General features: G+C 32.2%; 5 protein-coding genes and 2 long non-coding RNA genes across 14 annotated transcripts in view; 2 read left to right on the plus strand and 5 right to left on the minus strand.

The window, feature by feature from the left end:
* Positions 1-206: 206 nt before the first annotated feature.
* On the minus strand, positions 207-29,378 carry LOC139496130 (ubiquitin carboxyl-terminal hydrolase 14-like). The gene is made up of 18 exons (XM_071284600.1): positions 29,296-29,378; positions 25,081-25,226; positions 24,477-24,509; positions 22,102-22,206; positions 20,994-21,097; positions 20,505-20,566; positions 13,953-14,083; positions 13,567-13,641; positions 12,932-12,996; positions 9,764-9,846; positions 9,463-9,494; positions 8,889-8,954; positions 8,364-8,456; positions 7,376-7,501; positions 6,780-6,852; positions 5,990-6,097; positions 4,159-4,233; positions 207-584 (listed from the first exon to the last, which is right to left on the minus strand). The coding sequence occupies exons 1-18, from the start codon at positions 29,309-29,311 to the stop codon at positions 502-504; spliced, it is 1,476 nt and encodes a 491-aa protein (XP_071140701.1). The 5' UTR covers positions 29,312-29,378; the 3' UTR covers positions 207-501.
* Positions 29,379-32,968: 3,590 nt separating this feature from the next.
* LOC139496146 (ras-related protein Rab-23-like) lies at positions 32,969-79,143 on the plus strand. Of its 5 annotated transcripts, none has more exons than XM_071284615.1 (9): positions 32,969-33,078; positions 53,197-53,264; positions 58,826-59,271; positions 60,420-60,505; positions 68,263-68,339; positions 70,348-70,427; positions 71,212-71,294; positions 73,337-73,423; positions 75,129-79,143. In XM_071284615.1, the coding sequence occupies exons 3-9, from the start codon at positions 59,117-59,119 to the stop codon at positions 75,311-75,313; spliced, it is 753 nt and encodes a 250-aa protein (XP_071140716.1). In that variant the 5' UTR covers positions 32,969-33,078; positions 53,197-53,264; positions 58,826-59,116; the 3' UTR covers positions 75,314-79,143. The 5 variants fall into 5 exon arrangements, with proteins under 5 accessions (XP_071140716.1, XP_071140731.1, XP_071140723.1 ...); XM_071284622.1 differs by having other exon boundaries at positions 33,033-33,150; XM_071284630.1 differs by lacking the exon at positions 53,197-53,264 and having other exon boundaries at positions 33,023-33,078.
* Positions 37,353-39,742, minus strand: LOC139496140 (uncharacterized). Its single transcript, XR_011657548.1, has 3 exons — positions 39,220-39,742; positions 38,408-38,476; positions 37,353-37,644 (listed from the first exon to the last, which is right to left on the minus strand). It is a non-coding gene; the product is annotated as an uncharacterized lncRNA (long non-coding RNA).
* A 6,914-nt stretch (positions 79,144-86,057) lies between the features above and the next one.
* On the minus strand, positions 86,058-90,184 carry LOC139496183 (BAG family molecular chaperone regulator 2-like). Its single transcript, XM_071284655.1, has 2 exons — positions 89,890-90,184; positions 86,058-86,487 (listed from the first exon to the last, which is right to left on the minus strand). Exons 1-2 carry the CDS (start codon positions 90,104-90,106, stop codon positions 86,138-86,140), a joined length of 567 nt encoding a protein of 188 aa, XP_071140756.1. The 5' UTR covers positions 90,107-90,184; the 3' UTR covers positions 86,058-86,137.
* Positions 90,185-99,222: 9,038 nt separating this feature from the next.
* On the minus strand, positions 99,223-106,690 carry LOC139496204 (uncharacterized). 3 transcript variants are annotated; one of them, XR_011657560.1, is made up of 3 exons: positions 106,625-106,690; positions 101,202-101,309; positions 99,223-100,745 (listed from the first exon to the last, which is right to left on the minus strand). It is a non-coding gene; the product is annotated as an uncharacterized lncRNA (long non-coding RNA). The 3 variants fall into 3 exon arrangements; XR_011657562.1 differs by having other exon boundaries at positions 106,621-106,665; XR_011657561.1 differs by lacking the exon at positions 106,625-106,690 and adding an exon at positions 101,699-102,342.
* A 173-nt stretch (positions 106,691-106,863) lies between these two features.
* Positions 106,864-121,842, plus strand: LOC139496194 (uncharacterized). The gene is made up of 4 exons (XM_071284664.1): positions 106,864-106,928; positions 112,352-112,402; positions 116,057-116,365; positions 121,630-121,842. The coding sequence occupies exons 2-4, from the start codon at positions 112,361-112,363 to the stop codon at positions 121,750-121,752; spliced, it is 474 nt and encodes a 157-aa protein (XP_071140765.1). The 5' UTR covers positions 106,864-106,928; positions 112,352-112,360; the 3' UTR covers positions 121,753-121,842.
* Positions 121,843-128,363: 6,521 nt separating this feature from the next.
* The window catches only part of LOC139496211 (uncharacterized), a 33,152-nt gene continuing 17,336 nt past the window's right edge, over positions 128,364-144,179 (minus strand). The window contains exons 11-21 of one of the 2 annotated variants that reach the window (XM_071284691.1): positions 143,076-143,162; positions 142,132-142,255; positions 141,062-141,235; positions 140,241-140,465; positions 139,131-139,243; positions 138,567-138,636; positions 137,800-138,036; positions 136,759-137,001; positions 134,557-134,793; positions 129,522-129,608; positions 128,364-128,698 (exon numbers count right to left, since the gene is read on the minus strand). In XM_071284691.1, the coding sequence (XP_071140792.1) occupies positions 128,547-128,698; positions 129,522-129,608; positions 134,557-134,793; positions 136,759-137,001; positions 137,800-138,036; positions 138,567-138,636; positions 139,131-139,243; positions 140,241-140,465; positions 141,062-141,235; positions 142,132-142,255; positions 143,076-143,162 (1,749 nt within the window). In that variant the 3' untranslated portion in view covers positions 128,364-128,546. Of the gene's footprint in view, positions 128,699-129,521; positions 129,609-134,556; positions 134,794-136,758; positions 137,002-137,799; positions 138,037-138,566; positions 138,637-139,130; positions 139,244-140,240; positions 140,466-141,061; positions 141,236-142,127; positions 142,256-143,075; positions 143,163-144,179 lie in introns of both variants that reach the window. The other variant, XM_071284697.1, reaches the window with a different exon arrangement.

Here is a 144,179-nt window from a genome sequence, read left to right on the forward strand (position 1 = left end):
TGTAATCTGGCAGTAGTTTGTTCTTTATTTGAGATTTTTTACAGAATCACGAGTTGCTGAAATTTTACTGTAAATAAATCATTGTTTTAAATAGTTTTCCCTATTTGTACATAATACCCTTAGAAACAGATAATATTCTACATTCATCCATGATGACAACAAACTTGTTCCCAAGTTAGCATTATGTTTTGCATTAATAAAAACAATTATAGATAGTTTACGTTTATTTGCACCAATTAATAGAGTCTTAAAAATTTACAAATGAACAAAGAACTAATGTCATATATAACTTAAAGATTAGTATTCAACAGAGAACTTTTTCAGTGAAATACTTGCAAGGTCCCTTATAAATTCATTACTGTCATTTTAACACAAATATTTGTTCCGAATGGAGACGAACATTTTTTCCAATAGGGAATTTCTGAATAACTCATGGGACATTAAATAATAGAGTGTTTGTACAAGATGAATTTTCTTCTTTTCTAGATAATTTATCATTAATTAAGTTTCCATCTTCTCTTCCTCCTCTTCAGCCTCATAAATTCTTGGTCCATATAATAATACATAAGCTGAATGCCAATCACCTGGAAAATAAGAAAAAAACCATTTTATCAAAAGTACTGGGAACATCAATTCATCCAAGAAAAAACTTATGATCGTTTTTAAAGTTTGTACATATACATGTTCCAAAGCAAAGAAACTAAGAATTTGTTCAAAACATCAAATGTGCTGAAAAACTATGAATATTCCTATATTTCTAACAAGAGTGCACACACTGAAATGTCTCGCCTTCTATACTAATCAATGATATTATGTTGATAGTCCTAAGTATAAAGCTAAGCTTTAATACAACTGTCACAAAAACTTAACATTAACCAAGATAACTAAACAAAGACCAATGAACCTTGAAAATGAGGTCAAGGTCAGATGAACCATGACAGGCAGACATGTACAGCTAACAATGCTTCTATACAACATATATAGTTGACCTATTACTTATAGTTTAAGAAAAATAGACCAAAACACAAAAACTTAACACTGTGCAATGAACTGTGAAAATGAGGTCACAGTAAAAAAAAACCTGCGCGACTGACATAAAGATCATAAAATATTTCCATACACCAAATATAGATGACCTATGGCATATAGTATTAGATAAAAAGACCAAAACTCAAAAACTTAACTTTGACCACTGAACCATGAAAATGAGGTCAAGGTCACATAACATCTGCCCGCTAGACAGGTACACCTTACAATCATTCCATACAACAAATATAGTAGACCTATTGCATATAGTATGAGAAAAACAGACCAAAACACAAAAATTTAACTATAACCACTGAACCATGAAAATGAGGTCAAGGTCAAATGACAACTGCCAGTTGGACATGTACACCTTACAGTCCTTCCATACACCGAATATACTAGCCCTACTGCTTATAGTATCTGAGATATGGACTTGACCACCAAAACTTAACCTTGTTCACTGATCCATGAAATGAGGTAGAGGTCAAGTGAAAACTGTCTGACAGACATGAGGACCTTGCAAGGTACGCACATATCAAATATAGTTATCCTATTACTTATAATAAGAGAGAATTCAACATTATAAAAAATTTGAACTTTTTTTTCAAGTGGTCACTGAAGCATAAAAATGAGGTCAAGGACATTGGACATGTGACTGACGGAAACTTTGTAATATGAGGCATCTTTATACAAAGTATGAAGCATCCAGGTCTTACACCTTCTAAAATATAAAGTTTTTAAGAAGTTAGTTAACGCCGCCGCCGCCGGATCACTATACCTATGTCGAGCTTTCTGCAACAAAAGTTGCAGGCTCGACAATAAAAACCTTGTTGCATATTATGTCTTAAATATTAAAAACAAATAAAAACATTTTTGGGCAAATACTCCTTTTAAAGCAGAACATTGATGGTGTCTATATATTGGTGTTTTTGCAGACTATCTAATATTTTTTGCTGTTTATAATTTCTGTCTATCTATTATAGTTTAGATAATAAGCAAAACTAATTAAATTGGTCAAATATTATCATTTAAGGAGGCTCGCGGGTATAAGATTTTCAGAAAAAAAATAAACTTTTATTTTTCATTACAAATTTTATTTATTACCTTTAGTAGTTGTTACTTTATCATGTGGTACAAAAATTATTCCAAACAATCAATTCGTGTTGGCCCCAGGTGACTTTGAAAATGTTTATATCATGAAAAAAGCTCCAAATTATCTCCCTTTGGTGCAAAAATGCTATTTTTTGTCATTAAAATTGAAATATCTTTTTTTACTCATCGGTGACCTATATTTTTTATTATTGTTTTCAAATAAGCTATACATTAACTAAATAATTGTAAAATTTAAGCGATTTCTGTAATTAAATTCGTTTTTTATTTCGATATTACCTCTTTTTCTCCTATTAGTTCAACAGAAAAAAAGTACCTTTACAAAAATGTATGCTTCTTTCGAAGTCAGATTGTGAGCGTAAATGATCGGTGACCCCCCTTTTTTATTTTATTTTTCTATTAGGTATAAGATAAAGTTCATTTATAGAAAAAATTGGCGAAATCTTATATTAAATAAAAAATTTGATTTAGACCCGCGAGCCCCCTTAATGGCTTTTAGTTCTAAAAGAAGTCACTTGGTGGTTTCAATCATATTGGATATATATATATATATATAGTTCTTTACTGGCTAATCAATTTTGCTGTTTGTAATATTTTTTATATTTTTTCAAATAAAAGACATAAAAGCTATATTGGTAAATAAAATTTCAATTCAAGGCAATAACTCCATTGATAGTTACAACAAATTGGCATAATTTTATCAAAAATGTATATTTACTTGATTTTTTATAGTAAATAACAGCACATATTTTTGGGGTCTCACATGTCATGATGGTTCAATTGTAACTACATAAAATTAATTAAGTGGTAAATTCAAAAGATTGATAAAATTGACTGACTCATCAAACATTATTCACTATATGTTTACAAGTAAGTTTGAGATCTAACTTTTAGTAAAAAAAGGGTGATGTAGGCGTGAATTTAAATAAATAAACCTTATATACACAAGTAAGATTGGTTCTGACTTCAAAATGATAAGTTTTTCGAAATTCATTGAAAATTGTCATTTTAAATGCACAATTCAGAAATGTTAACACAGATGCCCCATCCGCACTTTCATTTTCTATGTTCAGTGGACCTAGAAAATTGGGGAAAATCTCTAATTTGGCATTAAACTTAGAAAGATCATATCATAGGGCATCTTCGCTAGCCAAGGTTTACGATCCACTCCCGCTCTCTCCACCCTTGGCGGATTGAGATAAAATTTTGGAGACACAGGATAAGGATTTTCATTGGTTGCAGTCGAAACTGGCTGCATCCAATCAAAAAGAGTCTATAACATGATCATGTGTAAATGTAGAAGGTGTTTGTAAACAATTGCCACGTGTTTATTGTGCAACAAGTCTTTACATCCCTAAACATACGACTATATTTAGTGACAACTTGAATGTTTTTAATCAACTAATAGAAGTTCCTGTGTATGTTGCATGCACAAATGCATGAATGTTGACGTAAATTTTCGTTTCCGGCTTTACCAAGTGTGTAGAATCGAGACACTACCGTGTTTTTACCTCCAAATTGAAGAGTTCAAATGCTACCATTGGTCAAAAATAATGTATTCGGAATGGGCGTGACTTTAATCTTCCGATAGATGGCGCAACATTGTTTTCACAAATGTTGGCTTAATCTGCCAAGGGTGAAGAGAACGGGAGTGGATCATAACCCTTGGCTAGGGAAGAATATCATAGGGAACATGTGTTTCAAGTTGATTGGACTTCAACTTCATCAAAAACTACCTCGACCAAAAACTTTAACCTGAAGTGGGACAGACGGATGAACAGACGGACAGACAAACAGATGAACGAACGGACGGATTGACACACAGACCAGAAAACATAATGCCCATAAATGGGGTAAAAACAAATATATCTATGAATAAATAAAATACATATGGTAAAATGTCAACCCAATCAATTTTTGGTGAATAATATAAAGTACTGTTCCAGTTGAAGGTTGTTGCAGCCCAAACATTGTCTTAGGGTAAACACTTCAAATGACCTTACAGAATATTGTTATACATACCTCCACCTGAGAGCCTTAGTACATCCTCTGCAGTCACAGGACTAACATTATCATCGTCGTACATGTACCAATCATCTGAAAATAATAACAGTACATAAAAGATAAACAAGGATTCCATCAATTTGATTTGAAGATAACAATCACATGAGCGTTGATGTATGTCCTAATACAATGGACCATTAAAGACTACAAGCTGGTTAAAACAACATAACAGAATTGTGTGGGAACTTAAAAGCAAACAAAAAACTTGATTTTAACTGGCAATTTCTTGGTTTAACATCAATGTAATTATAAGAGTGCAATGCTTTTTTGTAGTTATATGGGATTGTAAAAGCATTGAGTGATTTTGTACAAATCATAATTCATATACTTGTTTTGTACAAGTTATCAAAGAAGAGAGTGCTTAGTTAGGGGGTTGAAGTATACGCACAAGTGAGTAATACATCAAGCTGGTCAATTAATAAAGACACATTTGTATCACCTGGTTAAAGGTTTATGATAAAAATACTGATAAATTAATGTCTGATGTAATCTTTATAATTAATCTATCCATAGAAACAATTACCGTAGATACTCGCCTAAAAGTCGATCCGACTATAAGTCGGATGCCCTTTTCAGCTCCAAATTCTGAGGATTTAGTCTTGACCCTCGTATAAGTCGGACAAAATTTTAACATTTTTTTTGCAGCTGACAGTTACTGAACGCCGGTAAAACGAATGCAAAAATATTCATTTTCTGCATGAATGTTTGTTTGGTTTGAATTTAGTTGATGTTGATTATGATAATTTATAAAGCTGTTAATAATAAAGATGTATTTATTCCTGTTGTTTTGTTCACTGTTTGATTACAGATTAGCCATGTGTTGTTTACGTAATGCATCAATGATTTTGTAGGGTATGACTAACAACCTATTGTTTGAGAAAAGCGAACATAAACCAATATGAACCTGAAAAAATTTAAAGTCAATCAATATTTTTCACAGCACACATAACTCAGTGTTAAAAGAACATGTACACTTTAAATTCTTATTATATTGTGATGATAAAGGATTAAAAAAAATAAGTGAAGCTAATCAACTTTATATTAAAATAACTTCCAACTCATTAGTGTCATCTGTTCACCTATCACTGATATTTTTCACACCTTGAGTGAATACAACTCTTTGTCTCTTAATTAGGGGTTATCAATGGATTATATTGGCTTGCCAATCAATTTTGTAATCTTTGTGTTTACCTGAGACATTTTAATGAATAATATTTTGATCTTGGGAATGAATCTTAAAATTATTTTTGATTATTGTATGATTTATAAGTACTGAATTGATATCATGATATCACAATAATGACACAATAACTCCGCTGAATACATCCTTTTACATAGTTGGTACATTGTCATCTCGTTTTCATTTTTGGTTCTTGGCTCTTTCTTTTGGGTTTATGCACAAACCATTTGACCAAGAAAATCAATACACAAACCGGAAACAGTCGGAAATTCAACACAAATTGACAGAAAAAAAGTTAACAAAGTATAAATAAAACACAAAGACAGTATTTTAGTCATTTATTTTCAACAAAAACTTTTTATTCAAGGATTTATGTAGGTTTGGCAATCACCAACGTAGTTTTGACCAGGAAATTCACTCCTGACCACTTTTCTCGAGCTTGGATTTTTCCTCTGGTCTCGGGATCTCGCTTATAAGTTGGTACCCCTCTCTGGATTCTGAATTTTACTCCCAAACTTCCGACTTATAAGCGAGTATCTACGGTAGAATATTTGCTATGAATTTTAATTCATTGTGCATTATTTTCAAAGTGTTAATGACTTGACTAACCTCCCTTTCGTCTAACCCAAGCAACATAATGCCCACTGGAACTTGATCTGCCTTTGTGTGTTAATACAGCTTGTAACTCATAATACCCACTGTTGTTTGAACCCACATCTAAAAGCAGAAACTACAAATTCAATGCATACCAAAACATAACAGACATAAAGATGTTACCTTGTACTGAAAGGTCAGGATAAGAGACCTTACTGCCTAATTTTTAATAGTAATTTGAATTTTAATTCAAGATTTTATAAAGGTAATATAAAGCTCCATATAAGTAGTTCAAAATACACAATGTCAAAAGTCATGCATTTGAGATGTGGTTAAAAATAAGTCCCTTATAATACATGTTTTGAATAAAACTACATAGAATACAAACTACTTATTTTTCAACAATTTGTTTACCATTAAATATTAATTCATGTGACTTTCAATACTTGCTGTTCTTATGAGAGTATTAACTGAAATATGGGTTTGCTTCCTGGCTGGATCAAACCCCCAAAAAAAAATAATTGATATACATTTATATTCTGCTTCAATTCTAGAAGAATGTGCAAAGACTGGTCAACTTGAGGTTAAATAGTATAATTGTATTTGTAGGGTAATACAGACTGTCACGTTATGAGCTTGTACCTAAAAGAATTAACACACTACATTGATCTAGGAAGTGTATACTATCATCCATTTAACAACTTTATCATCCTCAATAAGTATGCTATATTTTACATAAACAAAACACACTGACTAAATTATTATTTCCAATAAAAAAATGTTCACAACAAATTGATCTTCTTACCATCAGGAAAAGAATAAGGTTCTTGTTTTAACTTTATTTCTTTCTTCTCATCTGTTTTACCAGATACTTTAGCCTGTAATATAAATTAAATACATAACCAATATTCAGAAGTTAGTATTTCATATTATAATTTTGTGTTATAAGTGAAAAAGTAAAAAAGTAAAAAAGTTCCAGTTATTTACTGAATGTGTTACTGGTTATACTTCAATAAACAAGATTGACACCTAACAGGTAAACAAGGCAGTCAAAGGCTAATTACCGAAAGTGTAAAATGACAAAGGAAGTAGTTGAGTAAACAAAAACTTGGCAAGACCGGTAGATGAAAAAAAATTCAATTGAAAAAAATTGGAAAAAAAGTATTCAAGTTTGTTGCCTCCTTGTCCTTATATATGTTCATAGAGCTTTTTAACTGGATGCAATCCCCTTTTTTTTTCTATATGTCCCCCTTGTGTATCTTTTCCTCACTTGTTTGGTCCCCTGACCTTTTTTGAGCCGCAGACTGAAAACAATTATCAGTGATCTGTAAACATTATCATCTCAATCAGATGAGATGAAAACAAGTAAATTATAATCAGTACATAAAAGAAATATCTTACCTTTTGTAATTCCTCTGCCTTTTTATCTTCTTGTTCTTTAAACCTATCCCTCATTGGTGCAAGTTGTTCTTGTAATTTTTCTGAACACAGATCATATACATCTAAACTTATTGGAAATTTAACATCCTAAAAAATAAGAATATAACCACAATTACAAATTCCTTTAAGTCTGTCCTAGTTGTAAAAGTAACAAATTTAATTTACATCAATGTTCTCAACTCTGCTAATTAGAAACACAATATTCTCAACAATCACATTTCATATGTATGAACTTCATTATAACAATAAAATGTTTTTGTGTGGACATTGGACAGTCATAAAACCTTCCTAACATATCCATACATGTAAACCTTTTTGTAGCATATTATTTGATAAACACAAACTGTGATCTCTCATGAGAATATCCATTTACCGTGATTACGTATATTTTAAGAGTATGTATTTATACTAAATACTGATGAGTATACATTATCGGGTTTTCTACACATTGATATCGTAAAATATCAACCACGAGTCACAATATTTCACATTATGTTGAACAGCTCATATTTTACGTTATCTATATGAAGAAAACCCGATTATCTGTTTATCGTTCTATTACTGGTCTTTTCCCTCTTCCTAAGACAGTTTTACGCTTGACGAAAGCAAGCTTGATAAAGTCTCCTCTCGCATTGTGACGTCGCTGATAGCTTCTCCTCTCATATTGTGACGACGCTGATAATGCTTGGTCTCATTTTGAAGCCTTGATACGAGAATTACGGAGCGACAGAGCACAGTGATATATGTAATGCATATATGATAATTAGTGTTCTGCTTGTAAGATTAAGCTGACTTGAAGATAGCTTCATTACAATTATCAAGTTTATGGATGCTTTGTTCCAAGAAAGTTCATGTTTATGGTTATGAGTTTCTCATTATGTGTTAATTATATTATTATTCTATGTCACATATTACAAACTGGTACAAATCTATAGAGCCAATACTTTACCTTTAAAATTTTAGCATTTATTGCTTCTTTTTCTTTGTAATAAAATCTAACAAACTGAATAGCTAAATAGGCTGGAATTCTCTTTAATTTACTCTAAAAAAAAAACATGAAAAAAAATGTCAGTATTTATGTCAAACTATATCAGTGCTGTAAATTGAAACTTTTTCTGACTTTTGTATAATTCACATTTTCATTAACAATGATTAACTAATCACATGAAAATACAAAAAACTAAAGAAATTCCCAAATTCTTTCCTATATTTAATTCTGTAGATTTCAATAAAAATGTACGTTTGAAATCATCAAAGTATACTTCTTGGATAGGAGTGAGGTTCTAAATAGCTTTCTTTAACAGACAATTAAGATCAATGCAAAAAAAACCATGTACGTTTGAAATCATCAAAGTATACTTGTTGGATAGGAGTGAGGTTCAAAATAGCTTTCTTTAACAGACAATTAAGATCAATGCAAAATTATTTACATAATTAAAACTCAAAAAAGTATTACCAGATTAGAAACACTTACAGATTTTTTATATACTGCATCTCTTCCTAGAGTAGGTGAATTTTTAGTAATATGTTCTTCTAATCTCTGAAAAGAAAAATTGTGTTATCATATGTTGTACATATAAATAGTTCATGTATGTGATAAAGTTACAAAAGTGATACTATCCCTGGAATGAATACAAAATTATATTTAGAAATACATAAGCTAATGTCTTCAATAGTTTCTATAAATATATGGCAAAAAGGAAAAATTTCCATTTTCTCAAATATGCTAAACTTTTTGTACATACTAGCTAAACCATTAAGTATAAACCACATTTAAACTAAACTTGCCCCACTCAAAACCTGACATTTGCAACCATGCTTAATGAATGGGTGTCTTGTAGTTCTCTTTGTTACATTCACAAATTAAAATACTTGTATTACATTAAATTTTCACATTATATACCTATATCTACCCCAAAAGGTACAGGAAAATTTTTTTTTTATACCTAACCAAAAATGTTACTAACCTATACTTAGTAATACGAAAACAATTGAAAGAAAATACTAGTGCTGTAGCTTTGTGATCGACTAATTTTATTAATACTTACAGATCTTAGACCAGTATGCATGTATTTAACCTCTGAAAAGTAAGTATGACAAATATATAAAATAATTCAATATTGCACCCTAAAATTCATTTTGTATATCATAACTGGTTTGAAAAAAAAATTCTGAAACTTTATTTTCAAAACAAGCTTTCTAAGATTTCAAAGTATTGAACCAACCCATCTATTTTAAACACATTCTCATATCTCAAATCTCTTACCAAATATATCATGTGAAATATATCATTTTTTTAACACAAGTTATACATTATCATATTCTATTTCTACAGATTTAAAACCTTACCTTTTTCTATAAAACAACTTAATTGATAAAAATTTTCTGTTGCATGTGTGGCCACTTCTTCTTCTGCCTCTTCACATTTCATTCTGAGTATTGTTAAGGATACCAAAAATTCAGTTTGTGGATTTTTTCAACCTAATAGTAAACAAAAAAACCCTAAAAACTGAAGGTAGTGTGTTGACAACTGTTATATTCTGTAACAACTTATAAAAGTATCATGTTTACTTTCAGAGAACATAACATGATATATGTATGGATTTTATGGTTGTTATTAAATAGATCTATAATTAATTGTAACTTTTATTGACACATGATGCTAAATGACCTATCTCGAAATTTTATGCATTATTAATTTACAAACTACAGTACATTGACCTAGTCTGACAACTCCTAACTAGATATCATTGAGATGGGAGCCATCTCTGTGGGCCCCGCTGTGAATAATGTGCATTAAAAAATTGTATCTTTACCATAGGACATGGGTTTGTCAACTGAAATCAAAGTTTTTGACCTTGACCTTTGACATAGGAAGTTGTAAATAAATTATGACACACCCTTTGGTGTTGGTTTATAAACATGTCAAGTATAAACTTTGAAATGATAACGGTTCTCAAGATATAGAACGGACACGATCTTTACCATAGGACATGGGGTTGTCAACTGAAACCAAAGTTTTTGACCTTGACCTTTGACCTAGGAAGTTGCACATAAATTATGACACACCCTTTGGTGTTGGTTTATATACATGTCAAGTATAAACTTTGAAATGATAACGGTTCTCAAGATATAGAGCGGACACAATCTTTACCATAGGACATGGGGTTGTCAACTGAAACCAAAGTTTTTGACCTTGAACTTTGCCCTAGGCAGTCGTTCATAAATTATGACACACCCTCTGGTGTTGGTTCATATACATGTCAAGTATAAACTTTGAAATCATAACGGTTCTCAAGATATAGAGCGGACAAGATCTTCACCACAGGACACATGGTTGTCAACTGAAATTAAAGTTTTTGACCTTGACCTTTGACCTAGGAAGTTTTACATACATCATGACACACCCTCTGGTGTTGGTTAAAATGGATGTCAAGTTTAAACTTTGAAATCATAACGGTTCTCAAGATATAGAGCGGACACGATCTTCACCACAGGACACAGGGTTGTCAACTGAAACCAAAGTTTTTGACCTTGACCTTTGACCTAGGAAGTTTTACATACATCATGACACACCCTCTGGTGTTGGTTAAAATGGATGTCAAGTATAAACTTTGAAATCATAACGGTTTTTAAGATATAGAGCGGACACAAAGTTAAAGTGTTACAGACGGACGGACAGACGGACGGACGGACGGACAGACTGATCACTATAGGGCGACCCGCCTTAGTCGGCGGGGCCCTAATAAATTTCCTCACTGAGCGCAGCTGGATACATCCGCAGAGGTCCAACACTGAACCATTGGACCAAAAGTGGACACAATATTCATGCCTGACATTTCTTTATACATTATTTACAAATAGTGTAAGGGAGGTAAATCCAAAACATACCCAATATTGTATGTTAAATGATTTTGGATTACCTCCCTTACACTGGTTATAAATTGTCTTAATTGTCCATTGACCAGAAAAACTTAGTTTTTCCCCTTTTTTTGCCCCTATTTTCTAAACAATTTGAGTAATAACCCCCATAGTCAATACTAACCATCCCTTCAGGGTATGGAAACTTGTGGTATAATTTCTGAGAGATTCATACACTTCAAAACAAGTTATTGTTTGGAAACTACAAAAATGCTTATTTGGGCCTCTTTCTGGCCCCTAATTCCTAAACTTTAGAGACCATAACCCCCAAAATCAATCCCAACCTTCCTTTAGTGGTATTGAACCTTCTGGCAAAAAGGAGTAGGTTCGGTAAGGACCGATTTTGGCCTCAAATTTTATGTTCATCTGACGAAAAATTTTGACCACTTTTTAAACACTCAAGTGTCTATTTTATTTGAATCAATTAGTTTAGGTGAAAGATTTTAACTGATTTTGTCATAAAAAACGCACCGATTCAACCTGAAATATGAAAAATCTACCAAATATGCCGAAAAATGTCATTTTTCAGATGGTGTTTGTCAAAAATGAAATTGGCCGCATCCTTGTTCATCCTCAACCTTTATATATGTTATGTAATATTATCATAAAATACAACTTACATTTCAATATGAAGGATGAACAGGAATGCGGCCACTTTCGTTTTACACGAAAACCGTCTAAAATTTAACTAAAATGCTAGAACTGTGAAGATTTCAGTAATTTAGCATGACTAAATGGTGCTAGTACCCGATACATGTGCATTGTATTGTCAAAATCGGCCCAAATTTATGTAGCAGAAGCATTCTACTGTCCAATGAATAACTAAAAGTTAACATTTTAACAATTTTGTAAAACTGCTATATTTTGGGGCCAAAAAGGGGTCTTACTGGACCTACTCCTTTATAGAGATCCATTCACTAAAACTAAAGTTATTGGCCAGAAACTAAATGTGTCTTTGGATGACGACGCAGATGGCGATGCAGACGACGACGACATGATAGCATTGTATGACGCAAAAATGTTTTGCGGTCATATAAAAACATTAAAAAAAAATTATTCCTAAAAAACAATCTTGGTATCTAAAATATTTTGATTAGCTTTATGAACAACTATCTATACTAAACCAATTTGGTTTTTTTTAAACAAATTGGGAAATCATGTAATTATTCATTGTACATGGTCAATAGATATTTCATATGGGTTTCAAAATATTATTTTAATTCATAAACAATTCATCTTAAAACTTCTTGGAAAATAGCTTGAAGGGATTTATATTTGTTTATTAAGATCTAATTTTTCAAGAATTCTTCAGGAAAGGGCATACCATGAATTGAAATGATATCAAACAAAATCCAAATTTGTAATGTCTTAACTGGATCCATTTTCTACCCTAGTCTACTGCAAGTTTTAATAAAACTATGAAAATCATTTCTAATACAACTCGTCAGACCATAGTATCTTCCCTACATTGCAAAATTCCATTTCTGATTGATGAATCTTGTAATATCATGGTTTTCATAATTTACTTTCCTTTGCTCCAGAGAGTTAAGAATCTCACTTTTTTGTCTTCATTTTATACAAATCATCAAAAGATACGAGACATCAAATTCTCCTGATAAATACTGATCAACTAGGCCTTGACTGCTAGATGCACTAATTTCCTGAAAAAGACATGATGAAATTTTACAAATCTGTACATCTTCTGCCTTGTACAAAGTGAGTAATACAAAATTATGGCTATATTTCTTGGAGGTAGAAGGACACTGTTGAACTGAGATTCAAACTAACAAACAAAATATGTCCAAATTTTAATTTAATATAAAATATGCCATGTAGGGGGATAACATTTAAACAATCTTGAGGTTTCAAATAAGAGAATTGGAATATGGAAGACACTTAAATCATGTCACACATGGAATAACTTGTTAGATGAAGATTGTTGCAAGTTATCACTGAAAACATCTCTCAAAGTTTGGTATAACTTGTCAGATGAAGATTGGTGCAATATATCTAGAAATGTTGACTCGCAGTTGCTGAGAAAAAAATGTGATTGAAATGTGTCGTGGACAGACAGACATTCAGTGGTAAACAAGTTTATTCCCTCCTTATAGAGCTATGATATAAGTGGAGACTTCTATCATGCACATTCACCCATTGCCTGTCATTCCTGATGATTGCAAAAGGTGAAAAAAATATTTTTGTGTTGTTGTAAATCAGAAGGTTCATTTTACCATTTGTTCTTTTTTTACACCAGGCACTTTTTGTTGTAGACATCGAACTAATTCTGTCCAGCATTCATTTGCATCCTGAAATGTACAATAACAGTCAATTAAAAAGAAACAAAACAAAATATAACATACTTTTTTATATACTGTTCCAAAATTTCTAATTACAATAGTAAACAAAATAAACAGAAGGGATGCATAATACCTTTAAATCATTTAGTCTACTGTTAAACTGACATCAAGTTCACACATACATTATGTACACATATTTTGACATATACATTAAATCCTTTCAAATTAACCCCACTTCTCATCTTGTATATTATTGATGATGGTATCTCAGAATTCTTCAAATATTATTTTTCTAATAACAATGCTGATTATCATAATACCTGTTGAGCATAGCCTCCATGTTCACTCTTTTCAGCAAATTGTGGGTAAGCCATATGTAGTACTTGTAACATAATAATAGGTGGAATGGCAGTTCCAGACTTATCCATACTTAGAAACAACTCTTTCATAGCTGAAAAATTCAAATAATGTAAAACTATTATATTATAATCATAAAAATATAGTATATACCAATACACATAATTAACAGCGCCTGGTGATGTTTGATAGCCTGACCGGTTTCGGTCCATAAAGGACCTTCATCAGAGGCAGAATGGTGGATTAATGTTTGCACCCTATTTATATAGATATGGTAACCGGCGGTTGAGTTAACCGGCGGTTGGGTTAACCGGCGGTTGCGTTAACCGGCGGTTGAGTTAACCGGCGGTTGAGTTAACCGGCGGTTGAGTTAACCGGCGGTTGAATTAACCGGCGGTTGAGTTAACCGGTGAAAAATCTCAGTGGGATTTTCCATGGTTACAATTATCTATATTTAGCTAATGTTCATGTTACAGTAAACTTTTTGACATGTTACGGTAAACATTTTTACACTATACGGTAAACATGTGACCTGATGATATAACCATATTTGGGCTTTAGCATTGGATAAAGGGTGTTTTAATAATTTAAGAAGTACATAGTAATCATTTAGTCTTGATCTTTGGCTAATGATCCACCTAAATATCAAGTCTTGGAATAGTATTTCATGGTAGTTATGTGATCTTAATATTTGGCTTATGATACACCTAAATATCAAGTCTTGAATTAGTACTTCCTAGTAGTCATGCAGTCTTGACCTCAGGCTTATGATACACCTGTATATCAAGTCTTGAAATAGTAATTCATGGTAGTCATGCAGTCTTGATCTTTGGCTTATGATACACCTAAATATCAAGTCTAATAATAGTATTTCATGGTAGTCATGCAGTCTTGACGTTTTAGCTTGTGATACACCAAAACATCAAGTCAAAACTATTACCCCCCCCCCCCTAACCAAATAAAATTTGGTTTAGGGGGGGGGGGTTCTTATTGAGAATGCTTCATTTAAGCCTTTAGTACTCCTTTCAAGATCAAAGGTAGATGAATATTAATCCTCAGTGTTAGAAAGTTTTCAACACCTTAAGTTTGTAATGTAGGTATTACATATATACATCAATTTCAGGTAATCGCTAGGCTTACGCTTAGAGGTCCTATGCCAGTGAAAAATCAATAGGCAATATAGGAAAGGTGTACTGACATAAGTAGTCTCTAAACACATTAGCTCCATGGAGCTTTCGTTAGTAGAAGCCATATTAACTATGTGTATCAGTGAGAAAAATGTAAAAGCATAAAAATATAGTATATACCAATACACATAATTAACAGCACCTGGTGATGTTTGATAGCCTGACCGGTTTCGGTCCATAAAGGACCTTCATCAGAGGCAGAATGGTGGATTAATGTTTGCACCCTATTTATATAGATATGGTAACCGGCGGTTGAGTTAACCGGCGGTTGGGTTAACCGGCGGTTGCGTTAACCGGCGGTTGAGTTAACCGGCGGTTGAGTTAACCGGCGGTTGAATTAACCGGCGGTTGAGTTAACCGGTGAAAAATCTCAGTGGGATTTTCCATGGTTACAATTATCTATATTTAGCTAATGTTCATGTTACAGTAAACTTTTTGACATGTTACGGTAAACATTTTTACACTATACGGTAAACATGTGACCTGATGATATAACCATATTTGGGCTTTAGCATTGGATAAAGGGTGTTTTAATAATTTAAGAAGTACATAGTAATCATTTAGTCTTGATCTTTGGCTAATGATCCACCTAAATATCAAGTCTTGGAATAGTATTTCATGGTAGTTATGTGATCTTAATATTTGGCTTATGATACACCTAAATATCAAGTCTTGAATTAGTACTTCCTAGTAGTCATGCAGTCTTGACCTCAGGCTTATGATACACCTGTATATCAAGTCTTGAAATAGTAATTCATGGTAGTCATGCAGTCTTGATCTTTGGCTTATGATACACCTAAATATCAAGTCTAATAATAGTATTTCATGGTAGTCATGCAGTCTTGACGTTTTAGCTTGTGATACACCAAAACATCAAGTCAAAACTATTACCCCCCCCCCTAACCAAATAAAATTTGGTTTAGGGGGGGGGGGTTCTTATTGAGAATGCTTCATTTAAGCCTTTAGTACTCCTTTCAAGATCAAAGGTAGATGAATATTAATCCTCAGTGTTAGAAAGTTTTCAACACCTTAAGTTTGTAATGTAGTTTTGACTTGATGTTTTGGTGTATCACAAGCTAAAACGTCAAGACTGCATGACTACCATGAAATACTATTATTAGACTTGATATTTAGGTGTATCATAAGCCAAAGATCAAGACTGCATGACTACCATGAATTACTATTTCAAGACTTGATATACAGGTGTATCATAAGCCTGAGGTCAAGACTGCATGACTACTAGGAAGTACTAATTCAAGACTTGATATTTAGGTGTATCATAAGCCAAATATTAAGATCACATAACTACCATGAAATACTATTCCAAGACTTGATATTTAGGTGGATCATTAGCCAAAGATCAAGACTAAATGATTACTATGTACTTCTTAAATTATTAAAACACCCTTTATCCAATGCTAAAGCCCAAATATGGTTATATCATCAGGTCACATGTTTACCGTATAGTGTAAAAATGTTTACCGTAACATGTCAAAAAGTTTACTGTAACATGAACATTAGCTAAATATAGATAATTGTAACCATGGAAAATCCCACTGAGATTTTTCACCGGTTAACTCAACCGCCGGTTAATTCAACAACCGCCGGTTAACCCAACCGCCGGTTAACTCAACCGCCGGTTACCATATCTATATAAATAGGGTGCAAACATTAATCCACCATTCTGCCTCTGATGAAGGTCCTTTATGGACCGAAACCGGTCAGGCTATCAAACATCACCAGGCGCTGTTAATTATGTGTATTGGTATATACTATATTTTTATGCTTTTACATTTTTCTCACTGATACACATAGTTAATATGGCTTCTACTAACGAAAGCTCCATGGAGCTAATGTGTTTAGAGACTACTTATGTCAGTACACCTTTCCTATATTGCCTATTGATTTTTCACTGGCATAGGACCTCTAAGCGTAAGCCTAGCGATTACCTGAAATTGATGTATATATGTAATACCTACATTACAAACTTAAGGTGTTGAAAACTTTCTAACACTGAGGATTAATATTCATCTACCTTTGATCTTGAAAGGAGTACTAAAGGCTTAAATGAAGCATTCTCAATAAGAACCCCCCCCCCCTAAACCAAATTTTATTTGGTTAGGGGGGGGTAATAGTTTTGACTTGATGTTTTGGTGTATCACAAGCTAAAACGTCAAGACTGCATGACTACCATGAAATACTTTTATTAGACTTGATATTTAGGTGTATCATAAGCCAAAGATCAAGACTGCATGACTACCATGAATTACTATTTCAAGACTTGATATACAGGTGTATCATAAGCCTGAGGTCAAGACTGCATGACTACTAGGAAGTACTAATTCAAGACTTGATATTTAGGTGTATCATAAGCCAAATATTAAGATCACATAACTACCATGAAATACTATTCCAAGACTTGATATTTAGGTGGATCATTAGCCAAAGATCAAGACTAAATGATTACTATGTACTTCTTAAATTATTAAAACACCCTTTATCCAATGCTAAAGCCCAAATATGGTTATATCATCAGGTCACATGTTTACCGTATAGTGTAAAAATGTTTACCGTAACATGTCAAAAAGTTTACTGTAACATGAACATTAGCTAAATATAGATAATTGTAACCATGGAAAATCCCACTGAGATTTTTCACCGGTTAACTCAACCGCCGGTTAATTCAACCGCCGGTTAACTCAACCGCCGGTTAACCCAACCGCCGGTTAACTCAACCGCCGGTTACCATATCTATATAAATAGGGTGCAAACATTAATCCACCATTCTGCCTCTGATGAAGGTCCTTTATGGACCGAAACCGGTCAGGCTATCAAACATCACCAGGCGCTGTTAATTATGTGTATTGGTATATACTATATTTTTATGCTTTTACATTTTTCTCACTGATACACATAGTTAATATGGCTTCTACTAACGAAAGCTCCATGGAGCTAATGTGTTTAGAGACTACTTATGTCAGTACACCTTTCCTATATTGCCTATTGATTTTTCACTGGCATAGGACCTCTAAGCGTAAGCCTAGCGATTACCTGAAATTGATGTATATATGTAATACCTACATTACAAACTTAAGGTGTTGAAAACTTTCTAACACTGAGGATTAATATTCATCTACCTTTGATCTTGAAAGGAGTACTAAAGGCTTAAATGAAGCATTCTCAATAAGAACCCCCCCCCCCCCTAAACCAAATTTTATTTGGTTAGGGGGGGGGTAATAGTTTTGACTTGATGTTTTGGTGTATCACAAGCTAAAACGTCAAGACTGCATGACTACCATGAAATACTTTTATTAGACTTGATATTTAGGTGTATCATAAGCCAAAGATCAAGACTGCATGACTACCATGAATTACTATTTCAAGACTTGATATACAGGTGTATCATAAGCCTGAGGTCAAGACTGCATGACTACTAGGAAGTACTAATTCAAGACTTGATATTTAGGTGTATCATAAGCCAAATATTAAGATCACATAACTACCATGAAATACTATTCCAAGACTTGATATTTAGGTGGATCATTAGCCAAAGATCAAGACTAAATGATTACTATGTACTTCTTAAATTATTAAAACACCCTTTATCCAATGCTAAAGCCCAAATATGGTTATATCATCAGGTCACATGTTTACCGTATAGTGTAAAAATGTTTACCGTAACATGTCAAAAAGTTTACTGTAACATGAACATTAGCTAAATATAGATAATTGTAACCATGGAAAATCCCACTGAGATTTTTCACCGGTTAACTCAACCGCCGGTTAATTCAACCGCCGGTTAACTCAACCGCCGGTTAACTCAACCGCCGGTTAACTCAACCGCCGGTTAACGCAACCGCCGGTTAACCCAACCGCCGGTTAACTCAACCGCCGGTTACCATATCTATATAAATAGGGTGCAAACATTAATCCACCATTCTGCCTCTGATGAAGGTCCTTTATGGACCGAAACCGGTCAGGCTATCAAACATCACCAGGCGCTGTTAATTATGTGTATTGGTATATACTATATTTTTATGCTTTTACATTTTTCTCACTGATACACATAGTTAATATGGCTTCTACTAACGAAAGCTCCATGGAGCTAATGTGTTTAGAGACTACTTATGTCAGTACACCTTTCCTATATTGCCTATTATATTATAATCATCTTACCATGCTTACCATTTACATGAATAAATCTCTAAATTTTAGTGAATTTGGACAAATTAACATAATGATGAATTACTTGATTTATTTACTTGACTGGGCAGGGCTTACTGGTTCGCTTATTTAAGACCAGTCAATCTATAGACAGGTGTGTCAGGATAAACTCATCAAAGAAGTGTCCAGTTATTCGTCCCAAATCATACACTCAGTTCATTTGTATATCCGTTTGGTGACACTGATAGGTGATTAGAAATCAACTATAATTAAAACGGCCATCATCCTTATCACACACATCTTCAAAAAGACTGTCCTTATGCAAATTAAAACATAAGCTCCGCCCTATCAGTTGAAATAACATTGGTAATACACACAGTGAAGGCATAGAAGATATCCTGATTACACACAACAATAACTCCCATTAGTAAATAGCTTTATTATTCAGTATTCAATCTATCAAACAGGAACCAAACACAACTCTGGAATATTTTACTTTAGGAAAAAATAAACATGAAATATCTTATTCTTTGATATATAGTAGTAAAAATACAATTCAAATATTGATACTGGTTTGTTTGAAGAAAGTAAACTCTTTTTATGAGTTTGATACTACAGTTATAATACACAGGGAGATATCCTGTTTGATTTTATTGCAAAAATATAAGTTTGTGATTAGGCCACTCCAAATTAATAGCTTGCTAGTCAAAAATGCTACTTAATATTTTTGAAAAGTTGGCCATGGGTTGACATTATCCTGTCGATGAATTTGTTAGTTTCAATAAATGATGCTCTTTTTTTCCCCAAATGTTCAATAAAGGATTTTTGATCTGATTAATAAATTTCATTATCAAACCACAGAATGTTTTTATTGTCATATGGGTCTAGTTTTATCTGAGCCATGCACATCACTTTCTTAATACTTGTGATGGTAGATATTTAATTTAAATTTTTCAGTTAATCCTTTTTTTTTCTTCAATACAATAAGGTCTCAACTTCTTCAGGCCAAGGTAACAAAATTTTTATTTGATTGTTTGTGTTTTAACCCCATTTTGTTTTTATACTCAATATCTTAAGCTGTGCGGTTAGTGCATCAATTCAATAAAGAAACATGTGCTGTAATTGCTTGAATTATATTTCAGTAAATTTTACTTTACAACTTACATGCAGTAATAAGATCAGCAGAACCTCCAGCATCCGCTCCTACTCCAGAACCACTGTTGAATCTAAAGAAGAAAATTTAAATCATGGTTTAAAATGTTTAAGGTAGATAGGTCTAAAGACGCATCACCAGATTATTCTTTTTTAGTCCCATTTTCAAATAGGCAAATCTTTTTTAATGTATAAATATATTCCTTTCTTAATTGTCTGAAAAAAGTTTGAAGTTCAAAAGTTAAAAGTATGATGTCATTTTTAAAGTTAAAATTATGTGATATGCACTGAAACCCTGGTTTTCTCTTTTTGATGGATGTGTCAACGTCTGCAACTTTTGAACCTTTGTAACAATTTTCTGTTCCCAAAGTAATTGAACAGCATGTGCATGATGTGTAACATTATTTGGGGTGACTGACAGACATACAGATAAACAAGGGTAAAACTCTATGCCCCATCTGCTAAGATAGGAGCAGATAAATCATATTATACACATTTTACCTTTTTAATCCATCTTTAAGTTCTGGTATACTTTTAAGACACTGTATTGTGGCATTCATATAACATGTGTTCCCTAGATTGGTTAAACCAGCCGGTAACTTCATCTGAAGATAAAAGAACTTTATTGTTAGTCTTCATAAGTAAAATTTAACCCTTTCCTCCATGACACCTTTTGATGCCACCCCCTTTACTCCATTATGACCCCTGTGAAGTACCTCAGTTGAAACTCTTTGACTATGGAATGTCTGCATCAGACCTTATAAAATTTGTATCCAATATGAAAAAGATATTCATAAGAATATCGGACTTAAATCTATTTGATGAAATACTTGTTTTTTGCAATGCATATACTTTTTAAATCCTATGCAAATTAAGTAACAAAAAAAAATCCATTGAGGAAAGAGTTAACAGACTGATTAAATGTAAAGAAAAAGAATGTAGCAACAATATGTGATATTGCAATTTTCTCGCTGCATTGAAGACCCATTGGTGGCCTTCAGCTGTTGTCTTCTCTATGGTCGGGTTGTTGTCTCTTTGACACATTCCCCATTTCCATTCTCAATTTTAAACTTCTATAAGTTACAATCAGTTACATTATCATTTCAGGCGTACCCATTCAGGTAAACAAAGACAGTAATAACAATACTACCAATAAGACAAACATTATTGTCTTTACAAGCTTACATTGATGAAAATATATAATCATCTGCATTGAGTAAGTGTTAAGGACAAATATATGCTTGTACAAAATATACATATGTATATTCAAACAAAATTATAAAGTGTAATTTATTTGGAAATTTCTAAAAGAACTTTTAATCAAATTATTTTGCTGTATATATTTTTCAGCTTTTTTATTTCTTGCATACAATGTGAATAATATTGAAAAGTTAAATTTATTTCTAAATATTCTGAGGTTTTTGCATTGGCAATAATGAAACAAACAAACAGGTCAAAATTCACCCCTGATCTTACTCAAATTATAAAAATTCTTAAAAAGATGTTTAGAAACAGTTTTCTCTCGAAAAACATTTTAGAATAAAATGATTAAAAATTAGATAAGGTGGAACATATTCATTGTTTGTAAAATCCCATTAATTTTCCTTACTGCTGTGGCTAGCTGTTGTTCACTCATATCTTCCATAAACATTACTTTCTCTTTTGGTGCTTCTGGAAGTGCATCTGCACTCCCCATCATTAAAACCATTGCACCCTGAAATGATAAAAAAAAATTCAATTCAAACATAAACAAAATTTTTCATCAGTTATGTAACAACTTCAAAAACAATTCTATTCTTTATTTGTATTGGTGTTTACCAATTTCTCATTGTGATTTAATACTTTTGTTATTTAACAAATTACAAGAAAAGAGTATAAAAGATCAACCAGATGCTCCACAGGGTCAGCTTTTTACGACCGCTGTTTTAGAACCCTGAACAGTTGGGGCAAGTATGGACACAACATTCAAGCTTGATACAGCTCTGAATTTGGATTGTGGTTAAATAGTTGACACAACATAGGTTTCTGACACAGAATGAATGTGGTCTAAGAACTTAAACTTAAATTTTTTATAAATTGGACATTTACCTATTATGGTCCAATATCCAAAATCTAAATACATGGTTAGATTCAGCATATCAAACAACACCAAGATTCCAATTTTTGATTAAATCAAATATAGTTCAATTTTGGACCCTTTAGACCTCAATATGGACCAATTTGATAACCGGCCCAAATATCAAAAATCTAAATACATGGTTAGATTCAGCATATATATATCACAGAACCCCATATATTCATTTTTTGTTGAAATCTAACAAAGTTTAATTTTGGACCCCGATTTGGACCAACTTGAAAACTGGGCCTATAATCAAAAATCTAAATACATGTTTAGGTTTGGCATGTCAAAGAACCCCAAGGATTCAATTTTTGTTGATATCAAACAAAGTTTTAATTTTGGACCACGATTTGGACCAACTTGAAAACTGGCCCCATAAGCAAAAATCTTAATACATGTTTAGATTCAGCTTATCAAAGAACCCCAAGGATTCAATTTTTGTTAAAATCAAACAAAGTTTAATTTTAGACACCGATTTGGACCAACTTGAAAACTGGGCCCATAATAAAAAATCTAAGTACATGTTTAGATTCAGCATATCAAAGAACCCCAAGAATTCAATTTTTGTTAAAATCAAACTAAGTTTAATTTTGGACCCTTTGGACCTTAATGTAGACCAATTTGAAAACGGGACCAAAAATTTAGAATCTACATACACAGTTATATTTGGCATATCAAAGAACCCCAATTATTCAATTTTGATGAAATCAAACAAAGTTTAATTTTGGACCCTTTGGGGCCCTTATTCCTAAACTGTTGTGACCAAAACTCCAAAAATCTATCCCAACCTTCCTTTTATGGTCATAAACCTTGTGTTTAAATTTCATAGATTTTTATTTACTTATAAATACTAAAGTTAGAATGCGAAAACCAAGAAAAATGCTTATTTGGGCCCTTTTTTGGCCCCTAATTCCTAAACTGTTGGGACCAAAACTCCCAAAATCAATGCCAACCTTCCTTTTGTGGTCATAAACCTTGTGTTTATATTTCATAGATTTCTATTTACTTAAACTAGTTAAAGTGCGAAAACCAATGCGTCTTCGGACGACAGCGAAGACACCAACGTCATACCAATATACGACCGCAAAAATTGTGTTTTAAATTTTCAGGAGAATGTATGGAAAATTTATAGTTCTTAGTTACATTGATACAAAACTGAAATTGTTTTCATTGTTTATGCTCTGTAATTTTGAACAGATTTGCTTCCATTACTGGACATTTGTTTTACATTTGTCATTATGGGGCCCTAAATTAGCTGACCATGTGGTATGGACTTTGTTCATTGTAGAAGTCTATACAGTGACCTATAATTGTTAATTTCTGTGTCATTTTGTCTCTTGTGAAGAATTGTCTCTTTGGAAATCATACCACATCTTCTTATTTATATTGTAAAAGATTGTGTCTGTCTGCACTGATATATAACTGCCCTAATAAACATGAGGAAAAGTACAGCTGCAGATATTAGACTGATGGATGGCATGAATATTTCTTTTATCTTAGTTACAGTATCTGCAATAATTCTCTGTTATAGTATCAATTAAAGTGTTTTATTTTACTTGTTTAACTATTTCAGATGTCAATAATGCAGGTTGCTTTTTCGGAACTGATTTGAAATTTACATTATTCTGTGAAGCTTTTATGTTTCCACTAATTGAAATAGAAAGTGGTTAAAAATAAGCTATTGACACAGAGATATGTCTTGCTTGTTTGTTACATCGATAGAATAATGCAAATGCAGAAATTTATACCAAAACATCTTTACTTGAGTTTAACTTTAACATATAAACTATTAAAGACAAAACTTCAAAGTCAATGAATCATGACTGGGGAACTTGTCATGCTTGTTGATCATTCATTGAACTTACATCTTTAAGTTTGGCATTTCCCCAACTGTCATCCTAGAAAAAAAGAAAAGAATTTTAAATATTACTCAGATTTTTTTTAAACGCTGTCATGTTAACTTCATGTACATTTATATGATAGGCATAGTCATCATCTGGTATGTTATCCATAGAATTAGAAAGGGCTGATTTTGTACTTTAGTTTTTTCTTAAGACTAATTCTTATTACATGTATGTGCCTCTCTTTGCATCATTTTAATTCCACTAACTAAAATAATGAGGGAGAGCTTGGTACTCATAGAACTAGTTTAATCCTGTCGTGTTCGTTTTTAGAGGTTGTCATTATTTCTGGTGTTTTATTATCAGTATGTCAGTCTGGTAACATGGCAGATCTTACATGGGAATCACTATTTCATGCTGACTTCATTCATTATTTTGCCTTAAATGAATTAAAATCTACATGTAAACATCCTAACACTTGTTTCCATTTAAACTGTGGTCTAGTCTAGATTTCAAATTGATTAATTTTGCTGTTAGACTATTTTCTTATCTTTGATCCCAAAACATCTTTTATTTGCACAATTTTAAATGAAAATTAAAATAGTTTTCAAATAACAGTCATATTTACCTTAACAACCATTCCTTTCAGCATAACCTTCTGTCTATCAGGCTGCACACCAGATAAGGCAAACAACTGTGCTTTAAAAACCTCTGGAGGTTCATCTGTGTTACACTCAACATCACTGAACTTTTCTTTACCCCACTTTATATTAACTATAATAAAATACATAATCTGTATGGTTTTTTTTTACATATAAATGTTTTATTCCTAAATATTTCCTGTGTACAAATACCTTAGTCGTCCAGGATCAGGCTAAGGGTCCCTGTTTACAAAGTGAAACCATCTATCCAGGGGAAATAGAAGGCAATAAAAAAAATAGTCCACTTTTAACCTTGGATTTACATTTAGTGTAAAAAATATAACCATATAATGTTAGAAGCATCTAACAGTTCTATACTTTAATACAAAATAGTAAGTAAATAAGTATAAGATACCCACATAAAAGATTTGCATTTACTACAATAAACATGATAAGCTAATACTTTTTTATCACTTTTTTTTTATGTTTATATAAATTGATACAATCGATATTCTTAATACTATAAACCATAAAAAATGTACTTTGAATCAAGCTATATTATACTATATTAAATGTCTAAATTTTCTTTATTACAGACTCCAATTTTGTCTTATCTATGATATCAATGCCTTTCAAAAGAAGAACAAATTTAAGATTAATTTTCAAGTTTTGTTTCCAGATTTTATAAATATCTTGTGGTGTTTTAGACGTTTCGTTAAATTTTATTGAATTCATAATTTTCCATAGTGTCCATTTAAAATGTACGATAATTATGTTTAAAAAATTATCATATTTTAGTTCTCCCGTGTTTTTACCCAATAAAACGTCCTTTTCACCAAACGGATTGTTTATTCCTATGTTTGACTTGATCAGTATTTCTTGGAGGTTTTTTAAAATTAACTGTGATGTACAACAACTGAAAAATAAGTGTTGCAGGGTTTCTATATTATTGTCATTTTGACAAATGTGGCATTTTCCATTTGATATCTTCATTTTTTTAATCTTTCTTCAGTATATAAAATATTGTGCAAGGATCTCCATTGGAATTCTTTTACTTTATTTTCAATTTTCAAATATTTCAATCCCGACCACATATTTTCCCAAGGTATATTTGTTCCAAATATTTCCTCCCACTTACTTTGACATTTTGGAGATACATGTACATCTTTATTTAAAACCGTACGAATATAATTGAGTTTTAACTTTGATGGTTTGATTTTATGGTTGTTTAAGTTAATTATCTCAAGGTCATTTGATATCTTTAATTTACTTTCATAATGCAAATTCTGGTTTCTGCAAGATTTCAAAATTTGCACGAAATCTTTAGGAATTGCCTGTTTTATTTTTGAAAAAATAAAATAAAACATAATCTGTATGTTAATTCTATATCTTTGTGACAAGTTTGGTGACCATTGTCTGATTGATGTCTTCCACATTTCTTTTACACATTTTAGATGAATGAACTAGGCCTTTGATCATCATGATTAATTTTTTATTTAATCAAAAGTAATTCTCAAAACAGTTTTTAGAATGTAACTTATAATACTTATAGTTTAAAAATAAATGAGGAATGTGTCCATGGGACACAGCTGATGATCGGTAATGTTGACACTCACACGATATAAACATGATAAATATGTACTTGATCTGAGTTTTGTGGAAATAAGTATTGTGTATAAGTTTCATAACATTAAGTTGAGGCAAAATAAAGTTAGAGAACAGAAACTAAAAATTCAGCAATAATTTCATTTATAATGGGAAATAACTAAACCCTAAAACTGAAAATGTGACGCCAACAAAATTCAAACTTGATCTGTGTTTTGTGGAAATAAGAAATGTGTTAAAGTTTCATGACATTTGTTTGAAACAAACTTACGATAGGGAAAGGAAACCAAAAATTCAGCATTTTTTCATTTATAAAGGGGCATAACTCTAAAACTGTTAGTCACTGCAGTGTTCTCCCCAGGGCCCTTTAGCATCATGGTATTATATTGCTAGAATGTAATGCTATCTGAAATTATCTTCTTAAAGATAGTGTTATGGATGTGATGCTATAATTTCTGGAAACATGGTATTTCAAAAATCCTGTTTACCAGGATGATATAAGAAATGTCTAAGGAGAACACTGTTAATGTAGTAAGAATTGTGTATATGTTTCATTAAATTTGGTTGAGGCTAACTAAAATTAGTGATCGAAAACTAAAAATTCAGCAATTTTTCCATGTACAATTGGGGCATTACTCTAAAAGGGTAACAGTGACACCACAAAAATTCAAACTTGATCTGTATTTTTTGGTAATAAGCATTGTGTATCAGTTTCATTACATTTGGCTGAGGCAAACTAAAGTAAGAAAATGGAAACCAACTTTGAGACGTACATACATGACATAAGTACAGACACACAAGGGTTAAACTTAATGCCCTCGCCATAGCAGGGGAATATAATAAAATATTATTAATGTTTATGATCTTCATTTTAAAATTGGACAACAATAATCATATTTTATTATCTTTATTTTAAAGCAATACACTAAAATCTCATCATCTTTCTCCAAAACCTTTAAAAAGAGGCTAAGCGAACAGTCGTGAGTTAAATGAGGGCGAATAAGAAGGGGAGTAAACATAAGGGTCATAATGGCGGTAACTTCATGGCAATGTGCAGTAAAAATTCTTGCCAAATGCATAGATGCCAACCCCCTTTTGGTGTCAGACCACCAATTAAAAATCCCTATCTGTTCAACCAAATTTTGCAATTTTCACAGCTTTCTAAATATTTTACCTTAAGTTTAACTTCAAGGAAACCAGGTATATCCTGAATTGTACATGTATCACCTTCCTACATGCCAATTTTCAACCAATGTTTAAAGTCTTGTAACAAATTTCTGATTTTGAAAAGACAGGTACTACCAAAATAACTCCCGGTTTTCTGGAAATCTTAAATTAGTGTACTATGTAGCGCATTAATCCTGAATTTTTAATGCAAACTCATAGACAAGTGAATTTTGGCTCAAAATGGTCTAAATATATTTCCCTTTCACCAAAAGTTTCATTTCTGCAAATTTGTTGGTTAGTTTAAGTAAACAATGACATCAAAAGCACTATTTTGTGTCAAAGTAGGACTACTTTAACATACGTTCTAAATTGGAGGGAGTAATTGGTGGTCTGACACCTTTTGACACAATCAGTAACAAACTATCAAATTTTCCGTATTTTTGAAAAGTTTTCAGTAATCATTTATAAACGTGCATTTACCAATCAAAATTACTGACGAGTGGTTGCAAAGTGATGTACACTAAAATTGTCATTTAACATGTTGTCTGTAGTATGTATTCCATTCATTAATTGTTCAGATGTTCTCGACTCAAACATTTTTGTTTTGTCAAGGAGAAGTAGAGAAAGGGAAAAAGCTACTTAATAAAATGCAAGTTTGACTCTTCGGAAGTCAATTAGTTACCCAACAATAGATTGATAACTCCCTAGAAACCGGAAGCATTAGATTGGCGTTTCCTAAATACTGGACCCGGACGGAAAAGTAATGATAAAAATCCGTGTTTTACAAAATTGAACGTCGATGATTGGGAATCCGTAACTATTCGACTTTGACCGTAATAGCGTAGTTTATATCGCAAAATCGGAAAAACTACAGAAAAATCGTAATAGTTGGCATCTATGCAAATGATATTACCGGTAATGTTTTGTTCATGGCAATAAAATGCACTTTCTTTTAGATGATAAAAATTTTGATTGATTTAAACAACTCATGCTAAATTCCCTAAAATATCGGTAACATTAATTATTTGAGATCACTAACGAAATGCGATAAGGATATTTTTAATTAATTTGACACAAACGCCACAGCCTTTGACAAATGACAGTATCAAAGGGCATTCCTACCCACAAACATGAATTTGGGTGAACGGACTGGGAAAAATTTAATTTTTACCTAACAGTTAATGTAGGTAGGAAATTACAATAGCCAGAGAGACTTATAGGCATAGATCGGGTCAAGAACTTCTGTGACCAACGAAAAAAGTGCTCAGTCATACAGTTGTACGATAGTTTTTAGGTTTAGAATCTCTATTTACTCGTGTATTTCAAATAACAAAAAAGACCCATATTTCTGGAATTTATGTTTCTCAAACCTGCTTAGTGTTATTGTAGAAAAGATAGTCATGGAAACGATAAAATAACTTAATAACAACCTTTGTAAGTCGGCATTTTTTAAAAGCATGAAAAACAGGAAGTAACCGTCTGCATCAGTGCGCAAGCGTGCAAGACTCATTGCAGACCCGTACTGAATGTAAAATTAAGTCAATTAATATAATATTTGAATTATATCCCTTAATCTAATATATTTATTTTTTTAATAAGATGTCGTGCAATGGTTTTTGTTATTCTCACGTTCATAAAAAGAAAAAGAAAAAACTCGAATGAAGTGTTCATTTTTAGCAAAAATGTAACAACCTGTCTTACAAACTGTTAACTTCAAAAGGAAAGTTGTCGGCTCACCGAACCTTCTAGATGTCCCCTTTATTGATTTAGATTACATCATGTTTGATCGTTGCTCAGAAGTTGACTAACTGTATTAAACAATCTAAATTCAAAAGAAGTGAGATCAACACACAAAAAAATGTTCAGTATTTTTAAAAGAACATGATTTGGAAATCACGAAAACAATTAAGATCAATTAACAGAACTTTAAAATGAATGGCTGAGATGTCGATTGAGCAATCTTATTGTTCAACAGTAACAGTAGAATTAAATAAAAATAACAAGCATATGACCGTTTCTCAAACAATACAATAATTTAAATAATAATAGCCATTGCAGATACACAAGTTCTGAGAGAATGCAAAATATGTACATGAATTAATATGCATCTTTTTACAAAACATTTATGTACAATCAAGGATTTGTCTTACTATACAAATCCTTGGTACCATACAGTGGTTTCAAACAGAGAAATCCAAATATTGAAAACCCTCATATTCATCCAATATATCAGTTTAAGAGGGGTCAATACCTTTTTATGTTAACCTGTTTTGGCCCTTTTCAAGGTGTTCTGTTAAAATTTGCAATGTTGTTTACTGTTTTTTTGAAATGGGATTCCTGTTATCTGTTATTTGACACTTAAAGTGTTCACTGTTTTTGACATAATTTGTCTCTGTGGACTCATCAAAATTCTTAACTGTTATTTCTAAGAATTTTTAAGATTCACACTAATCACATTAAATGTGATGTCCTTCTCTTTCTTTACGGTGTTTCCACAAAGGAGTGACATATACAGCATATATGTAACTGACTTTTACATCTTGAGTATAATAAATCCTTGGTCGTTTTTTTAACAAAAATGTGTACTAGTTCATATAAAATAAACGTCACACAAAAAACTCCGAAACCGGCATATAAATAAACCAAAATTAAAATAAATAAAAAACACAAGACGACTTCAGAGGTTCAGGACTTGGGACAAGCGACAAAAATATAGCGGGGTGACGTTAAACATGTTTTGCGAGATCTCAACCCTCCCCCTAAACCTCTAACCAATGTAGTTCACTATGATTTCTGTCTCCTATTTCTTAATTTATCCCCACGTCAACAGGAATGGCCATTTCTGACCCAGCTGAAACCCTGGTCATTCCCAAGATAAAAACAATTAAGATGATAAGGAATGTTACTATGATACTAAACCCCTAATGGAGGGATTATACTTAATTTTCAATTTTAAGGGGCTAGCTGAGGACCACCTCGGGGAGCGAGTTTTTCTCGCTGCGTCAAAGACCAATTGATGGCCTTCAGCTGTTGTCTGCTCTTTAGTCATGTTGTTGCCTCTTTGACATATTCCCCATTTCAATTCTCAATTTTTATTTACATTGACCCAGAGTACCTGAATGAAGTTGTGAAAAAATAAAGTATCGTTTCAATTTGCAATTCGAAAAAATAATTGAAAAGTATAGCCTAGTAGAAGAGGTCGATAAATGATGCCTTGGTTTTTCAAATTGATGACTGGCAAATTTGCTATTCTAAGACTTCAGAAACGTAAAGATTGGCCAAAGGCTTTTATTCATATCAGCTTAGAGTTCTTGGGACTTGGAGATGGAAGAGGTGTTAGCTGATTCATCTTGTGACACCTTACAGGGTACTTTGTGATTTATACATTGGTTTTAATGATTTGCAATTGAAATAAGTATGTTTTCAATTCCTTTTTATAAAAGCATGTAAGCTATGAGTCGTATGATTACATGGAGATATAACTATAATTTATTAGGGTCCCTGCTTTAAAGAATAATGGGCGGGCCTTATAGCAATCACTCTGTCTATCTGTATGCTGTAGCCGTGTATGTCGTATGATTACCAAAGTTTGCTTCTATTGATTGAAATAAAACGTATACAAAACAATACACATAACCAGCAGAAGTCTCCCTTTTGATTTCGAAGCAAATTTCGATTAATCATGTCTGAAAAATTGGGGAGGCCCTTCATTATGTAGACCGTGATTTTGCTAGGAGTCAACCATTCCGTCCGTTCAATTGTCTGTCCATGTGTCTATCATTAAAATCTGTTATTTGTGTGAGTAATATGAAACTTGATCTATTAAAGATTCCTTAGAGCTTGACATTTCTGCGACTTTCGTACAGTCGTTCTGAATAATTCTATAATTTCAACATTACCATGCCCCCAAATTTCACATCAATACTAAACTATAGGTCTCCGTGACAACTTTATCGAAAAGATCTAGTGACACTGAATGGAAAGATTATGTATGCGGCCTGATTTCAACACATTAATTAAACATATCTTTTGTTGTTTCTGTGCTATTTTAGTATAACCAGTTCGAGATAATAATATGTCCAACTAGTTAAATCTTTAACAATTTCAATGTCAGTACCGTCTATATCTAAATGTAAATTTGGTTGCATTCTGTCTCTAGAAAAATCATCTCTTTTGTTTTCGTGACGTTAACTTTTTTTACAAATTAAACATTGCAGTATTCACTTAAAGAATCCAGCTGTTTCTGTAAATTATCAGCTCTTTCTGACAATAGTACTGTGTCGTCTGCAGGAAGTTTTGAATAATTTTGAAGCTTGGACTAAATTTCTTCAGAAATACTCTCAAGCCCACGCAGGCTTTTGTCTTCCAAAAAGAGTAAGTTACTGTTACCGAGGTTTTTTTACTAACCTTTTGGGAAATTGTTCAACTGACTTTGGTAAGGATGAAGTATTTTAAGAGCATTTTCATCCGAGTATAGATAACAAAATAAAAACATGAGTATTTCAATTTCAAGTTCAAAAGCTTTTATAGACGAACATTTGTATAAAGAGAACATAAGCTCTCTTGAGCTTTGTGTTACCGTTTTGTTACAAACAAAGCATTTAAAACAAGTAAATTCAAAAAGAGGAATGTCCATATAGAACCTGAGAAAACCTAATAAAAAATGTCATATTTCTGACTTGGTATAGGAATTTTCCGATTGATTGATTGATAAGATTTGATTCAGCATTTATAAAACTATTAAACCCAAGCTGTGGAGCTTTTGACCGAATATAAAAACATATAAATTAGAAAAAAACAATCGGCAAAACAACATGCATTTCATGAACAAAATTTGACATTTATAGAATATCTATATGAAATACTTCGTGTCTTGGTATACTATCGGTCTTAAACCAAGCATCTGCAGCCAGCAAACAAATAAATATATATATGATTGATTGGAGTCGAGCGCACCTGTCACGTGCGGGATCACGGCGAAGAAAATTGTGAGTTCAAAGCTACCAATTATATATATACTGAGAAAGAAAAATTTCAAATGATAAAACAAATTTAACAATAGTATAGGAAAAGTCTTTTCGTTTATAATCATGGTAGATATTTGGTGTGCCGAAAATGAACACTTTCAAGTAGACATAAGATTAGTCATCACGCAGTAAATTATTTAGCTTCCGCAGTAACCACAGAGTACCAGTACCACACCACCTGGAAAGGTAACGTTTAAAATGGGAATTTACTATCCAAAATCTTAAGGCACCTTGACAAGATTTATCTCTAGAGTAAAAGTATGCTCTTTTTCATTTCATTTGGGAAGTTCCATGTATTTATTTAAGTTATTTTGCCGTAGATTGTGATAATATTTTAGTAAAGTAGCCTCACCGGACACAATTACGAACAATTTTTGAACTGTGATTAATAATTTTTTTTATGTAGACTACTTTCTTGAATTGTTTATACCATAGAATTTAAGATGTATGAAGGCTTTCCATTTTGAATCATATCCCACATAATTATCTATTCACGTTAGGATAGATTTGCATGGCCTCGTGTTACGGGTCAAGTGAGCCACATATGGACGCAATTCCGAACAACACTTTATTACTATATCTTGCAGAAGAAATCAATGACAACAGTCTAGATTGATAAAACATACATTTATCTTAATCTCAAACACATTTCCAGTGGAAAATATGATGCACATGTTTATATTTTACTTCAATTACGGTGCAGTCCGGTGTATCCGCGCACCTAAGACTTATGACTTCACTTCATTCAACTGATAAAACCAATAATTGGATAATTTTGTGTGAACACATTCATAATATACTTTTATTTCATAAAATCTTCTGTTTGTATGGTTTCATCCTCTGGATTTTGTGTAACATGTGTAATGTGTGTCCAAAATTAGGGAAGCCCCTGTTCTGAGAGTTCCTCCAATGTCCGGTGATTTCGCGCATGCCTTCCAAAAATAGCTTATTTGGAATAAAGGAAAGATTTTATATTACGAAATATAGCTCAGTTTGTACCAAACACACTTCCAAGGATGCAGAGCAAAAAATATTTCAATCTAATATTAATTTGACGTAAATAAAACTAATTTTATCTGATGATGTATTTTTTTTATTGGAAATTGGCCAAATATGGTAAATCACTGGATTTCAATTATTAATAATTCTTGAACTTATCAATTTTATTCTTTTTTATCCCTTCGGAAGGATAAAACAATAACAAGAACGGTTTTGTATGTGTTACTGTGTTGATATGACGAAATCAGCTAATGCGCGATAACAAGGGCCGCATGGACACCGGGGACTCCACTGTACTTCAGCAATGGTTGCAGACGAAATGTCTGTCATGTGTAAAGGAAAGATTTTGGAATTGTTTTGTTTTTATGTAAGTTCCTACTTTTAAGGAACACTAAATTCAAATTCCTCTGTTTCAGCGGTGATCCTATCATTCATCTATGATTTTTTTTTATTGGTCAACATTATTTTCAGAGTTCTCTGGACATTTCAATAAAGTTAACACATTATCTTTTGACCATAAATAGGGTCACAAGTGTTTAAAAAAATGTCAATTGTGGGGTTATTTGGGCAAGTTAAAAGTTAAGGCATCAAGCATATGATATTGAACAGAATCAGGAGATGTTTTTCTTTCTATCTTTGAAAAAAAAGGCAATATGCTCTTACCTTTATGTGTTTCTTCATATAATTTCCAGGCGAGATTGTGGTTCTTATAACATGTATAATATTTTCAGAACGATTTTGCCATCGTCATCAACATTCACCAAGTGCACATGAATTATTTTATCATGAAAACAAGGGAATTTTAACCCTTTCACCGATTGCTGCCCAGACTGAAGCTACTCTGAGACGATGGCTTCCCTGGCTACTATTACTGAAGTGGGATATCTTCATAATAAATGTCAATAAAAACTTGTTTGTAGTTATTTGTATATTTATTTCATTCACTAACACTATGTTCACAGTTTTGTTCATGTTTTGATAATTTTTTCTTCATAAAATATTCAAATTTTCAAATTTTTGGCATTATCTAGGTGAAATTCTCAAAATTCTGCTCTTTTGACCCCAAATTGTAATTTTTTAACCCAAAACGGCAAAATTTAAAAATTTTTTACAAGGCTGTACAAATTCCTCACACTGAACGATGTCCATTCCAAGTGTTTTATTCATAAAACGACATTTTATGTCAAAAAAGTATACTAGTTTGGCTTCAATTCTTCCATATTCTTTCAAAAAAAATGTTCCCTCATTTCAAATTCTCGTAAATTCCGTAAATTTCCTCTGATTTTGACACGGTTTTCAACAAACGGAAGCGCCATGTTTACACTTTCATCTGGGTATTCATCAAAGAGAGATTACTCATGTTTGCACTGTTTTGAGCGGGAAATATAAAAGAGGTATTCCGATCCCGGTAAAACAGGACTCTGTCTGAAGCGTGAATCCCGGTAAACCGTGACTCATCAGCGAAAGGGTTAATAGGGTTTTTATTTTATAGAAAAATGTTTATTGATAATCATAAATAAATATGATTTCAGAAGGCAAACATTTGAAATCGTTCGTAATTGTGTCCAGTCGTAATTGCGTCCGGTGGGGCTAATACAAAGTAATCTTTATTTAAAGTCCAGTTGCATATATACATAATAACAAGGAACATGAGCTCTTTTACCGACTGATTTGGATAAACAGTGATAGGGTCTGGAACTTCACGAACAAAAAATGTATCAGATTGCTCCTTTCTTAGTCAACTCAGTCTTTCATGTGGTAAAGATATTGAGTACCAGTATTGTACTCATACTCAGAAATCAATCTATCTGTCAGTGTCAATGAATATTTGTTTAGCCGAACAAAGGTTTCTCCATTTGCATGTACATAGCGCCACAGTTCTGAGATATTTCACATTCTGGCACCAGAGTCTCCTGTACCCGGAAGAAGATAAAGAACTTTGTTTTAAACACTGTCATAATAAACTACCTGTTGAAAAGTTATTCTATACCTGACCATTATTCTGATAGGAACATATACTGTAATATTTTTTTCAATGGAAAAATTATTCTAGAACATTTTTTTCCTTTTAGAACTTAAAACTATTAACAGATTAAGGTACTTCTATTTCTTTTCATACAGTTCCTGGTCACAAGTATAATACACCTGCTTTAATTTCATTTAAAAACACATTTAAAAAAATAATATTTTGAGGCAATTATGTTTGGATTTTTTGAAATAAGCATGATAAGACATCTGACAAAAGATGACAAATTGTTTGAAGAAATTTTTTTTATGTGGCTATAGCTTTGTTTCCAGTTGGTTTTGTTTTCTTTGGTTGAAATACAATCTATATACCTAGCACAGTTCTAAGCGGGAAATAACATTTGTGTTTATCTTGTGTGAAAATGGAAATGATCTAAAACAAAAATACAACTTAATACACAAATAAACCTATGCCAATTCTTCTTCTATTGGCACCAAGTTGCTTAAAATCAAATTTAAATCAATAATGACCTTAAAATTTTTTTCAATGTAGTTCCATATGAAATATATAGGGTTAACCCTCAAGTGACAAATACTTATAGCCAATATCCAATCATGGGTATGGTGGATGGTCTATAGTAAGTGGGTCTAAGGGTGACGTTGGATTACCAATTTTTTGTAAGCGTTTGTGAAAGTCAAATTATTGTGCTGTGAAGGCTGGAAACGATGTCTAGCGGGACACGGGAAATAATAAAAAAAATGAGATTTGCTAATGTATATAATGTAAGCGGGATACAGGAATCTGACAAAACAATTAGCGGGATCCAGGATCAGAACCCCCCAATGAGACCCCCTAGTAACTGTTACAAAAACACCATTAACTGCCAAATTTAAGTGACGAAATTGATATGAAATACTTTCGTCATCACAGTCATTTTGAAAACTGTCTCTTAAAATACGAAAATGACAAGAGCTAGCTAAAATCTGGAGGCAGTCAGACTTGACACTTGCATACTACAGGGTTCTCATTATATTTTGAGGGTCAGTCTATTATGCACTCATCACTATATGAAATGGTTCATCCTAGCTGATTATGATGAGTTCATATTATTGTACATGTCACTCAAACATATTTGAAATAAAGATGCTTCTTTGAATAATCGGACTTCTTACAATAGAAGATCTTTTATAACAATGAACTAGTTTGCTCTGTAAAGCATGTATTTTATATGAGGCAGGTGGGTATACATTTACAATTAATTCTCCATAGGCCGTAATGGTAACGTTTTCCTCCGTTGCTCAGTCCATATCGTTTACTTGAACATGTATGATGGCTCATATCGAAGCTGATACATTTATACATGTCTGGTTAAATTTTCGGGGTGGCAAGTGAGATTACTTTTTTCGCAAATTGATGGACCCCGGAAGATGGTAAAAAATGTCAGTCTCCTCATGAAATAATCCCAAAATTCTGATCATAAAATTCAATGAAAAAATTGTCCTTTCTAATAATTTATTTCAGGTCAAATCTACATCTTTCCTTTCTCATCACACCAGCTCTATAAAACAGTTCTTATTGTTCATTTATGTCCATTTTTAAAATCACAGCATCCACAATTGTATGGCGGACTAATATTTTTTTTAATTACGTCATCTGAGTTCCTCATCTCAAGGTCTATTAGGGATCCTGACCCATATTGAAATTCATACTTCTGATTTTTCCAAATATTTTTATGTGATCTTCATCGGTATAACATTCTGAATAAATCTGTGTATTTTTGTCCATTTCTGAAAAAAAAATAAAGTTGTTTTAGCACTATAAGGCAATGACACTTTCGTCGCTATATTCATTTATTTTGAATACAATGTGTTTGTATAATTAATTTCTTCCAGAATACCTTCACTAGTCAAAACAAGGACAAAACCTCTGATTATAACCTTTAATTACAATACACAGACCCTGTTAAAGCATTCTATAAAATTTTCTTGTGCCTTAAAGTGCATTTTGACAGAGAAATTATGCAAAAATGAAGATTTTATAAAAAAACCAACACCAAAATAATTATTCTTACTAGTGGAAATCTGGTATTTAAAACTGTGGAAAGTACTCTTAACTACTTGGAAAGTCATCTTTATCATATAATTAGAGTGCAATATAGTGCAAATTTTCAAAACTTGTCCTTTCTCATAATTCTATTTGAGAAAAAATGTTTTTAACATGTATTTCAGTGAAAACCTTTTATTAGTGAGAAATCCACATGAGGTTTTAAAGGAAACATTGTGACATCACATGTATTATGGCGTCATTAAATAACGACAGATCAAAATAGAGCTAAATATAGTTTGCAGTGTTACGTGAGAAACAGTTGCCGCAAGATTTAACTCGAAATATTGAGTCGAAACGATCTGTAACTAAGCCTTTTCATTTAATACCAAGACCATAGCAACAGTTTTCATATTTGCATATTTTTAACATACCGACTGTAATTTCAATTGCATAAATACCATAAATAAACAATTTAGAGCTTGCCTAATAAAGCAAAATGCTTACCAGTTATTCAGGACTTTTTAAAACCTCTAGTTTGCCATCTCAGGTTAAAAAGTAATGATATGTCTGGAACTGAAATAAGACAAAAAAATTACTCAGGCTGTGTTATCATTTGATTTAAATACATAAGTACTATTGAGAGAGAAAAATCTAATTCTTGAAAGTTTAATCACAAAGAAAGACAAATGCTTCTCCCTTGTGGCTTAGTCGCCTTCATTTAAACCTTTTATTTTAGAAGCAATGGGTAGTAGCTAACTAGCTTAATAGTTGAATAGGTGCAGAAATATTGTTTTCAAAAAGGTTTGACCCTCCCCCTTTTTCACTGAGAAATGACAATATCTATTGTTTTGCTCAAGCGCATTAAAAATATTAGTTCATGATTTTCTTAAAACATGTACATGTTTTTTCTGTTTTTTTGCATATGATATCTACTGACCAGGGGTCAAATCATTGGATAAAAGCACATGCGATGATGTATCTCACTTTACTCGTATGAAGTGTGTTATCTCCCTTGATTATCAGGTATTCCTGTAGACCGAAGTGATAATTACATAACAAAGACTATATTGTGTCATGTTTACTTACAATTTAATAATATTTAAAAGTTGTTTCTTGCCTTTTTCAATATAGTAAACAAATTCCTTTCGGATCTCTCGGAAGTAAACAAAGTGATGATTGTGCCTAAAAAAAGTGTTCAGCCCCGTGCCAGTAATGCATTTTAAAAGCAAAGTTTCATTGAGTTTTTGCTGATCTTTATCAATAATATTTATCTTAAACCATTTATAATAACTAGGTATAAATAAAAAACTACTAACCATCATTTTCGGTGGTGTACAAGGTGAAATCATCCATAAATCAGCCTGAAAACTTCCGGAATTAAGCTTCTAATTTAAATTGGGTATACATTTACAATTAATTCTCCATAGGCCGTAATGGTAACGTTTTCCTCCGTTGCTCAGTCCATATCGTTTACTTGAACATGTATGATGGCTCATATCGAAGCTGATACATTTATACATGTCTGGTTAAATTTTCGGGGTGGCAAGTGAGATTACTTTTTTCGCAAATTGATGGACCCCGGAAGATGGTAAAAAATGTCAGTCTCCTCATGAAATAATCCCAAAATTCTGATCATAAAATTCAATGAAAAAATTGTCCTTTCTAATAATTTATTTCAGGTCAAATCTACATCTTTCCTTTCTCATCACACCAGCTCTATAAAACAGTTCTTATTGTTCATTTATGTCCATTTTTAAAATCACAGCATCCACAATTGTATGGCGGACTAATATTTTTTTAAATTACGTCATCTGAGTTCCTCATCTCAAGGTCTATTAGGGATCCTGACCCAGGTGTTAGCTGTAAAAAAAGGACACTTGACAATGGCCCCTAAAATTTGATGTGGGCTACTATGTCAAAATTATAACTTCAATCCCTGCATGTGACATCTATCCTGCAGTTTTCATATGACCTTGAACCAAGGGTTTCTTCTGGCTGTCACTATTTTAGCAGTATGTGTGGGAAAAAAAAGAAAAAAAAGAGATTAAAATTCATTTTTGGCAAAAAGAATATGTATAATAGATCGACTTGGTCAATCTTGTGTATTTTTTTCTTCTAATTTTGTGTTTTTTCCCTAGATATTGATAAGGCCAGAACTGTCACAGTGTGATTTCGCCTTGAACTTGTCACACATTATGATTTTGACAGAAAATCAATGTTCAACTGACATGACTGATTGCATTTGTATAGCTATGGACAACAATGTCAATGAACTAATTAATAAAGGTGTTGGTTAAAATGTTAATGAAATTGTGTGTGGTTAAATTGAGTCACATGTCACATCAAGCATTGATTTACAACTTTGATAGAAATTATTGTTTTAAAGTGTGTAGTTTGCCATAGTTCTAGTTAGTTTTTACATATATATATAGTTGTAGAGTTGTCACTGACTCAGACGTACTTATAAATGTAATTATTTTCTGTGACTGTATATTACATTAATTTGTAGGATCCTTTACTATAGATAATTTAGCTGATCTGTAACAATAACATCTTCATGCCTTGTATATATATATAACTCGTCTAAACATCAACCCAACAATGTTAGATCTGTAAATTTGCTTTCGCAAATTTTTGGTTCTTCCCCCGCCGGGATTCCAACCCATGCTACTGTGATATCGTGACACCAAATCGCCTGCACTGCAGCCGTCCCGCTAGACCACACGACCACCTGGGCTCTCAAAAAAAAGAGCTTTCGCTGGCCATGTGTTACCTTTCCACGTCAGTTTTAATCTAGCGGCGTACTACAGTACATGATATATACAGATCTAACATTGTTGGGTTGATGTTTAGACGAGTTGTATATGTTACAGTGAATTTGTATAATCAGGGATTATGTAGAATCCCTGATTTTTCAGGGAATATGTAGAATCACTAAAATCATTAGTAATTATATATAATCCCTGAAAATGACCAGTGATTTTACATAATCACTGAACATTTTAATAATTATTCTACAAATTCCCTAATATGATTTCAGGGATTATGAATAATTTAATGATCCTTTGTTTGATAAAAAAAAAATATAGACAAATTATATTTTTTCTTTCATTAATTCCTTGCCAGATGAAATAATTTGGCTTTTAAACACAGAGGATGATCTAAAAGATATAACCAACACAGGGTTTCGAGATAAAGTTGAAGACTTCAAAATTAATAATATCAACATTCCCTTTATAGCAATAGCTTTACATGTATTGTTTGTTTATTAAAAGCCAGCGTCAAATGAATATTCAGGTAAAAAAGAAGATGTGGTGTTATTGCCAATGAGACAACAACTGTCAACAAGAGACCAAAATGACATAGAAATTAACATCTATAGGTCACCGTACGGCCTTCAACAATGAGCAAAGCCCATACCGCATAGTCAGCTTTAAAAGGCTCCGAAATGACAATGTAAAACAATTCAAACGAGAAAACTAACGGTCTTATTATGCTCTATTTTTAAATCCACAAAGCATGTTATTTGTGGTACATGTAAAGCAAATGGTGAAGAAGATTATGGAACATCTGTTTTGTGTGTTTTTTGTTTTTGTTTAAATGAACAAGACATTCAAACTGTGAGAACTTAGGCATCTAAATGTAGGAAAAGCAGGCAGAACTTAGGATTGTCACATAGAAACAAATTTTAGAGGAAGCTTGCATTTGGTGTAATATTCTCATAGCAATTCCACATGGTAAAAAAGGAAAGGGAAACCCGAAAAACCTAATGACAATTGTTTAAAAAAAAGTCTAAAAAAGGATATCGTCTGACTACAAAACATGGTATCTTTCTTGCTCGAACCGGTTCAAGGTTGCAAATTCCCATCTTTTGTTGGGGGGTACATTCAGATGTTTTACTGAACACTTTATTCCACTTAGGCGTTTCGATATGTGCAGGAAAAGGTTTTCTAAAATGTGAATATTGTGGTAAAAACAGATGTGAAGCATATCATTTTGATATATTGTGTTTCACATTTTCATGTAATGTGCCTAACGTTTTAAAAAATTTGGGTTATCATTTTGATATATTGTGCTTAACATTTTACAATTTATGTTACTTTATACTGATGTTTTTATGTGATTTTATAGAATGAAAAATTTCAATTTTATTCATTTTCTTTATAAATAAAACTATTTCTTCATTTCAGTTATTATGTAGAATCCCTGACGTTTTTTCTAGTGATTATACATAATCCCTGAAAATTTTAGTGATTATATATAATCCCTAAACTAGCTAGTGATTCTACATAATCCCTGAAAATTTCAGGGATTCTACATAATCACTGATTATACAAATTCACTGTAACATATATACATTATGTACTCAGCCATGTATCACCATCATTGATGGCGATCCGATGGATACATCTGTTGTAGGGTTGTCACTGACTCAGACGTACTTATGTATATATATATATATATATATATACATGTACAGTGTATGTTTGAAGCCTGCAGGTACATTGTACAATGTAGGTGTCATAGGTATAACATCTCAACTTTTTCTTTTTACAATCCTTTGGTAAATAAAAACTGTTGAAGAAAGATTTAAAATAAAAAAAGAAAAACATCTTTTTTTTTTGTATGTTTCAACTTGACAAAGTTTCCAATAAATTGATTGAAAATAAATCCCTTGTTGCCAGTTCTAAGTCAAATATCATGAAATGCTGACTAAAAAAGTTTAGAGAATCTTTAAAGCAGTAAATATTGTAATTAATGAGTGTTTCTTTATTAAAATATACATTTGTAGATAAGGTCATTGCTTTTGGAAGCTATTCCCATTTTAAAACCCAGTATTGTAGAATCTCATGAAATGATCTTGTCAAATTTCTGGAAACTTAACATGAATTTTTATTTGATGTCAAATCAACATTTATATTACCATTGTTCCCACTTTTGTGCTAAGAATAGTATTCTGTTACAGCTTGGCTTGTGTTTTTGTGTCCAATCTTATAAGATTGTGGGTTTATTCTGGCATTCCTGCCTCCTCCACCAATGAAAACTGACTGTCACAATATAGCCAATATTCTAAAAGTGGCGTGAAACACCAGCAATAAATAAATTTTGAACTAGTACTGTACACATTTTTATGTAGGGGCCAGCTATGGCTCGTCTCTGTGTGAGGGATTTTTGTTGCTGTTGAAGACCCATTTGTGGCCTTTGGATGTTTTCTGCTCTTTGGTTCACCGTTGTGTTGTTGTCTCTTTGACATATTCCTCATTTCCATTCTTAATTTTATTATACCACACACAACAAAGTTGCAGAGAATATAATGTTTTTGACCCATCTGTCTCTCCTTCCATCAGTCCTGTTCTTGTCCTGGCACAACAGAATTTCATGTAACCTTTTTATACGACAGCAAAAAAATTTGCAGTCGTTTATTGGTATCACGTCAGCGTCGTCCGAAGACGGATGGTTTCCGGATAATACCTATAGTATAAGTAAATAGAAGTCAATAAAATTTTAAAACAATGTTTATACATGTTATAAACACTAAAGGAAGCTTGGGATTGATTTTTGGGGTTATGGTCCTTAAGGTTTAGGAATTAGGGGCCCAAAACAAGGACAATAAGTTGTGTATAAGTATTTCAATTGTTCTGAAATTGTACCACAATGTGTAATACCATAAGTAGAAGGTTGAGATACATTGTAAGGGTTATTGGGCAAACAGTCTAGGAATAAAGGGCAAAAAAGGGGCAAAAAACAAGCATGTTTGAAGTTTCAAGACAATAAATTGGAGTTATCTTTCTTTTTTCCAGAATGGTTGTTGAATCACCTAAAACCAATGCTTTATGAAATCTTCTTTGAAAATTGGAGTTATCTTTCTTTGCCCAGAATAGTAGTCAAATCAACTTGAATCAATGCTATATATATATACAATATAATCAATGCAATATTCACTTTACTACCAACTGATAAATTAGAGCAATCTTTACCATTTAGTGATTACAAGCACTTTGATTACCATTCTAGGGTTATGCCCCTTTACTAGTGGAAAAATTGAAGAAGTTTTTAGTGTCTGTTCTCTTAACTTAAGTTTTTCTTAACTAAATTTAATGAAATGTTATATAATGCTTATTACCTCTTAACTCAGTTTAAGGGGGCTCACGGGTCTAAATCATTTTTTAGCTCACCTGGCCCAAAGGGCCATGTGAGCTTTTCTCATCACTTGGCGTCCAGCATCTTTAACTTTTACAAAAATCTTCTCCCCTGAAACTACTTGGCCAAATTTTACCAAACTTGGCCACAATCATCATTGGGGTATCAAGCTAAAAAATGTGTCCGGTGACCTGGCCAACCAACCTAGATGGCCGCCATGGCTAAAAATAGAACATACATTGTAGGGGTAAAATGCAGTTTTTGGCTTATAACTCAAAAACTAAAGCATTTAGAGCAAATCTCACAGGGGTAAAATCGTTTATCAGGTCAAGATCTATCTGCCCTGAAATTTAAAGATGAATCGGACAACCTGTTGTTGGGTTCCTGCCCCTTGCATTGGTAATTTTAAGGAAATTTTGCCGTTTTCTGTTATTATTTTGAATATTATTTTAGATAGAGATAAACTGTAAACAGCAATAATGTACAGCAACATAAGACCTAAAATTAAGTCAACATGACCAAAATGGTCAATTGACCCCCTAAGGAGTTATTGTCCTTTAAAGTCAATTTTTAACAATTTTCATAAAATCTGTACTTTTTTACTAACATTTTTTACTGAAACTACTGGGCCAAGTTCATTATAGATAGAGATAATTGTAAGCAGCAAGAATGTTCAGTAAAGTAAGATGTACATCATCATTACCAAAACACAATTTCGTCATGAATCCATCTTCTTCCTTTGTTTAATATTCACATAGACAAAGGTGAGCGACACAGGCTATTTAGAGCCTCTAGTCGTCGAGCCTGCAACTTTTGCTGCAGAAAGCTCGACATAGGGATAGTGATGCGGCGGTGGCGGCGGTGGCGGTGTTAGCTCACTTCTTAAAAGCTTTATATTTTAGAAGGTGGAAGACTTGGATGCTTCATACTTTGTATATAGATGCCTCATGTTACGAAGTTTCCATCAGTCACATGTCCAATGTCCTTGACCTCATTTTCATGGTTCAGTGACCACTTGAAAAAAAAGTTCAGATTTTTTGTAATGTTGAATTCTCTCTTATTATAAGTAATAGGATAACTATATTTGGTATGTGCGTACCTTGCAAGGTCCTCATGCCGGTCGGACAGTTTTCACTTGACCTCGACCTCATTTCATGGCTCAGTGAACAATGTTAAGTTTTGGTGGTCAAGTCCATATCTCAGATACTATAAGCAATAGGGCTAGTATATTTGGTGTATGGTAGGACTGTAACTGTAAGGTGTACATGTCCAACTGGCAGGTGTCATCTGACCTTGACCTCATGTTTATGGTTCAGTGGTTATAGTTAAGTTTTTGTGTTTTGGTCTGTTTTTCTCATACTTTATGCAATAGGTCTACTTTATTTGTTGTATGGAATGATTGTAAGGTGAACATGTCTAACGAACAGATGTCATCTGACCTTGACCTCATTTTCATGGTTCAGTGGTCAAAGTTAAGTTTTTCAGTTTTGGTCTTTTTATCTGATACTATACGCCATAGGTCAACTATATTTAGTGTATGGAAATATTTTATGATTTATATATTAGTCGTGCAGGTTTTATTTGACCTTGACCTCATTTTCACGGTTCATTGCTCTGTTAAGTTTTTGTGTTTTGGTCTATTTTTCTTAAACTATAAGTAATAGGTTAACTATATTTGTTTTATGGAAGCATTGTTAGCTGTACATGTCAGCCTGGCATGGTTCATCTGACCTTGACCTCATTTTCATGGTTCATTGGTCTTTGTTTAGTTATCTTGGTTAATGTAACGTTTATGTGACAGTTGTAATAAAGCTTTATACTTAGGACTATCAATATAATATCAATGATTAGTAAAGAAGGCGAGACATTTCAGTGTGTGCACTTATTTAATATAGGATTTTGCTTTTTTTTTTTTATAACTAAAATATCTTATACTTAATAGAAAAATGAAATAAAAAAATGGTGTCACCGTTCATTTACGCTCACAATATGCCTTCAAAAGAAGCATACATTTTTGTTAATGTCCTTTTTTTCTGCTGAACTAATAGAAGAAATAGCGGTAATATCGAAATAAAAAAAGAACTAAATTACAGAAATCGCTTAAATTTTACTATTATTTAGTTTATGTACAGCTTATCCGAAAACAACAATAAAAAATATAGAACACTGATGAGTTTAAAAAGATATTTCAATTTTAATGCCAAAAAATGGCATGTTTTGCACCAAAGGGAGATAATTTGGAGCTTTATCAATGATCTACATTTTAAAAGTCACTTGGGGCCAACACAAATTGATTTTTTAGAATGATTTTTGTACCACATGATAAAGTAACAACTACTAAAGGTAATAAATAAAATTTGTAATGAAAAATAAATGTTTAGAGTGGGGTGCTCATTTTCGCCATATCTTTCCATGTTTTCTTCGGTTTATGTCTAGGTCTTTATGTTTTTGAAGTATGCTGATATTTCTATATGAAGATAACTTCACATGCAAAATATTCTTAGCCTTAAAACGTGTTTATTTTGAGAAAAATCATCTGAAAAGTTGGATTAAAGGGTGTTTGAAATTTCCTAATGTTTTGTCAACGGGGGACACATATTCGCCGTTTTAACACATCAAATTTAAACCAAATAACTGCAGCTTTAAACAATATTTATCAAATAAATTTCATTATAGATGAATAGCAGACATTTGAAAGGTGTAAAAAAAACTGAAGATTAGAACAACCAGTCAAAGAATTACTAAGAAATACTTCTTTTTCATTCAGGAAATTGGCTGAAAATCGTTGTCCGTTTTTCGGTCCTTTGCGGTAAGTGCCGAAATTTAGTCTCATTTTCAAAAATATTCATATTTGTTATAAAAGTATAATTTACCGGCATATTTCTTCCATTTCAACCATCCTTTGAAGTTTTTACACCTCAAAATCATAAAACGGCGAAATTGTGTCCACGGCGAATATGAGCGCCCCCACTCTAATTTTTTTTCTGAAAATATTATACCTGCGAGCGTTCATTTTATTTCTCCAGTGACAATGTAGGGACGTGGGGTATGTGAGCACACTTGCTAAGGTGTCCATTCCCTATTGTTTAAGGAAAATTCTGTGTTCTGCAAATGCAGAAAACATTGCTTGCATTTATTACATGTATTGCAATTTTTGAACACTGGACATAAAATTTAAATGTGAGATTATTTATTGCAATTTTAAGTTATTTTGCATTCAAAATTCAAACATTGCTTTCAAATGCAGTATGTGAATTTTGATGTTAAGGAAACATATATCCAGTCACAATTATAAGAACATTTTTGACATTACAGTAATACCTTTGACTACAGAGGCTTTGATCCATTTTTGTTGAGCTGTAAATAACTTAATGTGATAATGTAGACCATATAAAATGTCTGTTAGAAAATATTTGTTTATTCCACCTTAGGAATCTATACTGCAAAAGTATGTGTTACAACATACATATATTTAAATTCTATCATAATTGAGGGCGTAGCAGTAATTGGAACTTTGAAAAATTGTTAAAAAATTATGGAGGGAGGGAAATATATAAATGGCTTTTGTAAAATTTATAAGAAGTAGAAAAAGTGTATGAAACATTATATGATATGGGAAACTAAACCCTGTGAGAAATACATAAATCCTGTGTAATCACTCTTATAATTTTAAATACTCTAAATATACTCTATGATATCACGTGACTTATGTAAAATGGACGTGTAAATTTTTCACTCTCATGAAATTCTAAAATGTGATTATATGGACCTTTTATTGTGAACAAAAACACTGTCAAATACTCATAAATGACAAAGGACAAAGAGAAACAGAAGAAACGAAAAAAAGGGAACAGGGGCAGTAGTGGTAGTGATTCGCAACAAGACTGTAAACCAAAACATTTCAAACCCGAGGACCCCACGAGTAGTAATCACGATACCAGTATATCGGTGAGTGAATTGTTGAATCAAACTAACTCTATATTATACGACTCGAGTGAGAAATTTGATGAACTTGATAACAGTGTATTCGCTGATTTATATTCTGATCAATTAAATCCATCAAAGACACCCAAACCACCAAAGAAAACAAAGACACCAAAGTCGAACACGAAAGAAACAAAAATGGCATCAAGCAGCAACCCACAAAAACAAGCAGACGTCGATTCCCCCGTTTCCGATAAACTAGATACATTAATAAAAGTTGTTCAAGATTTGAAAATTGGTCAAGAGGGTATGAAACGCATGTTTGAGTCTAAGCTTGACAAACTGAAAACTGATCTCATTGCTAGTGTTGACAACAAAATTAGAACACTTCGTGATGAAATATCACTAGATCTTGCTAGAGAAACTAACCGAACCGATAAAATAATTAATACCATTCAGTCAATTCAATCACGTATAGACAATGTCGAAGAACAAGGAAAACAGATCAACTCTCACTTATTAAACAGTAATGATAACGGTATATTATCTACAGTGCAACCTTTAAACCCGTTAGATAACAATGAAATTACAATAACAGCCAGTGGTATTCCGGTTACAGAAGGTGAAAATTTGATACAAAAAGCCGAGAGCTTAATTTCCGCTCTTGGAGATGAGGTTACCCAGAACGTTCAAGTAACTGGTGCGGTACGCTTACCAACAAGATCCACCAACAGACCAGGAATCGTGAAAATAAGCTTTCGAAACACGCATGAAAAGGTACAAGTTCTGAGAAACAAAATGAAACTAAAAGACAATGCCATATACAATAAAGTCTACATAAAAAGCAGTAAATCTCGAATAGAACGCTTGATCGAAATGAATGCACATGCAGTGTTGCGTAATCTACCTAATGCTCAAGCAAGAAGTCTACGTGTTGATGCAAACGGACGCATTAAATCGAGAAATCTTCAACCAACTACACAACCTGAAACCCAAGAAAATGATCACCCGTAACAGTCCACCCGGCCTATTGACTCCATTAAACTCTGTCATTTAAATGTTTGTGGTTGGACTAATGAAAACAGTACATTGAGAATTGAAATTATTAAAGCAACTAATTGTGATTTAATGTCCCTATGTGAAACTCATCTTACTAACGAAGATAAAATTAGTGTCCCTGGGTATACATGGTTTGGCTTTAATAGATCGAAAATACACAGAAAGGCGCCTAAGGCATCTGGTGGAGTCGGGGTACTTGTAAAAAACTGGCTACTTGAACTTTTTAATGTCTCCGTGGTTGATAAGTCATTTGATGGAATTCTTGGAATTAAGTTTACTGGCCGTTTAACAGAATTTGAATTTCTTGTATTTGCGTGTTATTTGCCTCCCGAGAACTCAAGTAGAGGCCGTGATGCTCAAAGTTTTTATGCACATCTATTATCGCAAATATACATGAATAACGAGAATGATGGAATATATTTGATAGGAGACTTTAATTCACGAATTGGAACTCTTTCGGAAACATTGCATGATATCGATAATCTACCAAAAAGACAACCGATAGACAAAAGTATTAACCAGCACGGACACGAACTATTAGATTTTCTGAATGAAGCCAAATTTTGTGTACTTAACGGAAGATTCCCTAACGACAATTTTACCTCTATATCGAAAAAAGGGAAAGCCGTAGTAGATTATATATGCGTCCCGCAGGATATTTATGAATATTTGAATTACTTCAAGGTGTTAACTATTCAGTCAATCATTAACGACGGTATGTTGCTAGATCTAATTGGTGACAAATCAAAATTACCTGACCATTCGGTTATTATGTGTGAATTTAATGTTACGCATCATGGACTATCGTATAGGATTAAAGACCAAACTAACTGTCAACCTCGTTTCAAGCTTGATCGCATTCCGTTAGATTTCATGGCAAGTGATATTAGAAGGTCCGCACTATTTGAGGTAATTGAAACAATTGAGCGATGTAGGGAAACCCAAGATAATGTAGACAAAATTTATGACAATTTGTGTACTGTAATTTTAACCGAAATGAACGAAAAAATACCGAAAACTGGATATGATAGAGCCAACAAAAGACTTAAAAACCGGAAACCATATTGGAATGATAACCTAACGAATTTATGGAATGATATGCGACATAAAGAAAATGAATTTATACAGTGTAACGGAAATCGAAGTGTTAAATCAGCTATCAGACGCGAGTACAGTCAAGCGAGAGATGTTTTTGATAAAAACCTTAGACGAACTGAACGGACATACAAGAAAGCTATGGCAGTCGATATTGAAACAATGGTAACAACGAATCCTAATGAATTCTGGGAAAAGATCAAAAAGCTTGGTCCTCGAAAGGTAAAGGATATTCCGATGGAAGTCGTTGGTGAATCTGGGGAAATCTTAACAAACGAGGAGGACGTACTTAACAAATGGCGTATTGATTTTGAAAATCTTTACAACGGGAAAAACAACATCGAATTTGAAAACGACCATTATAATCAGTCAAAAGTTCACAAACAGTTATTGGAATCTGAAATGGAAGATCCGTTATTTATACCGAATGAAGATTTAAACTCTAATATTACGATTGATGAAATTACTAAAATTGTAATGCATGCAAAATCAAAGTCAGCAAGTGGACCCGACCAAATTCCATACGGCGTTTTAAAGTACCCTATAATCATTCAAACATTACAACAACTCTTCCAACTAATATTTGACACCAGTATAATTCCAACCATATGGAGAAAAGCCATCATATGTCCAATCTTGAAGGACCCGTTATCAGATCTCCGAGTACCAATGAACTACAGAGGTATAAGTCTATTGTCGTGCACTAGCAAATTGTATAGTTCTTTTATTAATCAACGGCTCGTCAGTCACCTTGATAATAATGATATTCTTGCCGACGAACAAAATGGGTTTAGAAAAAACAGATCGTGTGAAGACCATATATTTACTTTGAATAGTGTTATAAGAAATAATAAATCAGTATTTGTGGCATTCATCGATCTTAAGAAATGCTTTGATTTTATTGACAGGGATATGATGTTATACAAACTTTTGCTGAACAAAATTGATGGGAAGTTATACAACTCTGTCAAAAGTATATACCAAAGTTCTGAGTCCTGTGTTCGTATAAACGGTAAACTAACATTGTGGTTCTGCTGTAAAACTGGTGTGAAACAGGGAGATAATTTATCACCGACATTGTTCTCCATATTTATAAACGATGTTGTACAAGAAATTAATGACCTTAATCTTGGTGTAGACTTACTTGAAACGAAGTTATCATTATTATTGTATGCGGATGATATTGCGTTAGTTGCAAAGTCGGCTGAGGATCTTCAGTGTATGCTGAATACACTTCACCAATGGTGTAAACGTTGGAGGGTGTTAATCAATACAGATAAATCTAAGTGTATTCATTTCAGAAAACCAAGAACCAAAGAAACTAATTTCGAATTTACAATTGGTAAAAACAAACTGGAGAAGGTTGAAAATTACAAATATTTAGGGATTACATTCAGTCATAACGGAAATTTCAAAACCAATGTCGAAAATTTGTCGAAAGGCGGTGGAAGAGCACTAGGAACAATCATAGCTAAAATTCACAACAATAAAGACTTCGGATTCAATGCCTACGAAAAACTGTATTACTCGTGTGTAGTTCCAATCTTAGATTACGCCTCAAGTGTCTGGGGATACCGAAAATTTCAAACAATAGACAATATTCAAAACCGTACAATACGATATTTTCTTGGTGTTCACCGTTTTGCGCCTACTCTCGCCTTACATGGTGATGTTGGATGGATCCCTAGCCAGTTTCGAAGATGGACAAACATGGTGAGGTATTGGAACAGACTAGTCAAGTTTGAAGATGATCGCATAACGAAGATCGCTTTTAATGCAGACTATAACCGTTGCACCGATAATTGGTGTAGCGAATTGAAGGACATTTTCTGTAAACTAAATCTAGAACATTATTTTGATTCAAAAACAGCTGTTAATTTGAAAACTGTAGAAATGAACATTCAGCAACTTTATTCAAACATATGGAATGACAATATACAACAAGTACCAAAACTTCGTACCTATGTAACTTTCAAATCTGCCTTTAATCAGGAACTGTATATAAAACTAAATTTAACCAAAGTCGAACGCTCGCATTTAGCACAATTCAGGTGTGGAATATTACCTCTGAGGATAGAAACAGGACGATATATAGGTGAAAGACCAGAAGAAAGACTTTGCAAATTTTGCACTGCAGACGTGTCAGAAACTGAAACTCATTTTTTACTAGACTGTACATTCTATTCTGATATACGAGAACATGTTTTTGGTGAACTTTTGTTAACTACTTCCTTTGTTTCTATGAACATTAATGAAAAACTTATTTTTTTAAATATTAGCCATACTCGAAAACTAGCCAAATACATTGTACAGGCATATTCTAATAGACGAAATTTTGTTTACAAATAGCTTAATATCTATATATTTTTATTTTTATTTTAAAATTAATTAAAGGTTAACTTTCGTCAACAAAAAGATAATTTCATGAATAATTTGTTATTTTGAAGAACGTGATATATTGTTTTAAAATTACTTAATTTCATTTGAGGTGACTTATAGGTCCATTGGGCCGGGTGTATTAATATTTATCATATATTGTATATTTATAATCTGTACATATTTACACATGTCACTATAATAAATAATTTACTTACTTACTTTACTTACTTATACTCTAGTTATAAAATTGTATACCTAATTATATAATTAAGAAAGAGACTTTTTTTAATTTGATGAAGTATAAATCAGATAATAAGTCTGTTCCTTTAGAAAATCTAAGTTAATTAAGTAATAGATAAACAAAGGAATTTAGTATTGGTTGTAATACTGTTATTTGTTGAATAATTAATGACTAAGAAGCTGTTTGTTAATTTTATCAGATTAAACAAATTATATAAAGTTGAGTATCAGTTTTCAAGTGGATTATAATTTATTTACATGTTTAAACAGGTAGCTATATAGAGAGATATGAATTTAAAAAAAAATCATTTGATTTACATTTATAAATAAAGTTAAGATTATTGTAATGAATGTGGCATAACTTACAGTTTAGAGATTTTATACACTGTTCTTGATTTTTAAGACTTCTGATGTTTAAATACAAAGAAATTAATGGAATAATATTATTGTTTCAGTTATAAGTGTAATGTTACCAAAAAAGAGCAAGGACAAATGTACAGCAGATGAAAGATAATTACATACAGTAAGTACTGAGTGTTTCACTGGTAGCTTTTACATGTAAATTGGTTTTCTGGTTTGAATTGTTTCATACTATGTGTACATCATATAACATGTCATTTTTGGGCCCTTTATAGCTTGCTGTTCTGTGTGAGCCATGGCTCCTTGTTGAAGGCCATACGTAAATCTATAATGGTTTTCTTTTACAAATTGTGACTTGGATGAGAAAGTTGTCTCATTGGCACTCATACCACATCTTCTTATATCTATATATGCAATATTGTAAATGCAAGGCAAAATGTATTGTTGATAGAGAGATGCATGACATTTTCATAGGATACAATATTTCTTTTATATTCAAAGTATTTAGACCATCTCTTATTTATTTCATTGCATAAATCAAGTCAGTTTTTGCTAAAATCAGGTATTTATTTGAGCATACAATAATGTAAAATAAACTAGCTTGGTGACTTCGTTTACAATACAGACATAACTGAAACCTAAAGGGGGTACCTGTAATCTTTGTTTTTATTTATATCAATTATTTATGAGAAAAAATAATTTGAATAATATATATCTTGACATTTAATCATAAAATTATAGACGTATGTATAGTATATGATATTGTCAAATGATATATAGATAACTAACCCAGAACATAAAAACCGATCAACCAGAACCATAGCCAAGATGACCGATAATTAAATCTTCTTGTCATCTGTTTTTGTGTCAACAAATATAAGTGATTTCTGACAGAATACAAGTGTGATTATCAGCTAAGCCCACTCGACCTTATGTTGGACATGTTTGGTGGTCTTGCACCATATCTTATTTTCCTGGTCTTTAAATCATTTACATAAAGATATAAGTAATGACTTGGACAAAGAAGAACAATATTATCAATTTTAGGTTCAATGATTAAGTTAGAGAATAAACAGATTATACAATCAATCTTAATACAATTAGCCATATGTATTAGTTTTACGGTTTTATTGTAATTTATGATTGAAACTTTTCACAGAGGTTTTGATATGGTTTAGAAAGTTATAGAAATATTTCCTTTTTGCAAATATACAAATGAAACTCTCTTTGCATTCACTCCAAAAAGCTGAACTATATGTTCGTATTGAATTTATTTGTTAAAATAAACCCAAGTCATTAGGATTGTTATAATGGGGTTCCAGGAGGACATTCACATGCAAAGGAATTGGGACTGGTTGGTATTTTCTTTACTAGTAAACCTTCTCTGTTTTTTTAAATTAAAAGGGTGGTCACATGCATAATGCAGCTTCCTTTATTTTATTGGTTTTTAATATGTGTGCTGACCTTGGTGTCAAATATCCTGCACTCTTGAAAAGATGTCAGTCATTTTGTTCTTTATAATCTTGGATATGACAAACAAAAAACCCCAGGATATCATGCTTATAATCAAAATGTAGGATCTTAGAAACAAATAATTAAAACCAGAAAGTGTATTGCATGTTGTCACAGTATTAAACAAGATAAACCTGTAAGTCATTAACGTTTGTAAAAACATCTAACAGATCTGTAATTACGTCTCACTACATGATAACAATTTATTATAGGCAAAAGCTTTTATTATTATTACGTGGAATAAACAGAACTGTTTTCATGGTTACTAAATATTTATTAAAATATCAAGCTTAAATCATGATAAGAAAAGATGGTCCTAATTTGTTGTACTGTATTTTTCATGACAGAAATAGAAATGTCAGAAAGAACTTTTCTCATACATGTAGGTTTCATTATTAATATAAAACTTTTCTCACTATAAATGTTACATGTCAGTTCTAATGAAAATGTTCACATTGATTTGACATTAATAATCAAAATATAAAGTGTATACTACTAAATAAAACAATTATCACTAGACATATAATGTTATGTTGTAGTTGAGAAACTATGATAATAGATAATAAACACTATTTTTTTATGCTGTTTCTTTGTAATGAAGTTTAGCTGCGTTGGTGGACAAATGATATTAAATAAGAAGTAGGAAAAGCAAAGGGTGTCTGTGTTCTTTACTGTCATAAAATCTAAATGTTTATTTATAAAAAATATGAGTGTTTGATTTAGACCTATGCACTGGTAAACAAGTTCCATAAATGTTGTCACTTATTTATAACTTGAAAAAAAAAGATCAAATATAATTTTATAACATCAATGTTAATTTAATACATGTAAAAAAATGTTCAATTTGTTATGAATAAATTTCCATTTTATTAGAATTTATGCTTCAGTTGATAGTTATTCAATGTTTAAAAGTTTAATGCCAGTTTGTTATAACTTTCTTTTAATACTCATGTAAAATATGTCACATTTAGAGAGAAAATAATTGTCTTCCAAGCCCAGGGGTTTACCATATCGAGAGATTAACTGTCCAATCTTTACTTGATTAGATAGAGTTAATTAAGTTTTTGTTGAATTTTACGTAAGGTCAGATGTAAAGAATTCTATGTATAGATATTTGAGTATAGATTTAGATTGTACAAAGTTAAGATTTAATCGGAATAGTATATAAAATCTAAATGTCCTAGATCTTAAAATTGAATGGTAGACTCGTGGTGGTAGATAAAATAATATACTACAACAGTTCAATAAGCAATTTTCAGTAACGCAGGTAGCAGGAACGTTCCCATATTAAAAACTTTGATGATCTTGGATTGTATACAGATAACTCTGTTGATAAAATATACAACTCATGTAAAGATTCACTTCATGAAATTGTGAATATTGTCAAACGTAACATCAGACTATCAATGTGAAATAGTATTAATATGGACATGTTGGGACACTTCATTATCTGTCCAAATCATTCCTGGTGATATTAACACATGGTTATACTTTAGTATTTATCAACATTGTTTTATGATTGTTTACCTGTGAGGAATATTGGCCGTTATTCTACCTTTGTTCTGGTGCTATTGGAATGTAATCTAATTATAACACCTAGATGTAATCAGGTAATACTAAACTTCAATTATTAAACTTTCTTTTATTACTTTTCTGCTCGGGACTTTATTTGGTGAAGAATTTAATTTAGAATACATGTTCATAATAAATTTTACTTTTGAATTAAAAAGTTGAGTCCTATGTTTACATACAACTAAATATTGCTCAGTATAAAATTTAATGTGTTAATCTCGTGACAGAAGAGAAATAGGACTTCATAGATGTGCTTTGGAAAAGCCTTATGTGAGTAAAATATTTGAAGCAATATTTAGATCAATCTTGAATGAAAAGCCAATTAGCAAATAATGATTCAAGACAACATTAACAAAAACTTTTTCTTTATTTCAGAATATTAGTAACTTTATAGTAGTTTTAGATAAGAAAACAATTGACAAGATTATATAAAGGGTATCTGGTGTGATTTATAAATACTGTATTGCTTGTATTTATCATATAAAGGGTATCTGGTGTGATTTATAAATACTGTATTGCATGATAAGTAAAAAACATAAAACAATTCTAATTTATATACACTAGCTATACATTCTTCAGCACAGTTTGGGTCCATTGGAGTCCATTCTTATGTTACCTAAACTACATGTCTGGTCTTAAACTCACCAACCAATCTAAAGATTATTTAGCGTGTAATTTTTCCTTACAGGACCTCTGTTGTATAGCCCATTTAATGTCCAATGGAGTCAAGTCAGTCTTTATGATAGGACAATTTGTCTATCTTAACAGGAGTATTTGTTAACATTTCCTCAACTAAATGCTGTTATTTGTTATAATAGCTTGTTAGTAGGACTTGAGCATACAAATTGGATTACTTTATACTTTTATTGTTTAGTATGTAATGTATATTTATGGAATAGACAAGGCTCTCTTTAAATACTAAGACACTTCAAAGCAATTTAAATTGTTTGAATCATTTATTCAAACTGGAATTTAATTTTTAAAATTGATATTCAAATGTGCGCTTTAAATATGTTGTAAGCCTAGAATTGATATATATACATGTACATAGTATGGAGTCTTTTTAAAATTTAATCAAAAGGTAAGATTTTCAGACTTTTCTGAAGAATTCAATAACTGCTATGTTTTACACGTTAAATTTCGACAATTAGTAAAAATGCATGACATAGGCACATGCTCTCCCAGGGAAACTAATCTGTTGTTGAAGACATAATGTGACTTCATATGGATTTTGATTTTTTTATTATTTTGATGCTGTCTTATGATGTGGTATTGTGAATTTGAAGAATTTTTGCACAGTTTCATGTGTGATTCCATACAGACAAGACTGAAAGAGCCAAAAGTGAGCAAACGTGTGAAGTTGAAAGTTATTTGTTATTTTTGGGGTCGTAATAGCCATTTTAAAACTTTACAATGTATCATTCGCCATTCTTTATTTGGTCTCATGTTCAGAATTGTTTTATTTTGTAATTAAAACCAAGTCTTCTTATTTTTATTTAAGACATTGAAAGCTTTGAAGTCAGAGAATATTTTTGAACATAGAAACGCATTGCATAGAAAGTTAATGTGGCCCGTTTTTTTTTAATTCAAGAATTTACTAGGTCAAAGACAATTTTGACTGCCTATTTGAGATTAAGAAATAATGTACTAGTATAGGAAACAAATGTGTGAAATAATTTGAAAACATGATTGTTGCTAGGTTAAAACTTCTGTTGGGATATACAGACTTGGAGAATAAAATTTAATTTGTTAAAAATGGTCATGAAATTTAATAGTATTTAAAGTACTTCATATCAGTTGTAATACATCTGCTTCTGTAAACAAGTGATAACTACCATTAAATTGATTTATAGCAAAATATTACAATGAGAGGGTTCTAAAACAGTCTTATGTGGAACACCTGTAACTTGGTGCAACAGTGCAATTTTTTAAAATCCCGTATGTTTTATAGTTATGAAACAGTAGAAGGAGCATGAATGCCTGACTCAGCAGTAGAAAAACATTCAAATTAATGCCTATTGTTAAGTATGAATTTAATCTGATTAATAAGTGGACATGATTTTTCTTGTTATAAATGGTAAAATAGTAGTTGGACAGAATACACAATGAATGAATATTGTAAAAAGTAAACAACAAATATTATCCATTAGTCGGCTTTAATCAGCATTATTATATACAGAAATAGGAAGATGTCATTTGTGAAATAAGTGTTTTGCCTTTTTTAATGTGAATCAATAAAACCTTTTAAAGTTTTGAAAGGGAAATTATAGTTGATCTGCATTCATAGGATATAGGGTATGTTAACGATTTTTTGGTCCGATTGTTTGGGTGTATTGATTCGACTTGAATTGTATTGAACACAAACATTTAAATGATGAAGAAAGTGGGAGACCATGAAATTGGAAATGTATAATAAGTCAACACAGTAGTTATGAATGACTAGGATTTAACATAGGATGATGGAAATAGTTTGATCTTTTGACGTTATATTGTTATGCTTACTCAACAAAGAAGGTGTGTTAAGCCTATGTACCCGCACTTCCTACTTCAGAACTTAAAAGTCTAACACAGGGAGTGATACATGTATAACAGTTTTTGTTTGGATGAATAGTTATTAACTGACAATACTTTCAATTTCAGATTTATCTTTTGAAGAGAAGACATACACTGGATTGACAAGAAACAGGCATTTGGATATAAAATAAGCACCGTGTAAAAACCTGCTACTAAGAGCATTCACACTGGAACTTGTACCTACATAAATTAAGATTTACAGAAACTTTGTGCACTAAGGTCCTATTAAGGTTCTATCACTGGAAGACATCACTGTTTGTTAAACATTATAAATTATGCTGTTGTTGCTATTTGTTAATTGGTTTTGTTAAAGATACATTTGTTTTATTTATAAATTTAAAATGACTGGGTGGTAAGATGAGAGAAGAAGAATTCGAAACGGCGATCAAAGTAGTAGTCGTGGGGAATGGGGCTGTGGGGAAATCTAGTATGATTCAGCGTTATTGTAAAGGAATATTCACAAAGGATTATAAGAAAACTATTGGAGTGGACTTTCTAGAGAGACAAATAGAGTAAGTTATATATCTTATTGTACAATTTAGATTATGCAGATATATATAGAATGCATATTGCGGAACCTTCAAATACAAACTTCTACACATGTAAACAATACTTTGAAGGAATAATTTACTCTAGTGTGGAGAATCTTTTATACAATTCCTATATCATTTCAATCACCTGAAAACAGAGCAATCCAAGGAAAGTTTGAAGTAAAATTTTGATCAATGAAAATTCCTGTGGAGACTCAAGAGCTGGGCTTGTTGTTGTTGGTCTTCAGTGAATATACTAGGTTTAATGAGGTTAGACTTCAGCCATAGATCCAGAAACTTTAGAGTCTTTAATTTTACATTTAAGAATATAAATTAAGGAAAATATATACCTATTATTTTTTTGGATCAATTTAGGAAAATATTTACATATTATTTTTTTAATGTGAGTAAACAATTTTTGACATTTTGACCACATTTTTTTTAAAAGGAAATTGAAAATAAAGCTGAACTCAAGTATTTATTAATGAGATAGAGTGAAAAGCATAGAATTAAATGAATGACACATAATCAGCACTGTTCAAATGTTAAATGTTAGATTATTATATTCATTTGATGAAATTCAAAACCAACATTACTTGCATAGAAATTCTGTCAATTTTTTTTAATGATATACGTTTATTTACCTTACCTTCTATGGCAGGAATACAAATGGGTCTGTTGTCTGTCCCCTGGTAATCAGACTATAAAAGTGAATTGGCACTCTACTTTCTTTTGCTTATGGTAAAGTTTTGGCAAAATTATAAGAAAAGAATTGGCTATTATTTATTGATTTTGTTGCCTGTTTTCAATTGAGTGTGTATTCCAAAGGGGAAAAAGAATGATAGACTTTTAACATTGTACATTAAATATCAGTGAATAACATGTAGTGATCAATTGACGCATTAAAAGTTATTTTGCAACCACAGTTATATTAATATTCTCCATATTTTCCCACTTTTTGTATTGTTTTCAAGAATGAAACAATAATGCCATCATTGATGATTAGTACTTTCAGTTAAAGGTTTCATGATACAGTTTGTTATATACTTCTTTTTATTTTTGAAGTAAAAACAGCAATCTGAACAAAACTTTAGTAGGAACACTATACTGACAGTGCTTCTGTATTGTAGAGTTAACACTGAAGATGTCCGCTTGATGTTATGGGACACAGCTGGACAAGAAGAATTTGATGCCATTACAAAGGCTTATTACAGAGGTGTGTAAAAATAGATAATACATAAATAAATATTTTATTGTAATAATTATTTATATATATACCTACTCAAGTGAATGGACGACAATAAAGACAACAACCCCCATCATTTACCGCATGGTGAAATTTTTTAATGTGAAGTGAATGGGATAAGATTAGTTAAAATCATCCTTCTTTATTTCTAGAGTTATGCTCCTTTACAAATGGAAATATTATTGCTGAATGTTTCGTTTGAGTTCTGTAATTTAAAGCAACTTAAATGTCATTAGTTGCCTTTGTTTTTATTGGTTCTAGTCTAGGACAAAATGTATTGTTTTACATGTAGTATAAGAATATGCACATGGTACATGTATTAGCAAACTGATACATAAATGTAGGTATTTTTTTATTTCAAATAAAGAAGAAAAGAAAGCACTGGTTTTGTGACAACATTATATAAGTCAGGCAGGTGTAAATGTTTGACTTTCAGACCAATAACCTTATTGTATTGGTCACCATTTAGTCTGAATAATTTCAGTATTAAAACATAACAGTAACAAAACTTTGGTCCTGTAGAGCAGAATGCTATTAAAATAATATAATGTTGTTATAACAAAATGTAAACGGTAAAATATATTTGAAATTAAAGTCGTCACAATGCCAGACTTATTTTTATGTTTTGTTATGCAAAATTGAAAAGATTTATTTAAAAGACCTGAATCACAGATGTTAAAATCTTAGGATTAACATTTTTATTTTAAGTACAGTTATGTATAATTTAGCTTTTCACTGTGTAAAGGCAGGGCCAATTTAAACCTTACAATCCCAAATAAAATACATTTAGCTGATTAGACTGGGTAACATGATTTATTATTTACTGTTTAGCGGAAGGAATTACGTAGAAATCTTTCATGTCAATATTAGATTTGTTTTGAAGGTTTGAAAAGAGTCTACAATTTTGAGACTTATTAAAATTACTTTAAATTTAAAGCATTTGATATGTTTAACCTGTAAATTTAAATTTAATGAATTTTAGACATGATATCTGAACTGCAAATGAAAATTGAATGGAATTTAGATTATAACTATTTGATTTGCCCAAGTTTATTTGAATGTGTAAAAATAATTTTTGTCATAAAAATTTGAAGTTTATTAAAGTTCACTTGGATGACCAACATTTGTAAATATTGTCTTAAGTAGAAATAAAATGCATTGGTAATGTTTACAAACTTGGGAAAGGAAAAGAACATGAAGAGTAGGTGTAAAGTGTTGTTTAATAGGTAAAAATGTTTACTTTGAGGCTTGAATTGTAGTAAATCCATCGAGGATGATAAATTTGTACTTCCTATATTTTATCGTAAAAATGACGCTCCACATATATAAGGGTTAAACTAGTTCACACTATTTTGTGTAAATGTTTTTCTTTTACCTTTGAACTGGAAAGAAAAAAATGTTTGAATTAAGATAAATGAATAAGTCCATATAGTGGCATGGTACATGTAGATCAAGTTTTGTAAAGCATTTTTATTATTCAAATTGCATATAACATCAATTAGTGACTGTGTCAAATATTTTCATCCTTGTACATCATTTTCAAAATAACATTTAATTTGTATAAATGCATTCACACTGCATTTAAAGGTTAAAGTACTTATAAAAATGCAATGTACATTTTGTAAATAAAACTTTAACTTTAATGAAAAAGTATAAATAATTTGACAAAATATTTACATATATACATAAATAGTAGGCAATTCCAAGGGAACAAACTGCTTCTCTTCTAACTTAGTTGTTATCTAAATAATGAGGAACACAGATGTATCTGGTTCAATTGCCAAAAAAGTTCAGGTTTTGGCAATTATACCAGAAAAAGACAAGACCGTACTGTGATTCATATTGCCATACAAAAGCAGTGATAAAGTATCAATTTGATGACAGATAAATAGACCAAATTAAGATTTAATTCCAAGTCCATAACTACAAAATATCTCCTGAAAGTGTTACTGCATCTAGAAAATTTGAGATAATGAAACTATTCCTGTTTTATCAAAACTATAAATTCTTGTTTTAAAACAACATGAAAGACAAATTATTTATTTATTACATGTACTTCTATGTAAATTGGATGTAGTTGTCTCATATTTTCTTGGCTGATGCCACTCAGATATGAGAATAAAATTGAGAATGGAAATGGGGAATGTGTCAAAGAGACAACAACCTGACCAAAGAGCAGAAAACAGCCAAAGGCCACCAATGGGTCTTCAATACAGATAGAAAATCCCACACCCAGGGGTGCTTCAGCTGGCCCCTAAGCAAGAATGTGTACTATTTCAGTGATAATGTACGTCATAATAAACTCAGAAATATATAACTACATGTTCATGTAATACATATATCCCATTGAATATACTATTTACAGTAACATATTATGATTTTGATTTTGTTTCAGTTATAATGGCCTTTTTTTACTTATTATTTGCTAAGAAAAGACATTTAAGTAGTAGTGCGATTAGAAGCTTGAATTTTGTTTACATGAGAAGTTAATTGATGTTTAAAATGAATGTCTTTGATCTCTCAATAGAAAGATGGAGTTTTAGATTTAAAGTAACCACAAGTCATGCAAGTTGTGCATACTATTTATACAGTCATCCATTATTCACTTCTTACACATTTTAAATAAGAAATGAAAAAGAAAATATCAACTTTTGAGTAAATTGTTAGCATTTTTGATAAATACAATTTCATTTTTACATGTTTTAAGTCAAAATTTTCTCATTTTTATGCCCCACCTACGATAGTAGAGGGGCATTATGTTTTCTGGTCTGTCCGTCCGTCCGTCTGTCTGTTCGTTCGTCCGTCCGTCTGTCCGTCCGTCTGTCCCGCTTCAGGTTAAAGTTTTTGGTCAAGGTAGTTTTTGATTGATTGTTGGTTGTTGGTTGCTTAACGTCCAGTGGCAAATATTTCATGCATATTCAGGACGAGAACAAGTTCACAATAAATACAATAGGTAGGTTGATATAATAGAGGCCATCTAGGATGATGGTCGGATAAATTTGGACTGCCACCGGAAAAGGAGGGTATAGTGGATAGGGACAGAAATTTTGCCTTGCAACAGGCCACCTACGGACCCCTCAAAGAGTTGTTGCAAGGGTTCTTAACGTGCAAAGAGCGTGGCACTCTCTTTACACGAGGCATCGGATTTAACGTCCCCCTTCTGACCGGACGTGACTGCGAACTTGATACATCCCGCACAGCCAAACGGACGCCCCACTTCGGCAAGCGTTTTACTGCCGGTCGGGAGAAGACCAAGTGACCATATTTCTATACCCCAGTCACCCTTGGGGTGAGGTAGTTTTTGATGAAGTTTAAGTCCAATCGACTTCAAACTGAGTACACATGTCCCCTATGATATGATCTTTCTAATTTTAATGCCAAATTAGAGTTTTTACCCCAATTTCACGGTCCACTGAACATGGAAAATGATAGTGCGAGTGGGGCATTCGTGTACTGAGGACACATTCTTGTTACAAGTGTTTTCATATAATTTCCATATGGATTTTGATTTTATGTTTTTGCACATTGTCATAAACTATAAGTATAAGAAAAAAAGTATTTATTACGTTTTGAAAACAGAATCAATATTCACTTTTAATCATACAAGTTCTCTAAAGGACAGAGAGAAAATTATACTCAGATAAATAAAATATATACATAAGCGAGGGACAGTGGCATGCTAGTTTCAGTTATTCTTTTAGATTTCCGACAAAGAATTTAATGAGCCATTTCAATTTTGCTGAAGTGCAGATACAATTTTTGAACTGCTCTTGATAAGGGAAATCACAATAAAACATTAAACAAATATTCCAAACTCAAATTGAATGATTTTTATCTCTTATTATTTGATTTATATATAGATATCTGTATACAACCAACTATGTGCATATTTTAAAATCGATGTTGTATGGTGCATTCTCTGATAACACCTTTATGAAAAAGCAAAGTAATCAAGGACGTGACTTTGTATTTCAACATTGATTTATGTTATTATATACAATACCCTGATAAGTATTTAATTGAACTGCTTTTAAACCTTTATTACTTAATTTCTCTGTAGCAAACCATTTTTCAAAGCAAGAAAATCAATAAACAAACCTAAAGCTATAATTAAAAAAAGCTGATTAAAAAATATTCAATATTATTATAATTGTAGAAAAGAATAATAAACACAGCATTAATTGATATTTCCAAACTGATTATGTGCAAGATTGTGTTTTTTGCCTCTAGCAGATTGTGCCAGATTTTTGTACAGATCAATGATTTAAAATTGTTAGTTAAAAAATGTACATGAAACTGTTAATAAAAAAAATGTGTATGGTTTTTTTTTAAATTAGGGTAAATTTATATGTTTCAAAGTTTAGTGTGACTTCCATTTTTGCTGTTTTAGTAAACATTATTATTTGGGGGCCAGCTGAAGTCGGCCTCTGGTGATTATTTTTGCTGTATAATTACAGGCACAGGACGTTTGTGCTTCTTTACCTATAAAACGATAGGACATTTGCGCTTCAAATACTATGAACATTTGCACTTTTAATTTTGATTCACCTGTACTAATTTGACCGGACATTTGCGCTTTTTACCTATAGTCGTCTACTTGTAAATTTAATGAGAAGTAATCATCACGTTAATAAATTTAACTTATATTTGTTATTAGTACAACAAATGGTCCAGAAACCTTCAATGCCCACTATATTGAACAGTTGTATTCGACTCATCCTGCTATATTTTTATCTTTTTGACAATCAGTCGGTGAGTTACATTAAGATTCGTTATTTTGATGAACAGCACCCCAGTAAAGAATTGAGAAAGAGAAACTTGATTGTTTATTTGAAATGAGGGCTAAATAACAGTCTGAACAGATAACAATAACTATCAAGCTAAACTGACATGTAATGACTTGACATGTTTTTATGTCTTTAGAATGTTTACTATTAGCTGTATATAAACTTTAAAACATATATCAATGTGCTTTGAAATGTGCTATGAAACTATTTTTTTGTAAAACTTTTTATCATAAAGAACAATATGACTTTAACTCTTCAAGGTCAAACCTGTCGGTCCCTAGCCTGGATAAAAGGGGAAGGTAGTCATAACAATCAAATATTGCAAAAGCGCAAATGTCCTATGTAAAAAGCGCAAATGTCCTTTTTAAAAAGCGCAAATGTCCTATGATTTGAAGCGCAAGTGTCCAAAATAAAAAGCGCAAATCTCCTATGAAAAAGCGCAAACATCCCGTGCCGATAATTACAGACCCATCGGTGGCCTTGGGCTGTACTCTGTGATTTGGTTGGGTTGTTGTCTTTTTGACACATTCCCCATTTCCATTCTCAATCCCTACTAATATCCTAGGTGTCATAATTTTTGAGCAAATCCTTGTTAACCAATAAAATAACTTTAAAAAAGTATACTTTATGTCGGTTATAACTGGAACAAGCTCTTGAATCTACATTTTTGTATCACCAACATGACCAATACCAAATGTTCCAAGTGCATGTCGAAAGGTAGTTTTGCTATAAAAGATCAATTACCTGTTGGAAATTATTGTAATCTGACAATCTGTTTATCAATTAACATCATCATTAATCTTTCTTAATTGAAAGTTTAGGAAAAGAGAAGATTGATTTTTAATATTTCACAATTAAAATGTCAGGAAAAATAAAATCTATGGCCACAGTAAACAATTTTGTAGATGTCTATTTTGGATTAACTTGTTTTGTTGCTTTGCTGTTTCAATGACTTTAATTGTTAATTGTACTATGCAGACCAAATATTTATACAGCAAATTATTTTTAGTGTGTATCCTTCTTGCTTTTGTATTAGAGGTGAACATCTATGATTAATTTATAACTATAATATAACCATAAATAATGAAGGCCCTACCATGATGTGTAAACATTAAACAATTGAAATGAATAAAACTAATTGCCAAAAAAAATAAAAATAAGATGGACAGCAACCAACTACAATGGCTAAATTACATGGCAGAATGGGGCAGGGATATACATTGTATATGTCTGTGAGTACTGAACCCCCTCTCTTTAACAGGGGACAGTGGTGTCACAACACAACTAAAGAACATACTGTAAAATTATGTTGGAAATGGCTTAACATCAGGTTTGCATGAAGCACAAAAAAAAAAACAAAAGACAAAATACACACAGTATTAATCAGGGAGGTTATCAAGCCTAAGTCAGGGCAGGGTTTGCATATGCTTTCTTTTGACAAAAATATGTAGATAAAGGATTATGTGAGTGTTAAAAAGTAGACTGTCATCATTCAAGGGTACAGTTGTTTGTACCAGTTACTACACTTAATTATTGCAAATAAACTTACAAAAGGTGCCACTTTGAAGTTTGCAAGCAGCAATGAGCATAAGTCTGTTCAGAGTAGAATAAAAAGCGTCATCTTTATATTTTACTTCATTTTTTGTACATTCCTTTGTTGTAAAAAATGAATTTCATTGTAAAGCATGTTTATTTATTAATGTTGACAATTCCTATTGTGAATTCTAATTAAAGACTAAATTTAAAAAACACTTTTGAATCCATTGTGTCCAAGTCCTTAATGATAGATTACAAAATAATAACCAATAATTAATATTGATGGAAATGAACCTAAGTAATCAATTTCGCCATTGTACTGAAATGTGTATTGTGAAAAAATCCTATAGTAAAGTCAAAGCTCAAACCTGTTGAGCATATTGAACTCATCAAAAGTAATCTGATTGCTATTAAATACCACTTTGATATCATGTACTAAGATACTTCTGACTTCATTATTATGTATCAACAAGGCCATGGTATTGATGGTCAGTACATATGATTATGATGGTAAAATTCATATATGTCTTTTAAAAACAGGTGTAACTTGCATCGCAGAGAGATAATTCAATTCTTTATTTACACTCAGACACAAAATATGTGTTACATGAGGACAAATTACAAATCAAATACAATAAATGACAGAATAGACAGGTAACTAATAACAAAAGTAATAATTAGAAGTAATATTTCAGAAAATTAATATGACATTTTTACAAAATATCAATCAGTTCACTATTCTTGATTCAAATTCAAACTATTTGGCTTAGGACCACATTATTTTATGTCATTAGTGGGTATGCTATACTTGTTATCCACTCCCATAAGTTGATCAAAGGAATTAATATCTTAATTGGTATAATTTCCATATCACAACCATGATAAATGTGGTCAATGGTTTAAGGAACATACTTCTGTTGGTAGCCAGGGTGGAATAATGTAAGCCAAAATAAAGAAATGCTTGTACAAATTCAAGCAGTCACAATGAAATATAAGTAAACATGGTATGATTGCTTATGAGACAACTAGTGTCCAAACGATGTCAAAAATGTAAAATAAACTTGTTAGTCTTGTTTTATTTTTAGTTTCTTGTATAATTTGGAGTTTAGTATGGGGTTCATTATCACTGAACTATAGTATAATGAGTCTGTTTATATTTGTATAGGGGCCAGCTGAAGGACGCCACCGGGGGCGGGAATTTCTTGCTGCTTTGAAGACCTATTGGTTACCTTCTGCTGTTGTCTGTTCTATGGTCGGGTTGTTGTCTCTTTGACACATTCCCCATTTCCATTCAAAATTTTATTGGTTACATCCATTTATGTTGCTTTTAATAACCTTACCAAAATCTGTTTTTATTTGTATGTTGTATTTTGTGTAAAACAGAATATTATATGTATGTTATAGGTGCTCAGGCATGTGTGTTGGCATTCTCCACAGTAGACAGGGAATCGTTTGAGGCTGTTGAATCATGGAAGAAAAAGGTAACATTAATTTATTTGCTTATTCGAATAAGGTAGACTCTGCTTGTAGCCTTGTATACAATAAAAGGAGATGGTATGATGAGGCAACTTTTTGCCCCTGGATTTGTAAACTTATAAATTTAAATGACATACCTCAAGTGTTCACAAGATTTTCATCTGTCTGATATCAGGGTTTGTACATTTTATTTTGTCTTGCATATTTGCTGTAGTGCTTCAAACCTGTTTCATTAGGTAAAAAAAACGCAAAACCTCTTTTTTTTGTTATCAAATATTGAATTTTAGTCATCAAAGAAATCATGTAATTCTGAGCCGTTAATAATCATGATGTTGCGTTATATGCAACTTATCAAACTTTAACAGGAAATTTATTTTCACAAATAAATGAAACTAAAGATTTAAATTTGAGGTAATTGTTGTTTTTTTCTGAGGAACAAGCTGGAACGAGATAAACTCTGGTGGTGTATCAGGTATAACAATCTAGGTGTACAATTTCTGTCATGTCAAAGGTTTATTGTTATCATGTTAAAAGGCAACAGTTCAAAACAAAACCCTGTGTCAAAAATAATATATATTTATAGTTTACTGTAATTGTATTATTTCACATCAAAATTCAAAACTATAATTTAAAGTATAATTTACGTTTTAAGTATTAATTTTATTACTTTAATGTTCATATATTGAAACTTAAGAAAATATTAAAATCTCTGCATCTTTGTATAGTATTTTCATTTGAATGGCAGTCAATAGTGCTATGTTAACATGCAGTCTGTATGTTTCATAATTTAAAATTTAGTGTCAAAATTTGTTTGTTAAGTTGAATGAGACATTTGCTTAGATTTTAAAACATAATCATAAATTTAGTTTCTACTGAGAATATTAATGAATTTGAAAATTGGCTATTTATTATTGTCTTCTTTACCTTATGACCTTTAAGCTTTAAATGGGAGAAGTTTTTATTATTTGTTTGTTACAATAAATATCCACAGGACAGACCTAATAACACCTTTATTATCTAATTTGAATAAAAAGTTATGCTTCAAGAAAAGTTCAATATCTTTTTATCAGAAATACATTAAAATATATTATGAGATATGAAAACCATGAAAGTTTCTTTTTTGATACTAGTGCGACATTTTTAGCAAATCCAAGAAGTGAAATTTCACAATAAGTGTAATTTTGTCTCTGAAATTTGAGAAATCCAACAGTTTTCCAGTTGAATGATGTTTACAAAAATACAAATATTAATAGACGATATATCTAATTTTACAGGTGTTGAATTTTTTTTTTTTTAAATAAACAAGCTAATATTTACTTATATTTCTCATAAATCAATTCTGCACTTTGAAATACATGTATTGGATACTAGTCACAGTCTAGAAAAGGCTTTGGTTTTCTTTAAAGGGCAAAGGGAAAATCTATTATTCTTCTTTTTGTATTTTGAAGAGTCCACAAGGTGTTTAGTAATGATAAATATGGACTATACAGTGTACATGACAGTCTAACAGGATAAGCCATACTTTAAATACTGAAAGCATGTTATTTCATAAAGTCGTCATGCACCACAAGAAATTTATATGTAATGTGTAAACAAATTCTTTCAAAGTTTGTTAAATTGAGACAGGAAATACCTATAGGATGCATTTGTACTAAAGCTTATAAGTCAAAGACAAACTGACAATGCCATTGGCAAAAAAAGAAAAATGACAAAAGAACAAACAACAGTATATGAAACACAACATAGAAAACTTAAACAATTGCAAGCCCTTACCAAAAACCATATGGATGATCTCTGATGCTCTGTATGGGTGAGCAAATCTTTGTTAACATATTAAATTGATTTCAACGTCACTTAAGGTATGAATTTTATTTTCTGTCAAACACATAGAAATTGACCAGTTGACTGACCACAGGTACAAATGTTGATAATACAGTGTCTGGGTTGTTTGATTTTATGGAAACTATTAAATTATTGTCTTTTACAATTTAATTAATGGAGTGATTTTTGCAGGTTGAAGATGAAGTAGGAGAGATTGGTATGGTCATTGTACAGAATAAAATAGATCTCATAGATGATGCTGTTGTAGAACCGTAAGTCCCAATATTACAATATAACCATGTAACAATATTTCATCTAGATACATATTGTCCTACTTAACATTTGTACAAGAAAATTAAAACTACTATATTAATCAAAAATATAGGTAAACATGGTAAAGTAAATGTGAAATTACATTTAAAAAAGCTGACATTAAAATATCAAAATATCAGAAAAGGGACACAAAGCCCTAAAAATGTTAATATTTTAAAATTCATTATGAAGAATGAGTATATGCAGAACTTTTCAAGCAAATGCAGAAACTGTTGACATCGGTATCAACTGTGTCAACTACTATCAACAACACAGACAGATTAAATTATATAATTGTCAAACAGATAAGTTACTTCTCTGCATTATTAATGCTGTCTGATATATACTGAAGTAATGAAATTGATTTAAATTCTTATACATTTAAGGAATGACTGTAATATTTTTTCTGTCTATGAGTAGCGGGTTATTTAACAGTGTGCACCACATTTTTTATGTTATTTCGAATAGACAGAAAAAATAGTCATTTCTTATAATTTAATTCTAAATTCCATTTTTAAACTGTAGCAAAACATGAAAAAACGTCGATGATGTCACGGTCACATGACTAAATTATGTCTATGGGCTGATAAAAAAATAACATCAGCCAATCAGAAGACGTGTTACATCCAAAATTAAATTATTTACTGGTATTATACCCTGTTCTTTGTATATTAGTATGTAGACTATTTTTTTGATAGATCTCTAATTATCTGTTTAATATGTTTGGAAATTAATATTTTACAGAGAAGAAGCTGAGAATCTTGCCAAACGATTAAGATTAAGGTTTTATAGAACCTCTGTCAAAGATAACTTAAATGTAGAGGAAGGTTAGAAATTCATTTATGTGCAAACAAAAGCTTAACAGAATTTGACACTCTCAAATATAGGAAACTAAAAATCTTATTCTAACCTAAATACAAAAAACATTACACTCACAAATGTATTTACATGAAAAACTATTGAAACCCATACAGGCAGTATTTTATACACTAATTATAAACAAGAAAACTAATTCCTACATAACGCTAAAAATGTATACACAATCAGGTACTTAAAACAAATTCTTACATAAGTAAACACAGAGAATTTTACACACAAAAGGCAAAAAGGCCAGCTGAAGGACGCCTCCGGGTGCGGGAATTTCTCGCTACATTGAAGACCTGTTGGTGACCTTCTGCTGTTGTTTTTTTCAATGGTCGGGTTGTTGTCTCTTTGGCACATTCCCCATTTCCATTCTCAATTTTTAACCGGATTTTTTTGACAAAAATGTTGGTTATTGAATTGGGGATGTACGGCGGGCGGTCGGGCGGGCAGGCGGCAATCAAATGTTGTCAGTGCATTAACTCATGAACCGTTCATCCAAAGCTTTTAAAATTTTAATATGTTGTTACTGACAACTAAATGAAGGTCAAGTTCAATAATGGCGATTTTGACTTTTACCGTTCAGGAGTTATGGTTCTTGAAAGATTGAAAAATGGAATTTCCAGTCGTGTCCGTGCATTTACGCATGAACTGTTCTCTCAAAGCTTCCCAAATTTTAATATGTTGTTACTGATGACAAAATGGAGGTCAAGTTCAATAATAACGATTTTGACTTTTACCGTTCAGGAGTTATGATTCTTGAAAGATTGAAAAATGGAGTTTCCAGTCGTGTCCGTGCTTTTACGCATGAACTGTTCTACCAAAGCTTCCCTAATTTTAATATGTTGTTACTGATGACAAAATAGAGGTCAAGTTCAATAATGACGATTTTGACTTTTACCGTTCAGGAGTTATGGTTCTTGAAAGATTGAAAAATGGTGTTTCCAGTCGTGTCCGTGCATTTTCTCATGAACTATTCAACCAAAGCTTTTAAAATTTTTATATGTTGTTACTGATGACAAAATACAGGTCAAGTTCAATAATGACGATTTTGACTTTTACCATTCAGGAGTTATGGTTCTTGAAAGATTGTAAAATGGCGTTTCCATTCACGTTGTTGCATTTACTCATGAACCATTCAATCTAAGTTTTTCAAATTTTAATATGTTGATACTGATGACAAAATGGAGGTCAAATTTGATATTGACGATTTTCACTTTCACCATTCATCAGTAATGGTTCTTGTGATATTGCCAGGACACAAATAAATGTTAATAAATCCGGTTTGGTGTCGTTGTGACAGCCTCTTGTATGAACATGAAAACAAATTTAAACAACACACAGAATTCTATGCACTAAGTCATGAATATGAAAACCAACTGAAACATTCACACATAGTTTGACACAAAAAAGTCTTGAAGATGAAACAAATTGAAACCTTAACAATCAAAATTTGACTCTTAAAGATAGAAACATAAAAACCAATTCTACCTAGACACAAGGTCAGGAATGTGAAAAACAATTTTGAAAAAAACGTAAACACACAGAACATTACAGACATCAAATGAGCAATATGAACACCAAATTGAACATGACCAAACAAGGAGTAGTTTACATAGTTATAAGGAATTTATCTATAATTGATTAATTGATTATTTTGAATTTTTCTGCTATTTATGGAAAACATAAAATGTTTTGTGTAAGAGCATGTAATTCAATATTTTTATTATGTAATTGCAAGATCAAACCAGCTTATGATGAATTATTTGTGTGTGCAAAATGTGAAATTTGTGTTTGATCAAAATTATAAAAAATGTTGAACTGTTCCTTGTGGCTGTTATATGATTTAAAACTGTTGAGGAATTTTTAATCTGACAAAATATTCAGCAATTGATAAATGACCATTTAGCATTTCTATTATATTAAATTTGATTTAGAATCGGACCAATAATGTTTAAAAAAAAAACCAATAAACTTGTTTTAAAATATAGAATTCTTTTATTTACAGTGTTTAGATATTTATCAGAAAAATACTTAGAACAGATAAATGAAGTTGAAGAGGAGGAAGAGTATTTGCCAAAAACTATAGGAACAAGTAAGTTTTTTTTATTTATGTATGAAGTGAGAAACAGGACAATAAACTAAAAAAAGTCATCTTTGAACAATACTACAAAGAAGAAGAAAAAAACACATGTAGCAACAGAATCATAAAAGAATTATGTGCATGCCTGACTGTATTGGCCTCCAGAACTTATCAAAATACTCAAACAACTACTGTCAATTCTTTATTATTTATGGAGTACCAATTTTCCAGGATTAAGTGCATATATATATAACAATAAGCTACAAATTCTAATGTTGAAAAAGAAGTACATATTTTTAAGGCTGGTAAGCAGACTTTGGAAAACCATGAAATTGAACATCCACAACAATGCAATGTTTCTTTGATCCAAATAAAAAAAGACATGTATCAATGAAAATAAATGATTCCACAGCATCACAATGCATAAACAAGGCAAACATGAGCTCTAACTGAAGCTGTCAATGATATAAAGTGTACTAGAAGAGAGAGAAAAAGGGCATTTATAAAAGACAATAATATGTTAATTATTATCTCACCTATAATGGTAGACATGAAATTTAAGATATGAAACAAAATAGGATTAAGATACCAAGGGGACAATCAAAATTCACAAGTCAAGGAAAGTGGGACAACTCAATGGCAAAAGACTGTTTGAATAAATTGGCAACTATATGCTTGATGTATTTGTTATTCCATTGTTAAATAGTATCTGGGATGGATTTGCATTGGAACGAATAAACTTTTATATTTTCTCTTTTTCCTAAAATATATTACATTGACTTATTTTCATGCATAACAATACATCTTAATATTATTAATTCGTATATTTTAACAAATTTGATTTGATTAGGGATAGTCACATGTTAAACTATATTTTCGAAGGTAGAGAGAAAACGGCGGATAGCAAAAAGCATATTGACCGGCAAAAAGCATATTGCACGGTTATTTTTAGAATATCCAAAAGCCGATATACTTTGTGACGTCATGTAATGAATTTCCGGATATTGATTAACGTTTTGAAACAAATGATATCTGTGATCGATTATTTGAAGAAAAAAAATCTTCAAATACATATGATATCCATAAAAAAAGTAAATGAAATAACAACTAATATGTTGTTATTGTCAAGGAGACGATGTAATATCTCTAAAGTTCCAACAAACCTAAATGACGATTTTGATACAAACATGGTCGAAAATTAATAATATAACAAATATAGCCTTTGTATGAGGTCAATACAGGATATATCGACCCAAAGAAGTATATCGACCTCGGACTTCGTCCTCAGTCCATATACTTCTTTCAGGTCAATATATCTTTGTATCGACCTCATACAAAGGCTATATTTGTATAATATTGAATGTTGCAAAGGGAGATTAAGGTGGTACCTAACACTACAGGGAGATAACTCTGTAAAATCAGCTAAACTTTTTAATTACGTTGTGTTGTTAAGGGAATATTAAGCTTCTCAATGATCAAAATAAGTGTTTGTCAAACTGCTATATAACCAGTGTAATTTTTCTGATAAAACAGTTGGTTAAATTTTTTAAAATTTTTATAGTTTTGTCAAAGGGTCAAAGTTAATACTTTGTCAAAATTTCAAGAAAATTAAACGAGCCAAATTAATTTTAGTTAAAGTGTTGGGTACCACCTTAAGGATATATTTGAAAAGAACAACAATTGATGTTTTTCTATACATGGATGTTTTATATTTTAGGTTTAATGGACTCTGAACCTATAAACAATAGTAAAGATAACCATGTGAAAGAAAAGAATGGTACAAAAAATAATAAACATAAATACAGAAATCATCACGATGATGGAGCAATCAAATTAGAACCCAGTAAACGACGGACAAAGGGCAAAAAATCTGTTGTTAAAGATAAATGTGTAATATTATAGTCTTTAGTCCAATGTGATATCATTGTCTGGTATAAAATAATTAGTGCTGTTCCTGACAACAGTAAATATCCAACCATGGATATTAAAGATATGGAAAGACCTGACCAATTGACCAATAGAGAATACTACTATAAGACGGTCTGTTTATGTAACTATTTTCACATTAATCAAGAGAATCAGAGTAAAGCAGAAACATGTTTTACTGTGTGTGTTTGTCAGGTGTTAAAATGATGAAGAAAACAAAGAATTTTGTGATATTTTGTATTATGCAGCTTTTTCTGTCTCTTAGTCTTAACTTTTTATCCCAGATTTTAAAATGAAGTATAATTTGTATGTGCAACTTTTGTTAAAACACTAAGAATGTATTTTTTATTTATTTATTTAACTATTTAAAGAACAATAACTGGGTTGGATTATCTCATTTGATACACATGTATGTGCCAAATTTTCCCAATAGAAAAGTGTTGGTCTATAACAAATTTCAGAATTTAATTTGTATAAGGTTCACCTATACTAAGGATTTCTGCGAAAGTACATATTTAGAATTGAGCAAATTAAACTTTTAGCACAGCTATGTATGTACAGGGATTTTCCCTTTAAGAGTGCCAAAAAATTATATAATAATATTATAGAGAAATTTCATAATTTGCTCTGCATGCAAAATATGAATACTTTCCCATATGGGAGATAACTCTGGTAATTTTTACACAAATTTCATATAAAAAGCCAGTAGTTTTAGCAAACAATGGTAATGAATATGAAAGGTTGTTTAGAAAATAAATAATTATAAGTTAAACAAAAAAGAAAATGCAGACATGCAATAGCATGTTTACAAATGCTATTAAATTGCCAAAGTTATTGTTACCAAATATTACTTTCAAGATTAAAATTAAGTTTTAAGTAATGGTTTAAATTTTGTTTATGTAATGCCAGTTATTTCGTTCATTATGTTTAAATATAAAGCACTGCTTAAAATTTTACTGGTATATACATGAATGGAAGTGATGGTCAAAAGTGTATGATTAAAAAAAAAATTGGCACTTTTAACCATGCACAAAGAAGCAGTCTTAGATATTTCCCATTTGCACGTTTTGTTTAAAAGTTGTTAAACATGTTATATCAGGTGTCATATACCTATTAAATGGAAAATCTTGTTTTGAAATGTTTTTGTAACAAATATCCATATTGGTGACTTTGTAATCAAACTAATATTGTATACTGTTTGTCTGCAATCTGAATATGCAAGAAATCATTTGTCATTCTGAACATATTATGTGAAATGTCAAACGTGACCTTTTCTTATGTGTAATGTGAAATGTGACCTTTTCTTGTGTGAAATGTGAAACGTGACCTTTTCATATGTGAGGTGAAACTAGATTTCCATACATTTCAATTTGTGTATTGATTGTATAAGGTTGTGCAATATTTCAATTCTATATTCACATTTTATAGGGTAGTTTGATCATATATTGATTGTGACCTAAAAGTAGTTGTTCTTTCAAGAATTGTGTAAATATTGTAATACCTTTGATCAGTATGATTTCCCGCTTAATTGCATTTAGTGTTGATAAATTCCATCAACCCAGTCCTTTTATACATTCAGTTAAGCATCGACTTAGTCCCCATGGCCAAAATGATAAGTAGAATTAATTTAGGATTAAGTTTTATATGGAATATATTGGTTTAAAAACTCATATCAAGTGGAATATATGTTATTTTTTACCATTAAAATCCTCTAAAATTCTATATAATTCTGAATTACCAACAGAAATGTTTCAACGAACTTTATATTGTAACAAATTTTAATTAGATTTCCACTCATAAAAATTATTTATGTACATGTATTATCACAATCACCACTACAATACATATGACAGACCAAACATTCTCATGCAGCAAAGTGTACTTTGTTGTCTGCATCTTCACTGCTCCACATAGATTCTAATGACTGAAAGGTCCATAAAAAGTGGCACTAAAGGGCAATAATCCAAATCACAACTATCAACATCATATGATGTTTATTTTTAAGTTGTAAGCTGTTTGTACTTAATTTATTTTTTCAAAGTGGATCCTGTCCTATGACTTAACAAATCTAGCTTTGCTTTTAAAAGCTTTTCACTTTCTGCAAGTGTCTGTTCTTTTCTCTTAATGATTCCGTACAGTATTTAACTCTTTTTTAAACCTTCAAACAAAAGGGTGGAGGGTATGATAATAGCCAAAATTTCCTTATTGAGGAAAATTATTGATTTACTGAATATTGACCTTATCTTTCATAAACAGTGATCTATTCAGTGTCAATTTCAGGTCAACCAGATGTATTCTGTTAAGTCATGTTAAGATCTGTTGACAGTTGCAACCCAACTCTTACCTAAATTTCAGTTTATTTACTCAAAATTATGTTTTGTTATTAGTTAATTTGTGTATCAAAGTTGCAAATGTGAGACCTTGATCTCAGACTAGAAATCAAAATCAACTGATTCAGGCAAACTTGTCCATCTCTACTCCACTGGTCTCAATAAGAAGGAATATAAAAGTTGTTGCTTTTCCATTTTCATGGTCAATGCTTCCTAATCAGCTTTAATGGTTTTTATCAAGCAAAACAATTTACAGCAATTTTGGGAAAATCCAAACAGTAACTGAATTCATTGGAAGGCTTCCTTGAAAAGACTTGAAAAAAGCTTTCAAAGATAAAATTTAAGGACCACTGATGGTACTTATATCTAGTTTTGGTACTACAAATGTATTATGTATTCTTATAGTAAGAGAAAATTAATAGATAAATAACAAGCAATCAAGCTGATATTTGTGATGTATGTTTTGTTAAAAAATGTTTGTTTTCAAGAATAGAATAAAACATACCACATCTCCCAATTTACTTTAATATTCTGTTTGAGAAGAGAATTATTAGATTTAACTGCTGAAATTAAAAAAGATGTATAGTTTTATTTTGACTGGTGCTATAGCCTGTAGAATATTGCATTTGATAGAATTGTTTTATATTTTGGTGTATTTATCTGTAGGCTTGAGTGTTATGCTTTATCTTAATATGGAAAACAGTAACAAGGGCATACAATATTTCCCTGTTGGAATATCATTTTTATACCTGCAAGAGGTAATGACTGGAACATTTTTATGTATATGGAAATTTCATCCCAAAAATGTGGTTTTATGGGAAAAAAATATTGTAGGTTTACTACAATACTAAAATTGACTTGATGTTTTAAATCAGTCAATTTAATTAAGAAGGTAGTATTCTACTTTGCAGTTAAGATCAGAAAGAGTTGGGGTGAAATCTTTGAAACCAAACAATTTTTCTGCATAAACCTGTTAGAAAAAGAAAACTGTTTGTTTCCTGAATTGATATTTATTTTATTTCAAAAAAAAAGTCTGTGCATAAACAGTTTAAAGGAGACGAGGTCATATGTCTTTGAGGTGATTTATAATCTCATGTGTAACTATGTATGAAATGTGAAGTTATTTTTTCTGTACACTGTTTGATCACTTGTACAGACAGAAATGGAATCTGTTGTATAACAATACACATATCAAATCTATTTTTTAAAATTGGGACCATAATGTTATATATTCTATCTTTTTACACAGGGTTTAGTGGAAACAACTGCTGTCTCTAGATTTTATATCATTTATATCATTTTAAACGTTTTTTACACAAATGTTTCATAGTCATAAGTTTTTATACCATGTATAGATCTGTGTCACACTAATAGATCTGTTAATTTTTATTTGTACTAGAACAGTTACTGTACTTCTAAAGTACATGTTGATGAGTGTTTTACATGTTCATATATACATTAAATAATTTGCAAAAAGAACATGTATTTTTATTCCTTTCATATTAGATAGAGATGACTGATGAAATACTGGAGGTCAAATTATTTTGATTGAAATAGTGTGAAAAAAAACTACAATTTAACATCACTTAGTATCAAGAGTGACAAGTTTCAGTTTATTTATATGATGATGTTGAAATTCCATTGAATAACTAGATGCTTCCAGGAGTCTAAATTACACAGTATGATTTATTTTCTCAAGAAGCAGAAATAGGGTTTAATGGAATGCCATGACAAAATAATATTGCTGGTTTTAAAGATGTGAACAGAAAGAAAAGTTTAGTCTAGTGTGATCATTCCTGTGTTTTTGCATACCTGCCAATTTTTCAAAATGCCCATTGGGGTTTTACATCCAAGATGGCTCTTATAGTCCTACTATAAATCCTTCAAGGGGGCCTTCAAATATATTTTGATGTTATTGTTTGGCTTCTTTATACATTTACAAGCATAAAGCCATTGTAAAATTAATTGTTTTGTTTAAATCGTGGACAAAATTGCTCTTTCAAAATTTCACTTTGGGAGCCTCCTTCGAGGAAATCCATGCAAAAAGTGACAGTTGGCAGGTTTCAACTTTTTTTTTCACTTCACTAGCTGTTTGTAAATATATTGAACTTGAAGGTGTGCATCTGGTTAGAGTTTGAATTTTTAACCAAATTTTTGTGACAAAAATGTCGGTTATTGATTTGGGGATGTATGGCGGGCAGTTAGCAACCAAATGTTGTCCGTGCATTTACTCATGAACCGCTCAACCAAAGCTTTTAAAATTTTAATATGTTGTTACTGACAACAAAATGAAGGTCAAGTTCAATAATGACAATTTTGACTTTTACCGTTCAGGAGTTATGGTTCTTGAAAGATTGAAAAATGGTGTTTTCAGTTGTGTCCGTGCATTTACGCATGACCTGTTCAACCAAAGCTTCCCAAATTTTAATATTTAGTTACTGATGACAAAATGGAGGTCAAGTTCAATAATGACGATTTTGACTTTTACCGTTCAGGAATTATGGTTCTTGAAAGATTGAAAAATGGCGTTTCCAGTCATGTCCGTGCATTTACGCATGAACTGTTTAGCCAAAGCTTCCCAAATTTTAATATGTTGTTACTAATGACAAAATGGAGGTCAAGTTTAATAATGACGATTTTGACTTTTACCGTTCAGGAATTATGGTTCTTGAAAGATTGAAAAATGGCGTTTCCAGTCATGTCCGTGCATTTACGCATGAACTGTTTAGCCAAAGCTTCCCAAATTTTAATATGTTGTTACTAATGACAAAATGGAGGTCAAGTTTAATAATGACGATTTTGACTTTTACCGTTCAGGAGTTATGGTTCTTGAAAGATTGAAAAATGGTGTTGCCAGTCATGTCCGTGCATTTACTCATGAACTGTTCAACCAAAGCTTTTCAAATTTTAATATGTTATTACTGATGACAAAATGGAGGTCAAGTTCAATAATGTTGATTTTTACTTTTACCGTTCAGGATTTATGGTTCTTGAAAGATTGAAAAATGGCATTTCCAGTCGTGTCCGTGCATTTACGCATGAACTGTTCAACCAAAGCTTCCCAAATTTTAATATGTTCTTACTGATGACAAAATGGAGGTGAAGATCAATGTCAATTTTTACTTTTACGGTTCAGGAGTTATGGTTCTTGAAAGATCGAAAAATGGTGTTTCCATTCATGTTGTTGCATTTACTCATAAACCATTCAACCTAAGCTTTTCAAATTTAAATATGTTGATACTGATGACAAAATGGAGGTCAAATTTGATATTGACGATTTTCACGTTCACCCTTCATCAGTTATGGTTCATGTGATATTGCCAGGACACAAATAAATGTTAATAAATCTGGTTTGCTGTCGTTGTGAGCCTCTTGTTATTAATATATGCTCTTTTGGGAAATAGTTGAACTTAGTCATTTCTTGAGCATATGGAATAAAGCATTTATGGATAACTCCTGCTACAGTTTGAATGCTAGGAAACTCATCTCTTTTCTAACTGTTTGTACATATATAGAAGGTGTGCGTGGTGTCAGGGTTTCAGGGTTTTGATTTTGAATCATATTAGCACTTTTAGGAGATAGTTTGAATTATTCATTTTTATGCTCCATTATGGGCATTATGTTTTCTGGTCTATGCATTTGTTCGTTCTAAGTTTTTGGTCAAGGTAGTTTTTGGTGAAAATGAAGTCCAATCAACTTAAAACTTAGTACACATGTTCCCTTTGATATGATCTTTCTAATTGTAATGCCAAAATTAGAGTTTTGACCCCAATTTCACAGTCCACTGAACATAGATAATGAAAGTGTGAGTGGGCATCCGTGTTGAAGTATATACTTGGATGAGAGGTGCCTAGCATTTCTGGATGACTCCTCTTACAGTGAACCATAGACTTATGTGCTCCCATGCTCAACTTTTTGTATTTTAAAATAACACTTTGCATCTGCAGGGGCATCATTACAATAATATCTCTATAAAGAAAGTCCTACATTGACCATTTTATTATACAGTTACTAGACTTCAGAGTGGAGTGTGGGGCATCACTTTGTCTAGTAATTTTCTACAATTGAATTACTCTACTAAAATTTCCACTGAAATGTACAAAACTTTTTATGGTTTGTACAGGATAATTCCATCTTTTTACCTGACTTTTACCATGAGCTTAAACTTTACCTCACTTAACTAAAATTTTAACAATGAGTTTCCTTGTACATGTTACATAAATACACTTGCCTTAATTAATGCAACTTTAATGCAAAATACATATAAGAAGATGTGGTATGAGTGCCAATGAAACAACTCTCCATGCAAATAACTATTGTTAAAAAAAAAGTAAACCATTATAGGTCAAAGTACAGCCTTCAAAACTGAACCTTGGCTCACACAGAACAGCAAGCTATAAAGGGCCATAATTACTAGGGGAAAACCAATGTTCTTATCTACTGTAAACTGGGAAATTTTCATGCCATCTTTATTTTACGATTTACTAACACAATCTTTGAATTTAAATTCACTCTTTTCCAGTGGCCTATATAAATTTCATTTTAAATGATTTGAAGTGAACAGCTTTTCATATATCAAGTGATTGAGTCAATCAGAAATCTTATGTTTTCGGTTAATTAAGGTTAAAGTAGATCAAAAGTTTGTCATGATTGTTGTAAAAACACATACACAATAACAGAAAAGTAGACCTAATTAGGAGTTAATTAAAATAAAATGCTGTCAGGATTAATGCTAATTAATCGATCTTTTCATTTGATTAATCTCTGTAAAGATTTAACGAGGTGATACTTTTACAATTGATCGACAGGTGTCATTTACATTTTTGAATCGAGTGTTGTTTACATAACAATATCCGTAATGTCTGTTTGCTTGAGATGCCTTTAATAAGTTACTGACTTGAGTTAAAGACACAACTTCTAACATTGCTTTTCATTAAGAGATAAAAGTTATGATTTGAGGTATAGATATGTCGTCTATAAAATCAGTGTAATATACAGTAGTCTTCTAGGTATTCCATTTATGTTCATAGATATACGAAGATGTATGAGTGCCAATGAGACAACTCTCCATCCAAGTCACAATTTGTAAAAGTGAATGTAAAGTCTTCATCTTATGAAAAGTGTTTCCTTGATATTTTGGCGGTCACTTTTTTTTCGCGTTTCAAATATTACCGCAAAAATAGAGAAAATTCCCCTGTTTACAGTATATAAATAAATTGCTTCACCGAGCGCAGCTGGATATGACCACAGAGGTCCAACCCTGAACAGTTGGGACAAAAATGGACACAAATATTTGCACTTGATACAGGTCTGAATTTGGATTTTCGCACTTGATAACGGTCTGAATTTGGATTGTTTGACACATAATAGGTTTCTGACATAGTCAAAGAACTTAGAATTGGTTATATGATTTGAATTTATATATTTTTTGCTTTTGTGCAATTCACTATAATGCTGTTGTGAATTGACACCCCCCTCCCCCAAGTTAAACTCCCCTTTTTTCTTTTGTGCAATACACTATAATACACTATGCTGTTGCGAATTGGAACCCCCCCCAAACCAACCCCTAAAAAATGTTTACCCCCCCTTTTTTTTTGCTTTTGTGCAATCTACTATGCTGTTGCCTATTGCCTCCATCCCCTTTTTTTTGGCAAATAGTCCAAAACCTGACATTTCTTTATACATAATTTACAAGCAGTGTAAGGGAGGTAAATTAAAACATACACAACATTGTATTTTAAATGTATTTCAATTTGAATTACCTCCCCATTTTGCTTTTAAATTGTCTTAATTGTCAATTAGCCAGAAAAAAACAAGTTTTTCCCCCTTTTTGCCCCTAATTTCTAAATGGTTTGAGCCATAACCCCCCAAAAGTTTATCCTAACCATCCCTTTGTTGTATGAAAACTTGCGGTATAATTTCAGAGAGATTCATAAAGTTATTGTCTAGAAACTACAAAAATGCTTATTTGGGCACCTTTTTTGGCCCCTAATTCCTAAACTGTTGGGACCATAACCCCCAAAATCAATCCCTACCTTCCTTTAGTAGTATTGAACCTTCTGGTAAAATATTTTTAAGATCCTTTTGCTTAAACTAAAGTTATTATCTGGACACTAAATGCGTCTTCGGACGCAGACCCAGACCCAGACGACATGTTAGCAATTTACGATTTTTTTGTGGTCATATAAAAACGAGAAAACAAGAAACACTTATAAACCACATCAACAAATGACAACCACTGAACAGCAGGTTCCCAACTTAGGACACATTAACACATTTTAACAGGTGCTCCTAATCTGGAATACTTGTGTAACATCTCTACTCATGGGTCCAGATGCTGAAGTACACACTGACACTGAATTCCTAATCAGCCCTAACATTCAACTTTAATTAAAAAACTGTTTCGAAGTTAAAAGCAATGCACAGTAAACATTTAAACCAGATGCTCCGCAGGGCACAGCTTTATACAACCGCAGAGGTTGAACCCTGAACAGTTGGGGCAAGTATGGACACAACATTCAAGCTGGATTCAGCTCTAAATTTGGATTGTGATTAAATAGTGTTTCTGACACAGAATGAATGTGGCCTAATAAACTTAAAATTTGTTTTTTGCTTTTGAGCAATTCACTATGCTGTTGAATATTAATCCTCTCAAAAAAATGTTTGAAGAAATTTTCTTTTTATTTATGAAATCTGAAATGAGAAAAACTTACCCCCCCCCCCTTTTTTTTCACATCCCCCTTTCCCTTTTTCCAAAACTGATCTCAATTCAAATTTCTAATGGAGTTTGCAACAATAACTACTCATTTAAATACATCATAAAATATTAAAATGTAAAAAAAGTGCTTGTTATCACTGAATGGTAAAGATTGTTTTAATTTATCAGTTGGTAGTAAAAGTGAATATACATTGTATATTGTATAAAACAATGATTTAAGTTGATTAAACTACTATTTTGGACAAAGAAAGATATCCCCAATTGAAAATATCTTGCTATTGCACAATATTGTGCAATTAGATATTTCTTGCTATTGCTGAATACTGTGCAATTGAAAATTTCTTGCTATTGCACAATACTTAATATAATAATTTTGGATCCTGATTTGAACCAACTTGAAAACTGGGCCCATAATCAAAAATCTAAGTACATGTTTAGATTCAGCATATCAAAAAAGCTCAAGAATTCAATTTTTGTTAAAATCAAACTTAGTTTAATTTTGGACACTTTGGAATTTAATGTAGACCAATTTGAAAACAGGACCAAAAATTAAGAATCTACATACACATTTGGCATATCAAAGAACCCCAATTATTCAATTTTTGATGAAATCAAACAAAGTTTAATTTTGGACCCCGATTTGGACCAACTTGAAAACCGGCCCATTATAAAAAATCTAAGTACATTTTTAGATTCAGCATATCAAAGAACCCCAAGGATTCATTTTTTGTTGAAATCAAACTAAGTTTAATTTTGGACCCTGTGGACCTTAATGTAGACCAATTTGAAAACGGGACCAAAAATTAAGAATCTACATACACAGTTAGATTTGACATATCAAATAACCCCAATTATTCAATTTTGATGAAATCAAACAAAGTTCAATTTTGGACCCTTTGGGCCCCTTATTCCTAAACTGTTGGTACCAAAACTCCCAAAATCAAACCCAACCTTCCTTTTATGGTCATAAACCTTGTGTTTAAATTTCATAGATTTTTATTTACTTATACTAAAGTTATGGTGCGAAAAACCAAGAATAATGCTTATTTGGGCCCCTTTTTATCCCCTTTTTCCTGTGGTCATAAACCTTGTGTTTAAATTTCATAGATTTCTATTTACTTATACTAAAGTTATTGTGCGAAAACCAAGAATAATGCTTATTTGGGCCCTTTTTTGGCCCCTAATTCCTAAACTGTTGGAACCAAAACTCCCAAAATCAATCCCAACCTTCCTTTTGTGGTCATAAACCTTGTGTCAAAATTTCATAGATTTCTACTTACTTAAACTAAAGTTACCGGGTATAGTGCGAAAACCAAGAAAATGCTTTTTGGGCACTTTTTGGTCCCTTATTCCTAAACTGTTGGGACCAAAACTTCCAAAATCAATCCCAACCTTCCTTTTGTGGTCATAAACCTTGTGTTTAAATTTCATAGATTTCTATTTACTTAAACTAAAGTTATAGTGTGAAAACCAAAAGTCTTCGGACGACGCCAACTAATACCAATATATACCAAAAAATTTTCAATTTTTGCGGTCATATAAAAACTACAACTGTTATGGTCAGTAAATATTAATAATAATCCTTTTGATGGTCTTTTTTCATGTTGCTAAGGACTGCAGTTAACTGGAAACATCAATTACTATAAATATTCAATAATGTAATGCAAGTACATTGTATAAGTATGTTTTTTTTAATTTTATTTTTAACAATCAAAAAAGTATAACAATGGAGTTGTTTTAAAATAACAATAACTATAAAATACCATTTTTCTCAGGAAAGTTACAACTATCAGTAATCATTTCTTTTAATTTTTTGCGAACCATTTTTTGATCATCTGCAGTACATTCTAAAATAATTCCCTGAAATCTATAATCAACAACTGTTCCTTCATCTTCAGCACATGCATTTAAATAGGATTTGGCCGTTTCAATGGCTGATGGTCTTCCTGATTTCATCTGTGCTTTTAAATTTTGTAAAATTTCATTTATTTTCTGAAGAGCGTTTTCCTGAAGGTCATTTCTTGGAGTTGTTATACTGACTTCAATTGTTAAACATCTACAGATAAGTCTTTCTGCATTTGCCTCTATTTCTTCTTTTTCATCTGAAAAAAATATCAGTTTGAATAAAAGAACTATATTCAAAGTATTGAACCATACAACTCTGAATCTCTGATATCACAAGATGGTTTTTTTTAACAATCTGTGGCAATTTATAACTTGGCATATTGTAATGAGTTAATGATGCTAGAACCCGATATATGTGCATTGTATTGTCGAAAACAGACCATATTTATGTAGCAGAAGCATTCTACTTTCCAATAAATAACTAACAGTTTACATTTTAACAATTTTGTAAAACTGCTATATTTTGGGGCCAAAAAGGTGTCTTACTGGGCCTACTCCTTTACAAAGATATGGGTAAAATGCCAAAATCTCTACATTTGTAAATAACAACACTCTTTGGATATTAAAACTCAAGTGATCTTTTAAAAACATTAATAAGAGCAATTTTGGAATAACTTAAAGATCTATCAAATGATGTACAGATGTTTACATATCAGTTTCTCTTTTAATCTTTAACAGAAATTAACATTAAATTGCTACTAAAACAATGTCAAATGAAAACTGACCAAGATTTTGGAAAACTGGTTAATCTAAAGTTTCCTGAAGTTACATCCGTTTAGGCAAGACCAAATAAATATTTGCTTTATGTTACTTTTTATGGTACACAATGTTTACAAAGAGGGGAGGGACATGACATCATCGCTTTATGGCATCCTCTCTTCAGAAAAAAATATTGTTTTAAGAAAACTTATATCTAACACTGCTTTAGAATAAACAAAAAGAATCATTGGCGGATCCCTTTTTTTTGGCCGATCAATGCATTTGAATGGGGACATATAGTTGGAACCCCCCCTTTATCCTGTGTTGGGACCCCCCCCCCCCCCCCCCTTTTTAAAATGGCTGGATCCGCACCTGAAAATTCAAAAAGATTTATAAATTTCAAAATTAAAGCATATATACATGTATATATATTATAGACTTTAATATATATATATATACCGGTATATATATGTCTATTCAATGCAGTGTACAATGTACTTAAGATAAATATATGTATAGTCTTTTTTTTTCTTCACTGTGAATACCACTGTCACTCTAATATAATTGTAATCAATTTAACTATATTGTCAGTTCATTGTCTTCATTTTGTATGCCATAACCATTTAATGTAAATGTGTTTGTGCTAATAAATATTGCCTATTGTCTTAAGATGTTAATGTTTAGTACCGGTATTTGTTCCAAAGAAATAAAAGGATGGTCAACGTTTTCTGGGGAACTTCTGCTAGTACTAAAGGAAGGACAAATATCTGTTAAGTATTTAAGTAAATGCTGTCATAAGGCTGCATACTAGGATTTGCAGGAAAAGCCACCAAAATGAATGGCTACATTCTATATACATGGTATACATATGTACTAATGTATGTATAAATGTTTAAATTATCATTGCTACATGTACATGTATGTTCATTAAATAATTTTGTGTTCATAATGATATACATTTTTTTTTCAAATATGAAAACCGAGTTATACAGGGTAATGAAGAGAGGAGTGTCCATGTATCCTGATGCTATATTATAATACACACAATTTGCAAAGAATTTGAAAGATGTTAAAATCTGTGGCTAACATTGAAAAGTTATTTTATGGTTACCGTTCATTTCTGTATGAAATTGGGTCATCCTTCAAAATACATATATACAGTTTGTGGCAATTGTCTCATTAGTCATTTGTTAATGTAAAAAATTATTGCGTATTGTTACTGCATGTACTTTTTGCGGGTAACTAAGTCCAAATAATTATGAGGTCAGGCAAGGCTATTTTAATTTTTTTCTGGGACGCATTCCTACGTAGGAAACGTAAGAAGGCGTCCCAGAAATTTTTTTAAATAGCCTTGCCAGATGTTATAATTATTTGGACTACGTGACAGGTAACTGTACCCAGGGGCAGTGCCATATTTATCATTTTTTATAGGGCTTCTGTACAATTAACGGTAAATATGGTCCAAAGGAGAGTTTTTAAGGTTCATCATAACAAATGGACAGTTATGGCTGTATTTTCACCTCAAAAACTACTCTGTGTGCAGACTTACCTGTGCTGTTTGGAAAGTTTTAAGGCCTAGCATCCACTAGATATATAAATGTTAAATGCATTTTGTGTTTAAAAAAGATAAAATTTTCTTGGTTTGGTGGGCAATTTTTTTCCTTTCTGCAGAAGGTGTAAAAATAACAAACACCTGAATTACTTTATGATACTGTCCACTCAGATAAACTCTTTAACTCACTTATAGCAGTGTATAGTTGTGAAGATACCTATTTTTCATGTCAATTAAGGACAATCAAAACAATACATTCATGGGCACAATTTAGAACTGGTGGACTCAGCAAAATATCTAGGCGTCACAATCCACAAAACTATTAATTGGAACACCCACATAAAGAGTATAGCTAAAAAGGCTAATTCAACCAGGGCCTTCATCCAAAGAAATCTTCAGCACTGTCCCCAACAAACAAAAGCTGTATGCTTCACAACGCTAGTAAGACCATTGCTTGAGTATGCATGCTCAGTCTGGGACCCGTTCACCAACCTTAACATACAGAAATTTGAAAGTGTGCAAAGAAGATCAGACCGTTATGTATTGAACAACTACCAACAAACCAGCAGTGTAACATCAATGCTAAAAACTCTATAGTGGCAACAACTAGGGGAGAGGAAGGCCAACTGCAAAGCAGTAATGATGTACAGGATAGTAAATGGCCTTGTAGCAATACCAACGCTAGAGCTACATGTACACACTATGTATCATCCGTAGCAAGAGGACACACAACACGATTTTTCATACCCTATGCCAGAACTTCAACATACAGGCATTCCTTCTTTCCAGACAGCATATAGATATGGAACAGCCTCCCACAACCTTTGGTAGACAGTACAAAAATGTACATCACTAGATGCTTTCAAGCAGGGGGTACTGAGCGGCAGTATCCCTTAATCATTGTTAATCGCACCATCAGACCATCTTGCACCTGTAAATATTTTCTTGCACCTTTGTTGTCACACCCAGCATGGGCAATAATGCGATAATACTCAATTAGAGGACTGCACTGTATTGGACATGTTGGAAGAAGAAGAATACAAACCAGGTTTTACCTGAGCGAGCATCTCAAAGTTGTACCACAACTTAGTTAACTGGTTAATTTTCACACCTAATGCATGAAGGAAAAAAATGACCATCAAATTCCAAAAGAGATTTTATCTTTCTGCAGAACAAAATGCATTTAACTTTAATATATCTAGTGAATGCCGGGCATTAAAACTTTTCCAACTTCACGGGTAAGTCTTTACTCAGAGTAGTTTTTGGCATGTAAATACAGCCATATTTGTCCGTTTGTTATGATGAACACACACACACTCTTCTATAGGTTCCAAGATATGTTGTTTACCAGTTGAAATTTCTAGGTTGAGATCATTGTCCTGTATTTTTTGGAGAGTTGCTAGTATTGTTTCTCTTTCTTGTTCCATTGCAATAGCCTGTTCTCTCAATTTTTCAACCCTCCTTTCCACATCATCCATTAAATTACTTAAGTATGATTCCGAATTTTCAGATATTTGATCAAATCCTGGGTATTCAATACTAAGAAGTTTTTCTTTAGCTGCCATATTGTCTTTTTAACTAGAAAGTGAAAACAACAAACAGAACAGTTTTTAATTTCCGTACATTTTAAAAGACCGGTACGTAGTATGATTAGAAGTTTTTACTTACTTCCTGTCGACAGAGTTAGAATATCCCCCGATTCTACCACGAAGAACCACAATAAGCACCACGGACTTTATCAGTAAAATAAATACATTTGGGCAACTATGAGTTATTTAATGTATACGTAGATATTAAGATACATCAAATAATCATTAAATGAAAAGTTAAAATAAAAATAATTTAAATCGATTTTTTTTTTAATATGAACTTCATTAATCAAGGATTTGTATAGTCTAACTATATATACAAATCCTTGCAGTAATTAAGCACCACAAAAAAACAAACTGAACACCACGGGACGTAATTTCCCTCCCAATGGTCCAACAGACGGGTTAAAGAGTCTAAAATACTCTTTGGGGTCCAACTTGGTTTGTAAGGCCCATTGGTCCATATGCACCTGGGGTTCAATCTATATATCTATGGGGTCTTTTAGGGTATATTTCATTAAAAAAAAATATAAGCACCACCGAAAACGGACTTAGCACCACGGGAGGTAGCTTCCCTCCCATTGGTCCAACAGACAAGTATATGGGTTTATAACACTCTTTGTGAGTCCTAGTTGGTTTGTAGGGCTCATTGGTCCACACGCACCTTTGTTCCAATCTACAAGTCCATGGGGTCCTTTAGGGTATATTTGATTAAAGAAAAATATAAGCACCACCGAAATAAAACTTAGGACCACGGGAGGTAGCTTCCCTCCAATTGGTCCAACTGACGTGTATAGGGGTCTAAAGCACTCTATTAGGGTCAAAGATGGTTTGTTAAGCTCATTAGTCCACAGGCACATATGTTCCAATCTACACAAGTCCTGGGGTCTTTTGGTGTATATATCATTTAAGAAAAATATAAGCACCACCAAAAATGGACTTAGCACCACGGGAGGTGGTTTCACACCAATTGGTCCAACTGACGTGTATAGGGGGTTAAAGCACTCTATTGGTGTCTAAGATGGTTTGTTAAGCTCATTAGTCCACAGGCACATATGGTCCAATCTACACAAGTCCTGTGGTCTTTGGTGTATATATCATTTAAGAAAAATATAAGCACCACAGAAAAAAAACTTAGCACCACGGGAGGTAGCTTCCCTCCAATTGGTCCAACTGACGTGAATAGGGGTCTAAAGCACTCTATTGAGATCTAAGATGGTTTGTAAGGCCCATTGGTCCATATGCACCTGCGGTTCAATCTATAAGTCTATGGGTTTTTTTAGGGTATATTTCATTAAAAAAAATATAAGCACCACCGAAAACGGACTTTGCACCACGGGAGATAGCTTCCCTCCCATTGGTCCAACAGACAAGTATATGGGTGTATAACACTCTTTGTGAGTCCTAGTTGGTTTGTAGGGCTCATTGGTCCACATGCACATTGGTTCCAATCTACAAGTCCATGGGGTCCTTTAGGATATATTTGATTAAACAAAAAATATAAGCACCAGCGAAATAAAACTTAGCACCACGGGAGGTAGCTTCCCTCCAATTGGTCCAACTGACATGTATAGGGGTCTAAAGCACTCTATTAGGGTCAAAGATGGTTTGTTAAGCTCATAAGTCCACAGGCACATATGTTCCAATCAACACAAGTCCTTGGGTCTTTTGTTGTATATATCATTTAATAAAAATATAAGCACCACAGAACAAAAACTTAGCACCACGGGAGGTAGCTTCCCTCCCATTGGTCCAACAGACAAGTATATGGGTGTATAACACTCTTTGTGAGTCCTAGTTGGTTTGTAGGGCTCATTGGTCACATGCACCTTGGTTCCAATCTACAAGTCCATGGGGTCCTTTAGGGTATATTTGATTAAAGAAAAATATAAGCACCACCGAAATAAAACTTAGCACCACGGGAGGTAGCTTCCCTCCAATTGGTGCAACTGACGTGTATAGGGGTCTAAAGCACTCTATAGGGGTCTAAGATGATTTGTTAAGCTCATTAGTCCACAGGCACATATGGTCCAATCTACACAAGTCCTGGGGTCTTTTGGTGTATATCATTTGAGAAAAATATAAGCACCACCAAAAATGGACTTAGCACCACGGGAGGTAGCTTCCCTCCAATTGGTCCAACTGACGTGTATAGGTGTCTAAAGCACTCTATTGGGGTCTAAGATGATTTGTTAAGCTCATTAGTCCACAGGCACATATGGTCCAATCTACACAAGTCCTGGGGTCTTTTGGTGTATATCATTTGAGAAAAATATAAGCACCACAGAACAAAAACTTAGCACCACGTGAGGTAGCTTCCCTCCAATTGGTCCAACTGACGTGTATAGGGGTCTAAAGCACTCTATTGGGATCTAAGATGGTTTGTTAAGCTCATTAGTCCACAGGCACATATGGTCCAATCTACACAGGTCCTGGGGTCTTTTGGTGTATATATCATTTAAGAAAAATATAAGCACCACCAAAAATGGACTTAGCACCACGGGAGGTGGTTTCACACCAATTGTTCCAACTGACGTGTATAGGGGTTTAAAGCACTCTATTGTGGTCTAAGATGGTTTGTTAAGCTCATTAGTCCACAGGCACATATGGTCCAATCTACACAGGTCCTGGGGTCTTTTGGTGTATATATCATTTAAGAAAAATATAAGCACCACCAAAAATGGACTTAGCACCACGGGAGGTGGTTTCACACCAATTGGTCCAACTGACGTGTATAGGGGTTTAAAGCACTCTATTGTGGTCTAAGATGGTTTGTAAAGCTCATTAGTCCACAGGCACATATGGTCCAATCTACACAAGTCCTGTGGTCTTTTGGTGTATATATCATTTAAGAAAAATATAAGCACCACAGAACAAAAACTTAGCACCACAGGAGATAGCTTCCCTCCAATTGGTCCAACTGACGTGTATAGGGGTTTAAAGTACTCTATCGGGGTCTAAGATGGTTTGTTAAGCTCATTAGTCCACAGGCACATATGGTCCAATCTACACAAGTCCTGGGGTCTTTTGGTGTATATATCATTTGAGAAAAATATAAGCACCACAGATTTTTTTTTTAGCACCACGGGAGGTAGCTTCCCTCCAATTGGTCCAACTGACGTGTATAGGGGTCTAAAGCACTCTATTGGGGTCTAAGATGGTTTGGTAAGCTCATTAGTCTACAGGCACATATGGTCTAATCTACACAAGTCCTTGGATCTTTTGGTGTATATATCATTTTAGAAAAATATAAGCACCACAGAAAAAAAACTTAGCACCACGGGAGGTAGCTTCCTTCCAATTGGTCCAACTGACGTGTTTAGGGGTCTAAAGCACTCTATTGTGGTCTAAGATGGTTTGTTAAGCTCATTAGTCCACAGGCACATATAGTCCAATCTACACCAGTCCTGGGGTCTTTTGGTGTATATATCATTTAAGAAAAATATAAGCACCATTGAAAATGGACTTAGCACCACGGGGGGTGGTTTAACACCCATTGGTCCAACAAACGGTTAAAAGGATCTATAATGCTCTTTTGGGGGTCTAACTTGGTTTGTTAGGCTCATTAGTCCATATGCACCTGGGGTTCAATCTATAAATCCATGGGGTCTTTTAGGGTATATTTCATTAAAGAAAATATAAGCACCAGCGAAAACGGACTAAGCACCACGGGAGGTTGCTTCCCTCCCATTGGTCCAACAAACGAGTAAAAGGTTCTAAAATACTCTTATGGGGTCTAACTTGGTTTGTAAGTCTCATTGGTCCACATGCACCTTGGGTCCACTCTACATGTCCATTGGGTCATTAAGGGTATATTTCATTAAAGAAAAATATAAGCACCACCGAAAATGGACTTAGCACCACAGGAGGTGGATTCCCTCCTATTTGTCCAATAGACTAGTATATGGGTTTATAAAACTCTTTGTGAGTCCAAGTTGGTTTGTATGGCTCATTGGTCCACATACACTTGTGGTTCAACTTCCAACTCATTATGGTGCTTTAGGATATATTACATTAAATACAGATATAAGCACCATCAAAAACGAACGAAGCACCACGGGAGGTGGCTGGCCTCCCATTGGTCCAACAAACGGGTAAAATGGTCTAAAATATTCTTATGGGGTATAACTTGGTTTGTAAGGCTCATTGGTCAACATGCACCTGGGGTCCACTCTACATGTACATGGGGTCCTTTTGGGTATATTTCAATAAACAAAAATATAAGCACCACCGAAAATGGACTTAGCACCACAGGGGTAGCTTCCCTCCCATTGGTCCAACAAACAGATAAGGGGTTTTAAAATACTCTTTGGGGTCTAACTTGGATTGTAAGGCCCCTTGGTCCATATGCACATGGGGTTCAATCTATAAGTCCATTGGGTCTTTTAGGGTATATTTCATTGAAGAAGAGAAAAGCACCACCAAAAACGAATTTAGCACCACAGGAAGAAGTTATCCTTTAATTGATATAAGATAATAGGCCCAGGGTCTAAAGCACTCAAGCATGGTCCACCAGCTTTTCTAGAATAGTCTACAAGTTAAAGAAATCCACCCATCTCATCTATTTATAAGCACCACCAAAAGGAAATAAGCACCATGGTTAGGAGCTAGCCTCCAATAGGTCTACGCCTCAATGTCAATGGTCTTAAGCGATCAGTTTGGGACTAATCTGATAAACACACCATATAGGTCCACTAGACTTGCTAAAATCGTCTGCAAGTTGAAGATGTCTACCTGTCTTAAATATTTATAAGTACCACCAAAAATAAATTAGCACCGTGGACAGCAGCTAAGCTCCTTAATGTATAAAAACTAGGTGTATGGTCTTAATCACTCTGGTGAAGTCATATTTGGCTTCTATGGCCTATTAGATCATCAAACTTAGTGGTTTTGGTGTATTAGACCAAGATGTCAAATTCTTAAATGGTGCATATATATTAGTACCACAACAAATGAACTAAGCATCAATGGCTGTAGCTATCATCCATTAGGTCCAACAGGCAATATACAGGGTCTAAATTACTCTGAGGGTCTAATGTGGTTTCTATGGTCTATTGGTCCATCAGACTTAGTGGTCCGGTCTACAATGTCCAGTCCTATGGACATTGCTCATTGTTAAAAGCCGTATGGGGACCTATAGCTATTAATTTCTGTGTCGTTTGGTCTCTTTTTGCTGGTAGTTTAATTGGCAATCATATCACATTTCTTTTTTTTTTGTATTTGGCACCAGGGGCTGAACCATTCATTATGTCTAATAAGCAAGGTCCAGAGTCTATTTCAATTCATCGGAATATTATCTAATACGATGTTCTTTTGTGATATATTCACACAAGTATTGCACACTATATATAATTGTTACTTGCACAGAAATTGAAGTAACCCTGTATATTAAAGACGTTAAGAGTTAAGATTCAAGGTTTCAAGTCTAATGCTAAAAATGCATGGATTAGCGCTGAAAGTGTTTTGCAATGCATGTTTTCTCACTACCAGCGCTAAAATACAAAATGCAGTGTTGAACTGTAAACTCTGTGTGCTAATGAGAAATTCTTGCACTGGGTGTTGGCCATGGGGTAGGGTTAGGGTTAGGGTTAGGATTAGGGTTAGGGTTAGGGTTATAGTAAGGGTTAGGGTTAGGGTTAGGGTAAGAGTTAGGGTTAGGGTTAGGGTTAGGGTTAGGGTTAGGGTTAGGGTTAGGGTTATGACCCTGATTACTTAAATACATAATTAGTAGAGTATATATCTGCATCGTTCAATTTTAATTCTCTAGTGCTTTATCATAACTCAACATTAGTATGAGGCTGACATAACTCCGTGATAATTATATATAGATAGCCGTAGTCTGATTGGCGCTGGTCCCACTACATAAATCCTTTACTGGATGTGTAAGATCCTGTAGTAGCAATGTCTAGCGCAATATATGTCAAGTCTTAAGATGACTGAGATGTTAAGTTGTGTGCTAAAAATTTGAAGTCTTACATCTTTACCTATAGTCATGTTTCAATTCGGATGTTAAGCAAAACCAGAAGGAATTAAGATAAACGATTAGCTAAATTCATCTAAATCTTGCAATGCAACTGCAAACTTGTCTTTTGAAGAAGTAATGTCTTTGGGCTTACGATGTAAAGAATAAAATATAATGATACAAAGAAATACATAACCTCTGACAGTGATTGGATATCCAATGCAAGACATATTTTCCTTTTATATTAGCTTATTATCTGCTCTTTTGCATTTTTTTTCATTCTGTCGCTAATATTCACAACTACAGCCAAGTCTACCGCAAAAAATACAAGGTCTAGTGTGGAAGATCTGAAGATGTAGCTTCTGTCGCTGGACTTGACATATTAAGCGCTATAGAAGTTAAATCCCGTGTGTTGATCTTTATATCTACAGTGCATAACTTTATGTCTACAGCGCTAAACTATACATTTTCAGTCACAGATTTTTTTCTCATTTATCTCGTCTGTACCAGCATCGCTTGATTTTTATATCGCTAGTTTTAATATCTTCAATGCTGGAATTTCCATCTATGACGCTCAGATTTAGACTGTATTACTCCCTTATATGTCTTGAAATTGAAAGCTTTTTGCAAAAGTTTTATGAAATTCCATTAAGGTTTGAACTAAGTTATTGATCTCTACACTTTATTTAAATGCAAAAATCAAAAGCCCTTTTAGCAGTAAATACCAAATGCGTTTTAAGAAACCTTTGTTAATTTTGAAGAAGAATTTGTCCAAGTCAATGAACAAAATGCCATGCAGGTTAGAGTTACTGAATCTTAAAAAATAAAAATAAAAATATAGTTCATCTTTATGTTAGTTGCGAAACATACCATTCATCCTTTGAAAACGGGAAAAAGTTTGGCATCCAACGAATATAATTAGAAGACTACCTATTGAGAAATACTTTACAAAACACCACATAGAAACATATGTCTTATAGCAACGAAAGACCCACTAAATACCTGTGGTTATATCAGTAGCTCTTGAACGGTTATCATATCTTGGTCCACTAGAGGTATCCATCGTGAAGCTCAAGGCGATTACAAATCAGGTGATAAGTCGATTTTTCAGTCAAGGAAAAGAGAAAAGGAATATGGCTTTCACAATTTGGAATATACCCGTTGTCACACAGATATTCTAAAACGGTCACCCAAATCATATCAGCTTCCGTAAACCTTTTTTAAGGGCTAACTTTACATTTTACCAATTGAAATATCTGATCTCTGATTCCAAATATTTCTTGTAAGCAACAGCCTCTTGCAAAGTAATCATGTTAGTGTATGCAAACTATGAAATATCGTATCAACTGGAATAAGTCCATTTGATGGTCCTGCTAAGACGTTATTACATAGAAATGGAAAGTTCAAGATAGGATAGCTGAAATCATTTTCTTTGTCTTTATGTTTAGTGCAAAACCACCTTAATTGGTTATTGCTGGATGAAATTCAATATGTAGACTTGGCTGTACTGATGGTATACTTTATTTCTAGATCGGAAGGGATGACTGGTATCAACATTGTCACCAAACGTAATTATTAAATAGAACATCCTTTCCATTTGGAAAGGGGAAGTACAAGGGTTAGTCTAGCTTTTAAGATATCTTCTTGAGAATCTCCAATATTGTGAAGTTCTTATTTCAACGAAGAAACGATGGACTAAAAGAGGCTTTTAAAAGAACGTGAATTGTCTGTTGAAAAACATAGTCCTCAAACTTAAAAAGTTTTTTTTTCAATTTATCATTCTAATGATGTCAATTTCGGTGACCTTTATGTTTAAATCAGGGATTTATTAAGAAAGAACGTTGAATTCCTTCCCACAAGATATTTACAACTACGTTAATGAAACAAAGCTGGACTGAACACTTGCACAAGTTTTACAGAACTGGAGGCTCTAAAGAACTTGTGTCGCTCACCTTGGCCTGTGTTCTTATTCAACAAAGTACACTCTTAAACATTATAAATGGGAATAAAATTCTCATTTAAATACCTCTGTTTTGGTAATCTTCATTGATTATCATTTAGTGTGTTTAGTTTCTTTTTTATCTTCTTCTGTTTTGCTCAAGACACAAATGAGGGTAAAAAAAATCCTCATTTAAAGACAAGCACTCCTTAAAAGGGCGACAGTCTACTAACTATGTACTCAAAATTTGATTTGTTAGTAGATCTTAGATAAAGGTAGATGTGGTATGAGTGCCAATGAGACAACTCTCCATCCAAATAACAGTTTATAAAAGTAAACCATTAAGATTTTGATTTTCTATTTATTACAATTCTTATCATTTGAAGGCAAACATATATACAAACAAGAAAGAAGTTAAAAATTGTCCTTTAAGAGCAATTACTCCAACAAGGAGTCTTTGGTTGATTTCTTCCATTTTGTCTTAATTATAGATGTTGCATTGTTGAACATTTTTATCAATTAAAGTTTCTATCTATCTAATATAGTTTTCAAGATAATAGCTACAATGTAAAAAAAAAAAATTGGGAATGTGTCCATAGCACACAGATAATGCCCCTGCTTTCATAAAATGCTATGACAAGAACAGTAAAAGTAATGTTTATGTTTGAAATCATAAAATTCAAATAAAAGTCAGATGAGTCCTGCCAAACCGACACATACAGTAGATCTTATCATCATTTCATACTCAACACATAATTACTATAGTATCTTACTAATCAATAATTAAAAAGAAGATGAACTCCTTCTTACAGAAATGTATACCTCTTGTGCAGACTTAATACCAAATATAATTGTCCTTTTACTCATGATAACTGACAAAATCAGGTGATAAAAACACTGAGATCAATGACACCAGACACAAGCCAGACATCTAAATATAATTTATCAAACTCTTCTACCTTCTGAAATGAAAAAAGTTGAGACCAGCATCCCTATTTCGTGCATTCTGGGACATATGATTTATATTCTATTGATTTGATCATTCAGTAATCAAGAAAATGTTCATGCTTATTTTAACAGGTTTAATCATTTAATGGACATGGAGAAACTTAAAAAAATAGACAAATGTTTTTTTTGTGATATAAATTGTGGTAGCTCTGAATTGATTCATAAAAAATACAAAGACAGGTATTGCATTATACTCTTATTAAGTTTAATAATCAATGAATATTCAAAACATAAGTTTCATCTATACAGATGAACTTCAATCAACATTCAGCACAATGTACAATCAAATAAAAGTTTATAATTTGTAACAATTTCAAATTAAACATAAATTATGCACATCAACCCCAGTTTCTTTTCAAGTTTGACTTTCTATAAATTTAATACCTATGAACATTTTCATTTGCATACAGAATTCTTAGAAGTATCAGTAGGTAGGAGATACATTAATTTAAAATGTAATAAGTTTTTCAATTTATTATCTTTTCAAATAAAATAAAAATGTGTGTCCATTTGTAAATGTTTGAAAATGTAACATGTCAACTTAAATTATGTTTCGAATTCAAACAACTTATTTATTACCACAGATCTAAAATGCAGAATTTCAGAATTCATCAAATTCTGAATACTTTCACCATTAAGGTTGGTATAAAAAAATAAGCCATTACTATGTAATTGAGGGGGCGTGCAAAAGAAACAATTAATTTTAATACATATTTATACAGATCATCTCTAAATTCAAAAATACTACAACTACAGGATTGTTTGACAACCTTGAATATAAATAAAAATAATGTAATCAGCATAAAATACCACCTTGATTACATATATACCAAACATATTCTGATAAATAAAAAAATATTAAAGGGACACAACTCCTGAAAACAACATATATTTAATTAAAAAGTAAAAATCTAAAATTAAGGGATAATTTGCATCAGCAAATATAAGTTAGCATCAATTGCTAGGAACATTAATCTCTATTAAGGGACAAATCTATCAATCAGTGATAATACTAAAATGAGCCACTTTAATTTACTATTTCAGATAAATAATTTAGAAGTAGAGTTATCTCCCTTAGTCATTTGATTTTGAAATAAGAACTAATTTGAGTAAAAAAGTCATATTCCCGATTGGTTTTACAAAATGTATCTTGAATTTCTGCAAACTAAATTTCTCTAATACAGTGTTAAATTGTCCATCTTCAAAAATTATCTTTACAATTCATAAAAAAAAGAGGAAGACTTTTGTGCACAGTAGATTTCCTTTATTTTGTTCTTGAGATTAAAGGTTGAACTCCAATCATAAAACCGTAAACAAAGAAGAAACAAATTTGACAAATGTTTTCAACTTTAAACATTTAGAATTCTAGGAGTTGGAAAACAAATAGTCTTGCATAAAGTTTTTTTTGGATTAATAAGGGGAGATAATTCAAGCCTTGAAAAACTTTAATCTAACAAATTTACTTTTACAATACATCTTCAAGTATATAAAAAAAGTACGACTGATATTTTAAGAATCAATCTTGAACAGTATTTCTTAAGTGTATTTTTTGTTATGTGTGTTTTAGATTGAAAAAATAGCATTTTCACATCTATTGTTGTAATGATTAAATCTTTTCTTTTAATTTCATTCAGATGGAGTTGCCTTGTCTTCTCTTTCTTGACAGTTGGTCAGCTTGGGTATTAATAAGTTGATTCTTTAATTCACTGAAATAATAAAGACTCAATTTATTTAAATAATAATTTGAAATTCAAATACATGTTTGCTTGTGACAATTGTTTAGTGCTACATAATCAATCAAAATAGAATGAAATAAATTGTCTGAATCAGTAAAATCAGCTCCCTAACAGATTGTACATGTATTTGCCTATGAGACAACTCTTTACAAGAGACCAAATGATACAGAAATTAACAACTACAGGTCATCTGCCACTTTTGTAATATTATAGAATAATTGTCTACTTGAAACTTTTATTTGTCCAATTGGATATACTTATTGTTTACTTTAATATGTGATAATTTATTTAGATTATGTGCAATGTAATTTATCAAAATTTGGGAAAATGAATGAACAAATTATTCATTGATAAAAGGTGTGTATACATTGATTTATTTTACATTTGTATACACTATTAATACTTAAGACGTGCATATTATCCTACCATAAAAAGCTGACTGTAGGCAAAAGCTGTGAAATGACCACAATTAATTTCATTCTTTAGCTGTAGTACATCTGATATCTGAACACTTTTGACGTCAATTTGGATAATCTGTGGAAAGAAAAACAAGATTTAGATATATAGTTAGACACACAATTTCATGAAAATGATGTACAATTGAGAATCAATAATTTAGCATATGACTTTAATTATCACACCATAATGAACATGTCATGTTATTTATGTTTTTCTATATGTGACTGTTCTAAGTCAGCAGCCTGTTATCATTGCTGAATATCATATATGTTTTTTCTTCTTTTTTCAAAGTTACTTCATGTTTTAAGGTGCTTATTTCATACTATTTCATGTGCTCCTTTAGAAGATTTTTGCCTTGAAGACAGGGAGAGCAATGGAGAATTATCATAAGAAATACAATTTTTCTGGCTTTAAAATCTCCTCACAATATTTGTTTGCAATTACACATCTTTAAGGATACAGACCGGTCAGTAACATTTTGTGCATACATGTAGACCAAATGGCCCTGTAAAACAAAATCAAGTTTTTCTTTAATGAAATATATCCTAAAACTCCTGGACTTGTAGATTGGACACAGACATTGGGCCATATAAATCAACATAGACCTCTCAAAGTGTTTTCTACATCCCTATACCTGTTTATTGGATCAAGGCAGTGGAAGCAATCATCCGTGTTGCTAAGTTCATTTTTGGTGGTGCTTATTATATTTTTTTAATGAAATATACCACAACAGACCTCTGGACTAGAAGATTGCCCCACATGTGCGTTTCAAATCATCTTAGACCCAAAAGAGTGGGTTAGACCCCTTAACCTATCTGATGGACCACTGAGAGGAAAGCTACCTCCCATGGTGCTTAGTTTGTGCCTGATGGTGCTTATATTTCTCAAATGAAATATACTACAACAGACCTCTGGACTAGAAGATTGAACCACATGAGCTTTTCAAATCATCTTAGACCCAAAGAATATGTTAGACCCCTAAATCTGTCTGTTGGGCCAACGAGCGGAAAGCTACCTCCCATGGTGCTTAGTTTGTTTTTCTTGGTGCTTATATTTTTCTTTAATGAAATACACCCTATGAGAACCCTTAACTTAAAGATTAGACCACAGTCGTCTGTTGCCCAATAAGCCTACAAACCAACTTAGTACCCCTAACAGTATTTAGACCCCTATACCCATCTGTTGGACCAAATGGAGGGAAGTAACCTCCTGTGGTGCTACATTTCTTTTTGGTGGTGCTTATATTTTTCTTCAGTGAAATATACCCAGAGACCCCTAGCCTAATGAAGATTGGACCACAGTTGCCTTTAGACAGGCCTTACAAACCCCAAAGACTATTTTAGACCCACTACCCATCCTTGGACCATTGTGAGGGAAGCTACCTCTTGAGATGCAAAGTTTGTTTTTGGTGGTGCTTATATTTTTATCAAATGAAATATAATATAAAAGACCTCTTGACTTGAAGAGTGGATCAAAGTTGCCTGTGGACCAATGAGCCATACAAACCAATTTACAACCCCAAAGAGTATTTTGACCCCTATACCCATCTGTTGGACCAAAGGAAGGGAAGCTAACTACTGTGGTGCTAAGTCTCTTTTTGGTGGTGCTTATATTTTTCTTTAGTTTAATATATATCCTGAAACCCTGGACTAATGCATATTGGACCACAGTTGCTTTTGGACCAATGATTCATGTATACACCAAAAGACCCCAGGACTTGTGTAGATTGGACCATATGAGCCTGTAGACTAATGAGCTTAACAAACCAACTTAGACCCCGATAGAGTACTTTAGACCCCTATACATGTCAGTTGGACCAATTGGAGGAAGGCTACCTCCCGTGCTGCTAATTTTTTTTTCTGTGGTGCATATATTTTTCTTAAATGATATACATGTATACACCAAAAGCCCCAGGACTTGTATATATTGGACCATATGTGCCTTTGGACTAATGAGCTTAACAAACCATCTTAGACCCCAATAGAGTGCTTTAGACCCCTATACACGTCAGTTGGACCAATTGGAGGGAAGCAACCTCCCGTGCTGCTAATTTTTTTATTCTGTGGTGCATATATTTTTCTTAAATGATATTCATGTATACACCAAAAGACCCCAGGACTTGTGTAGATTGGACCATATGAGCCTGTAGACTAATGAGCTTAACAAACCAACTTAGACCCCGATAGAGTACTTTAGACCCCTATACATGTCAGTTGGACCAATTGGAGGAAGGCTACCTCCCGTGTTGCTAATTTTTTTTTCTGTGGTGCATATATTTTTCTTAAATGATATACATGTATACACCAAAAGACCCCAGGACTTGTATATATTGGACCATATGTGCCTTTGGACTAATGAGCTTAACAAACCATCTTAGACCCCAATAGAGTGCTTTAGACCCCTTAACACGTCAGTTGGACCAATTGGAGGGAAGCTACCTCCCGTGGTGCTAAGTTTTTTTTCTGTGGTGCTTATATTTTTCTTAAATGATATATACACCAAAAAACCCTAGGACTTGTGTAGATTGGACCATATGGCCTGTGGGCTAATGAGCTTAACAAACCATCTTAGACCCCAATAGAGTGCTTTAGACCCCTATTCATGTCAGTTGGACCAATTGGGAGGAAGCTACCTCCCGTGGTGCTAAGTTTTTGTTCTGTGGTGCTTATATTTTTCTTAAATGATATATACACCAACAGACCCCAGGACTTGTGTAGATTAGACCATATGTGCCTGTGGACTAATTAGCTTAACAAACAATCTTAGACCCCAATAGAGTGCTTTAGACCCGGGTCATCCCTATACACATCAGTTGGACTTATCAGAGGGAAGCTACCTCCCGTGGTGCTAAGTTTTTTTCTGTGGTGCTTATATTTTTCTTAAATGATATATACACCAACAGACCCCAGGATGTTCCTGTAAACTAATGAGCTTAAAAAACCATCTTAGACCCCAATACAGTGCTTTAGATCCCTATACACGTCAGTTGGACTAATCAGAGGGAAGCTACCTCCCGTGGTGCTAATTTGTTTTTCTGTGGTGCATATATTTTTCTTAAATGATATACATGTATACACCAAAAGACCCCAGGACTTGTATATATTGGACCATATGTGCCTTTGGACTAATGAGCTTAACAAACCATCTTAGACCCCAATAGAGTGCTTTAGACCCCTTAACACGTCAGTTGGACCAATTGGAGGGAAGCTACCTCCCGTGGTGCTAAGTTTTTTTTCTGTGGTGCTTATATTTTTCTTAAATGATATATACACCAAAAAACCCTAGGACTTGTGTAGATTGGACCATATGGCCTGTGGGCTAATGAGCTTAACAAACCATCTTAGACCCCAATAGAGTGCTTTAGACCCCTATTCATGTCAGTTGGACCAATTGGGAGGAAGCTACCTCCCGTGGTGCTAAGTTTTTGTTCTGTGGTGCTTATATTTTTCTTAAATGATATATACACCAACAGACCCCAGGACTTGTGTAGATTAGACCATATGTGCCTGTGGACTAATTAGCTTAACAAACAATCTTAGACCCCAATAGAGTGCTTTAGACCCGGGTCATCCCTATACACATCAGTTGGACTTATCAGAGGGAAGCTACCTCCCGTGGTGCTAAGTTTTTTTCTGTGGTGCTTATATTTTTCTTAAATGATATATACACCAACAGACCCCAGGATGTTCCTGTAAACTAATGAGCTTAAAAAACCATCTTAGACCCCAATACAGTGCTTTAGATCCCTATACACGTCAGTTGGACTAATCAGAGGGAAGCTACCTCCCGTGGTGCTAAGTTTTTGTTCTGTGGTGCTTATATTTTTCTTAAATGATGTATACACCAACAGACCCCAGTACTTGTGTAGATTATACCATATGTGCCTGTGGACTAATTAGCTTAACAAACAATCTTAGACCCCAATAGAGTGCTTTAGACACGGCTCATCCCTATACACGTCAGTTGGACTAATCAGAGGGAAGCTACCTCCCGTGGTGCTAAGTTTTTTTCTGTGGTGCTTATATTTTTCTTAAATGATATATACACCAACAGACCCCAGGACTTGTGTAGATTGGACCATATGTGCCTGTAGACTAATGAGCTTAACAAACCATCTTAGACCCCAATAGAGTGCTTTAGACCCCTATACACGTCAGTTGGACTAATCAGAGGGAAGCTACCTCCCGTGGTGCTAAGTTTTTTTCTGTGGTGCTTATATTTTTCTTAAATGATATATACACCAACAGACCCCAGGATGTTCCTGTAAACTAATGAGCTTAAAAAACCATCTTAGACCCCAATACAGTGCTTTAGATCCCTATACACGTCAGTTGGACTAATCAGAGGGAAGCTACCTCCCGTGGTGCTAAGTTTTTGTTCTGTGGTGCTTATATTTTTCTTAAATGATATATACACCAACAGACCCCAGTACTTGTGTAGATTATACCATATGTGCCTGTGGACTAATTAGCTTAACAAACAATCTTAGACCCCAATAGAGTGCTTTAGACACGGCTCATCCCTATACACGTCAGTTGGACTAATCAGAGGGAAGCTACCTCCCGTGGTGCTAAGTTTTTTTCTGTGGTGCTTATATTTTTCTTAAATGATATATACACCAACAGACCCCAGGACTTCTGTAGATTGGACCATATGTGCCTGTAGACTAATGAGCTTAACAAACCATCTTAGACCCCAATAGAGTGCTTTAGACCCCTATACACGTCAGTTGGACTAATCAGAGGGAAGCTACCTCCCGTGGTGCTAAGTTTTTTTCTGTGGTGCTTATATTTTTCTTAAATGATATATACACCAACAGACCCCAGGACTTGTGTAGATTGGACCATATGTGCCTGTGGACTAATGAGCATAACTAACCAACTTACAACTCCAAAGAGTGTTTCAGTCAACTATATCCATTGGTTGGACTAACAGGAGCGAAGTTACATTATTTTTGGTGGTGCTTGTTACTTTTTTTTAACGAAATATACATTTACCATAGTAGACCTTTATACTTAGGATTGGATAAAAGTGTTTGCAGGTTAACGGGCCCTACAAATCAACATAGACCCCAAAAGAGTTTTGTAGACCCATCTTCCTGTTTATTGGACATTGTGGTGGAGTTAAAGCTATCATTTGTAATGGTGAGGTTTTTTTGATGGTCCTGATATGATTTTTTTTAATGATATTGGACCCCAGCCCTGGATGTTAGACCTTAAGACAGATGCTTCTTTCTCTGGTGCTTAGATCATTTTTGGTGGTGCTTTAAATTCAACAACATTTTCAATGAAAAAACATTCCGGTAAACTTTTAAATTGGACAAGATATCCCGTCAGGGACTTTTTAATAATTATTTGAACCTAAACAGTTAACTAGACAACCATACATGCCTATAAAATGTGGAGCGCAATGTGGGCTAATCAAACCGGATGTTTTGATTTATTTGACCATGCGCAGATATAACTACGAGTTTTCGATCCATAACAAAGAAAAAGCTAGAAATAAATCGAAAAAAAAATGACTGAGACCTTGTCTCAACCATAAGACAGGTTACCAGGAAAACAATAATCCAATCAAACGGTGGTGCTTATAGTGGTTTTCATCACGTTTTGATATATATATTATTACTCGAGGACAGGACAAGGTCATTTAGTTTTTGGATTGAAGAACCTTTGGCTTTGAAAATCACAAAAGGTGAAAATTTATGTTTAAAAACAGAAGAATCTATCTGCTAGATTTAATTATGATTTGCTCTTTACTTATTATTTAATTTTTACTTCCTTTTAAGTTTTAAATATAAAAAAGAAGATGTGGAATGAGACCAAGACAAAGTTCTCTCCACAAACAGACAAAACTGTCAAGAGACCACAAATGACCCACAAATGACACAGAAATTAACAACTTTAGGTCACCGTAAGTCCTTCAACATTGAGCAAATCCCATAAGTTGTCCCTAGAGCCTTCACCTGTAGCTAGTGAAGGCTGTACCACAGCCACAGGAGTTTGTAAATATATTCTTGTAAGCAATACACCTTATCGCTATATATATAGCTACTAGTCCGTCAATACCAGATATCAGACATGTTCCCGTAAAATGTTGATGTCATGAAACAAAATATCTGACGCCACAATGGAAAAGTGATTGTTGTATGCGTCAAAAGTTCAAGCGGCTGTGTCAGCCTGGATTAGCGATAAGGTGTATAAGATAAGTTAGTCCAAATAATTATGACATCTTGAAATTGAATTATACCAGAGTCTCACAAGGCCGCAATCACACTACGATCTGTGAAAAAATGAGAATTCTGATCGTGCAGATCACGAGTTGGTTGACCGTTATGGAATAACCGTTTCACAAATGATATTGGATATGTTCCTTACGTCATGACTACAATCCCCTTCCCTTTCATGAATGTGACCTACCGAATTAGACTATTTACAGGATTTGTCATATCATGAGCAACACCATGCAGTGCGTGAACCGGTGACAAAATATTATCGCCCCTGTAAACAGTGGGCTCTTCTGACTAGAGGTAATCGGTAAAGAACAGCGGAAAATGGTGTACATTGTTTACGAGCTTGAAATGAGCTAACACAGACGAACTGAGACGTGTCAACGTAATGTGAATATGATAATGCACCAGGTAAATTATTAATTGTTAAGTTTATCACATCATCGTATCTTCATATGATAGGTAAATAAGTGAATTTTCGATTTTAAGTGTCGTCAGGGTTCAAACCTGGAATCATGCCAACCTTTCATTATTTTTTTTTAATACTAACCTATAGTCGGAACATCTTGATTTTCTCCCAATTTGTAAAGTTAATTATGCTGCTTGACATATATTTTTTTTGGGGAAAAAAATTGATATGCAGTCAAATGTGGCAGTTTTTAATATTTGTTGCTATGTGAAATAAAGGGAAGTAAATTAAAGTAAAAGAAGGCGCGCTTTTTCAAATAGTAAACAATTTAATTCAGATGCATAGTATTTTGTCAAATGATAAAGAATATCGTAGAAACTTGCTAGAAATTCATCTAATTTATAAAAGATATACAACATGACATACTGAAATCTGAAAAGGGGTAAAACCACCATACCTTGAACAAATTCAGTTAAAAAAAGGGGGGGGGGGGGTGGTCAAATGCTACGAAATTTAGATTTTATTTATTTTTTGTCGACAGCCAAAAGATGATTTGACATGTAACTAACTACTTTTTCAATTTCATTGTAAAGTAAAATTGGCTTTTTTTGGGGTCTCTGTTTATTGTGGTCTGATGTTTTCAGGTTCTCTTTGGATTGCCAAATAATATTATAATCATCTAATTGAATGTTCAAATTAATTTGCAGCGATGGTGTGTATGGAAGGAAGACTGTCATAAAACCCAACAGTTCCGGATGGCCCTTTAAATAATTGCTTAACATCAATAGCGATGTAAGATTCAAGTGTTTGATTTAGCACAAGTTTAGCAAAGTTTTCCTTGTAATTGTGGCAGAAAAACCACTAGACAGTGTCATGCATTGAAAGGATATCAAACGGATATTTTATGGAATGATTCTCGTACATATAAAATCATATGCATAGGAATGTGGAGCTAGTGTCTTTCATGCAGCAATTTTTAATTTCCAATATAAACTCTGAAAAGACAAGAGCATAGAAATGTATACCAATGAGAAACATTCTTTGTGAATAAAATCATTCCAAAACTTAAATGTGTCATTAGTGTTGCATTATTTATCAGTAGAGATAATCAGATTCCAGTAAGATTGTCCAACTGATGGTTTTTGTTTGTAATCGTTTTTGTAAATCTTAGTTGTTTTGACAATCCGGGCTGTGCATGTTGCCCGGCTGACCCTTTCAGTGTGAGACAATATATTGTTTATGATAAACAAAATCACTGATTCAAGACTGGAGCGGACCCCTTTTAGGCAGTTAGTGCGAATCCTTTAGGTTTAAACCATTACATGCAATACGGGGGGAGGGGGAAATTTTTTTTTTTCCGAGTCAAACATTTTTCCTAATTATAATACATTGAGATTTAATATATACTTTGCTATATGTAGTGTGTATATTAAAGTATTGCGAACAAAATTCATCAAATTTGGGATCATAATATTGTTTAAGAAAAACCCTTACCCCCTGTACATCATAAAAGTTCATAATCTTCTGTAGCACACGTGCATGGTTAATTCGGATCACATATTTTCTATTCCGATGTTATAAGAATTCGAAGGTTCATATCATTTACAATATCATTCAAAAAATTTCTGGGATTTTTTTTTACTATCAACGTTGAACCTCGAGGTTACATTGTAGTAAAAAAAAATCCAATAAAAACGTTGAATGTAAATGATATGCACCTTTAAATCTTATATTGCAGGACTCATGTTGTTCAAACATAATGTGTTGATCAATTATGTTATGATGATTTTGATAAACTTCACATTAGGTAATCTTTCACGTATATTGATTACATTATATCGAGTTGTCCCAACGATATACTTGTCGGTGTGCTCGATCATACGAATTTACCGACATTCATATACACAAAATGACACAACTTTGAAAAATTCTTGTGACGAAACTACATTTCGGAACACGTTAAAAATTAGATACCCAGAAAGCTACATTATTAAGGTTTGATATATATTTTTTTCAAAAAAAAAGAAAAATATGCAGTCAAGTCTGGCAGTTTTTTACACACCCCTATATTGAACAATAGGTTGTTCAATTAACAGCATGTTTGGCAATTAAAAAATCATATATTAACACATTTAGCTTTAACATATACTTTATTTATAGTGGTTGTATAAAAGTTATATAATGGTTTTGTGTTTTAAGAGATATTCATCCCTATGCATATCGGGTTTTATGCGTAAATTGTCTCTCCTGTTCTTAGACCTTTTCTATCTCTTTCATAAGAAGAGTGACTTTTCTATTGTTCTAGTGTCACTGGAAATCCCACTGCATGCGTGCCACATGTGAGGAGGATCTGCTTACTCTTCCGGAGCACCTGAGATCACCTCTAGTTTTTGTTGGGTTCATGTTGCTTATTCATTAGTTTTCTATGTTGTGTCATGTGTACTATTGTTTGTCTTTTTCATTTTTTAGCCATGGTGTTGTCAGTTTATTTTAGATTTATGAGTTTGACTGTCCTTCTGGTATCTTTCGTCCCTCTTTCACAGTAAGACAGTAGTACGGTCGTAGTGAGGTCTTCATGATCTTAATGAGCATGTCAAACTCTGAACATGTTCAAAACAATCATGGTGCAGTCATGGCATAATTCAGTCTTAGAAGAATCGTATTAAGAGTGCAGTAACGTCGTGGTAAGATAGCAAAGGTCGCTGTACCATATTGTAGTGACAGCATATATAGCAAAAGTGCAATTCTAGTCGGGGAGACTACTCTACGATCTCACAGCAACTTAACTACGACCATCAGGTTCTTACCGCGACCAAAACTTTGTTAATACCATGTTATAAATATACCACGCTTACACCACAATGTTAAAGACCATAGTATGATTTTAGCACACCCATGCCGTCCCCATCACGACATGCTGTTCTTACGACTCGACTACTTTCATACTACCATCATCATGCTCATTGTCACATGAAATTTATAAAAGCTCTCCAGCTTTTGTTTGTCTGTATGTAATTTGGACCTCTTGTCCTTTATCTCCAACAGCTCAATCATTCTTGACACATCTGTGTCATCCCTACTACCATTCACTAAAGCATCGTCATTTGATCTTGATATACCAGCAATAAGTTGTGATTCAGGTTGGATTGGTCGTTCTGATATCTATCTTTTGGATCATGATTCGTTACTAACAGATTTTTCTCTGCCACTACCTCTACCCTTACCCTTACATTAATTTTGTTGCTTGATTGAGTTGTTTCAGAAAAACTCTACATATCATTGAGATATAGAAGGAATGTTGCAATCAGATAAATTGTGGTATTGTCGTAGTGAGAGCGTGATGAGAGTAGAAAGATGGTGATTATCGTAGTGAGGTCGCAGAATAAGCATGGTGAAAACGTGGTATAATCGTAGCCGGATCGTTGTAGAAGCGTAATGAGAACGTAGTAGCAACCTGATTAACACGAAAATTTACATTTTTATGCCACTCATACTGCGAGCTCACCACGATCTGAATTTATTTTAGATTGCGATGACAATGTTGCGATCTTGGTCTAGTGGGACTGGGGATTTATATTTTTTTCTTTGATGCCTTATGTCACAGGGAGGCGTCAGAGCAAAAATCAAAAATAGCCTTCCAAGATGTCATAATTATTTGGACTATAAGATAAGTATAACGATGTATATTATGTCAAACCACAGGCACTTGGTGGTACCACAATATCCCAAGGACAAATTGAGTTTGTCCCAAAAACATGATTTTACATGGTGTTTTACTGCTTAAACTTGTATAATTATAAGGTCTGAGACGTTTTAGTCTGTGGTAAAAACTTAATTTAAATACAAGTTATCTTCAAGAAATGAATTGGTATGCATATTTTAAAAGTTGTTAACCTTTTGAATAACTATGTTCACCATATTGTTTTAACAGGTAATTTGCATATAATTTACAAGACATGCTTATCGATTTCCTGAAGTTTAATCGCACTTTTATTGCATGCATATGAGTAAACACGACTTATATCTTAATATTGTATACTTTGATATTATTTTTTAAGTAGTATAACACCATATGTTCGAGACAAATCAATTTGTCCTTTGGATATTAATTTGTTCTTGTAATCCTCGGGAAATCGTGGTAACGAGTGCTTGGGTATATGATACAGATATTTATTTTGGATTTTTTTGTTGTTGATTGAAATAGTCAATTTTCTATATATAAACTACATATCAATCACTACTGTTCATGTCTCACCTAGTTTTAAGAGATTTAAACGACTCGGAGAAAAACCTAATTTTACTATCTATATATATACTAAGAAACAAAGGAATGATAGCTAGTTAGTTTCTGAAATCTTGAATTACTGCAGTTAATCTGAATAATCAATAGTGCATCGATCCACACAAATAATTAGATTTCCCGGTACTTAAAAGTTTTACTCAGTCTGAAGTGTTATTTCAAAATTTGTATTATTTCAGGGGCTCACAATGCCAGATGCAACACGAGGAATTTATTTGGGACTTACTGAGGTTTGTTTATTTCTAGTTTCCAGTATACCTTCATATATGTAGGACTTGTGATGATTACTCTGAAACTTTGATGGTCACACTGATCTGCTATGGTTTGAGTCTAAAGTGTGTGTTTTGATCACCATCACACATCAGCATCCCCATCACATCTTCAGGTCCTACTAATATATAGATGTGTGATGTACCATGTAGTAATGTGTTATATTTTGAATCATACTTCTTAAATCACCTTTTCAACAGAAATGTGAGCTTTTGCCATTGTCTGTTGTCATCATCCTCTGACAAGTGTTAATTATTTCAAACATATTCTCCTCTAAAACTGTTGTACCAATTTTAACCAAACTTCAGCTGAATGATTCTTAGGGTATCTCGAATAAGTTTTTGTTTTATTTTCTTTTTCATAAAAAAACATGATCACCATCATTGACCATGGCTCAAATTAGAACATGGGGGTAAAATGTAGTTTTTGGCTGATAATAAATATCCCAAAATCTAAAGCATTAAGAGCAAATCTGTGTGGGTGAAAAAATAAAATGTTCATTAGAGAATGTTTTATCAGCTCTAAAATTATTTTCAGATAAATCTAACAACCAATTGTTGGGTTGCTGCTACTAAATTGGTAATTTTAAGTAAATTTTGAGGTTTTTGGTTATCATCTTGAATGTTATTATAGATAAAGATAAACTGTAAACAGAAAAATTGTTCAGCAAGGTAAGATCTACTAATAAATTTTTATATGACCAAAATTGTCAATTGACCCCTAAATGAGTTATATTGTCCTTTAAAGACAAATTTTTACAATTTGTTGAGTGTTCATTTAGTTCGCTTACTTTTAAAACTGCTGAATCAATATCAGCCAAACTTGGACTAAATGAGTTTCAGAATAACTAGCAAAATTTTGTATTTTATTTCCTTGTACATCATCATGATCATGTTCATGAACATAGCCACTATGACTAAAATGGTAAAATGCATTTTTTGCTTTTGAAGAAAAAATGACACATATAAAGAACATTTCAATGGCATTCTCATTAATATATGTTGAAAAGCACAAAATATCATTGATGAAAGGTTTAAGCAAAAGTTACAGGTGAGCAATTCAGGCGCTTGAGGGCTTCTTGTTTTTATACGACTGCAAAAAAAAATTTGCGTCGTATAATGGTATCATGTCTTCTGCGTTGTCATCCAAAGCTGCATTTTGTTTCCAGACAATAACTTTTGTTTTAGTAATGGATCTCTATTATATTTTACCAGAAGGTTCAATACCACTAAAGGAAGGTTGGGATTGATTTTCAGGGTTATGGTCCCAATAGGAATTAGGGGCCAAAAAAGGGGGCCCAAAATAAGCATTTTTGTAGTTTTCAAACAATAACTTGTGTTTAAGTGTATGAATCTCTTTGAAATTCTTTCACAAGTTTCCATATCATGAAGGGATGTTTAGTATAGATTTTGGGGGTTATCGCTCAACATTTTTTAGAACTAGGGGCAAAAGGCCCAAAAAAGTGGGAAAACTAGGTTTTTCTGGTCAATGGACAATTAAGACATGAATTTAAAAGCAGTATAAGGGAGGTAAACTAATGCAAATAAATAAAACATTCAAGGTTGCAGTCTTGTAATTGACTGCTCCATAGGCTTACATGCAGAACAGTTGATCTTTGAAAATAAAAAAATAAAAAATGCTACATGGAAAAAAAAATTTCATGTTCATATCATGTTTGTACTAATGTGAAATTGTGATTTAATCGAAAAAAAAGTGGGTCATGCCACGAAGAATAAAAAGTAACGTAATCCAGAAGTCAAAACATTTTTTTCCTACTTTCTGTTTGCTGTTTTTACTAGTCCGCACCACTTCCAAACATGATATCCTTCCACTTTCCTGGATTGATATCCCCCAAAAGATGCAAGATTTTTTTAAAGTCTATATATATGTTTCAATTCAGCATAAACCTATAATCAAACAGAAAAAGTTGAGTTCAGAAAAAAATTCAGAAAAAAATGCACTATTTTGTTTCCCTCCATGTTTTGACATGCACCGGACATGCACCGGAAACTAGAGTTGTAATACAAGACTGGTACCTCAAGGTTAGGTATGTTCTGATTCACCTCCCTTACACTTCTTGTAAATTATGTAGAAAGAAATGTCAGGTTTTGGAATAATTGCAAAAAAAAGGGGGGCAGTTTTCATTTTCCCCCCCAAAATTTCAAATTCCAAATTTTTGAAAAGTTTGAAGAAGAAATCTTTAATTGCACAATTTTGCCCAATAGATTTGTAAGATCTTGACATTTGTTTTGTGTCAGAAACTCATATTATGTCTAAAATGTGATCACAATCCAAATTCAGAGCTGTATCAAGCTTGAAAGTTGTGTCCATACTTGCCCCAACTGTTCTGGGTTAGACCTCTGCGGTCGTATAAAGCTGCACCCTGCAGAGCAGCTGGTTTAATGTTGCCCAAGGCCATAATAAATAATAGGTTTGTTTGCCCAAACGCTACCTACCCAGAAAAAAGCTGCCTACTCAAATTCTTTTATTGTCCTGATTTGAAGAAGTTTTTTTTAATCAAATAGGCATGAAGACTAATAAACATCTGATACTTCAATTTCTTTTTTTGAAAAAAAAAAGAAAATGCCTACCTACCTACCCACTGTCTCAACCTTTGGGTAGGGTTTGGGCAATCCAAAATATTTTTAAGTATGGCCCAAGTTTGTGTTGTAAAATTCTTATTTGTACACACCAAATGTAATTTCTAGATTGTACACACTATATCTAATTTCTAGATTGTACACACTATATTTAATTTCTAGATTGTACACACTATATATAATTTCTATAATGTTCGTCTAAAAATCAGCCCAACAATGTTAGATCTGTAAATTTGCTTTCACAAATTTTTGTTGCTCTTCCCTTGCTGTGATTCGAACTCATGCTACTGGGATATCGTGGCACCAAATTGCCTTGCACTGTATCTGATGCGCTAGACCACTCGACCACCAAGGCTTATAAAAATACATTTCCTCGTCAGTTTGAATTTTGCGTCGTAGTACAGTACATGATTTAATTTCTATATTGTACACACTATATATAATTTATTCTTCATTCAATACACAGCATCTGGGGACTTCTTGTTACAGCATTGCAATCTCCTTATGGGGGTAGTTTTATTTGGTGCACACTCTAAGCATCACAAGTTTTTAGAGCTTTTGAAACTGACATAGACAAATACATATAAATGTAAATATGTAAGACAACCATTATTACTTAGAAACTAGTAATTGAATGAGATATATTGTGTCTCAAAATGAAACTACTTTGTATTATATCTATGGTTGATTTTTGTCTAACTAGTACAATTCAAATGTAAGAACAGATAACCTTTATATCATTTCAAGTGAATACTCCTTTTTTTTTATCTTTTATTTTTTTTTCAATAGTCAGGATTTTACAATACCCCTACAATCACCACCTGACTGGTTTTTAGGGTAAATATCCATTTTGTTTTTTTTAAATTTAACTTCATAATACAAGAATATAGTTATTAAAGAAAAAAAAAGAATATAGCTGCTCACACTCACACTTTCTCTCACTACTTACACACTATACTCCTGACTAAATTTAGTTGGTAGTGCTTGTAAATACAGTACTATTTATTATTTCAGCCCTTTAGGGATCAAAAACGTGAGGAACCACCAGTGCCATATTTCAGGAGAGGTATAAATAGATTTCTGAGGGTTTGGGATCAGCATTATCCTGGACTTGGTGCTGGATTTGGTTTACCCCTGATCTACACACCTTTAACACCTATAACTTCACAGTGGTACCATTGTCAACGAGATAGTAAGTGTGCAGACCATGAGATGGATTACTACAGATGTGCAAGTCAAGTTGGCCTGAGAAATGTACAGACAGGCAGAGAATGTCTAGCTGAATATGAAGATTTTAAAGAATGTATAGGTGGTTTTAAATCAGTAAGTCATAGGGTTTTTGAAAAATCCTGAATTAGAATTTATGTTTGAGGTCAAAATTAACAGACAAGTTTTCAGATTCTGGATGGGAGGGGTGTACATGTCCAGGGGAGATGATTTGTCAACTGCAGATTGGTCAGAGTCAAAAGAAAGGGACATTTGACAAATCTGGAAATTTGAAAATATATTTACAATACCAGTAACATCATACTACTAATCTTACTTCATGCCTAAAAATCCCACTATTATATCCACTACAGTCAAACCTGAATAAACTGGTTTCCTGTCCATTCCAGCTGAAAATTAAAGCCACACTTTTTTTCCTTCAAAGTCTATGTTAAAACTCCCTTTGTACTCCGGACCATGCATATTCCGAATTCCGGTTTTATGATGAAGTCCAAATACTCTTAATTACATCAATTATTACCTGTCAAAACCAGTTTGTCTAATTGATTGTAAATGATCGATATGCAATAAAAACATATTTGTTCATACTATATGGCTTTTCAGGATAATCAATTAGCAAGGTCTTAAACTGTGAACTTATAGTTGTACAGTAGTGAGCTTTTTTATTTATTAAAACATTATAAACGTATTATTCAAACTAAAAGACACGCCAAATATATCTCGGATTGAACTTACGTTTTTAACTTAAATATTTTTTTTCAAATCGAAGAGTAAGAAATTTACATCGTGTTTTCGAAATCCTGGGTTCCCTGTAATGAACCTCTAAAAGAATGACCCTGATAATGAAGAACACCCGGATTACAACAATCAATGTGCAGTGTAAACTGTACGACAATATTTCAATCGTGATGCAATTTCAATTGATAATATTCTGGCTTTCAAATCGGCCATACCAACAATTGGAAATTAACGATCATGGAAGTAAACGAAACTCTTGGGTTACAATCCAATGCATATGAAGATTTTAAAACAATGATCATACGAATTAATTATTTTATTGTGTTTTTATGCCCCACCTACGATAGTAGAGGGGCATTATGTTTTCTGGTCTGTGCGTCCGTCTGTTCATTCGTTCGTCCGTTCGTCCGTCTGTCCCGCTTCAGGTTAAAGTTTTTGGTCGAGGTAGTTTTTGATGAAGTTGAAGTCCAATCGACTTCAAACTTGGTACACATGTTCCCTATGATATGATCTTTCTAATTTTATTGCCAAATTAGAGATTTTACCCCAATTTCACGGTCCACTGAACATAGAAAATGATAGTGCGAGTGGGGCATTCGTGTACTGAGGACACATTCTTGTTTATTTTAATGTATCAGTCTTTACATTTTTTTGTAATTTACAATCTGACAGAACTTTAACATGCAATGTATCTGATGTCACAAATCATTTACTTCAGGTCAAAACATAAATCTGAATAAACCAACTCACTGTCCAAACCGGCCCTTTTTCATAGTCTTGTAGCCGGCCAGTTTATACAGGTTTTATTGTAATAATAATTATTAATAACTAGCTGTCACAATATATCAAACTTTTAATTAGTGTTCATCTGTTGATATTTTATGTATTTGGGAACAACAAATACATGTTTTTTTTAGCTTTGTGTTGGATTTTTTTGGGAGGTTCTAGGGTATATATTTCAATTGAGAGAATAATTGAGAATAACAAAGCTGAAAAAACTGATGCTAATTAGAAAGCTGATACTATGGGCTTTTATTTAATACTTTTAATGATCATTTACTGAACTCTAGCATATTGGTAGACTTCATTGGTATGTGTTGTTTTTCCCAGTACCTTAATTATGTTGGCCATCTTTAAATATGGGTGGCCATATTAGATTTTTGTTCAAAACTCTGTATTCAAAAATTTTCATCAACATCACATCTAACACTGTGCAAATTTTCATGCTTTTAACCATAAAGTGATCAATTGAAGGCCGTACATTGACCTATAATGGTTTACTTTTATAAATTGTTATTTGGATGGAGAGTTGTCTCATTGGCACTCGCACCACATCTTCCTATATCTAATTATCTGATATAGACTACCGGTATACAAAACAAAGAACAAGAAAGTAGTAAGATTTAAACTAACAGTAAGAATTATAGTTGTTGTTTTCTTCACATGGTTTAACTTATATAAAACATATATGCTGAACATTTAGGGAAATGTTTTGTTGAAAAATATTATTTTCATAAGTATACATTATTGTAATCCCTTATCATTGTTAGTTACATGATTATCTCCCTTTAACAGGTTTAAGGTAGATGGCCTCAGATCACAATTAATGGGGTATTTCTTCCCAAGTAATCTGTCTACTGTTTTCTTTGAAATGTTTACTATTTGAGTGGTCCTATCAGCATATATATTGAAATAAGTAAAACATGTGGAAAAAAATGATTGTTGAAAGTGAAAGAAGTGATTTGGCCAAAATGAAAGTAGGGTAGAAATCAGCCTTCGTCATTTATTCAAGATTCAAATCCTACCATTGGCATGCAAATAGGGCCCTCAAAAGAAAAAGCACTGATGGATTGTACTGGGACAAGCATATTTTATTAGAATAATAATGGTCTATAAGCAGTTAAATTTATTTCATGTTTGTGGCGGTGCAAATTTTTTAATTCAATTTGACTTTAACTAAAAAATGCATTGCAGCCAAGGGGAAGAATAATTGTGTTCTGAGGCCTAGGAGATGAGTTTGGACAAAACACAATTATTGTAAATAAAGGGTCTAACAAGTAACAACATGATCCTTGTCTGATTACTTTTCAAGAAAGAAAACGGAAATTACACAAAGTCTATCAAAATAAGACATTTTTACCATATTTGGGCATATGAGGCAGATATTGGCATTTTTAAAAGTTTACATGATTTTTAATGAAAATTAAAGGAATAAAATTGTGAGAATGTACCATGTTACTTCATTAAATCATGAGGGTACCTTATAAATGCAATTTAATAAGGTTTTACAAAACTGAGTTGATCCTGGGACATAACATGACATACAAAGACATTTAAAAATAATGAAAAAAAAATGTTTTTAAAAATTTAAAAGTGTCAAGTCTAAATTACTTTTAGTTGTTTAGAAGTAAATAACCAATAGGTGGGATAGAATGAAGGGAATAAATCAATTTTTCAGTGTTTATTCATCCACAATTATGGTTTTTATGTCTGTACCTTTATCATACTGATCAATTCTGATTTAATAAACATAGAGATATAGATATGAAAAATAATGGCATATAAGTGGCAGTTTGCTTTAGCAGTTGTCTCATTTCAACTAAATACAAGTAATGTTAACTGGATCAAGGCTTATTTTGGGAAAACAATACCAAAAAAATATTTTCTGAATAAAATTTTGACTGAATTCTTAAAACTTTGCAAATAGCATGTTCCGCAGACATATATACTAATATAAAAACATTCCAAACTTTTTTTATTATTTGTCAGAATGTGATAAAATTTGGCAGTTATACTACTAAGATATAATGCTAAGTAACTGTAAAGTTTCATATGGATACTTTAATTTTTTGAGGTCTATAGGCCTCAGATCACAATTAATTCCCTTTGTTCGTGGTCTAGGAATATAGTTCCCAATTATTATATGGGGTATTTCTTCCCAAGTAATCTGTCTACTGTTTTCTTTGAAATGTTTACTATTTGAGTGGTCCTTTCAGTTGCATATATATTGAAATAAGTAAAACATGTGGAAAAAAATGATTGTTGAAAGTGAAAGTAGTGATTTGGCCAAAATGAAAGTAGGGTAAAAATCAGCCTTCGTCATTTATTCAAGATTCAAATCCTACCATTGGCATGCTAATAGGGCCCTCAAAAGAAAAAGCACTGATGGATTGTACTGGGACAAGCATATTTTATTAGAATAATAATGGTCTATAAGCAGTTAAATATATTTCATGTTTGTGGCGGTGCAAATTTTTTAATTCAATTTGACTTTAACTGAAAAATGCATTGTAGCCAAGGGGAAGAATAATTGTGTTCTGAGGCCTAGGAGGCCTCAGATCACAATTAATTCCCTTTGTTCGTGGTCTAGGAATATAGTTCCCAATTATTATATGGGGTATTTCTTCCCAAGTAATCTGTCTACTGTTTTCTTTGAAATGTTTACTATTTGAGTGGTCCTATCAGTTGCATATATATTGAAATAAGTAAAACATGTGGAAAAAAATGATTGTTGAAAGTGAAAGTAGTGATTTGGCCAAAATGAAAGTAGGGTAGAAATCAGCCTTCGTCATTTATTCAAGATTCAAATCCTACCATTGGCATGCTAATAGGGCCCTCAAAATAAAAAGCACTGATGGATTGTACTGGGACAAGCATATTTTATTAGAATAATAATGGTCTATAAGCAGTTAAATTTATTTCATGTTTATGGCGGTGCAAATTTTTTAATTCAATTTGACTTTAACTAAAAAATGCATTGTAGCCAAGGGGAAGAATAATTGTGTTCTGAGGCCAGATCATAAGTAAATATTTTTTGAGACAGAATTTTCTTATACTTAGTATGGGTCATTGTGCTATTTTTCAAGCTATGAGTCGTTGAAAATTGCCTAAATTTGGTTAGATTGTTCATGGAAAACCACATTTTTGTGCATAAAAAAAAATCTATGAGATAGAATTTTGAAATAAATTGTGAAAAGATAGGTTTTGTAATATATTTTAAGAAAATAAAAAGAAAAAATGGTGTCATGGAACTTGTTTTCTTGCTATATATTTTGAATTATACAATAAATTACCACATTTTCTTTATATTATTAAACAGTCTAACCTTTAAATTGCAAATCTGTCTTCAAATATGCAGATTTAGTCAAATAACTAGACCGATTTTTTACTGTGATTGTACTATCCAAGATGGCGGTATACCATGTATCTAACTTAATACTATATTACATGAAAAGCCTTGCAAGCTAACAATTACATGTATTTAAAAAAAAGTACATCACCTGGTCTCTGTTGGATAGTTGTATTATTGGCAATCATTCTACATTTTCTTATTTTCAAAATTATATTGTACTGTGAATAAAATGCATTGACATGTGTCCAATCATAAATGAGGATATATACTTATTTTAGCTGGTCAAAAGACCACATTAAACATACTGGAAAGTTCGATGACTGGATGGCTGGTAGAAAATATTATTTCTAGAAATGAAGGGAGGATAAAAGTATTAGTCGACTAATTTATTTCATGGCTTTGTTTGTTAAAATCAGCTGGGTAGTGTCTGTAGGTCTTTTGTATTCCTAAAAACACATTCTAATAATTATTGTTGTTGCATTTTTTGCAGTTTGAAAGGCGATGGGAGATGGATAGAGAAAGACACAGACAAGGAAGAGATCATATTGACCCTCCTCCACAATTTACATGTGTTAGACCTTTCAATAGAGGACAAACAATGCATCTGGTTTAAAAGACATTTATCTTCTTTATTTGTTATTTTTATTTGTAATGTATATTTGTTTGAATTAAGTGATTGTATTAAAAATAATTGGAAAATGCATTTTTGTATCTTGAATTAATGATAGTAAAGATTTTGCCTACATACATTGTCATAGGTTGAAAAAGATGGATTATTATTAGTGATTATGGATGAAAGAAAATAACATGTTCAACTCCAAAAGAAAATCAACAGATGAATTAAAATCCTTGAAAGTCAATTTGAAAAACAAAAAAATACAGCAATGACATAAAAGTTACAAATAGGTATATTATAATGACATCTTTTAAAAATCTTAGGACTTACTGTAATTTTGCTATAAAGACCTATTACTGACCCTTCTTTTAACGAACAAATTCACACATTCCGAATGAAACAATAACAATCTTTTTTCTTGTCCCTACAAAAGTAAGTTGGGAGAGGCAATAAAAAAAGAATTTGTTTGTTAGCTTTAACCCAACCTACCCAGAATATAGCTGCCTACTCAAAATATTTTATTGTCCTGATGTGGAAAAGTTTTTTATTTATTTAGATAGACATGAAGACTAGAAACATCTGAACGTTCAATTTTTCTTTGCCTAAAAAACCTACTTACCCACTTTATCCATCTTTGGGTAGGATTTAGGCAAACTAAAATATTTTTTAGTGTAGTTGCTGTTTTTTGTGAAAAAGTGAGAAGATACTAAGTAAGAAATGGAAAATAAAAAGTCCAATTTAAGCAGGCAACACCATCGCAAAAAAGAAAATCCCCATAAGATAGAAATATAAACATCACACATAAAAATATGGATTTAGCAGTACCATTAGACAAAAGTGCACACACTAGAATGTGTCACTTTCTTTATTTATAACCATTGATATGATATTGATAGTCCTAAATACAAAGTTATTTTTAATACAACTTTAACATAAGCTTAATATGATCATAGAAAATGAGGTCAAGGTCATATAAACATAACGAGAAATACATGTACACCTACTATCAATATATATAGTTGACCTTTTGCTTATCATGCTCATAGTTTCTAAGAAACAAGACTAATGAACCATGAAAATGAGGTCAAGGTCAAATGAACTATGCCAGACAGACATGTACAGCTTACAATCCTTCATTACAAATATAGTTGACCTATTTCTTATTGTATAAGAAAAACAGACCAAAACACAAAAACTTAACACTGAGCAATGAACTGTGAAAATGAGGTCAAGGTCAGATGACACTCCAGTTGGACATGTACACCCTACAATTAATCCATACACCAAATATAGTAGAAATGACAAAAACACTAAAACTTAACTATAACCAATGAATCATGAAAATGAGGTCAAGGTAAGATGACATCTACCAGTTAGATATGTACACTGTACAATCTTTCCATACACCAAATATAGAAGACCTATTGCTTATAGTATCCGAGATATGGACTTGACCACCAAAACTAAATCTTGATCATGATCCATGAAATTAGGTTGAGGTCAAGTGAAAACTATCTAATGGGCATGAGGACCTTGCAAGGTATGCACATACCAAATATAATTATCCAATTATTCACGATAAGAGAGAATTTTTAAACATTACAAAAAATCTTAACTATTTTTTCAAGTAGTCACCGAACCATGAAAATGAGGTCATGGACAATGAACATGTGTAAGATGGAAATTTTGTAACATGAGGGAACTATATACAAAGTATGAAGCATCCAGGTCCTCCAATTTCTAAAATATAAAGCTTTTAAGAAGTCAGTTAACACGGCCATCGAATCACTATCCCCATGTCAAGCTTTCTGCAACAAAAGTTGCAAGCTGGACAAAAACATGGAAAACTCTGGTGTTAGGGAAGGGTCAGCTGTACAATTGTAACACACTTGTTACTTTTGTTTAAATACATTCATATTCAATGATAAGACATCTATCAAAAAAGGATTGATAAATGTATATTTTCTAATAAGACATTCAAAAATACAAATACCATTAGTACATTAAAATACTTTTACTTTTAGACTTGAAAGAATGTGAAAATTAGATATGAAAACAAGGGTTGTCAGGACTAAGGACAAGCAAAAATAACCAGAATAGACAATATGAGCATAGAATAAATAAAATTACACAAAAAACAATACTAAATACTAGTGTTGTCAAATAGCACACTTTTGCCTAACTGGTTACTCAGCTAATTGTTCGACCAATTAACTGGTTAACCGGTAGTTTAAGTTGATGTTTGAAGGCCTTATCTATATTACCCTACACATAGATGTAAGAAGATGTGGTATGAGTGTCAATGTGACAACTCTCCATCCAAGTCATAAATTTTTACATTTTTATAGTACGATAAAATGAAGTTTGTCCTTTGGCATTATAAGGCTTGTCTGTGAGGATTCCTGGTTAAGTTTTACTTTTAATATTCCTATACATCGTATCAACTATGATGTTTGTACTAACTTCAGATTGAAAAATAAAAAAAACTCCTTGAACTCTTAGAATTGAATATGTCTGAAACCGATGATTCTTTTATTTTCATTTGTTGTCTCCACAAATAATGTGGAGTGTTTCAATTTGAAATATTTGAGCATGTTACTCATACTATCAAGTATACATTGATTACATTCACAAATTTTTAGTTAGCCTTTTGTTTAAAGTATGAAAAAGCCTTGCACGACGGAGTTTACACATTCAGATGTAGGTCTACACAATATTCGATCAAAAATGAAATAATGAAGTAAATCGTAAAATTCTATCGAATTATTGATATAAAGTTATGTTAAGAAAAAATGTATACTAATACTTGCCCGGACTGATAGACATGTTCAATTAATTCTATGTTTTTGAAATAAACAATAGCAATCAATATACTGGACAATTGATCTGACAGATTAATTACCACGACGATAATTTTTAAATAAAACATAACTATTTAATGATTTCAATACATATTTATATCAAATCTATTAAAAATGGAAAAAGGTCGGTTAACTGGTTAGCCTTTTTGATATTCGGTCCTTCAGACGGTTGACCCTTGACAGCACTACTAAAAACTAAAGTAATTGCAACACAAAACCCTTTTGAATCATTACTAGGGATTGAATAACCTTTTAAGATCCTAGAGAAGGTTAAACAGTTCTTGCTCCCCTGGTGGCACCTATTGTGTTAAGTAAATATCTGTGAAAAAGCCTCATTTGGTAATGTTACAAAGTCTCATTTGGTATTGTTACAGTCTCATTTGGTATTGTTACAAAGCCTCATTTGGTAATGTTACAAAGTCTCATTTGGTATTGTTACAGAGTCTCATTTGGTATTGTAACAGTCTCATTTGGTATTGTTACAGTCTCATTTGGTAATGTTACAAAGTCTCATTTGGTATTGTAACAGTCTCATTTGGTAATGTTACAAAGTCTCATTTGGTATTGTTACAGTCTCATTTGGTAATGTTACAAAGTCTCATTTGGTAATGATACAAAGCCTCATTTGGTAATGTAACAAAGTCTCATTTGGTAATGTTACAAAGTCTCATTTGGTAATGTTACAAAGTCTCATTTGGTATTGTTACAAAGCCTCATTTGGTAATGTTACAAAGTCTCATTAGGTTTTGTTACAGTCTCATTTGGTATTGTTACAAAGTCTCATTTGGTATTGTAACAAAGCCTCATTTGGTATTGTTACAAAGTCTCATTTGGTATTGTTACAAAGTCTCATTTGGTATTGTTACAAAGCCTCATTTGGTATTGTAACAGTCTCATTTGGTATTGTTACAAAGCCTCATTTGGTAATGTTACAAAGTCTCATTAGGTTTTGTTACAGTCTCATTTGGTATTGTTACAAAGTCTCATTTGGTATTGTAACAAAGCCTCATTTGGTATTGTTACAAAGTCTTATTTGGTATTGTTACAAAGTCTCATTTGGTATTGTTACAAAGCCTCATTTGGTATTGTTACAAAGTCTCATTTGGAATTGATACAAAGCCTCATTTGGTAATGTTACAAAGTCTCATTTGGTATTGTTACAAAGTCTCATTTGGTATTGTTACAGTCTCATTTGGTATTGTTACAAAGTCTCAGTTGGCATTGTTACAGTCTCATTTGGTATTGTTGTAAAGTCTCATTTGGTATTGTTACAAAGTCTCATTTTGAAGTGTAACAATCGAGAAAAAGAGGACATGATAAAGGTTACGATAAGTGAACATATCCTTTGTCATTTAAGACATATATATTTTTTAATCAACCAAATCATGATGGCGCCTGTATCACCTACAAAGGGATGACTTCAATTTTACAACTTGGAACTCTTGATGCAATAGCTTCTTTGTTTTTGTTTCAAAGTTTAGTTATCAACTGCTCCTTATTGCCAACTCCTAGTTATATGTCAAGATATGAAGCAGGGCTAAATGTATCTATTGAATCCTTTTTTTTTCAAATACATGAGAAAGATGCAGTCACCATTTTCACTAAACTTGAATCATATCGCTAAAATCACCCACAGTTTTTTGGTTGTGTTCCTGTTGCTCATTCTTTGTTTTTCTATGTTGTTTCATGTGTACTATTGTTTGTCTTTTGTCTTTTTCATTTTTAGCCATGGCGTTGTCAGTTTATTTTCGACTTATGAGTTTGAATGTCCCTTTGGTATCCTTGCCTTTCTTTTAGCTAAAGCATATCATCTTATTTAGAATAATCTGAAATTTAAGGAAAATGCCAGCTTCTTATATTTTTTCTTTAGAAGCTCCTGTATAAATTAAAGTCTATCTCAAATGATTAAAGTTTGAAAACAGAAAGCACAGTTTTTTCCCCATGGGAATGCGATTGTATGTTGAAAAAACCTTTCCTCCAAATGTAACAAATATGTCATTCCAATTTCAATTTTGATTTGGAAAAAGAGTTTTTCTGCCAGTAGGAGTATGATCTCTAGATGACCCAATTCTAGTTTTCTCTCCATTGACCATTTTGTTTTGTGAAACAAAGTTGGACCAATTCTATCAATCTGTCATTAATAAGACCTTCCAATGTTGATGCGAGATATTAGTGTATTTATAGAACTGCATGTTTCCCCACATTGGTTGCTTCTTCATGACAATTGAGAAGTTTTTACAACCTCTTTCGTACATAAGTTGCAGTTACAAATTGTTATGTCACAATACAACTATGGAAACATTAATCAAATAAAGTGAAATTAAAATTAAAGAATTTTATAAACAATCACATTTTCAGATGTGTTATTGTATAAACAATGTTCAAGTAGATGACAATATACTATTTATACTGAATTACTTCAATTGACTTTGCTAAAACAGAAAAAGTTCTAATTGTATCTGCAACATTGTGAAGAAAGATGAGCAACACTTAAGTAGGAAACTATAGTTAGGATTAACTTAATATGGACTTTGCAATTAGACAAGGCATTGCTAAATTAGAAATTTTCTTAAGAACCATGTATACAAAACAGGGGGAAAGATACCAGAGGGACATTCAAACACATAGATCAAAAAATTAATAAACTGACAACGCCATGGCTACAAAAGAAAAAAGACAAACAGAAAAACAATAATACACAAGACACAACATAGAAAACTGAAGACTGAGCAACATGAACCCAATCAAAAACTGGGGGTGATATCAGGTGCTCTGGAAGGGTAAGCAGATCCTGCTCCACATGTGACCTCCGTCGTCTTGCTCATGTTATTACAAACCTGGTAAACAGTCTAATTTAAAGATATTCGTGTGGATTAAAAAATAATTTAAGAGTAAGGTTTACATGATGATTGTTCAACTTAAACTTGTAAAAATATAATGTGATAAATGTTTAATTTTAACATATCTATTACTTCATAGCATTATTAATATTGTCACAATTGACATCTCTGAAATGAAGAATCCTGATAGTTATTATTCTATTCCTTTATCAGTATAAGTATCATAATTTTTCAAGGATTATATTTTGAAAATTTGTAATTTCCAAGACAAATAATGTTTCTTATCATACATTCTCCAAAAACTTTTTATACACTTGGTGACATGCTAGATTTATGAAAGTAGAGGGATCCTACTAAAAGTACCTCAAGCAATACCTAAGTGTCAGGAGTTGTAATGATATGTACGGTCATAATATAATCTGAAGGTAATCAAATTATGCCAGAAGACAATAAAAAGATGATATGCATATACATCAATTAGACAGCACCCCAACAGTTCAAATAGCTTAAGACATCTAGAGTTAACGTTCAGTCTTCAACAACAGAAAATTCCTTATACAACAAGAACTCATGTGTTGTAGTGCTAAGCATAACCACACTTATCACTGTCAAACTGTTGGTCAAATATAAAGTCATTCTATTAATTAAAAATGTTTCTCAAAATTTTTTGTCACTTTTTACAAGAATGCACACGCTTGAATGTATTGCCTGCTGTATCTTTCATGATTTAATTTATGTTGAAAGTCAGTAATATGAAGTTTGATACAAAGTTATCAGTAATATGCAAGGCAAGTTGAGAATGAGCACAAATTCAATAACAAATAGACAACAGGTTAGAATCGTGCATTATTTAACAGATTTTCCCCCTGCAACCATTTTGGGAAATTTACACTCTGACAACAAGTGTTTAATTTTTTTATTAAAATCAATTTCAGACTTCAGATATGCAACTTGCTTATATTATATAATGAGAGAAATATCATGAATATTAGTTAATGAAAAGATTTAGAAAAATTATCGTATTAATACTTTCATATCACAGTTTTACATTATAAAAAAAAAATATAGATGATGATTAGTGTATTGAGAATCAGCCATCAGTCTCATCATTAAAATGTCGTTTAAATTGAATTGCCACATCATCAGTGGTTTTATGAGCCACCTTGAGGTAGATCATTAGTCCAGCAAATGCTGCAATTATTCCTAGAATAATCATTCCTATTGCTAAGCCAGCCATAGAACCTGAAAAAAGTTAAAAGTTCAATAAAATAATGTGATTATTGTTAATTAAATCTAGCTTTTTTTAAAGCAAATTCTTACTACTGTAAATTATCTAATGACCTAATCTAATTGTCTATTCAAAGCAGTCAAAAAGGTTGATTCTAATTATTTGGCTACACATTCACCATTATTAAATGATTATTGAAAACTGTGGGTTTTTTTCTTCTCATGTACAAAATATACAGAATTTTTACCTTTTTTTTTTAATATAGATCACAATCAAATTCTATTAAAAAATATGATTTAATATACTAAAGTTCATCAGTTAAAGGGAACTAAAGTGCAAAAAATATGACATGGCACACCTTGAAATGAAATCACCTATGTCTTGACTTTAAAATAGACTTTTTCCACCTTTACATATCATATACAATCTTTCATTTCTACTACATGTTAAACATTTTAGAAGTTTGAAAATTAAAAAAAGTATCTTTAAAAAAAAAAATCTTATACAGATAAAGCATTTTCTGATGTACGTTTGAAACTATAGTATGAAAAGAAAATGGGTATACTGTTCTATGATAAAATAATGAATATTAGGATAGATAGAGTTAATTGTGTTTGACTCACACGATATTTTATATAATACTAATTTCATTTTCCACCTATTTTTATTATCCTTTACTGTAATTTCACTTCTCACAAATGTAATGAAGTTTTTTAATTATAGCTACCTTATATAAAAATAGGAAATTTCTAGTCATGATAAGACCTTTAATTTAGCAAAATTTTTGAAAAATTTCAATCAATTGATGATACTTAATCCATGATCATGTGACCTTACCTCCTGTATATCCTGATTTCGTTGGTTTTGTATTATAATACTTTGATGGATTAGGAGTATATGCAGTTCCATCGGGGAAAGATTGTCCTGAAAAAAAGGTTTAAAGAAAGTTGAAAAATATCTGAACTCTGAAATGTTTATTAAATGAAAATCCATAACAACATATAGCTCAATATACAATGTATATGCTACAAAGATGGTGAACACATATTTATATATTTATACTTTTTCCAGACATCAATTGTAAAATTCTAAAACTACCTTTCAACTATTGTCTAGATAAATAACAGCCATATTAAAGAAGATATTCCTCCCATATAATTTTACCATTCTAGTAGTCGTGGAAAGGGACTTTCTCATTTGTACAGTCAGCCAATATCCCCAGGAGATGCTTCTAGAAGCCTTAGTCCAGTCAAACTAAAATTTAACCTCAAACTAATTGCAACAGAAAATGTTTTAGTTCTAATCTATAGCATTAAGCCTTTAATATACACAGAAAAAAGTCCCATAACATCTAACTTGAGGAAAACTCTAAATCAACATTTTTTGGAAGGGGAGATAACTCCACAAAAATGAGTCTTTTTTTGTCAGTTTTTGTTTGATTTTCTTAAAATTTATGTAAAGTATGATACTTTGATGGGGTTATAAGTTTATATTTGACTAAACTATATAATCTTCTGTTCATGAAATGGTCAAAACCAAAGTGTTATGGATAGTTTTATTTAAAAAAAAATAATGTGAAAATTTGGTATTGTTGTTATGAATATGGTATACTCGAAACTACATATAACTGGTCTTACTATTACCAATGTACATTCGGACAACTACCACGTCATATTAAGGAATTCCCCATGGTATATTTGGCAGTCATTACCCTAGTTGTTATCCAGATCAGACGTCCCCACATTGATGAGCGGCCTATTAGACAACTAATGACTCAAGCATAGGATTGTGATATTATAGGTAATATATTGCATACACATAACCCTATAAAATCATTACAGTGGTGTCAGAAGTCGGCACGAATCCACTAATTTACACTGTTAATCGGTGACATCCGTTCGCGCCATATTTTCATATTTTTTCTTTGTTTTCGCGAGAGGAAAATCTTTGTATCTTCTCTCCCGCTATTATATTATTTCATGGCGCGCTGATTTATCAGTACTATTGATATTAGTTGACCATTTATTAAATTTTCCAACATGTCAAGGTAAAGAATCTCAAATTTAATAAAAATAATTCAGCATGTATTCTTCTTTTTGTGGTTTAAAGTTTCTTGAGATAATTAAGATGCTGAAAAAATATAATATCTGTATATTATATTTTTCTGACAGCATCTTACTTATCTCAAGAAACTTTAAACCACAAAAAGAAGAATACATGCTGAATTATTTTTATTAAATTTGAGATTCTTTACCTTGACATGTTGGAAATTTAATAAATGGTCAACTAATAAATTACAAAATCTTGATTATAGCTTGATAAAACCTTTAGAGTTGTTTGTTATACTCTAAAGGCGGCTAAAATATCAAGAACCAATACATTCTGATGAATAGAATTGGTAAAGTTATAATTTTGTATTAATTCTGATTGATATTTCTGCCTTTTTTGCAGAGTTATCTTCCTTTTCAATGCATCTCCATAGGAATTTTAAATGGTGATTTTTTTAGTCTTCCTCAAGTAAGATTTTATGGCACTTTTTTCGGTGTATATTTGGGTTATAATGCTAAAGATTAAAACTTAAAAATCTTCTGTTGCAATTACCTTAAGGTTAGGGTCAAATTTATGCTAGATTGACTGGACTACCTGGGCCCATATGCATAAAACAACTCAAGTTAAGATATCCAATCAGAGTACTAATTCAAGCCATATAAAAGAATAGGTTTGTTTGCCCAAACCCTACCTAACTAGAAAAAAGCTGCCTAGTCAAATTCTTTTATTGTCCTGATTTGAAGAAGTTTTTTTTATTCAGATAGGTATGAAGACTAATAAACAACCAATACTTCAATTTCTTTTTTTTGGAAAAAAAAAACAAGAGGCTCTCAAGAGCCTGAATCGCTCACCTGAATTTTTTTGGTTTAATCTCTCATCAATGATTATTTTGGTTTTTCAATTTATTTAAATGTTCTTTGAATCGTCCTATTTTCTTCAAAAGCAAAAAAAAATCATGTTCTCCTATATTCTATTTTAGCCATAGGAGCTATGTTTCTTGACATACAAGGAAATGAAATATAAAATTTATACTAGATACTCTGAAACTCTGAAACTCATTTAGCCTAAGTTTGGCAGAAATTGATACAGCAGTTTCATAAGAGAAGATTTTTTAAAGTAAGTCAACATGATGAACAAATTGTGAAAAAAGTCTTTAAAGGGCAATAACTCCTAAAGAGGTCAATTGACAATTTTGGTCAAATTGACTTATTTGTAGATCTTACTTTGCTGATCATATTTGCTGTTTACAGTTTATCTTTATCTATAATAATATTCAAGATAATGACCAAAAACTGCAAAATTTCCTTAAAATTACCAATTAAGTGGCAGCAACCCAACAATTGGATGTTTGATTCATCTGAAAATTTCAGGGCTGATAGATATTGACCTAATGAACATTTTTACTCCATGTCAGATTTGCTCTTAATGCTTTCGTTTTTGAGATATAAGCCAAAAACTGCATTTGACCCCTATGTTCTATTTTAAGGAACGGCGGCCATGTTTTTTGACGGATCAAAAATCAAAGCACACACTTTGTGCAGGATAATCTAAGGAACAACCATGCTAAGTTTTAACCAAATCCATTCAGTAGTTTCAGAGGAGAAGATTTTTTAAAGTAAGCAAATATGATGAACAAATTGTGAAAAATTGTCATTAAAGGACAATAACCCCTTAAGGGGTCAATTGACAATTTTGGTCATATTAACTTATTTGTAGATCTTACTTTGCTGATCTTTTTTGCTGTTTACAGTTTATCTTTATCTATAATAATATTCAAGATAATGACCAAAAACTGCAAAATTTCCTTAAAATTACCAATTAAGTGGCAGCAACCCAACAATGGTTTGTTTGATTCATCTGAAAATTTCAGGGCTGATAGATCTTGACCTAATGAACATTTTTACTCCATGTCAGATTTGCTCTAAATGCTTTCGTTTTTGAGATATAAGCCAAAAACTGCATTTGACCCCTATGTTCTATTTTAAGTAACGGCGGCCATGTTTTTTGACGGATCAAAAATCAAAGCACACACTTTGTGCAGGATAATCTAAGGAACAATCATGCTAAGTTTTAACCAAATCCATTCAGTAGTTTCAGAGGAGAAGATTTTTTAAAGTTAGCAAATATGATGAACAAATTGTGAAAAATTGTCATTAAAGGACAATAACCCCTTAAGGGGTCAATTGATAATTTTGGTCATATTAACTTATTTGTAGATCTTACTTTGCTGATCTTTTTTGCTGTTTACAGTTTATCTTTATCTATAATAATATTCAAGATAATGACCAAAAACTGCAAAATTTCCTTAAAATTACCAATTAAGTGGCAGCAACCCAACAATGGTTTGTTTGCAGGGCTGATAGATCTTGACCTAATGAACATTTTTACTCCATGTCAGATTTGCTCTAAATGCTTTCGTTTTTGAGATATAAGCCAAAAACTGCATTTGACCCCTATGTTCTATTTTAAGTAACGGCGGCCATGTTTTTTGACGGATCAAAAATCAAAGCACACACTTTGTGCAGGATAATCTAAGGAACAATCATGCTAAGTTTTAACCAAATCCATTCAGTAGTTTCAGAGGAGAAGATTTTTTAAAGTTAGCAAATATGATGAACAAATTGTGAAAAATTGTCATTAAAGGACAATAACCCCTTAAGGGGTCAATTGATAATTTTGGTCATATTAACTTATTTGTAGATCTTACTTTGCTGATCTTTTTTGCTGTTTACAGTTTATCTTTATCTATAATAATATTCAAGATAATGACCAAAAACTGCAAAATTTCCTTAAAATTACCAATTAAGTGGCAGCAACCCAACAATGGTTTGTTTGATTCATCTGAAAATTTCAGGGCTGATAGATCTTGACCTAATGAACATTTTTACCCCATGTCAGATTAGCTCTAAATGCTTTCGTTTTTGAGATATAAGCCAAAAACTGCATTTGACCCATATGTTCTATTTTAAGTAACGGCGGCCATGTTTTTTGACGGATCAAAAATCGAAGCGCACATTTTGTGCAGGATATACTAAGGAACAATCATGTTAAGTTTCATTCAAATCCATTCAGTAGTTTCAGAGGAGAAGATGTTTGAAAAATTGTTAACGACGACAGACAACGACGACGACGACGGACTCCAGCCAAGTGATGAGAAAAGCTCACATGGCCTTTTAGGCCAGGTGAGCTAAAAATAGAAAATGCCTACCTACCTACCCACTGTCTCAACCTTTGGGTAGGGTTTGGGCAAACCAAAATATTTTTAATTGTGACTTCATCATAGGACATGTAGAAAAATCATCCATTTCCTTAAGTTACAAAACATTTTGCTTTGTAGTTTCAGAGAGGAATATTCTGAAAATTTAAATTCAAGATTCAAAGAAAAGTTGATTTTGAAAATTTGAAAACTCAGGTGCAATCCTTAGACTTCCAACTGATTCCAATGGTCAGCCACCAGCAAGCATGACTCAACAGTGGCACTAATTATTCCTTTTCTTTCAATATAGTGGTTAACATTAATTTACTGAATAAAACTTCAAACTTTGGTTTTATTTTCCGTTTTGCATGATAACCAACTATTTAATTGCTTATCATTGGGGGGTTGGGGGTTGATCATCAATGATGTTCCACAAAAGCACTTTACATCAATGACTCTTTTCAAAAAATCTTACGATCAAAATTATCAGAAGTTATACCGAAATGTATATGACTTACGAGGATTTTACCTCTGTAGATTTTTTGTGCAGCTGACTCATAAGTGACTCATACTTTTACACATAGGTAACTATGGTAAACTAAACAAGTGTAAAAATTATTGACTTACTTGTATACAGATCACAGTATGCATTTGACTGAGCTATGACTTGACCTCCTTTAATGGAGTTAGTGGTCAGTCTACATTCAGTCAGGTTGCCGCAGTAGTTAAAGCTAGCACAACTGAATGTCTCCTCTTGAACACATAGTTTGGCACACTGAGAAGCATCTATCCCAGAAACGATTCTGTTATTTACTAGTGGAATCTGATATCTGGCTTTCTTCTTAAAATCATCCATATAATTTCCTGTAAAGTTGATATATTTTAATATTTAGAAGTTTTTATCTGTTATCCCTCTTTAGACCTTTCATGTTTCAACAGAAAATTCTTTGTCTCAGTTAAAATCATTTTAATATAAACAAAATAATAGAGTTTCAATAAAATATATCTTATCCTTTATAATTTTACAATACATTTATTATTCTTATCTTTTCCAAGATGCATTTGCTTCAAATATAGTTCATATACATATAGTTATGTGGTAAAATTTTCAATGTTAAGTAATGAGAAATACATCATTTAAATCTGCATATGGGCAAAGAGCAAAACTATGTATAATATACAAGAGGCTCTCAAGAGCCTGAATCGCTCACCTGATTTTTTTTGGTTTAATCTCTCATCAATGATTATTTTGGCTTTTCAATTTATTTAAATGTTCTTTGAATCGTCCTATTTTCTTCAAAAGCAAAAAAAAAATCATTTTCTGCTATGTTCTATTTTAGCCATAGGAGCTATGTTTCTTGACATACAAGGAAATGAAATATAAAATTTATACTAGATCAATACTCTGAAACTCTAAAACTCATTTAGCCTAAGTTTGGCTGAAATTGATACAGCAGTTTCAAAGGAGAAGATTTTTTAAAGTAAGTCAACATGATGAACAAATTGTGAAAAAAGTCTTTAAAGGGCAATAACTCCTTAAGAGGTCAATTGACAATTTTGGTCAAATTGACTTATTTGTAGATCTTACTTTGCTTAACATTTTTGCTATTAACAGTTTATCTGTATCTATAATAATATTCAAGATAATGACCAAAAACTGCAAAATTTCCTTAAAATTACCAATTAAGTGGCAGCAACCCAGCAATGGTTTGTTTGATTCATCTGAAAATTTCAGGGCTGATACATCTTGACCTAATGAACATTTTTACCCCATGTCAGATTTGCTCTAAATGCTTTCGTTTTTGAGATATAAGCCAAAAACTGCATTTGACCCCTATGTTCTATTTTCAGTAACAGTGGCCATGTTTTTTGACAGATCAAAAATCGAAGCACACACTTTGTGCAGGATAATCTATGGAACAATGATGCTAAGTTTCATCCAAATCCATTCAGCAGTTTCAGAGGAGAAGATTTTTTAAAGTTAGCAAATATGATGAACAAATTGTGAAAAATTGTCATTAAAGGACAATAACCCCTTAGGGGTCAATTGACAATTTTGGTCATATTAACTTATTTGTAGATCTTACTTTGCTGATCATTTTTGCTGTTTTCAGTTTATCTTTATCTATAATAATATTCAAGATAATGACCAAAAACTGCAAAATTTCCTTAAAATTACCAATTAAGTGGCAGCAACCCAACAATGGTTTGTTTGATTCATCTGAAAATTTCAGGGCTGATAGATCTTGACCTAATGAACATTTTTACCCCATGTCAGATTTGCTCTAAATGCTTTCGTTTTTGAGATATAAGCCAAAAACTGCATTTGACCCCTATGTTCTATTTTAAGTAACGGCGGCCATGTTTTTTGACGGATCAAAAATCGAAGCACACACTTTGTGCAGGATACTCTAAGGAACAATCATGCTAAGTTTCATTCAAATCCATTCAGTAGTTTCAGAGGAGAAGATGTTTGAAAAATTGTTCACGACGACGACGACGTCGACGACGACAACGTCGACGACGACGACGGACGCCAAGTGATGAGAAAAGCTCACATGGCCTTTTAGGCCAGGTGAGCTAACAAGACAATATCATTAGATCCTTATATATTAGTTTGTTTCTATAAAAGCAAATGCAGGTGAAATTTGCCATCAATGTATGTGTACTCCTTGATACATTATACTAGTCATTTTTGGGGCTTTTTATATATTGCTGTTTAGTGTGAAGCAAGGCTCTGTGACCCATAATGGTTTACTTTTACATATTGAAACTTGTATGGAGAGTTGGAACTCATACATGTACCACATCTTATATCTATTAACTTACTGGACCAGTGATTACACAGGAGATCAGATTTAATGTTGACTTGTGGTGCATCATAGTAATGGGTTTTTCCCAAGAAACAGGTTCCAATGTCTGTACAGAAGTCAAATGACTTGCAGTTAAATCCATTATAGTCCACACATAGTTTGGCACACTGGTTTTCATCATAAATGTTCTGATAGATTGTGTCAGAGTTGGACAAAACAGTTGTTCCAGCAATCTTTGAGAACTTGGCTGTATAATCACCTAAAAACACCAATATATAACATGTTATTAGTCAACTTGACTGTATAATCACCTAAAAACACCAATATATAACATGTAATTTGTGAACTTGGCTGTATAACAACAATATATAACATTTTACTTGTGAACTTGGCTGTATAATCACCTAAAAACACCAATATATAACATGTAATTTGTGAACTTGGCTGTATAACAACAATATATAACATTTTACTTGTGAACTTGGCTGTATAATCACCTAAAAACACCAGTATATAACATGTTATATGTGAACTTGGCTGTATAATCACCTAAAAAACATAACATGTTATTTGTCAACTTAACTGTACTCATCAGAATTATGAATGTAATCATGTTATTCATTGCCGAACCTTTTTACTTAAATTTTCGGTAAATCAGCTATTTTCATGTTTAGCATTTTATAGACATCTAGACATCATTACTTATATTTTTTAAGCATTGTTGATGTATTCTTTTGAGGGATGATCCACATTTGATATATTTGCTGATGCATATTATTTATCTGAATGAGTTATTATTTTCTGTAGTATGCTATTTGCTTGATTTATAGAAATTTATTTTCTTAAATTGACTAAAAACTTTTATCCTTCATAAAATATTATTTCATTTAACAAACTAAAGTTATTTTTCAATACTATTTGTTTCAGAGACAGACAGAAAAACAAACCAGTAACAACACTTATGATCCCCTATAAAGTTTTTGGAAGTCTTATTTATGTATCGTATATCAAAGGCATTTCTTGCTAATACATTTACATACAATCAGACAGTACTTACGGATATATAAATCAAATCCATTTTGATTTTTGATGAGTTTAGGTGTTTCATCTGGATGAATATGAGACAGATAACAAGTTCCTGAATTGTAGTCATATTCAAATGAGGAACAAACGAAAGAATCCTCAGTCACACATGAGGCGGAACAATCATCCACAGACAATCCCGTCAAAATCAGATCATCATAGTTTGGTACTATTTTGTTATTTAATAACTGGAACTGATTCAGTGTAGACACTATAAAACAATACATCACATTTTGTCAGCTAGATGATTTTTGCATTCACTGTTCAATTAATTCAGAAAAATAGGTAATCTAACTGCATTATAAGATGTTACTATTTTGTCTATACAATTTTTTTTAACTTTCATGGTCTGAGCAAAGAAAAATTTCATAACTATTGACATTTGTGGAATATTTTTTTGGCAACATAAATTTTACTAAAGTAAGAATTTTTTACATTTGTCCTGAAAAAAACTACCGTTTTTTTTTTTTACTTGAAAGTCCAGAATATGTGTTTTTATCATCTTTTCAATCTAATGGTAAATAATAGCATAAAATGTTTTCTATTTTTCCCTTAAATTTGAACTTCTAATCTGAACTACCAATGCTTTTATGGTAAGTTTGTTATAGATTTTCCTGTAAGAGCTTATATAGAGAAGAAAGAACTGACTACCCTTCTGCAGCAATAAGATTTAATTATAGTTTGTTGGTATTTCCAATTATTTGGGTCTTTAAATTTGTATCAAGAAGAAAGTAAAATTACCAGCTGATGGATTTCTGCTTTGTCCTGTGGTAATAGCATTACTAACATCTGATGCTGTGTACTGCATATTCTAAATAAAATTTTAAAAAAACCAGTTAGTGTATTAAATTAGATTATAATCAAAAAAAAAAATTAAACTGTTAAAGTTGAATGAGACTATGTATAGAAAACAAGCATGATAGCACTATATCGTAACCACTCAGGTTTCCAATGTTTTTTTACAGAAAAATACAGGAAGTACCATAAAGTCTCCTTCAAGATTTAAAAAATAAAATATATTTTGTTCACTTCAAAATATCTTTAATTCAAATCTTTAAAAACTTAATTATATTCAACTCCTAAAAAACTTTGTGTACAAAAATGTATATATAGATAGATAAACTTAGTTCAATTTACATACTTAAATATTACTTCATCCAAATGGATAAGTAACAAGCCTTTTTTTAACATGAATGTCCTTTCCTTAACACAAATCATAATAACAGAACATATCTAAAATAGGAGATAACTCTTAATTTTTATAGGAAATATTCTTCCAATACTTTACACTCTTTTTTGCTTTACCTTATTAGGGAAATTAATAGTTATCTGAACTGCTCCTTTTGTAACATTGTTCTTCAGATTCATCCAAGCTGTCTGCAATGGCACCTCTGGTTTGGAATTCATATTTATTGTTTCTGAAAGTAAAATAAATCAAACAATTTACATCACAGAATGTTACAACTCTTCTGTTTTTAATAGTCTTACTTCTTTCTGTAATTGACACTTTTTATTCTGTTTGCATGGTATAGAATTTTTATTTTATGGAATTATTTCTACTTACAATATATCTTCAACATTTGCTTTTATTTCTTATCAATGATGATTCGTCCTGAATATGCATGAAATATTTGCCACTGGACGTTAAGCAATCAACAATCAATCAATCAATCTTATCAATGAAAATCACCTTCCTGGTTGAATTTCCATTGTTTTACATTTCTTAGCCCACACAATGTTCTGGTGTACATTTTGTGAAAATAGTACACAAATTGCAGTGAATTCTAAAATAGCAAATTATCACAGCAATTTCTGAATTGGCATTAAGTTTTGTTAAATTCAAAATATTCCTTTTTTTTTATTTTAAATTCTTCAATTTTGAAAGAAGAGGATAGTATTGGCAATTACCACAGCAAAGTGTTGCTGAGTGAGAGACTTTACTTAAAACAATCAATCACTCCTGTTTTCTGCTCTTTGGTCAGGTTGTTGTTTCTTTGACACTTTCCCTTCTTTCATTCTCAATTATATTATCATTTACATATCATTAAACAGCCAGGATATTGATATCTCACTATTAGAAATGTTAAGAGTTATTTTACAATTATTCTAGCTGATATTGGGAATAAGGAGGAAAACTGGTCTTATAAACAAAAGCATGTCTAATTTTCTCCAATTTTTAATATTGTTTACCTCAATAAAATATAACTATCTCTTCATGAAAACTCTACCTTCTCAAGGTGACATATGCATGCAGCCAAGCAATTCCAATAAAATAGCACTTAGTCCAAATTGGTGAATATACAGGGCATACGCACATAATAAGTACCTATTGTAACTTCTCCTTAACCTTAGGGGTTATTACATTTGTTTTTTAAATTTAATATTTCTTTTCCACCTGATCTCTATTACACTTACTAAGGTAATGACTGCACTGAGCATTAGTTGCTAGAGTTTGTCCATCATCTTGTCCGTACCTGCTGAGGGAACAAATCTGTGATGCTGGACAGTAATCAAAACTGAGACAGGTAAAGTTTGTATTAGTATAACAGTAACTGGCACAGTCTTGTGCTGATGATATACTTGTATAACTGATGTCATTGTGGTTCTGGAGGACCATACCAGGAATCTGCTTAAATTTTGCTGAAAAAATCAATAAAACGAGTTAAATTAAATCCATTACTTTGTTCTAACTGTAGAAATATTTTGTTAAGAATCTGTTGTTAATTTAATTTTAACTTACTTCCCTTTTAATTAAGTATCATTCACATATTATCTACCACTTTCAAAATAATTCAATCACATCCAGAGATTAAAGATATTTTGTCAATAACCACCATTTCTGAAGTGAGTAAAACGTTAACCCTTACTCAGCTGACATACATAACACATAACCTGTTTTATATCTATTGAAAATTCAGGTCAATACACATAAAATGCAAAAATTCTTTCAATTATTAATTCTGAAGGGAAAAAAAGAAGTTAAAAAAACAAAATCATTACAAGTTTCATGCAACTTGGCTAAGACTTATGCTGTTAATGTAAACGTGAAATGTATTGCCAAAAACTAAGTCCATTTATGAGTCATTTATCAATAGATAAAAAATTTAAATATTTGAAATAAAAACCAGGTTGGTCCAGTTATCTTTTTGAGACTGTTCCTACATCTTTTGTTAATGAATAAGTAGATAATGAATAATATTATTAATATCATTGAAACACATAGCATTTTAAATTACCAAGTACAGGTGCAGCATCCACTAGTGTAGCCACAAAGAATGCTTTATCATCCTGGAAGTAGAACTGAGGGGAGGTAATTCTGAGTGGTGATGCTCCTGTTGCAGCAGCCACAGCATTTAGTGTTTCAAATAAAAACAATTGTTTGTATACTCTTACAGGGGCATCATAAGTGCCTGAAATTTAAATAACATTACAGTCAATTAAAAGTACTATAAATTACAATAAATATTCAAACTTAAGGAATTTTATCAAGAGTTTTTGTTAAACTAAAGTATTCATGGATATCATTACTGCTCAGGTGGAAACAAGTTTGGTCACAGTACTTTGATTTAAATTTACTCCAATTCCAACACAGCAAAGGAGTAGGGGCATAGGGTTTCCGTTGTGGAAACATCCTGCGCAGCCAAGAAACAACAAAATAATTAAACAGAAGCTTTATTATAACTATTGGCATAATCTCAACAAATATAAAGTTGTTTCTTGGGTGCAGACATACTTTTTCAATCTAAAATATACTTAAAATTTTATGAAAAAACAAGGAAAATCACGAAAATTTAACATAATATGCAAATTAAGTCATAATTTGTTGCCATGGTAACTTGTTCGATGTCAAATTTATTTTGTTTTTCTTAGTATCTTAGACCATAGTCAAGTTTTCAGTTATTTAAGAATATGTATGACAACTTTTAAATTTGCAGTAACTTTTGGGCCAAATAAGGGCCTTATTGCCCCTACTCCTTTGGTTAAAAGTCCTCATTTGGTAACTTCTTTAATAAATCCATTCTCTAGAGAAATCAAACAGTTTTATTTTCAAAATTATATAAGAAACTTATTTGAAGTTCAACAAATCATCAGATGTCACTCCAATAACATGCAATTCTTTTCATGTCAAAGGGTGGCTAAATGAGTCATAATACTGTAGCAAAATATCTTAAAATACAAGATAAATGTCAATATTCCAGTTTAAAATTGTCAAGCATTCAGTGAAATTTCTGTTCAAATTTAGAAGTTAAAATCTTACTGATGACAATCACCGAAAAGGGGTATTTAACAAGTTTAATTAAGTTACCATAAAAAGTTAGTTTAAAACTGATGGTATCTGCTCCTGAAAAACATGGACTGATATCAAATACTGTCAATTCTGGATTCTCTTGGTCAAAGTCGTAAAACATGTAGGTTATGGTCTGTGGTACCTACAAATAAAAGTCAAAACATTTGTTAATATAATTGTTTCTTATAATGAAAGCAGATGGCTAATAGAGCTGCAAGATGAACTTGTGCCTAAAGAATGAAAGAAGAGAACCTGGAATTTAATGAACAACAAGAACCACATGACATACTTACAAGAATGAACTTGAAACATATCGATATTGTACCAAACCTTAAATTCAAACAGATTTACCACAATGTCTACAATTCCCAAAATGTGCAACAACCATACATCTAACAATATTCCGGCTTGAATTAGGAGCAGAACCTCCTTGTAGTGAAGCCAGTTGAAATTGTATCAAATGTCTAGTGCTGTCCATTTTAGAAATGAAGCTGACAATTTATTGTAAACTTTTACTTTAATTTCATTTTAAATTTGTCATTACCTGTTCACCTTTCATTAACCCAACAGGAACCACATTTAGTGTATTATAAAGTGTTTGTTCACAATCTTTATACTGTCCTGAAGACCCCACTCTCAGTGGTGGATTATGTCAGCCACAAAAAAAACAATTCCCAGGATTTTGTTGTCTTTTAATAGTTTTTTTGAATATAAGGTTTTAAGAAACAGCAGCACACTTCAGTCTCAATCCTGTTTACTTTACCAGCTTGTGCTGCCAAACAGTAGTCGTTCACTTGACTTATCAAGTATAAACCAATTTTACTGTGTTGTTTTGTGATACTGCTGCCTCCAAGAATTTAACACTGTTTATAAAGACAACATGGCCTTTTCATTGTTGGTATGTAACTTTTAGTAAAAATTGAAAAATTCGAATCTATTTAGAGGCATCATCGGCTACTTACTGTTGGGAGTGTTACTATAAGTTGTATAGGTATATCACTTCCACCTGGGTTGGTATTTCCATCATTATTTGCCGATGTTTGGGTCATCTGAAAAATATATAAAATTATGAAATACTAGCTATAGAATTATCTAATACCTCTTCATATAATCCGAGAAGATACTCTCATGGTTTCACTTAAGATTTTTCAATCATCTGTCTGGTTTTGTCATATGATTATGACATCACTGAATATGACTATACACCCTTTTTTACTTGCCATGAGCAACACCATAAGAGCCTCTTGTAAAGCATGAGCTGCCTATCCTTCAATATGCAACAGTTGTTTTTCAAGCAGTTTGTAATGGGACAGTTTTAACATTTATTTTTTTAATTTTTTTTTTTTTTCTTTTTTATCTTTTGGTAATGATTCTATGGTACAAATACAGTTTTTTCATATTGTAAGAAAGAAACAGCTTTAAAAGTTCAAAACTTAATGTTGCTCATTGAATCATAAAAAAAAAAAGAGATCAAGGCCAGTACACTATTGCCAGACAGTCAATTTAACTTGATACAAGTAACAAGTAAAATTTACAACATTCTTTAGACTGTATACCATTTCCTACTACTACAGGAGTGGTGGTCAGTATACTTACCTTAAGGTATTACTTATACTAATTAAGGAATTGAGCTTATCATGAGAAGTAAAAATTTTCATATCACTGAACTATGAAAAGAGGTCAAGGTCAGATAACTTTTTTAGATGAACATATATATGATGTGGTTCATAAATGTTTCTTGTTTCTCATTTTTTATATAGATTAGACTGTTGGTGTTCCTGTTTGAATGGTTTTACACTGGTCATATTTGGGGCCCTTTATAGCTTGCTGTTTGGTGTGAGCCAAGGCTCTGTGTTGCAGACTATACTTTGACCTATCATGGTTTATTTTTACAAATTTTGACTTGGATAGAGAGTTGTCTCATTGGCACTCATACCCCATCTTCTTATATCTATATACATCTTACAATAAATCTATACACCCAATAGTCGCATTTTGATATAAGTTAAACTGACCTTATTACAAAAAATTTAATGTCAAGGACACATGCCAGATTGCAACTTCCT

Source organism: Mytilus edulis, chromosome 1 (assembly GCF_963676685.1).
Source record: "Mytilus edulis chromosome 1, xbMytEdul2.2, whole genome shotgun sequence".
Lineage (NCBI taxonomy): Eukaryota > Metazoa > Mollusca > Bivalvia > Mytilida > Mytilidae > Mytilus > Mytilus edulis.

Bases quoted from the DNA above. Each gene is read 5' to 3' on its own strand.
- LOC139496183 (XM_071284655.1), bottom strand. From the start codon at position 90,106: ATGGCAGCTAAAGAAAAACTTCTTAGTATTGAATACCCAGGATTTGAT. The intron at 86,488-89,889 runs GTAAACAACATA...TATTTTTTTCAG, and splicing joins CAACCTAGAAATTTCAACTG to ATGAAAAAGAAGAAATAGAG.
- LOC139496194 (XM_071284664.1), top strand. From the start codon at position 112,361: ATGCCAGATGCAACACGAGGAATTTATTTGGGACTTACTGAG. The intron at 112,403-116,056 runs GTTTGTTTATTT...TTATTATTTCAG, and splicing joins TTTATTTGGGACTTACTGAG to CCCTTTAGGGATCAAAAACG. The intron at 116,366-121,629 runs GTAAGTCATAGG...CATTTTTTGCAG, and splicing joins GTATAGGTGGTTTTAAATCA to TTTGAAAGGCGATGGGAGAT.
- LOC139496130 (XM_071284600.1), bottom strand. The intron at 8,457-8,888 runs GTAAGTGTTTCT...TTTTTTTTTTAG, and splicing joins ATGCAGTATATAAAAAATCT to AGTAAATTAAAGAGAATTCC. The intron at 7,502-8,363 runs GTAAAGTATTGG...CTTATTTTTTAG, and splicing joins TAAATGCTAAAATTTTAAAG to GATGTTAAATTTCCAATAAG.
- LOC139496146 (XM_071284615.1), top strand. From the start codon at position 59,117: ATGAGAGAAGAAGAATTCGAAACGGCGATCAAAGTAGTAGTCGTGGGG. The intron at 59,272-60,419 runs GTAAGTTATATA...TCTGTATTGTAG, and splicing joins TTTCTAGAGAGACAAATAGA to AGTTAACACTGAAGATGTCC. The intron at 70,428-71,211 runs GTAAGTCCCAAT...AATATTTTACAG, and splicing joins GATGATGCTGTTGTAGAACC to AGAAGAAGCTGAGAATCTTG.